Here is a 144179-nt window from a genome sequence, read left to right as displayed (position 1 = left end):
TGGATACATCGCAGGTATCACAGTAGAATTTGATTTGGTTACATACGTGGCTATCACAGTAGACTGGTGGCTGTAACATGGCGGGGTCATCGGACTTAGCGACCTGGTACTCTTCTAAGGTCATCAGACGGTGTGACCTGCTTGTTGGTAATACGCCATGCGAACCAGAACAAATTCTGCACAAATCAAACCCACATTCAAGGCAGTGTTTGACGGATTCAGCTTGTCTGCAACCCTGACACTTTCTAGCTTCTGCTGAACACTCTTCTCGTTTCCTGAACACCTCCACCAATTCATTGATAAACAAATTCACGTCAATGCCAGACACACCCGTATCAGGAAGTTCGTGTGAACGCCGACATATTGGACAGGTTATAACGCCACTTTTCTCAGCCAGCTTACCTAGACACGGCTCACAAAAGCTGTGTAGACACGGTAGAATTTTAGCATTCTTGTACCGCTCTGAGCAAATAGTACAGGATAGGAAGTTATCGTCAATTTCCTCCAAAAATTTGGACTCTTTTGTAGACGTAGCCATAGTTGTAGTGTGTACAAGCCTCCTTGTTCAGATTTGTGAGCAACAGGCCCGAATGTTGATCACGTGACCAAATTCCACGAAGTCGCAAAGTGATTAACCTGCAGTTCAGTCATTAAAGTTCAAAATAAAGTAGCTTAATAAGATTAGAAGAAACAGCATTGAAGTGTGGGTATATTTGTTACTAATATTTCCAGTCTTTTGTCCCCTAAGCCATGATACGATGCATCGCCCAATGTCTGTAGTTATGCTGACGACAACATCTACAAAAGGTTATTTAGCATATAGCAATGGGAGTCAAATACTGTCACTGTATAGTAAAGCTTGGTCTCGAAACAACACACTGCATGAAACACAAGTCAGTTGAAAAGATTCTAATTTAGTATATACATGTCATTGGTTACAAAATGTGAAATAATTTCCCAATAAAAACAGTTCGAGTAAGCTTATCGAAAAACGTCCAGGGAATTAGTCACTTCTGTGAGACGTAATGCATCAGTTGAAAGTTTTAAAAAATGAACAAAGAACTGAATGAACAAACGAACCAATGGAGAAACTAATGTTTTGAAAGGTTACAAAATGACTTTTCATAATCCGGGCGCATTGTTTTGAAATAAATATTCTAGGATATAAAATCTTACTTCTAAACCCAAGATAACACGAGTTGCAAGTTTTGTTGTCTAGGATTCAGGATACGTTTCTAGACATTGAGTAGTTCATGATCATCTCAGAATGAGTTGTTTCAGCCTTGTGAAAATTACACAATGTGTTGGTATAAGGTTCTACAGTCGCATCAAATCTTCCATTTTCTCCTCTCAGTATACATTGATTCTCTCTCTGACATAGGTAGACAGATGAATGTACAGATTTTATTAGCGTACTATTCCCTCCGCGGGCGACACTTTACGAGACATCATGGCTGCAAGTCAATGCTTTCATAACCACCATTTCTCCCCGCACGTTAGACATTATTTTATACACTTGATACCATTACACAGATATATGTACAGTACAATTCAGGCCGGGTCTATAGGTGGATCACTGCAGACTCGAACTGCGAAAGTCACCCTAAAATTAGCGTCATTTTGCCTCTAAGGGTGCTTTGATACAACACGCCCTGTTAAAACTTTTCGTTTTCGTGAACTATATCTTGTATGTCCATCGACATTGTATATGACGAAGGCAGCTGGTTTCAGACGTAAAAGGTCGTCTTCAAATTGTCGAAATGTCGTCTACGGCGAGTTCGTCTTCTCGTTGCTGCGCTGCGCCCTGGATACTCTGTTTGAAACAACGCAAGAAACAACGTTTGGTCGCTTCAGGAAACGACCACATCCTTGTAAGCAAGCCTACAACAAACTTTAAGCTCCACTTTCATTTTACAGCCAATTGAATTCTACTTCGTAGGGGACACAAGTTTAAAAGGCCAAAAACTGGTAGTCAGGCCAAATATCGTGTCATTCTATGCACGGTAACAATGTACTAGCATAGAAAAAACCGTGACCCTTTCCATGCACTAGTAGAAAATGAACTAGCCAGAGTACACAGTACTAGAGATTTCCCACAATACATCACGATTTGTACCAACGTAGATTCCCCTGTGAAGTCTACCATGTCTCCCATGTGTAGACAAATTCCTGGACCACTTGTAAAAATTCTGAGAACGTACTTTTAAAAACACCTTTCTTCTCAATTTCCATTTTAAAGGATTAAGAAAATTGTGCTTGATTGAGAGAAGAGAAAGGATTTTTGTAAATTTTCCCACTGATCGTGTCCTCAGCCATACAGAATAAAGTGATGGAAAGTAGGGAGACTTGTTGCACCTGTTTTATGAAACAAAAGGATATTGATTTTTTTCCAAATAGAAAAGACAAAAGAAATTTACAAGCTAACTATTTTCAGAGAATGACCCCTTCAGTTGGTAATAACTTGCTTCCCAAAACTGTGACATTTGTAGTACCTAAAGAATATGACTTTTATGGTTATTTAACGGTTTCTATGAAATTTATACTACAATATTTCAACGTACTTTTAATAAATATAATTAATCAATCATCGTGAGACTTCACATTATTGCTTTTACACAGAACTGAAAAAGTTATAAGAAAACTAACGTCGTTGGTACAAATCGAACAGCATTGTGGGTAATTTATTGTACTGTGGAGTACGTGCCTCTCTCATGATTATTTTTCTCTGTTTTTTTTTCGAATGTATTAGCTTGGCCGCTTATTACCACATTTAAGCTTCGGCAACAGTAATTTGAACTTTACTAGCTGCAGAATTTGATATCTTATATCTGTTCTGTTTGTTAATTTAATTTCCAGTTCCACTTCCCAAACAAAATATCGTATGTTCAACTTTACAATACATGTCGCTTCTCTCTCTCTCTCTCTCTCTCTCTCTCTCTCTCTCTCTCTCTCTCTCTCTCTCTCTCTCTCTCTCATATATTATATATATATATATATATATATATATATATATATATATATATATATAATATGTATATATATATATATATATGTGCGTTTGTGTGTATCTGTGTGTGTTCAACGTGACTGTTGACGACCTAGATTTCCAGTAAAGAATAGAAGTCAAAAGACAAATATTGCATTTACAATTACATTAATAGGTTACAGAAAGTGTTGCATTGACAACACCAATACTTTGTATTCGATGCTTTACAGCATTTTTCTTTATCTAGTGATAATAACATGAACATTCTGGCATGTGGAAGAACACAAATATCAATAAACTTCATTTAAAGTTACAATTATTGTCCACTGGAAGCGAGAGAAAATAGTCATGCCACAGGTTTCTATAACGACAGTTTTAATTTTAATGATCTCAGAATATTATTTTGTCACATGTTGCGATGTTAACACTTCGAAAATGATGACATCAAAATTTTCTATATAGTTTTTTTTTTTAATCTTTTATTTGAACCTTCATATCAACTACATGATTATGTAAATATTACGTCGTAAGCTAACGAGAAAAAAACACAGACTGTATGAAAGACATCGATATAAATTTGAGAAACCCTAAATGATCCCACTACATGTTCCTCCATTGAAACTGTTTGTTTACATTATATTACATTACTAGACCTCATGAAGACGTACATCACTCCTTTATTTCAAAATAGACTGATAAACAAATGACACGTTTCTATTTCATTTGTCCTTGGGTTGGAATTAACCTTTTACTGAGAATATTTCGTTTCTTGTGAGAAAACTTGAACGCACTTGATTCTGTTGACGACTACAACTTTACCAAATGGTTTGTCATCAGTTACACAGATACCAGAGGGATTCTCTGCCCGATTATCTTCATAATCGATACGACAGATAAATTTACCACGTGACTCATACTTCATCACTCTGTTATTACCATGGTCACACACATACACACTGCCATCGCTGTCAAGTGATATGCCCCAGGGATAGCTCATCTGATTATCACCAGACCCTCGACTTCCAAAGCTGTACAGGTATTGACCCTCAGCATCAAACACTTGAATACGGTGATTTTCTTTATCTGATACAAAAACCTTGCCTGCAGCATCGATGGCAATATCTACAGGACTATTGAGTTGACCATCACCTTGACCTTGGCTGGCAAAGGACTTATAATACTTTCCGTCTTGACTGAATATGCGAATGCAGTGACCCCAGATATCAACAACGTAGACCCGACCATCGATTGGACTTATCGCAATGCCGTATGGGAAATAAATTACACCTTCCCCGAAACATCGCATCACTCTACCATTCTCTTTATGGACGATGACTTGACGAAAATTATCTTCAGTTGTAAAGACACTACCATCCTCTGATACTGCTGAAAACAGTGGAGTAACTCTTGTTGAAATATTACTGAACTTGGTTGTACATATATATTTACCATCGACTGTGAAAGTCTTTAGTCTTCCATTACTGTTATCACAGAATCTGATATTTTGATTTCTGGTTACCATGACACCATATACATCACCGAGTTCTTCTCTGCCTAACCCATATTTGCCAAATTCACAAATCAAACCTTTCTTTGGAATAACATTGATTGTAACTGGTGATCCGTTGACTGGTTTCTTGAATACTGACACCGTGATTTCATGTTTTCCTGTCATCTTAGCTTTGCATTTCAAACTCCAAGTTCCATCATTGTTATTAATTGCTGTAATGTCTTCCAAGGTGTTGTCAGGTCTCTTCATGACGGCATTAATTTCAACATTTCTATCCATCGTTTCCGTCCCCTGAACGTCCGTTGCTATCATGGTGAAAATGATGTCTTCGTCTTTTCTGACAAATTCTGGAACATCAACCAACTGGCAATGATCAGCTGGTGTCGTGGATACAAGCAATACACCGACAGATTTTGTGGCGTAGAAATCATCACATGGCTGGAACTCCATGTAATCAGTCTCATCCGGGTCAGTCTTTGTCTCTACATTTAATACTTGTTCTATTCGAGATGCAATGTCTTTCTTAGCTGACATCAACCGTGCAGCATTCCCATAATGCATCAGTTTCTCAGTATATTCTCTTGCATGTGACATGTCACACTTGATGCGCTCTAATTCCTTAAGCTGTGTGTTTAAGTCACTTTTCCTTTTGTCGTACACGTCATTTAATTCCCGAAGCAACATGTCACCGTATTTTCGTCCCAAACGAGTGACACGCCGTTTCTGGATGTGTCTTGTCATTTTCTTTTCCTCTCTGTAATAACATCTATCAAGTGATCTGATCATTTCCATGACTACAACTTTGCTTCGGCTGGCTTCATTTTCTTTCATTTTCACTTTGTCGATTACAGCCTTTAGATCTTTGGAATATTCTGCGGTGCGTTGTCCAAGTACCTGTATTTATGACCTGTGATTGAATGGTCTAAGGTCGTACACTTATGACAGATTACTACGTCACACGTGTCACAGTAGAAGCTCATCGGGTTGTCAGGATGACGTGTACAATACAGCGGTTGCTGTCCTGAAACTGGGTCATTGGACTTTGCAGCCAGGTTCTCTTCTTTACAGGTCATCGGACGATGCGACATGGTCGTTTGTGAGACGATATGAGAATCAGAATAAGTTCTGCAAAAAATCAAACCGACATTCAATGAAGTGTTTGACAGATCAGCTTGTCTGCAACCTTGACACTAACTATAGCTTCTACAGATCTCTCTACTCATTTACTGAACATCTCTACCTAGTCGTTGAAAATAAATTTGCATAAATACCCTTCACACCACTATGCACAGCCTGAGGAAGTTCGCGAGAACGCCTACAAATAAGACAGCTTACAGAGCTATTTTCTCAGTCTTACCTAGGATCGGCTCACAGAAGCTCTCTGTAGACGAATTACTCAGGTATCGCTATGAACAGTCAATAGTACAGGGTAGGAAGATAGGTTGATATCCTCGCTTCATAAACTTCGACTGTTCTGCCGCCATTTATCTGTTAATGATTAAAGGAATAGTTGTGTCGATTGATAACTGCACATCCTTATCACCTGCACATGATAGCAAGAAGGGCCAACAGGGGCAACGAAGGATTGATATATTGCATGATACGACATGCTACAGCGTGCTTGATGTCAGCTGTCATCGCGTAGTGTATAACCAGAATTCACTCGTCACCAATAACTATGTAGTCTACAGATGTATAAAAGCTTGCAATGATTCGATTACATTTTATCGGTTGAAACTAATTGTCGGCTCTCATTAGAATTATTCATCTTTACAAAATAGAATGTTGATTTACTTTACTATATCCGAAATTTCTCGCATACCTCGCTAGAATTAACATAGTGGAAGTGTTTATCAACCAAGGTGTCACACATATTTTTTATTTGGCCTATTAAAGTTTATCAATGAAGTTTTGACTGCTCGACTTTTTGAAGGAGTACTGTGACAGCTATAGAAATGGCTTAAGCTTGAATTTGAGGCGAACTGTAAAGACAAAGGATTCCGAAATCATACAACAAAACTGTTGGAACATTTAAACGAACAGTAATCGCTATTGTTGCCCAGGAGCAAACATCAGCAGGTGAAAGTCCCCTGTACAGTGCGGACGCAGATACCTGAGACGCGCAAAATCGATTTTCCTTCGTGGGTGGTATGGAACGCGAAAACTTCAAAAAAAAATCACTAAATCCAGCGCTACACATTGTAAAGAAATATCGCCTGTAGTTCATCGAGAATTCAACTTATGTTAATTATAACTAGGCGAATTGAAAGATAAATAGTTAGATTTACCAAATCGTACATTATTTAGTGTCTTATTAGTTTATATCGCTGAAAAATCGCGAAGTCAAAATGTTGTCTCGTGCGTTTTGACAGAAAATACAACTCATTCACTCCTGAATTTTCCGGTCATGCTCATTACATGTTTCTTCTCCAAGTTTGATTTTGTCACTGTCCTTTTAACACAGACATTCAACTTAAACGCTATGCCCTCAGTTTTGGCGATAAGGCCGTGAGACGGAAATGTTAACTTAAATAGCACTGACAGGTACAGGTAGTCCTTGCAAATCACTGAAATAACAGCTAAAGCGCATGCGTGAAGGTTGCCCTCTAGCGACGATACTCATTGTAGCGTTTCTCAAATATAATTTAACTCAAACGGCAACATCGCTAGCTGCTAGGCCTCACACAAAACCAGTCGGCTACCGTTTACCGTTTCTCATCCTGAACTTTTACGCCGGAGAAAGTATCTCCCCTTTAAAAGTGCAGAAAATTAAGCATAAAAAATGAGGCGATTTACTGAAGCCTTGTATCTCTAAAGTGGCCAATATAAATTTACTAAAAAAACATAAATGAACTATTACTGATTGTCACTGATTTTTCTGAAATGCACACTTGCATATTGAGCCAGAAAGGGGAAAAAATTACAAGTATCACAGCTTCAAGGCTATACCTGAGTTCAGTTATTTTAACAATTATTGTTCTAAAAGTACAAGTTTAATTAATGATGAGGTTATGCGATTTACCTAAACTAAAATACGTATTTTTTATAAATCTTTTACAATTTGATGCAATAAGTATTTTATAACAATACAACAACAATAGGCCCAATAAACTTTATTTTAACTCTATAGCCATGATAGGTATACGCCTCTTTTCACAAGGGTCGAGCACAAAGAAAACTTATACACAGAAGACAGAGTACAGGATAACAACAACATTACAACACAGACAGGTTTCATGTAAAAGTGTACAAAGCTTTGTCGATAAAATTTGTAACAAGCCTGCTTAAAACCTCTAACACTTGTACAACTTCTTATTGCTGAAGGCAAATTGTTGTACAGGTAATTACTCAAAAAGACTGCTTAAATAATTCGGTTCTAGCAAATGTAACTTGTAGAGCTTTATTACTAATAAATCTAAAAAAATCTTTGTGGATCTTTGTTCTTCATTGTTATATCCCGGATGTATGGAGGAGACTGGCCACAACATACCCTTGTAAACAGACACTATTTAGGTTGTACTTATAGCGATGGGATAGCAGATACCATTGTAGAAGTGTAAACATTTCAATGGATGAGGTACCAATGTCACAATTCAAAATCAGTCACATTGCCCGCTTTAAAAGACAGTTCAAGTGATCCATATCCTTTTGACTACAACAACCCCAAATATCGAGACCATGATCAAATATGGTAAAATGAAACTGTTAAAATTGACGCCTTGCTGAAACTGGTAAAAATGCTTAAATTCTGGCAAGAAGATACAGATTACTCTTTATTTTTTCACAATACAATCAACATGTGATGTTTATGATAAATGACTCTGAATCTTCCACACCAAGCAGCTTTTCGCTTACTACATTCTCAATATCATTGCCAAGATCTTATGATGGCACTTTGAGTTCATTTTCAACCAAAATTCATAAAATTGCAGCAAATCTAGACTGTAATAATGATTAATGTCTTTAATGGCAATAAATCATTGTTGTAATGACATGTCAAAAAGAAATTTAAATGTTTCAGTCTTGTCACGCATAACGTTCACTGGCCGTCAGTCCATGTAGTGTTGATCTGAAAGAATAAGTTCACACCACTTATTAATATACATGCATATTAAAAACCAGCAAATTTATCATTTATTATACATATGTTTTAAAAGTATTTGTCAATGATTATTTATCAAGTCTCAGTCAATTGTTAGGACAATTTAGTGCGTAAATTGTATAAAGAATGACACTCTTTGACAATTATCACTTCAATGGATAAACATGCATGATATATTAACAAATATCAGTAGCAGATATTGTTTCTCAAAACATCCTTCCATATCAACTGTTCTGTGGAATCGTCCGACTTCAATGCTCTCATTTGTTTCTGATAGGATCTCATCTCACAAACTTAATGCACATCCGATGTGAACTCCCAATAGACTCCCTATACTTGATATGAACTTCAGCCTAATTAGTATACAGCATCGCCCTCTAGACTATCATTTTCTCTAATGTGTACAGGTGAAGCTAAAAAATAGTCACTGCTATGGCTAAAGACGCGGGTCATAGGAAGGGGACTTTGTTTTTTCATGTTTAATACTACGTCACATTGTAGACACTCAGAGAAAAATCAAGAGAAGAATGGGAAATCGTACCAAAAATGCAAGAAGATCGTTATTGACGATAGACTATAACAGGTATGGATTCAGAGACGTATTGGAAGTCATTAATGCTGGTTTTTTAAGTAAACTATAGCTTTTTGTCAGGAAAATCCGTCTCCGAACTCGGCTGTACGTGCGTATAGCGGCTATTCCATTTCCCGACTTCCTATATTTCTAATGCATACCAAAGCGGCCATCGCCGTATATCGAACAGCAAGTGACTGTGGCTCGAGGGTAACTTGCATGGTATTGTTTTTGAAATACCGCGACGGTTAAAGCTATTCTGCACGATAATACATTAAGTAAGCGACAGAAGATTGTCAACTTAATGCTTCCCTAACAAATAACTGGATTAAACGACCGTGATACTAGATATGAATATTGTGAACGAAGTTATCATCAATTATATCGCCTGGAAAGTTAATGTACTTCCGGTTTTCGGGTGTCTGCATTTCATACGCTATCGTACTGTCAAATGACCTCCTCCAGAAGCGATATTCACAAAATCTATTCCTATACATAAACTGTTAAGGAAATTACCAAAATTGTTCAAGATAAGGCCGTGAGACGGAAATGTTAACATCAGAAAGCAGGACATAATACCGACAACTTTCTCCTAACGATGCAATCCACTATCGTCAGCAATGTCAATTTTCTTTGGGCATATTTACATTATTTAGAGGAGGACACTGCATGCATGAACGGTCAATTTGATCGGAGACCAGTATTCTTAAAATAAGATTACTTAAAATATTCGATCTCAAACTTACTTGGCGAAATTAAACGAAAATTTGGAGAGCTCCACCTACCTGAACCGTCGCCCAGTCAGTCAGATGTTGCTCTGAAACGCACGCCAGGACCCTTGGCAACGATGGAATTTGGCATAAGCATGCTTAGCAACAACGGAAAAATCGCATATCTGCGTCCGCACTGTGTAGACAGGTAGTATACACACCAGCAAAGTGACGGGTCTCTGCGCATACGAAGGAGCAACATGACATGAAACTTTCTTTTTATTTTGAATAGAACATCGTAGAATAGAACATTTGTCGCAAAAAAAAACTACGTTTCCAATTACATTTGCGAAAAAAAAAAGTCAAGGTGGAGATGCCGGGTTTCGAACCCGGGGCCTCACACATGCAAAGCGTGCGCTCTACCACTGAGCTACATCCCCGTTCACGATGAGGGCGCTGTACAAATAATAATTATTTTTTTGGAAAAGCGTTTCAACAATGGCATGGTAGGTCGGTGGGTCGGTCATCACTGCTGTTCTGTATTTGGTCGGTACACTATTTTTACAGTCTTTACAGCCGAAAGGCAAGCTTGTTGATCCAAACGACTTCAGTATCATTCATATGTAAAAGCAGCCCTGCGTACGTTGCTGTGTGTTCCCGGCGTATCCCGATCCCCCGTATAAACGCCGGGGCGGGAACACACAGCACCGTACGCAGGGCTAAACCATAGACCCTCGAGAAGTTTTTCTCGAGGGTCTACAACTTGAGGCGAAAAGGGGAGGGTGTTTCAAAAATCGCCTGTGTCACAGTTGCGAGTGGATACGTACCGGCCGCCGCGTACTAAGCTTATGCATAGAACCAATTATTCTATGCATATAGTACGCGGCGGCCGGTACGTATCACTCCACTCGCAACTGTGGCCTGTATAGGCCTATAGCTTTCGTATATTTCGTATTCTGACTTGTTCAACTTGAAGTTGAAAATCTTTATTGTATGTGCTAATATGCCAGAGTGGCCATACAGTTCAATAAAGATCAATTCTATTCTATTTTATTCTATATGGCAGTTGCCCCCCCCCCCCCCTCTAATTTAGAACCTCTACTCCGTCTTTTGGCCTCCCCGAATTTGCGCAGTTGTAGGCCTACTGCAGTCAGTAAGCTTTCATACAAGAAAAAGCTTGAAAACCAAATTCTGCAAACACAATTTCGAGAAGCTTACTTCACTTGTTGTCACTGAACTGTGGATGATCAACAATTGTTTGTTATATATGCGTTTCAATGTTACTCCTCAAACCCCGACAGTCCCCCATAGGCCTAATCCGTGAGCACTCGATAATTTATCAGTAGTCCTACATACAGCGACGGTAGGCCTAGTTGCTAAAGTCATAGCCCCTTCTCTGTCGGTCTATGCTAAAACGAACGAAAAAACGGCCAACGTTAGGCTGCATTCACAAACTTGATTCTTGGGAGCAAAACAAAATAAGCTTAAGAGCTTAAGCTTAAGTTTCCTCATCAAATTTTTTCCAAATGTATCCTTAACAAACTTATAAAGCAAAAAACGCGTTCAAATGCCCTCCCCTTCAGACTTGCTATAGCTTTATACTTTTGAAATTATCCCCTCAAACTAAACCAGCCTGATTTTTGAACGGGCAGAATTTTTTTCGGGTCCTATTTTCATCCATACATCTTAGCTGTAACTATAGGCCAATTAGAGTGTGTAAGGTTAGGGCTTAATGTTTCTTTGCTTTGTGTCCTATCAAACAGTGCCCCGGTGTGATTTCCACTGTCGTAGTGCCAATGTATGGAAGAGGGTCTCATAAGTTGTTTTCAGTAGGCCTAAAGGTTACCAACGGCTGCCATTGTTGTAGATGGGCTGTTTCATAAATCTAATATTGTGCATTGCGACAAGCGGCTCACTGCAATCTTTGTACTGCTCTTTAAAACCATAATTAATGTTAGGCCTACATAGGCCTACAGTAGAACAAAGGCCGAAGCAGTTCATCTGGGTTGATGCTTACGGGTATGAGGAAGCAGGCCTACGTACCTGTATGTTTATGCACGGTCCCTCCACAAACACAAAACTGAGAATGTATTTCGCAATTCATTTTTGTGACTGTTTATATAAGAGACCACCCAACAATGATATTTCATATCAGTCAGAGATAGTTTCGCTTCGAGTCCCCCTTTAAAGGGACAAAGTCGGCCATTTTTCATGAATTTTGTTTGATACGAGATAGGCCTACTACTTATATTGTTTGACGTGTTGAAAGATACTGAATAAATGGGTGACAATGCATATATTCGACCCCGGTTTTAGACACGCTACATGAAACCATCGCATAAATGAATTAATGGTCATGACCATTAATTCATTAATTTTTGCGATGGTTTCAGTTAATTTGTCTAAAACCGGGGTATCTCGTATCAAACAAAATTCATGAAAAATGGCCGACTTTGTCCCAAATCCCTTCAAATGCTCTCCAACACACCCTTATTAAGCTTATTTTCAAATTCCCTCGTCAATGCCCCAGGTGTTCGTGAATGCAGCCTTAACCGTCCATGACAAGAAGTCGGCCAATCAAATGATTGCCTAGATCAAACAATGCATCTCCGATATGTCTATTTTATCTCGATGTTAGTTTTGGAAATAGATTAAAACAATGTCATGTACTTTTCCAGGCGTCTTGTCCGATGAAGTCGAACAGGCTCCATCGTATAGGAATACTGCAGTATTATTAGTTTAAAAGAACATTAGCTGTAACTTTTGACTAATTTTTCACTACTAGTACTCTGTTTCAATGTATCAACCACAGAATTTTACTATAATCCGATCATGACCAATGCCCGGTGTCCTACTTGCCAACACAGCCTGTGTATGATGTGAAATGACCATTGTTATTTTTGATAAATGTATTCTAGTCCGGACCTTAATACACAATTTAAGCAATAATAATGCAGATTATACTCATATAGGGTATATTTATGAGCTAAATATTAGAAATTAAAAATGAGGGCCGTTTTCACGTATTCCTGATGTTGTCATGGCAACATATGCTTAAGGTAGAACGCACCTCGGGGACATATATTCGGACTCTCAAACTTTTACAATTCTTTTCTGATCTACCACTTGTTGAGGATCATTTTAAAGCTCTTGGTGTGAGAAAATTTTTCACCGGCTTAGTTTTTCGAAATTCGAAAATTTTATTTTTCTCTATACAGTTAACACAGGGGATGGCGGCCATTTTGAATTTTAAATATCGGTAAATCTTGAGTTAGTTGTTTCCCTAGTACCAAAATTTGCACGGTGACCCTTAATGTTTATTTTTGATTTTGAAAGAGAATGGTTGAAAGATTCAAGGAAAGTTTGAGCAAAAGTTTAAGTCTTTCACTTTCGAGGCGCTAAATACCTTAATAATAGGCTAATAGACATTTTGGCAAACAAGTGACCGGTTTCTGCAGACGAAATAGTTTTTACATGACATGTAGGCCTAAGCCATAATCACGCTGCCAGTGTGGTTAATCACTGGCAAAACCCCTTGGAATGACATTTATCCGTTTAAGTATGACAGAGGAGTTGGTCATTAGGCCTATCCTGTTCTCTAAAGAAGAAAAGATGGAGCACCTTTTACATGTCCGCATAGGCCAATAGGCTATTACCTACTCCTGTGCGCTATTTCGCCTAATGTAGACTTTACTGAGGAAAATTAGGTACACATATCTGGAAGGTAAACGTGAAGTTTTGGCCCCTGTTTTCTTACTCAAGCACAACTTAAAACCTACCGTTTTACAGAAAATGTAGAAGTTTGACATGTAGTTGGCAAAAATATAGTTTTCACAACTCCTCTCCTAGGCCCCGCCCTATCAACTAAAATCTGTCGAGTTTGTGCTTTGTAGTTTTGTCTGGGGTACCCCTACACCCAGTTCCCGACTTAGTCACCCTTCCCCGTTACGTGAGACAATACTTAACGCGCAACTGGTCCCAGAATGCAAACGTAGCCGTTTGTTTCCGTTTATTTCGAGACGGGAGTTTCCACTTGCAATTTGATTGAAGAGTCAGAATGGTGGCTTAGGCCGCGTTCAAAAAAAGTGGTGAGGGGGGGGGCTGGAGGAATTCAGGGGGGGGATTCGAAAATTTTTGGGGTAGTCGAGGGGGGGACTTGAAAGTTTTGCTCTGCCTATAGGGGGGGGACCTGAAATATTTTGACTCCCAACATTTTGATGTCGTCCAATGGTTCTAATTAAACAAAAGCTAGAACCGTTTTGTCATATTTTATGTCTTCATAAATCTCGAAAAAGTCTAAAAATGTATGAATGCCATTCAATTTTCGTAGAAAAAGTTGGCCTTGTAATGGGGCAGGAGCTACAACTTTTGATAATTTTTCAATATTTCTATGCAATGTATCAAACACAGTTTCTTGGTGTCTCTCTACAGCATGCTGAAAAACCAATATACAGTTTGTCAACAAAGCCCGTTTGTCTTAATATTGGTGATAATTGAATGATGCAAATGCACGGTACACGTAGGCCGTGTTGGCAAGCTGAATACTGGATAGCTCAACATTCTGTAGGGAATATGAACAAGAACACAATTGTATAAACTGAACAAAAATATTGTCAAAATAAAAAGTTAATACAACTACTGCCCTGCTACTACATACAGGCAGTGACAGTGATACATGTAGCTCTGACTCTGATGTAGTTTAAGAAGAGTTTCGGTCATAGGACACTCAATTGACAGTGTAACATACATCTACTTGTACACAAGATCCAGCCAGAGATCAACACATAGAAGACTAGGGGACTAACAGTTACCATGGATTTTTGAATTCTGGCATATGAGAACAATCAAATATTAGAGAAAAAAGATGGGGGTCACCATAATTGATCTTATACAAATATACGATGAAAAGTCAGTTTTTCTAAAATCACTTAAAATCAATATATAAAACCATTCATTTCAAGTTCATGCAGTGAATGAAATTTTCACATCTCATTGTACCAATAACACAAAAGTAAAACTTTGAACAGTAAAGACTCTAATTTAAATGGAAAAATGTGTGACTAAATGGAATCTTTTATTTCTTTTCAAATTAGCCATTATACACCCAAAATTTCTGAGATTAAAACATTAATTTCATGGAATATTTTCAACCTTCCAGTATTGTCAATTTTGCAAAACATTTTATGAGTGGCATCTAAGTTGTATATGTCTTGTACTTTTGAAAAAAAAATTTGGTAGGTCACTGTGCTCATTTTTTCACAATTTGGTTAAACGTAGCTAGGAATACACAATTTTCATACTCTTTTATGATTGTCATTTTGTGTGCTTTTCAGCTGGTGCCATTGAACTGGCCAGAGTTGGATAAACTCAAGTCCGCTTAGACTGAGAAATCCAAACAGTTCACTAATGCATTTAAAAATGAATCAATTTAAGAACTTGCCCTAGGTATATGGCTCTACAACCTGCTGATTAGAGATAGTGTTGAACATTTGCGTGCAGAACGACACATTACATGTTTTTTTTTACTCTGCATGCATTCCTAATAAATATGCGGCTATATGGTAATTTGGGGGGGGGGGGGACTTGAAAATTTTTGAGGGTATACAGGGCTCGAACTTAACGGTTGCCCGCTTGCCCGGGGCAAGTAAAACCTGACATCGGGCTGGTAAAAATATATTACACTTGCCCGGTCGGGCAAGTGATAGACTTTGATAAAATTTACATGTTCTGGGAATAAAAACTCAAGAAATCTTGTTAAACAATGTTCGCTGTATCAAGTCACTGAAGCAGGTATCACAACCGACGGCGACAAGCTGGACGTCAACATTCAGCGAGTTCAGCTGTTGTCTTTCCTCCCTCGGGAAGTGTAATCTCACTTGCTTGTCGCTAGTGACTCCAAGGGGGTGTTGGTCAGTAATTTCAACAGCCACTTTGCACGCGGTGACCTGACTGAGACAACGCAGACTGTACGTCATAGCGAAGCAAACCACCCTGTTTTCATGTAAATTTTTGAAATCTACGCCTGACAAAGTCACAGATTCCGGAACAGGATCTGTGTCAGGGGATACAGTACACGTTCAACTGGCCGGCCACTCAGAAATCGACGGTGATAAAGCTATAGCGCGGTCGCAGCATCGAGTTCAGTGGAAAGTTAAGTGAAGAAGCAGAAGTGCGACATATATGAAAGGAAACGACAACGGAAGTTTCAAAACTTATGGAAAAGAGATTTGCTGATGCGAATATCGATTGATGGGCCACCCCTTCAACTGTATGACCCCAATCCTGCACTAGAATATTGGTAGACGAGTGGGCAGAGATCACGAAGACCAACACTAATGGATCGTAACAATTAACGCGATTATCAATACAGACAAAACAGAACCTGCATTGATATGATGCCGTCAGCCACATTTTGAGATTGCTTGGTCTTCGTGATCTCTGCCCAAACAATGTAAACAGACAAAAAAATCGGGCAAGTAAGTTTGTTCCTCGGGCAAGTAAAATTTCTGGAAACTTGCCCGCAGGGCAAGTAGGTAAAAAAGTTAAGTTCGAGCCCTGGTATTGAGGGGGGGACTTGAAAATTTTTGAGGGTATTGAGGGGGGGGATCTGAAAAAAAGATTTCAATCGCGATTCCTCCAGCCCCCCCCCCCACCATTTTTTTGAACGCGGCCTTAGGGTCTCTCCACAAACGTTGAGTACGCGATAACCTTGAAATAAAAATGACCTTCCTTAGACATCACGTGACATCAGGTCTACAGACATACTGTAACTTGTCACTGCTTGAACATCATATACTCACTCGACGCTAAAGTTTACACGTCATCGCATATTCCGGAACCTGAACAGACAGTACCCTTCGAACGCAAGTGCCATGCCAATACTTTAGCATGATTGAGATGGGAAACTTAACACGGCGCCCTCTAGAGACAGGCTACCAAAAGAAGGACACGGAGTCTTTTGAATACGATGAATCTGAAGGTATTCCGTTTAATTTACAAGACACAGTAATCATCAGTTCTTGCCCTAGAGTTTGACTACAACGTTTGGCTTGTTTCTGCCATAATAGCCTCGATTTGTTAATATTTCTCCTTTTTTTTATGAAATGATTCCAGAAAGTAACTTTTCATGAAATGAACTTGAAAAATGAATGATTAACAAAAGTGAAGGTTTTCTAGAACAGTGGTTTAACACACAAAATTCAAATATAAATACAATTTTGATGTCAAGAAAAAGCATACAAAATTAAGAAATAACACTATCATCAAAACAGAAAAAGACAATTATTTGTGCACTAAACTGTGTTATGAGAACACATGGATAACCTACAAACCAGAGGAAGACTAGAAGTGGTTGAACATGGAAAAAAAATGACAGCCCCTTTTTCAGGCGCTATCAGTAACTGATCAGCTTGAGTTGAGATAGGACTGCTAATATACAGACAAATTGAGCTACATGATACTCAAGTTTCCAGTTTTCCCATTAAGTAAAACAGACAGAAAGCATACTGCAGTTTATTATTTATTAGAATATGCCCATTGTTGTCAATGTTCTCTTGAAGAAAGTACAAAAACAACCTGCAGACAGTTTTATTTTCTCGTCTCTCCTCCATGAACTTTTTAGACTGCAGGCTCAACACAATACACACACATCTATGTAAAGGTGGCAAAAACTTTTAATGGAAATGTATACAAAGAAGGAAGGCAGATGAGCCACCCCTAGAAATCAGGTGCGATCACCCATCTTCTTTCAAACCGGTTCAGCTTATATCACAAACAGGGTTGGATAAAGGAATGATTTACATGTCAAGACTGAATCACAATGTCATGACAGCAATAGTTTGCTATATCAAGTACAGTAATTTTTTATTTTCTTCTTCACATAACATCAGTTTGTAGTACCAAGCAACGTTATCTCTGATTTAAACACATCATCACTTCTAATTTATATTAATGTCCATTTCACAGAGACGTAACTACTTCCCTAAATACATAGAATAGATTATGTAACTACCTCCCCCCCCCCCCCAACCCACCCCTCCCCACTGATCAACCCATTCATCATTCAAAGGGGCATCACATATGCCCCTATTACCCAATTCTGCTTCGTCGAAATACACTCTAAACCTGTTCGATATCTTTAAGCTTTTTTCCTTCACAAATCTAGATGGAACATAGATTTGGTTTTTTTAATTTAAGATCTTGTTAGTGTTTTTTTGTCTTTTTGTATGTTTTTTTGCCTTTGAAGTTTACAGTTACAAAAGTAATTTGATCATTCAGATAGCTAAGCATCTGATGTTAATAGCTCACAGCAAGTCAGATCAAACAGTTAAAACTACCACTGTAAACTTTCCAATCGTGTCTTTGCTCTTTTTTTGAAGTTTGCATTTTACAAAATAAATTCTGAACTCCAAGGGGTATGTCTTGAAGCCTGGCTATTTTGTTAACAGTGTTGACAATTCACAAGATAGCCAGTTGCTGCTTCAAAACCGTAATGCTTTTCACATAATAGGGTACTTTTTGCACACTGGGAAAACAAAATTAGGTGAAGAGAAAAAAAATCAGTTGGTATCTAGTCCACACAGCACACTGCCAATGGTTAACATTGAGGCGATAGTTTACAAAAAATGTCAACATAGTGGTAGTCCATAAAGTGAAACTATTCTCTTTGCCAAGTATTCAAGGCTCTTTCTACTCAAGATACCTCACATGGCACAAAACTCCAGACTGGCTTTTCATATCTCCTCAGCTACACACAAATGAGGGACTACCTCTCCCACTACCCACCCCTTTGCCTTACACTAAGATCATTCCAAGTTTCTACAGCAAATTCTCTTGGATGAGAGAAAGTGAGTCAAAGGCCAAGCGAGGTATCCAAGAGACAATAACACTGACATTGAAATATAAAAGGTCTGCTGCTTTCTTGTCACAAGCATTTGACTCTATTGCATGCAATGACACAGATTTCAGAGAAAATGGCTATATCTTTAAAAGGAACACTCAAATCTACACAGCCATGCCCATCTCTTGTTGCTCATCAGTTTGTAGTTTTTTCTGACACTGTACAAGTCTAAAGTAACACATGTGTGTTGTAGTATTGCTCTGGTATAATCTGAGATTATTTTTTCATATTAAAGCCCTACCCTTTGACCAACAACGGGTACAAATTAACAGAGAATGGGTGCTTGTCACAAAAATTAACACTGAAAGCAAATCAATTAAACAGCAAGGAATACAAGGTTATCTCTGAAGTACAGCTTGATCTGAAAACAATCTTACCTAATAAATAATTCAAGTAGCTGTTTTACATGCAAGGTGTATAATTCACTATTATTGTCCATCTTTGATCTCTGTTCTTTACTAGTCTACACTAAGTATACCATATGACAATTGTCTTGTTGAAGCTGCATATGGAAGATACCACACAGTTGTTGGCTGTACATAGCACCTGGTATGTTATGTCTCAGTTTTACATTGTGCATCAAATGTTTCTTGAGTTGTTTTGCAAATGTAAACACAAGACTGATATCTACAAGTCTAGAACTTCCACTACTGCACATCCACTTTATGTTGTAATTTAAAATCATGTTATTTCATAAAACAAATGCCCTAATGAAGTAGGTCAAATTGCTCATACAGCCAATGAAGTTAAGTGTCATTGCAGGTCACATAGTGTTTGTAGTATCATACCCAATGTTCATATCTATGAATGTTAATGGTTGATGATGGACTAGCAGACAGATGTAGTAGGTTTCCTAATGGCACTGAATGCTGTTTAGGTAGAAAAGAAAATGTCTTTATATACCGTCACTCAATTTTTATCTAGTGGTAAAGCCGTAACAGTTAAATAAACCTGGTGCACATTGAAGGCACAGGTTAGAATGTGTCTTTAGCAGTATTGCAAACTCAGCCTTTGATAGCAATGCTAGATTAAATCTATACTTTCCTATCTAAACACATTTTGTCTTCAATTTGGAAAAAGAAAATACAACAATGAGAATAATTATAAAAATAGAGACAAAAATCAAATTTGCAAAAAAAAAATCTACAGCACATTGTTCAGTTTATATCACCCAATGAATGTGTATGTGTAAAGAGGGCAATTAAATATAAGATAACATTATCCCATAAACTGTGTTATCTATTGGAGTAGAGGGTTATCTGGACACCAATTGTTTCTCTACAGTAACATGGTTTTTTGCATAATACAAGGTTTTGTACACACATCTTGCACTTTGGTCCTGATGTCAGTAAAGTTCCCCCACTCCCTGAATTGGAATTGTCCGATTTCATTTGTTACCCATTGGACAATTCTAAAACAGTGTGGGATATAGGGTGCAAGGTACACTGAGTGCAAGTATAAAAGAAGTATTCATACATCCAGAGAGAGTTGGAAAGTTGTTATACTATCAAGAAGTTTTAGAGGACAATGCCATCACAAAACATACAGCCCATCAAATAAAATTATTTTTTGTTTACACCAATGGTGGAAATAAACAGGAAACATGATATCATGTAATTAGGCCAATCTTGAACTAATTCAATCTTGATCTAATTGATAAACATCAAGTCCTAAAAAGTAGCAGTTTTATAAAAATCACTATGGCATTCACCATCAAATCCTTGCTTGTTTTCATTGTTCAGTGAATTTTTTCTTGAAACGAGATTGGCTGACAACATAATAAGTTAAGGGGCACTGGTAATTCACTTGTCTCTCCTCTCACTGTGTCACATCTGTGGAGCAATAACTGAGGAATTACAAATTGCCACATGAATATTCTGTAAGCACTATAATACAATGTTGCTATGAGTGCACCCTTGTAACAATGAAAAAAGCTTTAAGTAGAGGGAATACCAATCAAGTAGAAATGATGGCAATTTAATATCATGAAATGAAATTTTATTTGAAGGGCTGTAGTGATATAATAGGCAGGTAAACATGAAAGAGTTAACAGGAAAGATCAACTTTCACTAACACAGGTCATTTTTAGCTCTCTCTGTTAAAGTCTGCTACATGCAGGAAAATATCCACACTTATCAGTGCAAATAATGTTACTTTGTCTACTCAATGCTGGTATGAAACACCATGCCTTCTGGAATTTCAGTCCACCTCTCCAAAACAAACCCCCTTTTTATAGTTAATGGAATATCCCAACTGTTCAAAATGGAACAATCCACTCCAGCAAGAGGGTAAACTTGTCTGAAATCACTGATTGACAGACAGAGGTCCATTGATTGCACTTTGTAACTTTTCCATATTCATTTTTCCATGGTCAAGATTCATTGCATAAGTTGTCATTGGAATATATTCATGCTTGCTTGATACGGTCCTTTTCAAGCAGTTACAGGTGTTTGGTTTGGCTTGGCAAATCCACCACGCCCTCTGTTGTTTCCACCACGGGGAGCAGTTCCGCGACCTGCAGAGGAAAAAATTGGATTCAATATCACATCCGACCCAAAAATTATTCATTTACACTTCAAATAAATCAAATATGGAATGCATCAAAAGACACTCACGAAAAATATTATTTAATGACAGACAATTCAAATGTGTTAGTCCATAAACAATAGCAAAAGTTCATGTTAATCTGCTGATACACTGAGCCTTGGATGAGATACTCATAGCTTTGCAAGCACAGAGTAGGGAATGTGTCCCCCTAAAGTGGAGGAGATACAATTTTACATGCAACCAATACAAAACAGCAAGAGTGACTCACCTCTTGGTACTCCACCACGTGGGGGCGCTCCACTACCACCACCTCTTTTGTAACCACTCTGCGAGAATGCCCCTGCTCCATACTGGCCTCTGTCCTGTGGCACATAGTTGGATTGATAATCTCTGGGTTGGTGATAGGAATATCCTCCTGTAATACAGACAAATCAAGTACTTTAGATGACATTATCATTTGTCACTTTATTTGAAAATCACTGAAACTGGTTCTCTGACTTTCTATGGACAGTGCTTTCACCAGATTTGACCACTGTATGTGGTATGTTCTGCACCTTGTGAAAACTTAGCAGGCATTGCAAGTACAGTAGATTAGCCATGTTATCATGTATTAATATTTAGGCAATGATTTCCTGTGAAACAGAACACACCCTAAGTGTCAATGCAGCTCATCATTAAAATATTTACTACCTTGGACCCAAAGTGCAATAAATATACATAGTAGTAACTTCTGATCACTTTTTCAATATTTTTTGTTCCAAATACCAACTACTCATAGTTTTAATAACATCAAAATGCCTATTTCCATATTGTTCATCATTCAAGTCAATAGACTTTTGTCATGAGTGATGATACATCTGTAGTTGTACAGGCTGTGCTGATAAGTTATATACCAGCTAATTTGATAGACATTAAGCAGTGTAACGACATCAACCATAGCATATTCCTTCTTCCCTCCAAAATACTACCTACTGTCAAGTGCCATGTGATTTTAGTGATAGTCATGTGGATAAGATCAACACTGGAATTTCAAGCATTTGGAGTGTAAAAAACACCAAGAAGTGAGACAAAAACATACTTCACAACACAAATGACAGTGAAAATACCCAAAGTAGCACCCAAACCACTAGATGGCACATGTCACAATATACGATACAATCTCACCCCTATATGATGGTGATGGAAACCGACCATTACGTGTGTTAAATGGAGGACGACTGCTGCCACGGTATGTGCTTCCTCCGGCGCCACGTGAACCACGGCCACCACGTCCATTTCCACGACCTGCCGACGTTGGTCTTTGATATCCACCAGGCTGACCCATGCCTGGATGTTGGTGTGGGTAACTTCCTGGAGCTGTTAATGGAGACAAAATTACTGTCAATCTCTGGTATCTTCACATCATGACTCAAACTGTGATAGGATTTCAGCACGTGCAAATATTCTATGGTTTCAGTGTTATAATAGACAAACAGCTGTAAAACACTACCCTAAATGACACAGGAATGGTCTTCACGTTTGAGACAACTCATTTCAATAACACTTGCATTTTCAACACATTCAGAAAGATGTTGATAATTCATGAATCATGTGGATACACATAACATCAAATCTTACTATCCAACAAGACATGCAGATTTCTAACAAAGACTGAGACTAAGTTTTTACAATTCCTGATATACAGCCAGGAAAATTAAGAATTGCGACATGCGCTGCCTACAATGCATATCCTACATGGACGTTTTACACAGACATTTAATATATAGCTTTCTTTTGACCCTTTCACCACTGTGGTTTGAACCAATCCATTGTTTTCTATGGTAAAGTTGGACCTCTAGACAGGGAAATGGGGGTGAAAGGTATACAGAAAAACTTGCATAAAGCACTCTGGTAATATGAACAAGCACCTATTACCCATGCTTGGGGTGTTTCAATAAAGTAATGAATTATATCCCAAATACTTGACATGTAAGAGGATTTTACACCAGTAACCTGAGAGAGGCTGCGATTACCCACAACCATGGTATGGTCAAAACCCTACATGTCACAGTGAAATATTCTAATCATTTCACAATGCAATTTAACCCTGACAGAAGACAGTATCGAACACTGTGTGTTGAGCAGAAACACTCATTTCACACAGACTCTACAAAGACACTGACATAGAAAAGATCAAATAATTAGCATTGTCCTCACCATGAGGTTCAGCTGACTGCACTGACATTTGTGCTTCATGTGCAGACTGTGTGTCTTGCAGTGTTGGTGGCTGTGAGTAATACTGAGTTTCTGACTGTTGCATGCTTTGATCTGTGAATTCAAGTTGCTGTGATGTCACAATCTGTGCCTGTGGCGTCTGTTGCATGTAGCTCTGCTGTTGCTGCTGTCTCATGTAGTTCATAGACTGAAATGGCGGTGCGTTGACGTTGATTTGGCTGGGTTTTGCCGGCGCTGGCTGACTTTGTTCCTGGGGTGGTTGCGACTGTTCATGAGAGAGTGTCATGCTCTGAGTTGGATCAGAGACTGTGGAACTCATACTTGAAGGGTTTTGAACTGATGATAACTGTGATGACAAGGAGTCTTGGAGTTGATTTGATTCACTTAACTGACTGGGAGCTGCAAAACATAACAGCAAGCTGGTCAGTAACTTTACACACTGTATTCAGTATGTGTTCTCAACTCCAGCTGGATAAACATATTGCATGCAAAACACCAGTTTCTTGACAGGAATTTCCTTCATATTAACATTTCATTTGGAATCACTGCATATGAATACAATAGCTTTAAAAGTATTACGTTTCACTAAATATTCACAGAAGCATGGCTATGTTCTCTGATGATAAAACTGTTCAAGACAGGCAAGGCCCTGCACATACATACATTCTTATCTGAAGGCTGAACTGTAACACAACTAGCAAAGCTGTTCTTAGTTTTGAATGGACTGCTATCTTTATTGTGTTCAGTTATATCAAATTGCACAAACAGCCTGTCATTCGGGGTAATTAACCATCAGGCCAGTCTATAAACAAAGGAACTAACCTGTCATGGACTGTGGGGGCAGTGTTTGTGACATGTGAGCTGCTGACATTGTTTGGCTATCTGTACTACTGAGGGGACTGTCTGTGCTGGAACTAATGTCTGTTGTGCTAGCATTGACGGTGTGGAGAGGCTTGGACTTGCGCCTAAGTTTGAATGTTGCTGTGATGAACTCTGATCTGTTGTGGAGCTTGAGTATTGTTCCTGTGTGAGAGTCTGGCTTGGTAAATTTGATGATCTCATGACTGATTCCAGGCGCTGGTCGTTTGCTGCGTCAGCTGGTCTAGTGGTGTGTGATGTGACAACTGTTCAAGTGTTGAATGTGTTGAAGGGTCTGTAAAGAAAGCAACATAACATAAGCACTTTAACGTAAAATTTCAACTGATGGTACTAACTCCAGACGAATACTATAAGAAAACTTTACAATTGCAGTGTGGTTTGTTAGCAGATTCATGTCATCACATTCCCCCTTACCATTTTCAACTGCATTGTTTGACAGACAGCTTATGAAAATACAGTATCCATACTCATGTATGTAAGAATACATGGCTACTGGGTTAACAATACTGACTACTGATGAACCATCATGTACATGAATGTTATCATAGTGGCTTGAGAGAGACATTGTGTTTTATTACAACTTCAAACTATCAAGACATATCTACTCTCTACTCTTCAACACTACAGTGAAACGTGTTTACCACATTCTAGATGAAGGTCAACTCCATCTACCTGGTGGATCTGTCAACATATTTTGGGAAAGAAATTTGACAGCAGGTACCTTCAAAGGAATTTGGTCACTTAAATTTACAAAAGCCAATCAGTTTTTGACTTGTTAAGCCACAAAAAACATGTGCGCCACTAATATTGTATGGTACTGCAGGTGCTCTATTGAGTAAACATGGCTGATGTAACCCTTGGTATAGTACATGGATATCTGAAAATTCAGTGAATGAGTGACTTCAACTCTATCAGTTACGTTAATAGTTACGGTACAGCATATGTTTAATATTGGATAACAAATCACTTGGGTAAGTTCTTCTTGACCTTATTTCCCCTTTGAACTTTGAACTTACCTTGAGATGACTGTGGTATTGCTGTCTGTGTGCTCTGCTGTGGTGGTAGTAGTGGTTGTGATGTTGCTACGGCTACAACTGCAGGGTCCATGTGTGGTGCTGCAACAGAAAGAAACTATAATTAACGACAACATAAAATTTGTCAGAGTTATTTAGACAACTTCAAATCAAAGGAATCCTACTAACCACTATAAGGATGTGATGAAGTACTGTCACGTCAATGTCAAACCAAATGATGATGTCTGTACAGACACAAATAAAGCATTGCCTATATACACTGCCAATACTCAGAGAACATTTAGATTTCTTACAGTTCAAACTTACATTGAAAATCAATCATAGATTCCTGCATAAAGTTAAATCTCCCTGGACAGCGGCTAACACTTCATTGACATCTCTTTGGGGTTTGTGGGTTGGTAGGATGGACTCAGACATGAGAGGGCCGTTACTTGAGTAAGCAGTGTGGGTTCTTCAGTGGTGGATGGTGGTAACTCAGCAGGTGGTAAAGATGATGTAATCTAAACAATAAATTCATCGTAAATGTTAGCTTTTAAAAACAACTCAAGAATCATTCGATTATGGACATGTCTGTGCTATTTTCCCCATTCACAGACATACCCCAGAAATTTTTCCTCATTTCATTATTTTGGCATTTACAACACAGAATGGGACAACTGAACACTCAGGTAAACAGACACTCTTAATTGGCTATGCTGTTTAATACTCTCCTGCTCTGACTTTGAACATAGAGTACCTGGTTCAGCAAGCTGGCATAGCAAACACTTTGCATTAACCATGGGTTTGCTTACAGTAGCATAACCATTGAGGACACATCAAGTGTACTTGACAGATTAGCTGTGTAGCCAACCTAGGGGCCATGAGAGAGTCTAGTGAACAATCAGGACTTTACAAACCCAACACAATAAACTGGTTGGCTATTGTCACAGACAATCACCATTGAGATAACATTGCAAAACAAGCAAGCCAGGCTGTGCATCTGTAGTATTTAGTGACCGGATAGACAAAATTGGTTTAATGATGTATTGTTCTCTGAAGTAATAAATTGATATTTTTGTAACTATACAGCTTTCATACCAATACCACTCTGTCTGATGCAAACAATTTTCTAAAAACCATATACCCCCCCACCCCCCAAAATAGGGTGGTTAAACGAATGGCTCCCCACTCATCAGGTCAAATGAGAAATTGCAATCCATGCTTAAACCACTGCATTGTAACTTCATCCCTATCTCACCTAGTTAAATTTTGTTGAATGTTTTTTGTTTGTCAAAAATTAAAGAGACTGTCATGTATATTAAATGAACTGTAACCCTTTGGTGGAATTAAGACTAAGTTAGATATGCTATTACAACCTGTGTCTATAGCTGACATTGTCATTACTAGTACTACAGTGCTAGATTGACAAACTGACAAAGACATCGACATCAAAGAACGCACTGATAGTATCAGTACAAAGACATCGACATCAAAGAAAGCACTGATAGTATCAGTACAAAGACATAGACATCAAAGAAAGCACTGATAGTATCAGTACAAAGACATAGACATCAAAGAAAGCACTGATAGTATCAGTACAAAGACATAGACATCAAAGAAAGCACTGATAGTATCAGTACAAAGACATAGACATCAAAGAAAGCACTGATAGTATCAGTACAAAGACATAGACATCAAAGAAAGCACTGATAGTATCAGTACAGAGACATAGACATCAAAGAAAGCACTGATAGTATCAGTACAAAGACATAGACATCAAAGAAAGCACTGATAGTATCAGTACAAAGACATAGACATCAAAGAAAGCACTGATAGTATCAGAACAAAGACATAGACATCAAAGAAAGCACTGATAGTATCAGTACAAAGACATAGACATCAAAGAAAGCACTGATAGTATCAGTACAAAGACACAGACATCAAAGAAAGCACTGATAGTATCAGTACAAAGACATAGACATCAAAGAAAGCACTGATAGTATCAGTACAAAGACACAGACATCAAAGAAAGCACTGATAGTATCAGTACAAAGACATAGACATCAAAGAAAGCACTGATAGTATCAGTACAAAGACATAGACATCAAAGAAAGCACTGATAGTATCAGTACAAAGACATAGACATCAAAGAAAGCACTGATAGTATCAGTACAAAGACATAGACATCAAAGAAAGCACTGATAGTCAGCGTTTCCGTTACAATTTCAAAACTTGCGTACGATTTTACGCAACTGAGTTTTTATTTGCGTAAAATGTATTCAAAATGCGTACGGTAGGAATCAGTATCTGAAGTGAGCTGGGCAGTCTTTTCTGTAGAACTTGGGGTTTCCTGTAATGCGCATGCTCTATTAACAAAAAACAACAACCTGGGGGGCTTCAAGGTGTAGCTGAACGTTTGCCATGCCGTGATGCATGTCCCGTATATGATCGTTGAGCAGCCCAATGAGTTCATGTTCAAAGAAAATACCTTCTGACTACGAAATTAGTGTTTTCAAAGGGCCAACAAAAAGCAGATACTGTTCAAAGTCCAGCGGGACCTCTCAAGAATGCAACCCAACAGAGTCTAACAGCTTGAGCGGACGTATAGAAATTTGCATAATTCAATAGGCTGCAGAGCCTCGTTCTGAATGTAAACAAGCAATATGTCGGAATACACGTCGTTCGAGCGACTTGGTCGTGAAAATGGGCTCGAAAGCTCACAAATATGATTATTTAATGCGAAATTGAACATGCTATGAGGTAATGTACACTTTTGAGAGTATTTCATCGTATCTATGCATGATAGAAATAAATACTAATGATAATTGACAACTGAATTCGTACGTTGCAATGATGGTTTATACCTCTCAGCTGTGTGCTATTTTTAGACTGTGACCCGAAACACACTGATACAGGTCTTGAACAAAAATAATACTTGTTGTGTCAAACCACTTGCTATTGAACAACGCTTGTGACAAGTTTCGTGAATTTCTGACAGTGCGCCTATATTTGCGGCATGATTTCATGATGCCATGTATGCGCTGTTAGTGTTACCGTACAAGGCCGATCGTACAGCCCAGTGTACGCGTGTACAGCGTACAACGCTATGGCACTGAAACTCGCCTTTATGCTATCGGACTTCAGTCAACATTGACGAGTTGAAACATGGTAACTGAACAGTGATATACTACCCGTTACCAGTGAAAAGGAAAACTGTGACAAATCACGGTCACTCAAATCCACTCTTACAACGATATTATTATCTTGAAAGGCTGAGGGGTCAGTAAATCAGGCGTGGGAATGTCCGACCACCACATCCTGCATCGACTCCAAACAGACAGACACCGACAGTTGACAATGACCGAATACAAGAGAAGTCGGCCAGTACAGTATGCACCCTATTAGAATATATGCTCCATATTAGTGTTTCTTTTTTTGAAGTCTCACTTAAGTTATATACGAAAGCGATCTAAATGTCATTCATAAGATAAGCGTAATGTTTGCAAACTTCACAGATCACAGTTCAACGCACGTATGATATACACACATTGGGTAAAATTAAAGATGGCGGTGTATCGCGATCGTGGTAGCGAGTTTTGCAGTCTTCGTCATAGTTACACTTGAAGTTCGTTAAAAAGTCATAGGAGATGGCGAAGCAACTTAGTTAAGAGTCATCAAGCCATGAATTTTACTGAAGAAATGGCATAATGTTTGCCTGAACTTTAATACGGTACGCGCGCGATCTGCAGAAACACGGAGGCAGACCGTACATGTTTTGCAGGGTGGACGTGGGAGCTCTTCGACTTTGAGTTGTTTTCTGAATGTTCGTAGTACCCGGTAGTATTAAACCGACAAAATAACAAAAACTATGGTAGTAAAAAGTTAAAATTGTTTGGCATATTCAACTGTGAAGAGAATGCGTATGCAATGATATTGCTTTGTTGCGAGTGGCAGACTTCTCCTGGCCGAGTCCCACTGCACTGGCCGAGTTCATGGAGTTGGTCGGCACCATCGGCGCTGGCGATGGCCGAGTTCGCAACTGCCCGACTTCTCCGGTTACCCAATGGAATATTGGTAGCCAATGCCTACGAGGACTACCGCGAAATTGTAACCCAAGCATCAAATATAAATATAACATAAGTTGGATTGACAACAGTAAAATATGTGATATTGTGCAATCTTTGGGCCTAAACAATTTGTAAACGTGAGCAAGGCGTCAGCGGAGTGCAACACGTTCCTCACTTTAAGCGGCCATCTTGTCTTCTGATGGCGGGACGGTGTACGACCTACGAGGCCAAAGCAGTGATTTGCAGGGCATGAACAAGAATAAAACTAAGTTAGAGGGCTTAAATAGTGATTAGACTGTCTAACTATGTAAAAATATTCACAAGAATCAGCTGTGCATGTAGTTGCGGCAGCTCAAAAGTAGGCCTATGTTTAGCGAGCCATAGATCGACAATACACACATAGCACCAAAAGTAAGCCGTAGAAGTTGATAAAAATTCATAGGCACAAACTTAACTGCTTTATATGACCATAGAAACGTCTCTGACATCGTTTGTTGGGAAAAAATGGGCTGAAATTGCCCCCCAAAAAACAGGAAAAATCACACTAACGGTCAAGTAGAACAGCGCCCTCATCACTTCCATTTGAACGAAATTCTAATATAAATATGCAAATAGGGGTATCTCCGCTCAAGCTGTAAATGGTCACCCGTAAACACTTTCCAAATAACATGCGACGTAATGACCATTAACTGTATTGTGTTACCAACAATGTAGACTCGATTGATTCTCGAATTTTTTGCATCTGTAGTGCCATTGTCTATACAGAACTGATTGACATGACGTTTTGTGATGATGAAATACAATGTTGCATAAAGTGCTGCGGTCTGCTAAAGTCTAAAATATTGCAATATCATGACAAATGTCACTTGCAAGCAGGTGCATATGTTCTATTTTTGTCCTGCATTGAACCAAGTTGAGGCAATGTACTGCAGGCCAAGTACGTCTTGTCATTGGGCAGCATTTCTCAATGCGTATTTGTTTACGCAGTCATGATTTTTTTTGCGTATTTCCGAACAATTTTGCGTAAAATACGCAGGATTTTGCATCAAGGGAAACACTGGATAGTATCAGTACATGTACACACCTCAGGAGCATCAGCTGGAGGTACCTCATCAGATTCCACAACAACATACTCCTCAGTTTCCTTGGTTTCTTCAACTTCTGAAAATAAATCAGTAATTTATATTTAAAGGGCAAATAACTGTAAACTTTGATGATATTTTCATTATCCCTTATCCTGTCAAGTTCATGTGTCACCATCAGGTCAAGTTCGTTAAAACCAGTGAAGCATAACGTGTCCCATTTGTTGCATTATAATAAAATAATTAACATTTGAAGGCCCTTGAACACAGAGCTACTGTGAACATGATTTTTGCAGACCATAAGTGCTGAAACACACCAAGCTAAGTGGGTGAAAATCCATACGCAGGGTCCTCCACAGGGGTGATGTTAGGGGTGGCACACCCAGTTTGTGAGCAATCTAATCATATGTTAATAAATGTACAAAATAATACATTTTCAGAACATTATATGCAAATTATATATGTTACAGTAAATTGGCCATCCCCCAGTTTTACTGGTCAAGAACAACACTACATACAGTTTTGGCTCAATGCCACTTTTTACTGACTTGACAGATGGGGACAGTGATACAGTCTGGCAGGAAAACAGTTATTTTTGTTCTGTAGGAATACAAATTTCCTTATCCTTTTGAATGATGTGCTGAAATACCTGGTATTACCAATTCAAATACAATATCCATTGTGTATTCCTATACATCTTAATCAAATACTGACCTTCTTCTGGTTCAGCTTCTGTTTCACCGTTCTCAGAATGGGAAGGGATGTTTTCCAAGTAACCACAAGCCATGACACGGTCAAAAATGTCCTTCAGACCCTTGTCTGTTAGATTTATTAAGGAAACACTAGGTTTTCATACATGCTGATGAGACATAACTTCCATTTATGACAGACTAACATAAAATCAAACATAACATGTATCTCCAGCACCATTTTGGCAATGATCCATACGTATATGATGACAAAACAGCACAACAAAGTTGTTTAACGAGTCAAAGACCTTAAGTTATCAAAACTGGTCTTGCTGTAAGCCAAAGTAACACAAATGAAACTAAAGAACATTTCAGACCATTTACTAGATTCTAAAATATTCAGACCCACCCCCATCCAAATAACAATGACACAGAAGTAAACTTCAGACCTCTTTACTAAATTTTAAATATTCATAATCCCCAATTAACCCTGCCCCATCATTTACATATTTCCCTGGATTTTAAGGATACAAGTTGTTCCGCAGACATCCTTTGGCTTGGCATCCAAGAAGCTGATAAGATGTTCACTGGCACTGTTCTGCTTCTCTGAGAAACTGAAAAAAGCCAACATCAGAACACTCATTAACGCTATACTAGTACACAAATACTGAATTATGGCAAGGATTGAGGATTTTAGGTGTTGTGAATTCACAAACAAGGATCGAGGCTTTTATAAGGTGTTGTGAATTCACAAAAAAAACCCTGCTGAAGCAAAATGCTATGAAGACTATAAATAATATGTACATATTAAGTATACATACTGGAAGCAAAGACTGTTTGTGAAAAGAGACTGTCTGGAGACACAGGGGATTTGGTCACAAATTCTCTCTGTAATTGCTAAAGTACAAATTAGCTCTTCAAATTGAAAACCACGTAACACTTTAAGGTTACTATATTGACCTCGAAATAGGCAGAAAAATTATTTAATAATGCTAATCTGTTTTCATATAGTCAAGTTGTATGGAATTGAACCTTGTCCATGCTAAGATAAGATACAATCTAAAAATATTACAATAATTCACAAAGGTATTACTACAAGTTTATATATTTTGATACCAAATAAACACTGGAAATTGTGGGTTGATGATGGATAAAAGGGGAGGGGAGGTCAGGCCCTGCTAATGCTGAACTTTTGAAATAAAACGTTGAAATAAAATTATCAGTGATAGCTGTAGAACACCAAATCACATTGGACTTCCACTAGCCCAGTCACAACTTGAACCCTTATCCTGTCAATTTGACAAGTCACCACCACAAAGTCAACTTGGTTAAAAGCAGTTAGATATAACATGTTCCCTATGTTGCATTTTAACAAAGACTTGAAAATGAGAAAGCCCTTGAAAACAGAAATACTGTAAACACAATTTTTACTGTATGACATGGATATAACATACCAAGTAGGTGGAAATATGAGTGGGTTTTGGTGCAATATCACTTTATACTGACTTGGCAGATGGGTAAGTAACAGGGTTGTTGTGCAATATCACTTTACACTGACTTGGCAGATGGGGAGTGGTGATATATCACTTTATATTGACTTGGCAGATAGGAAAGTAACAGGGTTGTTGTGCAATATCACTTTATATTGACTTAGCAGATGGGTAAGTAACAGGCCTTGTAGGATGAGAATTACACTAAATTCAACACACACACTGTGAGAAATGTACATGAAAGAAATATTGTCTCCACATAAAGAGATGATTTATTTCATTTCACTTCTCACTGACCTTCACTGTTACAATTGATACAATTACACAAGTTGCATTCAAGTCAAGGTCAATGAGAGTCAAGGTCAATGAGAGCCAAGGTCACTGAACTGTGTAGCATCTTACCTGTCCTTCTCTTCTCCTTCCTCAGTCTCTCTGCTTGGTAAAACCAACTTGTAGAACTCATCAATATATTTGAGTTCCTCCTGCGTGAGTGTGATGGCTCCATGACTGCCCTCAGTGAAGTCTTTTCTGACATTCTCAGAACCAAGCTGTTCCAGCATGTCCTGTAGTTCCAGCACAGACTTCAATCTCTTCTGTTCATGTTCTTGTCGATGCAGCTGTTCACGCTTTGCAACTTTCTTCTGCTGCTTTAAACCCTGTCGTAGAGTCAACATGTAAATTAAATAAATATCATATCATTCTGGTGGTTGGTCTATGGTGTCAGTGTCCTCCTGCTGTGGTTTAAATTTTGAATGAGAACAAATCTTCCAAACACACAGCACACTATTTGAAGACTAATTTCTACAGCCTAGCTTTGTATGGACTATGCTTTTCAAGACACTGACTTCATGCAAGGTCAAGTAAAATTCAAGGACTTTGAAGGGCTTTTTGAGCAATTTTCAATGACATTTTTAGGTCCAAAATACTACTTTCCAAGTGTCCTTTTTTATAATTACAATTTATGACAAATCATTTTTACATTTTCAAAGGCTTGTCAATTTTCCAGGACTCCGCGTCATATTCCAGGAATTTCCCAGAGAAATGAAAGTTAAAGAACTGTATGGAAACCTCTGGAATAATAGACATGATTCTGTTCAAATTTTGTAAGCATTTAATGTCTATTTTGTTAGTTTTGGCCAATAAATGACTGGGGGAATGAATTCAGTTGTAAATAATCAAAGATTTGCTAATTCTGCTGACACTAGGAAGAGACTACACTAACTCCTCAGAAAAGAGTTCTTGACAAATACAATTATTAACGAAATAGTCATGGAGTGATTTTTTCACAAAACTTCACTTTGCACAGATTTTCCCTTGTCTTTGAATTTATTAGAAAATAGATATTCTTAAGCAAATCTATACTGACGCAACTTTCCTATTTATTAAGAGCTTACTTACTTTACTTGTATGTTCTTACATGCATTTACAACATGGCAATACATATATGTATACATCGACTCCTGTATTTCACTTCTGTCAGGTAAAAATTATTACTTTTCTAGCTCATCAATATCATCACCAACATAGGTTATTTTCATTGTCATCATCATCATCTCATCATCATCATCTCTGTCAACATTATCAACATCAACATCATCATCATGATAAAATCAATCATGAACATCAATATTACCATTGTCATTATTACATTCATGAAAAAATATTACCATTGTCATTATTACATTCATGAAAAAATTCTCACTCATATTTGAGTCATAACATCAGACTTCTGAGTACCAGCTTGTTCCTAGAACTATATACCTGTACAACTAACTTGGTCTTGGAATACAGTTTTACTTCACTGCAGAGGAGGGCTACATGATCTTGCCTTTTTTTGTCTATAAATATATTGATGTAAAATACCACTGAATGTACCACAAAATAAAGTAAGACTTTTCAGTAACAGTGCTAGAAAGTAGATTTTTGACCACCACCATTTGCAGCAAACAACTATGAAAACAAACACATACACTACTATTCTAGAGCCGAAATCTTTACTTATCTAGACCTACATAGTCTGGTGACAGAATATTTTAATTTCCATTTTCAGGAGTTTTGTATCCATCTATAAAGCAAGTCTTTTTATTTTTTATCTATTTTACTGCTCATCCAACAGGCTAAGCCAATAACAGGATGAGGTACAGATGTTCCCATAACCCACTACCCAATGCAGTAATGAGGAGTAAAGTGCCTTGCTAAGGGCACAACACCGTGCTGGAGTCTTGTATTCACAATAACCAATATACACGGGCTCGGCTGGGGCATAAAAATTATGTACAGGATTGTACTTGTGTATGTATGAAACATTCAACTAAACTAACAGTGTTTTCAGTTGAACTGAGAGCATAACATCTCCTTAAATTCCCATTAAATTATCAATGAAAAAAAAGAAACAAAATAAAAGGACAAGTACATTTTTGCAAGACAGTACAATTGATATGAATAAGGTACTTACATCCTGAAGAATAACCTGGAACTGTTTGAACAGATCCTTGGCAAACTCCAAATTACTGACAACTTCATCAAACTTGGCGATGGCGTCGCGTTGATCTTTGTTCAACTCTTCACCTGCCTGAACCATATTCTTGTAACCATCTAACTTCCCCTGTATACAATAAAAATACACAAAAATTAAACAAATAATTAATAAACACACTGTACAATTTGTTTTGATTTGTCAAGGTATACATATACAATGCATTTCACAGTGAATTTAAAGGGCAGTGTTCAGTTCTCAGTTCTTGCATGAATTCTTGTTGACATGCAGTATTTACATGGTTCTACATGTAGCCCTTTGTTTTCCATTGAAATCTTTACCAAGTTGGCCAGTTGATGTCCAGATACTGCTGATACATGACCAGCCCCTTTAACTACATACATGGATCACTGACATACCAAGGTACATGTAGACAAGAACTAACAGTGTAGCTTCCCCTCTTCTACTTCAGTGTTTACCCCATTCACCATTTATAATTTGGTCCATCCCATGAGTCTGACATGAAAGCTAGATTTAGTACAGGAATTGCACGGTTTGTAAATGGGTTGTAATGTCTAATTTCATTGGCTGGCAAACTGAAGGATACTGCAGGATTGGTTACTGCTCTGAAAATCCCCCAAGTATACAACCTTTTTTGAAAATCACCATTCTGGTACTCTGCAGTTTGATTAGACAGAAAATATTGTGGAGAGCACTTTAATTCAAGTTTTTGTAAAGGGCAAATCCATGGCTTATTGGCAATTATGTTGTCATTGTGTGTAATACATACAATGTATACATATCTGTTAAAGGGAGAAGAGGGGTAGTTGAAATGGGTTGAAAATGCAGGACAAATAAAGCAACATAAAAGGGGATAAAATTTGCGATATTATGTTGCCAATGGATCAGATGCCTTGATACTAACTAAAATGACAGTGTTACATCGTAACAGTACCACTACAAATACATGAGAAATCCCCCTGCCCAGGTTTTTCATAATAAAACTATCATTATCTATCATTTACACAGTGATCTCCCCAGGATTTTCTGATAGAGTGGCGGCTAATTTGCATAACAATAAATGTAATTGTTATGGTAATGAGTTTCTATTGTTTACCAAAAATTATAGAGTGGCGGCCACCACTCTATAATAGCTCTGGGGAGAACACTGTTTACAACTGAAATACTTGTGTGAAATAATTTTGTGTACTATTTTGACCAGCTGTTTCTAGATCAGCATCAGTTATCCACATGGTCTGTTTTTCCACAATGAAAGTGATGTCATTTTTCATTTCCACACAATGCATTTCCCAAGATAAAACAAGCATTTATAATGCGAGTCTTTCACACATAATACGCATTATAGTTACTGACAATCATGAATAGGAAATTCTGGATTATTTGCTTGAGCAGTTCCCTTCACTACATAACATGTATATTTCAATTAAATATTTATTCAAATATGGAGAACCCTGCAAATAGACCACTCCTTTACATTATTTGTACAAGAAATTTTATGGCGATAAAATCAATTTAAATTAATGCTGTCTTTATGTTTGCTTGTTTGAGATACACTGTGAGCACTGAACAAAACAGAGTTAGTTTGATGAAAATTATGATGGCGTCACAATTCCTGTTGCATGTGGCTCAATACACAGCATATCAGAGTTCATATGTTGTACAGTTGGTCCATAAATGTGCCTACAACTCAAAATACAGTATACATAAAATTATACATTTTGTTCCTTTCTAAACTCTACTATGTCTACATATTTCACTGAATCTCCTACTAGTCCTAGTAGGACACTACATGTTTTAAAAGTTTGTTGGGTGTTAAAATGTAATCATGCAAATAGTGCACCACCAATCTACAAGACACAAGATGCTCTGTCAAGACATTCAGATTCCGTTCATATTTGGAGTCTTATGGTGCAGCTATGATCCTATGACAATATTTTCACCAATACAACACTGTAACCTGAAAATGTGGGTGAATAATAAACTTTCACCAATTTTCGCAAGCAAAAGAATATCAAATATTATTTCCATGACATTTCACTTCACTACCATAATGATATTAATCTGCAATGGCAACTCATTCATTTCATACCGATGTCACAGCAAATTCTTCAAACGGTGACAAAAATTTCATAATACTTTCTCTGTAAAAGGAGCTTTGACGATGGATTTACCAGAAGTAGCAAAGCTATCTCAACACCAGAATGACTTATCTGTTCACACTCATATTAAACACATGAATGTTGGCTCCATGTGACAGACAGACACACAAATGACAGCTACATTTAACCCTTTCACCCCCAGTTCCCTGTATACAGGTCCAACTTTACCATAGAAAACAATGGAGTTGGGACAAACCATGGTGGTGAAAGGGTTAAAAAGCCTGTGAAAAAAGTCTCAAATAACACAGAAACTTTGCCCATGTCAATGGTAAAATAATGAATAAAGTTTCTAAACTGAACAACTGTCAAGTGCAGAATTTTGTTCATATACGATGTCCAGTAGGAATCAAGACATTGTCATCGGCTACTCATTTGTGCTACTATAGTTATCTTGAAAAAGTTATTTTCATGATTTACTGCTTAATTTACTCTTTCTTGCATATATTCTGTATCTCCTGTCAGTAGTTGTGAAAATGTGTATGTCAATATCCAACTTATTGCAAGTAAAAATGGCAAAAATAAAATGTTGAAGACTAGACGTGCTTATTTTGAAACAATGAAATATTTTCCACCATGGGATTCCTGCTGCTTCAAAGTGAAGTGATTTCAGTTCTTGATGTGAGAGATTAAATTTTTAAGTACCAAAAGATAGTAGCTACATCATAAGATTTTTTGAAAGCCAGTCCATTATTTCGATCAGGAAGAAATCTCTATGCAATCAAGATTTCCAGCTAGGTCTTCTATAACAGTTTGAAGTAAATGCTTTCCTACTTACAAGTGCAGTAGAAGAAATATGCTATAACGACAATTCAAAGCTATGTTTTGGTTTTCCCACTGCTTTCAGACAAGCTATATCGAGGTTCTGTAATGCTTACAATACAAGCATTTAGAAATCTACAAAAGCCTTTCCAGTTTTCACTCCACATATAGTTTTTCACATAAATTTCTCAATTCACTGTCAATGCTACATGTAACACTGTAGATTGCACATCACTGTAGCTCTGCATGGCAGGGCTGTGTGTTACCGGCGTTACACGGCCTCCCACCACAGCCCTGCAGACTGATATAGAAAGAACCGCTGGTCCACCTGCAGAAACACGGCGGGCAGTTTATCCGCCGAAAACAGCCGATTTTGAATCCAAAACTTGCATTGATCTTCGTTTTTGAGCACACCCACCTCGCCTGGGTACACGATGTGCCCAGCCGCGCTTGTAAACTTACGCAAAGTCTACTTTTGTGTCTCTATGCGAGGGAAGCATTCGTAACCGCCGCCATTGTTAATGTCATTCAACCCATGAGCACTCGGGCGAAAACCAGCCTTGCTAACAAAAGAGCATCGCGATGTTGCACACTGTAATAAATATCATTTCTAACCACCACTCAGCTATGTACAATCTACGATGATCATTTTCTGTTGATAAAATAATTTTCTTTTTTTCTCTTCAGGATTTTATATATTTCACAATTTTCTCTTGTTCCACTCCTCTCAGAACGTCGACTTTAGAAGCTCTATATCGCGCGATGCTCTTTTGTTAGCAAGGCTGGTTTTCGCCCGAGTGCTCATGGGTTGAATGACATTAACAATGGCGGCGGTTACGAATGCTTCCCTCGCATAGAGACACAAAAGTAGGCTTTGCGTAAGTTTACAAGCGCGGCTGGGCACATCGTGTACCCAGGAGGGTGGGTGTGCTCAAAAAGGAAGATCAATGCAAGTTTTGGATTCAAAATCGGCTGTTTTCGGCGGATAAATTGCCCGCCGTGTTTCTGCAGGTGGACCAGCGGTTCTTTCTATATCAGTCTGCAGGGCTGTGGTGGGAGGCCGTGTAACGCCGGTAACACACAGCCCTGCCATGCAGAGCTAACATCACTCCAGTCTAGTGGCCACAACACCAGGTAGAATTCCAACTATGAATTCTCCTAAATCACAATCAAGCCACTTCTTTTCTCAAAAATCATTGTCTCGTAGGCAGAACACTATGGTTTAATGAGTGACGGACAAATACAATTACAGTAATACAAATGCACTTAGATTGGAACACTAACAACCAGAGTTGACCCACATTTTGTATTTGTATCACAATGACAATATACATGGAACTCCATGTGTCTGACTGACCATGACATTTGTAATGGTCCATTGCCTTATAGCCATGATTTCAATGAGCAACTCTACATAAACTCTCTGTGACCTTCACACAAGGTCAATGTAATGTGCCTCTGTCAACCAAGCAGGTAGGAAGGAACCTATCATTTCACAGAAAATTTTTACCTTTTTAAGCAAAGCCAGCAAGACTGGACACGTCAAACAACCAAAAGAAAGGGGTCATTTATATTTCATTCTCTCCGTGAGAAATTGATGTGGCATTTTGTCTTGGTAACAAAGGAAATACAACGCAACATTATGCGCTTATTCTTGTAATTCTCCGTATTTTAAGAGATGCCATCGTACTTGGGTAGAAATATAAGCTTGACACATCTTTCAGACAGAATTATCTTCTGTACTTGCTTGTATTACCAATGTTCGCGATACAAGGGAGTGGCGAAAGAATGTGTTTTATCGATGACAACGACAAATATATTGAACAGTTGCGCGACGCATACATGTTCACAACAAACAGTCGGTAGATGAATTCTAGGGAGGGAGGTTTCTGCCTTATACACGCATTCTATTCAATCGCTTGTTTCACAACACGCCTCGCCCACCCTTAAAAACTTCCCCAGGCTGGCAGGCCCGGTTCGGTTCTCAGTCGATCTTTATGATGCTGTGATTACAGAAATCGAATGTTCACGATTGTCGATAGAGACTTTGAGTGGGCCAGTCTGTGATGTTTGGCGGGCACGTAATTTATTAATCATTGCGCTACTGTCTGGAAATAAGTGAAAATTCAAACAACCAAACGACGCCTTTCGGTCGCCCGTGCTTCGTTGAATGGTCTCCAGAACATGAAGCCTTGCATGAGGCAAGTTGGCCATGCCACATTTGGCGGCCATGTTGGATTCCCTATTTTCCTCGACCTTGCGAACGGTCATGACTTTTTTCACTCACGTTCCCAGTTAGCTCCTAACAATGAAATTATTTCTGCCGTATCGTCCACTTTTAAGATTTCACTAGCTTTTCTGTACATTTAAAACCGCAAAATACTCTTAAACCTCCCTAACAACACAGACCCACTGGCACATGGTGCGACAGTGACGCAGACTTCCTTCTATGGAAATGCTCACAACCCGGCATATTTTTCCCCCAACTATTACCCTTCTGCGCTCGACAATATGACTTATACATCACCTTTCGCTTCTCCAGGTTACGGATTTTCTTCTCAATTACGGCAAGAGACTGGCGCATGGCGTCAGTCCCCTCCGTGCTGGAGGTTTGAGAGGCTTGTTTCGACGAAGCAGAAGGCATGATTTGGGTAAAATAGGAAAACGAACAACTGAAAAAATGATTCACGTGTTGTCCTTTAATGCTACCTCATACCCAGAGACAGTATAATTACCCATCATGCCTAGTACGAACCCTGGCGTAAAATAACAGTAGGTTCTCCTATAGGACGTTTTTTCTCCAGAATTCTTTCCCGTATTGTGTCTTATGATCATTTTATTCATGAACATGGGTGAATTTTGTCCAATGACACAATAGGATGGAGGTACGATAGGTCCTCTGAGAAGATGGGAGACATGAGGTGGTCAGTTTGCAATGACGTCATTTCCTAGTCAAGGTTGTGACATGCGTCGCGCCAATCTGATCACTGCTGAATGACTGAGTGGGACGAGTTCACACACCACCGACGTGGACAGTTGCTATAGTTGACTCCGTTCATCGAGTTTTGTCATCTCTGGTCCATGATCCAAATGGACATCAACTTCAAAATTCGATACTGTCGTTTTTATTTTCCACACCGTTTCATTTCCTTTCTTTTCCATTTTTCTGTTTATCTTCTTTTTTTCAGGTGAAATTCTGTTTAATTTCCTTCATTTTTCACCTGTCAAAATATAAGGCTTAGGGCCTACTAAGCTTACCTTCAGATAAAGTCTGATAAAATTGCATGCAAACATCATGGCCTATAAGCTTAAATGATAGCGGGATGGTGTGTGTATGATTTACTTGCAATAGACATATTTGAATGAATACTCTCAAACTCGTCATGCTGACAGCACTTTACTGACTCAGAGGCAGGCGCGCCACGAGTTAAATTCGAAGTTCAAATAAATTGTCCTTCGGTAGTATAAGAGACCTTTAATACAGTAGGCCTAATGCCGTATACTAAATATGATACGGCTTGATGAATACGCGAAATTGCTATCTCATGAATCAAACGTCATCGCGTCAGTGTCGACAACACCTACGTAAAGGTACCGGTCTTCCTTACATAGTGGGAGCACTCACAGGAATTCCGAAGGGCTGGCTATAAGCTCCCATACTTGTTCAGCAAAATTTCGAAACACCTCTTATCTGGGATTTTTCAACAAAAAAGGCACCTTTCCTATAAGAAATGTAGGAGAAAGAAAAGAAAATACTCACTAATTTATAAAACTAAGTAGTGGATAAGATAATTGCTAATACAGTTACACCCATAGAGTAGACTGTCTTGCGACATCGATGTAGGGTGCACCATGATAACTTTTGAGGAAAGAGTATACATGACGCCGTCCTCAAAAAAAACTCCCATTTTCTAGTGCTGGTACGGCTGTAAATGTTAGAAAATTATTTATCAGATTTCAGATGAAGTATTCTAATCCTTTGGCGGATGAGCATTTGCACATTACCCCTTTCATGGACCTAGATGATGAACAAAAATCTCTCCCTTTTCCGAGATTTTGGGAACACGCATCCCCGGGCACGCATCGGGTCCTCTTTTTTCCTGAGAGTGCCGCCACCTTGCAACATATACGGGAGAGTGCCGATATGTACCCAATCCTTCTGTTTTAATCACTTATTTTTTCAGAAAAATGGATGTCAAGCTTCTTGACATCAGTGGCGCAATTAGTAACTCAAGTACCTGGTTTTGTATCATCATCAAATTCTCGCTCCATGCCTAGCTGGCCTTGCCTGTTCGGTTCCGTAGCCTAGGTTACAAAGTATGTTAGTTTGAATCGTATATATAAGCTTACTAGTCTGTAAGTTATGTGTGTGTTTTTTCGGTGGATATAGTCTTGTTGAAAGTAAACGGTATGATACTTTTACTCAAGGAACTAATTTTACAAATTGTCTTTGGTTGAGAAGAAAAATCAAATCATACTTTAGGGCCTACATATGATGCAAACCATAGATCCTCGAGGATCTATGTGCAAACTAAGTTTTAGTGTTCTGAGCTTTCTCTGAATGAGAATGGAGCTTACCCGAAATATCAACTGTATACTTTCGAGCAAATGCACGAAAGAGAGAAGTCACATTATCTATGTCTCCCAGTAGATTGCGTGTATACATTCGACAGTAGACTTGGTTCAAGTCTGTGATCTTTGAACGTTTGAGTGGGTTAAACGCGATGATTTGTGTTCTAGATCTGTTTTCATGTGAAACGCATGAGGGTGAACGCGATGAGTGGGGAACGCTAACAGGGGAGTTTCTCCCCGGCGGAAACTAACTCACGACTGCGCAGACTCAAAGGTAACGCGTTCAATCGCTAGGAAAACCTGGCCTGGGCTGCCAAATTCCAAATAGGTTGTATGAAAAAAGGAGAGACATATGAGAAACTACTGCAAATGATTTTATTTTTAGAAATTCACCGACTTGAACCAAGTCTAATTCAACAGCAACGCTCGACAGCATAATTGAACTTTTGTACCGTTCGTTCGTTTGTTTATACAAACCAGCCACGGGATGTTTGCATACAATTCATTTTTGGCCAAACGCTATTCCAACACCCCTACTAAACCGAATGGATAGCTAAAAGTTATTTTGAAGGTTTTAAATAATTTTCTGCATACTGGTAATTAAGTTTACTGATAATTCTGCTTTGATTTTCGCAGCGGGTCTTGCAAGGCCAGGAAAGCATCGCTGCATAGATATTTTCGGAGCTCCAGCACCATCAGGGACACTAACTGCATTGAATTTTATCATTTGTGTCGTGCATTGCGATGGCCTCTTGCGTGTTTTATATGTTTACGGTTCAAAGTCATCACATACAACTTGAGCCAGTGCACAGTCCAGACTGTCCTACCCAGGGCTAGTTATAGCAGCTATATAGAAACAGGTTTACTCGTGTCACATGAAATGAAATAACACATTGGAGCCGTTTTAGCATTAGCCTGAAATAATTGTGTTTCGGCTCAAAAGCCTCCAGGGACAGCCTTTTTTTCAATGCATTTTTATTGTATGTTTTTAGGTATTTGCACATAACTTTCAAACCAACTGACTAAAAAGTGATCCACGTTTTGTTAACTCTATCATATCTTATTTACAAAGATTTAGGTAGAATCACCTAGATGTTATAGGATGACCATGGTATACTACGTGGCCATCTGCGGTTCACTGCTGAGACTCGTGTCTGAGTACTACGCATGCGCATACGCGGCAGTATTGGATGTTCTCGACAACTTGAAGCGACTGCCTGTCTGGGATGTAGACAGCCAACGAGGCTGTCTGTGCAAAAATGTGTTCGTGCGCCAATTTTCAGCTACGCGCAAATTGAAAAACTAATCGTGGGGGGGAGAGAAAAAGTCAACTTTTACATGGGAGGGGAACAAATTTCAGTTTTTACCGGTGAGCGGACGGGGTGAAAATTCCTAGCAGTCGATACCGGAAAATATGTAGGCTAGAGGGAGGGGAATGCCGTGGTTGATAGAACTCCTGGGGAGATTAAAGGGAGGGGGTCGTTTGAACTATGCAAAAAGGTTGACAGGGACCCCCTACGACCGGTATAGAGTACGTTGGCGATTGATGAGCACACATAGGGTGATAGATATAAATTGGTGCAAAATGAAATGTACATATGTGGGAATAAGTACATCTAGCGAGAACTTTCAGTGGTGGGGAAAGGGCAGTGGGGAGGTTGATACTTCGAGGACAGTGGGCATCATAATTCAGCGGGGGCATATTTTCCCGTATGCTTTTGGGAAGGCAGTTAGGAACCACAAGTGCTCGGAATTGCCAAGTAGCGTATATACGTTATTGTAAACTGAACACTCCACGTGCATGTGTTGTGAACAGCTCCCCCAAAGTTTTAAGGTCAAGGTCAAAAATATGTAAAATTAGTATATAAGCCTTCGGAACATGTTTTGTGATGGTTTTGTAAAATTGTCCGAATTTACCATTTGCTGCACCTGGAATGCACAGGTACCGCCCTCTCGCCTGCGCGCCTGGATGTATACCAGATGGTACCGAATAATCATAGTAAAAGCTGCCGTTGCCTGGTTTGACGGAATATGAAATGAACTGATATCTTTACAAAATTGTGAAATAAGGCCATGTCTAGATTTAGCAAACCACAGGAAAGGAGAATTTAGCGGGTCACGTTTCGACAGCAACCCACCATCTTGCCAATCATGAGGATTGTGGCTACAAAACATTTCCTGGTACTCGACTGGAACTATAAATTCTGTTAAGCGGTCGAATTGGTTCCAAAATAAATCAAAAGAAAGTAAGGTTTTTGCAGTTACGTACGGACCATTAATATTAAACCAAGAGACTTATAATCATAGACATTTTTCGTGTTTTCCGTCCAGAAAAGAGGGCAGGTAATATATGGTGGCATTGAAGTGTTCACGTTGTTGCCAGTTCGCTCCTATAGCATGTAACTTAACTTTCAAAAGTTAAAACTTCCTAGGCGATTCACACTCATATGTACGTAACTTACTCAAGCCACATATGCACACTTGTATACTTTGCTCTTCGAAGGAGACGATTTTAACACCTACATCTTTGAATTCAAACATCAGCTATTTGTATGGGCTTTCTTCCATATGTTCCTTCGAATTCTTTCACAAAATTTAACATTTGCCATTAGATATTTTCATAAGGAATTTGAAAACCCTATTAGAGCAAACAGTGCGATATAGTTTGAATCTGCACGTGCCTGCATATAAACGTTGCGGAGCGTTCAGTTACCGAGGCCGTGGTTGGGCCAGCAAAATCCAGGGCGGGTCACCTTAAATTTGAACTGCAAAGGCAGGGGGTCATGAAAGCTTATGTTTCAAACAGCACAGGGGGGTCACTTGATTTATATAAGTATCCTTCAAGTCAAAAAATAGTTTCAGTGCACAAAAATATTCTGTGAATTAGCCTAAGTAATTCTCTGCAAGATTTCATTCTCTGAAGTTATTTCACAGTAAATCTAACTAAAAGTACATGTATCATCTGTCACATGAACATTTTGCCTTGGAAACTCTATACAGGCCTGTCTTATTATAAATTTAGCTCGCTAAGGCAATGATTAGGCCTAGCTGCAAGCTATATGTTAAAGTGAAATCTGGTTTACGTTGAAAGGTTCATATCTGACCAGTTTTCAGGAAAGAGATGTACAAAACTTATCTGTAGACACAAAGGCTGGAAAAAATGAAAAGTTTGACTTTGTTTTTATGTCAATTATCAATAAGGAAGAAATACATAAATATAACTTTGTGTATTATGAATATTAAAATAATATAAAATATCTATATACTATATTAGTAAAGTATCCTTCAGGTAGCATTATGGCGCAGTGACATGACATATCAGACTCAGAGCTTTTTGCCGAGGAAGAGGACGATGATGTTGTAATATATGAAATTGGCAGCAGCACAAGTGATGAATAACTTTTTGAACCCTCCGAGACACAGTATAGTGTATACGATATCTTGAAGAAGCACAGGATCTTGTAAATTATATCTCTTTTCCACTGATGTTATATTGTATCTACACACCGGTAATGGCCAGTGTTACGATTGGATCAATACTTACTCGAGCAATATGGGGAGGGGTATGAATGATTTGTCATCTTAAAATGGGGTCGTCAATTGGGGAGGCAATGGGTAGGGGTTCACTTATTTTGATTGATGCGCAAGAATAATTTTCCGGCCCATCCCGACCGTAATAACTGAACGCCCCCTTATGAAAACGTTAAACTGAACTACATATAACCAAATCTCTGTACTGATGATGATAAAAAGATTATTATTTACTCATAAAATCATATCAAAATCAAACAACAAGGTTTATATAGCGCCAATAGAAAAAACTGCTACAGGTTAATAATGATTGTCTGGGGCTATGGTACGGACTATGCCTTACAATTTGGTGGTATCACGGTAATTAACAATATGAGACTCAAATCTCGTCTGATATCAATTTGGATAATTTGTTGTGTTTGGTGAATTCCCATGGTGACCGCAACCGTACTTTATACCACCATTGGGAACTTTGTTCGTTCGTTTTTAGTACGACCAAAGAGATCAGATATGGACATTTCAAACTGTAAGCCAAGCCCATTAACTTACCAAAACAATAACAGCTATTAAATCTTTAGATTAAGGTGTGGATTCCTGTTATTAAGCCATACTGTCTTTGAAAATGTCAGTATTCCAATCCTTGGTATTGGATTTGGCCAATTAAATTCACGGGCTTGGATAGACGTCTCGAGGTATATATCCGTGGCAGCCATATTTGAGTTGTAGTGGTTGGTAAATTCCAAGTATATTCGTCGCTAACGTTTGGAAAACGCCTTTGACACATTTTCAGATCGGTTACATTTAATTTCAAACCATCTTATCGAAAAGAAAAACTACATAAAAAGATACGCATAAAGAAACTTAAAAAATCAATGACATCCACGAAAGTCTTCAATCTACAGTACGTCTGTTTGCAGATGACACATTTACCTATCTTAAATATTACATCAGAGTCAGATTGTCAAAATCTTCAGCTTGACCTTGATAGATTAGTTATCTGGGCAGATAAAGTGGCTGATGTCCTTTCACGTAGATAAGTGCTCAGTACCTTTGGTTACTAGAAAACGTAAACCGCTTATGTATGACTACAAGCTAGATGGCAAAATACTAAAATATTAAACACCAGACAAATATCTTGGATGTATTTTGACATCTGAACTCGGCATGATCATATAAATCCATTTGTAACAAAGATAATAGAACTCTTGGTTTCCGTCGCAGAAACCTCCACATTAGCTTGTGCTCTATAAAGGAAATAGCTCTGTTAGACCTACGTAGGAATACACAACCACTGTGTTGGATCCGCACAGGCATTTAATACAAATACAAAGACGAGCCGTTCGATGCATCACACTCAGTCCAGTGTTAATGACATGTTGAAAAACTAGATTTGAAAAGAGGCAAGGCTAGCTATGCTTTATAAAATTAGTACACGATTTGTAGCACTTGACAGTGATAAATTTCTGAAATTTCCAAATAGATTAACTAGACACATACACTGTAAATCGTATCAGGTTCCCATGTTAAAGACAGATTACAGGAAAGGATCTTTTTCCCGTGAACTATTAAGGACTGGAATAATTTCCCCAGACATTGTGACAGTGAGACATCTTGACACCATCAGAGCCAAAGTGGCGAAACTATTTGAACTAGCAAAATCTTCAATTTGATAAAGAAGAAGAAGCAAACAGAAGAAGAAGAAGAAGCAAAATTTGCATTTACTTCTTGTAAACACATTTTACATTATCGATAGTTTGTGTAATGTAAGCTTATAAAACACATCTGGTGACGATTTCTCTGAAACGGCCGAGTGAGTGGATGGATGCGCTAGATTATTGTTGCGTATATATTAGCCATTAGCACAGACAAATATAGAAACAGTTTCTTTATTTGTCTGCGCCATTAGCAATATGAACAGCGCCTCCAAGAATTAATTGTGCTTTTCCGCCTATTGAGAGTGACCCTCAATGAAACTTACATAGATCTCACTTTCCTACTCGGATCTACATTTCGTCTTGATCATATATTTTCTAGTCAGCATCTGAAACAAGTGAGTACACAATTCGAATCATGACTTCTCGAAATGCTTTTGTCGTGAAAATTAACCATCGTAATATAGGTATTCCAAGGGAGTACGATTCATTGGCTGCATGCTATGGATGGGAACGCTGCACGGCCGGCAGGCCTCAAGCATTTAGGATTCGATACTTTACTTTTTGAACTTTGGCTGAAAACAGCCACCTTGACACGTTTATCTCAATGGTGTGCAAAATCATGTTTATACCAAACTTTTCCAAAGTGCCACACTGATGTGACAGCATTGTTGACATTCAGCAGATTCAGTTTGGTGCATAAATTGCCTTCGTGGCAGCCATACACTCAAATGATCAGTGTAAGCTGTCAAGTTTAAAAATCTGAGAATTATTTTAATCATTATAAAACCAATCAAGTTTCTTTTGATGGACAAGTGTTCACAAAGAACAAATTTATATAAGAGTTGAAAAAGTTTATTGAGTTTAGAGAGAATCTATAACATTTATGCATTGTTGAGTTCTATTTTATGTGTTCTTGTTACATTGTGCACCAAGTGAGTTACATCCAACATGCAAGTCTCAATAGTGAAAGTATGGTGACCCAACCAATAATGTCATTATTGTGCAATTTATACCATAGGAAAGGGCAATATTTTCTGTCCAGAAATACTATCCATGGTTTATGGTAGTTTGCCAAAATGCTGATAATAAGTCAGAAATCACGGACAACTAACAAGTTATCACTGCTAGGAGCTGTAATCTGGTATTTCCACGGTAAAAGAAATGTCTGCATATTCACCAGGATTCATGGATAGCCACCAAAGGTGTAAAGCTTACAGATCAAAAACAGATTTCAGTTCAGCATGAAAGCCATCCATTGTTCTGAAAGTCTTCGTACAGCATTTTGTAAAGGCAGACATATAAAAAGTCAGCCTCAATTTTGCCCTTCCTCCAGTGACTCTGCCCAAGTTGGTAATTAGATACTTTGCAAAGTTGTTTACTCATGTATGTTCATTATTGCATTTATTGCATTCACTGATGCAATTCAGTTATGTAATTATGTAATTTTTCCCACTCTGTACTAAAGAGTACTGTACCTTACAACACTCTCTGATAGTGAATGTTGAGTACTAATAAAATGTTAATGTTAAATGTTAAATGTTAATCTCAATTTTGCCCTTGCTCACATTGGTGCCCTTTTTTGCTGTTCAAAGTTAATAAAAGTTTGACAAAAACATTGACTTGCTTTTGTGTGTACTCTATCCATTATAAAAGTGCTTTTTTTTCTGAAGCACAATTTTAAAAGATTATGAGTTTTATTCTCTGTTGTAACTTTGGGCTCAACATGTTTGAATGATAAGCATTAAAATTCATGCAGGTTCTGAGATTTCAAAACATGAAAGTGTTCATTCAGATGTTCAAGAAATGTCAAAATATAACTTAGGAAGCTGATATGCTATGTATAGTATAGGGATGTTACAAATGATTTGTATTTTTTATTAGAAGGCCAACATTCAAGAATTGGTACTTCAACAAACTGCTGCATATGTTGCCATTACCAGGGCCTTGGTGTTTAGTTGTCTGTGGCAGATATGTGGCTACCAGTGTGGTACTCTACCACTTGAGGAATGTTGCCCACTGAAAAGCAAGAAAAGTTACTTTGGTCAATGTCCTCAAAACCAGAAAAGGAGGACATGTAGAGATTACGTTTTTGTAAAATTTGTCTGAAATTAAGGGGAAATATTTAGCTGATTTGGGCAGAAAATATTGGTATTGATTGAGGGAGTGTGGTATCGGTGATCAGCTGCAAGCCAAGCAATTTTTCACCATGTGTAAATATATAGCAGTGATCCATTGTCCAATCAATTATCTCTTCAGATGATTTTCAGAAAAAGATTTGAGTTGTTAGACAACAGCTATGATTTGTAGATACTTGTATGATCAAGCTGTGTGCATTGCCATTGAAAGTTCAGAGGTCAAAGCTGTACCCAGGTTGCCATTTCCAACAGATACCTATATCACGGAGAGGCTTCTGATTCACAATTGTGTTGGCTACCGGTATATTGTATTTTCAAAATTGATTGGCAGATTAGTTTTATCACAAGTAATGTATCAGGAATAATGGTTAAAGTAAATCATCAATTGTCTGCCTGTGAGAATTGTCCAATGTCTGATACACCTAAATATACCTGGGCTTCTCCCCCCCTCCTACCCCCCCCCCCCCACCCCCACCCATCCTCTTTAATACATCCTCAACAGAATTACAGGCTTTGTCTATTTCTTTCATGCACCCACCTCTGAAATGTACTCACACATAATTTCACTCATTCACTGTCTGACCATGCAATGTCTTTAGGGTTGTTACTCTGAGACTTCATACATCTGTAAACGACAATTTCAGCAAGACAGGAACCACTGTGAACTTCCAGTCTTGGATGAAACAATGGTACTATTACTTAGTACCACTGTTTAAATTTGTCAAGGGAAAGCTGGTGATTACAGATGTGTTTATTATTAAACTTTTCCAAAGGACGCGTTGTAACTGTTGCTTAGCAATGAAGTCATCATATCATTAAAATGGCATCAGTAATATTGACTCTATTGATCATGGAAATGAATTTCTTTTAAATTCCCTCTTTGGTGAAAGTGGATATGTGGGTCACTGGATTGTGGCTCTGTACTCAATGTCACAATATAGCATTGTCCCACAGACTGCAAGCAACCTTTCCAACTTCAACAAAAACATCACATTTCCTGTCACATATAAAAAAGTGAAATTTTGAAGAACCTTGTAAATAACGGTATGAACACACAACAGGGTGGGAAATTGATAGCAGGCCAGTTTTACTGTGGTTAAAAATTACAGTTCATAGATTTGTGTTATCCACACACATTTCAGCCATCCCTTGTTGCAACATTGGATGTTATAAGCTTTTAATAACCAAGCAAAATATCAAAAGATTACTTGAGGTTATTGTTGGCCAGAGCTTCCATTAGGATTTTCAAACCTGCGTAAAGCTTTACGCAAATGTTTTTTTCATTTGCGTAAAATGTATCAAAATGCCTACAACTATGGTTAAAGTACATATGGAATAGGTATATGCGATATCGAAAACTAGTTAAAAAGTCAAGGAATAAAGTGTTCAATAAACATCAGCAATGAAAATGTTTTTTCTTTGATGAGTTTTACAATCTTCGATACTGTTCTGTTCTATTCGCTGCGGAATCATTACTTTTTCTGTCTACAACTTCCGACGAGGTCTATCATCGCTGCTCTGAAATCAAATTTGCCAAATCTCAGGCTTTCCATGATTATAACCGTCAGATCATTTATGACATCTTCACTCAGGAAACTACGTTTCAATGTTTTAATCTTGTTTTGAGTACTGAACGCACACTAACACTGGACAGATGAGACTGAAATCATGGTTGCAATTATGGCTAACTTTGCAATAGTCTGAAAGAGCTCACTATACTTGTTGAAAAGAAGTGCGCAGACCGCCATAAAACTATTATTTCTAAGTCCGGTGGCATTAGCTTAAGATATTCGATTCGGAGATCCTCAGGGTTTACAGGTACGCATTAACGGAAAAAACATTTTTGAAATAAAGACGAACTCAATTGAACATGTTACATTTTATTGGTACAGCCTTGAAGGAAACAATTGATGTTACATAATTGATAGAATCATTAACATTTTTATCAGCAAACATTTTATTTTTGGTCCTGGATAAACTATGCACTGGAGGGAAATAACGTGTGCTCAGGTCTTTGTTACGGAGACTATCGGATAACGCAGACGTCAATTTACCTTGCCGTACTGCAGAGTAATTATGCGTGAAACACGCAGAATTTTGTGTTAACGAAGCTCTGCTTTGGCCTTTCATTTTCTTATATTTTTGACATTACGCAGTTGCCCATTTTGTCAGACATTCCCTGAGGTAGAAAGGACACGCTTTCTACTTTCCATGCTATGAATAACAACACTGAACAGACACGATGTCAGGATTGTGACAGCATTAAAGCTGCCACTGTACTAGTATAGCTTATTTTTTCAATATAGCATTGTACTAATTTAACCAGTAATCTACATTGTATGCTAATGAATTCAGCACCAAGTGGCATCATTTACATCAAATATCACAAAGTCTCTTGTACGCAGATTCATACATATCACAAAGTCTCTTCTATGCGGATTCTTACATAAATACACTGTTATGCTTAAATCTTTACTGTTTGATAGAAATGATATCATACAAACCAGGAATTATGGAGCAAGTGTTGGATGCTAGGAGCCAGACTACCTTTGGATACAGTCACCGAGGTGGAACATGACAATGAGTTATACTAGGCCAGTAACTAATAGGGAATTTGAGAGGCAGGTAAAATATCAAAGTACAGGCTTTGAAAATCTAGTATTTTGCTTACAGAGGTTAGTACCGTAAAGGTCTGTCAAAGAAGTAAATGTAGTTACATGAATGACAAAGCACTCAGCAATACATCTACATAGAAAAGTAGGATGTATGTATCATTGGGAGGGGTATTTGGATAGAAATTTCACCACAAAACAAGATACAACAATGGCCTTGACAGAATACATGTTGGCAAAGAACCAAAGGCAATACTGTGACACTGTGAAGTTACCAATTGCAAATACATTCAGAGAATTTTGCACATCTACGGTAAGTTGTCAAAGACAAACGAAAGACTGAAGGATGACACAAAATATGACATGTCTTTTTCACAATTACTCTGCACAGAACCAATAACTGCACTACAGGAAACTTCCCATAAATTTGAATCAGATTCCCTGCCATCAGAATATAGAGTAAATGTCGACTTCAGAAGATTACCAGATATATCGTACAAATCACCAACCTCACATACAGTACTTTGTCAAGCAAAATATTTCAGTAACTGCTTTTAGCAGAAAAAGTTACAAGTTAGTTCTACGTGCTTTAGTGTCAATTTCAACCCTGGTCTCAGTTTACTAGAAAAAGGCAAGTAAAACTATGCAGGCTTGTGTAAGTGGTACATTGACTAAACTATTCACATACTTAAGTGACCCTAAAGAGCCTTTATCTCTACAATAATAACCTTCCCTGATTTTACATGTCAAATGACATATCAACGATATAGCAACATGAGCTGCTTTAGACTTTAATAAATAGATTAAAGGTATTCTTGTAGACTTAAAATTTGTTCAAGCAATATCCAGTGTCACATGAATGTTAACAAAACATCACATGATATGCACAAACATAAAGCACAGGAATTCATGTCAGTTTAGCTCATTGACATGTATTCATGGTAAATGTACAGAAATAATATCACAATCTGCTGCTAGTGTTTCAATCATGTCATCCACTGACTGTGGAAGCTGAATATTATATATTTCATAAATCATTGACCAAGACAAATACCATGTCTCTTTGATGCTACGATGTTCACATTTTCAGCATCTACTTTGTTATGTTGCTTGTTGAAATTTTCTACATTTTACATCATGATTACACTGGCAATATCCTCAGATTTCATTGATGTATAAAATATGGACACAATTGTCTGTATATGCTGCTAGTTATGGAGCTATATGATGTATTGTCTGTGACAAGTTTAACTATTGATATTGTTCTCACTGCCTCTAGGTTTGGATTAAGTTGCAACAAAAGTAGCACTACTACAAACAACGTCATGGGTAAAGTGGAACGAACATGGCAACATATATGAAGCAAAATAGCATCAAAATATTGCCACTCTTGTGATGATGAAAATGTCACAGAAAATACAATATACAGTATCTCCTTTGTATTAGTTATCGGTTGAAATTATCATGGACACCATGAAATAATTTTGAAATATTTTTGTCAATTTCAAAATGGCTATCTTGACACAAATTTGCCTCAACTTGATGGATGTACAATGAAAAGTTAACAGAAAAGGAGATTAGTCTAAGTTGTTATTCCTGAAAATGTTGAATGAAGAAAAATAATAAGAGAGAGAGCACTGCATGTACTCTACCTTGCATATAAGTGACATCAAGTGATCTGATTGGTCCTTGGTATAAATATGGATTCAAAATCAGAATAGAAGATTGCGCTTCTATGCATGGAATGTTTATTTAATTCAATTATCAAGTGCAATGCTTCTAAAAACTTATATCATGGGCAATGGTGTTAAAGAGCTTACAACTGGATAGTATTGAAAGCTAAAACCCTGTACACAACCTGCATTCCCTGAATCATAAAAAAGAAGGTATTTCTTAGCTTCACTTGTCTCAGATACAAAATGTAAACAGTCTCTTGAGTAGAGTTTCTGAGTTTGAGTCGATATACAATGACTACATCTCATTCTACAAACAATACGTCTACAACTGGATACTGACATTGCAAATCTGATGACATTCAGACATTCATACTACTACTAAACTGACGGTGGGTGAACATGCAATCAGATTTTAGTCCTTTAGTAGATGTTACGATACGGTAAGTTCAAACTTTGTGATTGTTGCTAATGTGGCAGCATAAAGTAACTTCTGCTGTGTTGATAGAAATTAATGAGTTTCATAGTCAACACGACTGAGAAGTAATATCACAATAAAGGGGACTAAAGAAAACTATCAATTGTATTCTTTAATACAATGCAATTATCTAAAGCCTACCAAAGTTCATACCTCCAAATAATTCTTTGAAGTGCTAATTTTCTGGTGCAGAGTCATCATCACTGCTATCATCACTTGGTAAATCCACACTCGGCTCAAGAATGCAACGCTCAAATCTATCATCCCCAAATTTCATTTTGAGTTTTTTGGGCATGCAATACTTATACTGGTCTGTCCTTTTTGTGGTGGGCTGTGAAGACTCCCTGATATGCACAGTTGTTGAATCAGACCTGCTGTCTCTATGGTCATGCCATGATACAGGATCATCATTATGCTTACTTCGAGGACTAGTTGTCTGTGATTTGGAGACAGAATGAGTTGACTGTTGAGGCAACACTTCTTTGAGTCTTTGACAAGTACTGTTGATTTGGTCACTATTCTGATATGCTGGATTGTGAGGATTCTCATACATGTCCTTGAGTTGTGATAACCTAGGAGCCATGCAGTAAGCAGTGGTTGTTTTCTTTGTTGCTGTTTTCCTTTTAGTTTTTCTGGATTGTGAGTGCGCTTTTTGTTCCCTAGGCATTTTGCTGTTCCAGCTCATGACCCCAGGGTTGGGATCACTCGTTTACGAGTCACACGGTCTGATTTCAGATCTTCAAATTTTTTTGCTCGCCTCCTTTTTTTATGTTTTGGCGCACTGCTTTGGTACTGTTCATTTGCCTGGCAGTTTGTTCCCATGTCATATGAAGATTGATCCATGGTCTGGCAATCTCTCTCCGGCTCATGGATTTCCTGAGCATTATGCAAATCAGGGCACAAATTCAAATCCACATCCCAGTGTGGGGTAGCAGCGTAGGCAGGCTGATGAAGTGGTTTCACTCCAAACTGATTTTCAAAGTCACAGGAAGTCTGCCGTAATGGTTTCACTCCAAACTGACTTTGTGAGCTGTTTGTACCATTAAGGTCTCTTTGCTTTTGGTCTTTCAGACTTTTGGATACTGAATGAAAACTTGTTTGCTTTGCTTCATAATTATCTAGATTTTGCCCAGTATTAATAGCTTATCTCTATTATCTGCCGACAGACCAAACTGGGTTCCATCATGCAATGACTTAGCATTATCAAATATAGGAGCATGGGTTTTGTTTTTCTCAGTAAACTCTTCCTTAGGATTATAAAAACAGGACATTTTGGATAATGGTACTTCCCTCCCTCTAATACTGATCTGGTTGAGATCACCTGTCTCTGCATCTAGAGTATCAAAGAGTTTTTTAGAGTTTTCCCTTGACTGGATAAAGTTGCTATTCAAGGGACTAGAGTCCAAATGCTCACTGCTGTAACTATCTTGATCACTGCTCTGTGCATCAAGTACTCTCAAAGCATTACGTTTAGCACTGTCCAACGTCTGCCCTGTACACATAGTCTTCAATGAATCCACATGATTATCCCGCAGTTGGCCAACCTTGTTGCATAATTTAGTAACTTGGCTTCATCAATGATGGGGGTACATTTCCTGCCCTTCTCTGTTCGTTCTTTCTCAGGAACATAGAAATATGAAATATTAGGGAATGATATTGCCCTATCTCCTATCATTACAGTTTTAAGACCAGGAGTGTCATCCTCACTGTCATCAGAAATCTCTCTAATATTAGCCAGATTGCCAGTGTAGAAGTCCGAGTCTTTCAAAGGACCTAAGTCAGGTAGTTCCTGTAGATCTGTGCAAACAGATTCATCAACACCATTATTGTTCTCATATTCAAAACCAGATGCACTGACAAGCTCTCCAGCTCTGATGTTGGTCTTCCTACTGTATTCACATTGTTCTAAAGTTTTCAACAGATGAGAGTACTCACTATATGCAAATTGTGGTGAAGCGATTGACTGAATTTCTTCTTCACTGGTTACTTTACTGAAATCAGATTCCTCCGATACATAGAAATCTGACAGTTTAGGCAGTTTAGTGCCAATAGGACATTCTGATTTCATAAGTTTACCAGCATCTACAATCCTCTGCTCTTCTTCACTACTGCTGTTGCATGATTTGGTTTCACTCCCGTTCTTCTTTAGCCTGATTGTTATTTTGGGAATTTTGTCTTCCTGAGCTATCACCTCGGCATCATAGCGTCTCTTTTCCCATTTTTCAGTTTTCACCCTTTGAATAATTTCACTTTACAGGTGCTTTCCTTAGGAAGCTTGATTTTCAACCTGCAGCACTTGAAAGAGTTCTGTTTCTTTCGATTCTTCCTCCGTCCACTACACTCACCACTGCAAGTCTCTGTTGCCAAACATTTGCACTTACGGATTTGTGCGGCTTGATTTTGATTTTGATGCGGGCGTTGTGTATTGACTCAGGCTGGTAGGCCATGACAGGTGCTGTAAGGGCCTCTACAGAGTTGCTGCTGTGATCGAAGAGGAAAGATTCCCTCGCAACGGGAACTTGCATTGGTATGCTACCATACTCATCCCTGACATCAAGGGAGCTTGTAGAATTAACAGAACTCAGAGGAGATAGATGATTACACATGTCATTATAGATGTTACAATCCTTTCCTGTAAAATCAGTATCACAAGAGTCTCTTTCATTGTGTTTCTGAACATTGTCTTCTTTGTCGGCATTTGATCTGCTATGCAAGCCACACACTCATCTTCAGCAATGTCACTCTCTTCTTTCTTGACTTCAAATTCAACTTCAGTTCATTTTCAGCATGTGTATATTCCTGGTATGAGTCAGGACTCTCTGTCTTGACTTTCACCTCACCAATTGGCTCTTGCTTGACAGTCTCATTCAGGTCAATATTTGAAATGTCTGTTTCAATGTTGGACATTTTTTCAGGTTCAACTTTACTTGTCTCCTTTGCTGTGTCATTTCCTCGCATTTCATCCAATTCCATTGTCAACCTTTTACGGAAAACTTTAAGGACTTCCCCCTCTGGTCCAACTTTCACAGACTGTGAGGGACTTAGCTTCTGTGGTGTAAGAACAATCTTTGGTTGTGCAAGGGAATAGCCCTGAGCTTTGATCAATTCTGCATCATACTTGGTCAGTTTGGGATTTCTCTTTCTGCCATAGTTTGAGGTGTATGATGATCTTCTGTGTCTTGAAGCACTTGGGGAATTACCACCACGGCGATGTCTAGACCTGGTACCACTACCACTTGTAGAACCTTATGGAAGCAAACAATGCAAAGCATTAACCCTGTCATGTACATTAAATCATGCCATCAGGCTCAGCAGAACACATACTGGTTGAAAACACCAGTCATTGAACTCTACACAGTCAGTTTGCCCTTATTACATGCTTCACATACTGAATGTATTATGCTACGTGTATGAGGTATTGTAGGTAACATTATAAGCAGTGAGATGATCAGTGGACCTACAAATGACATGAAAAATACAGTATTTCATGAATTCTACTTGATGATACATTACTGACTGAATGTTCAATATCTGTGATTGTATTTATGGTTGAGTGCTTAATTTTGAAAGTTCTGAAAAAGAGTGTTTCAAATTGTGTAAAACGCTGCACTAATTGTTTTTTTTTGTAAAAACTATGGTGCAGAACAGACATAAATGCAAAACAGTATATTAACCCTTTGAACCCAGCTCGGACATAAATGTCCAATGACGTCATAGAGTACCAGGGGGTCAGGGTGCAAAGGGTTAAATGAATATAGCAAATTCATTTACATTCTTTAAGTTTTTTACCAAAACGTGCATGTCCTAATGATGGTTTGGTGAGAAAAGGTTGATCATACTGTAAAATGTATTGCTTGTGTAAACATTTTACACAAATATGGCACAGTGATGCTAATGAATCTATGAACTTGTAAACATACTAATCATGAACTTGATATACATGTGAGATACTACTGAAGAGATTTGCAGATCACTGAAAACACATTCACCATCAATGTAGCATTAATTAATACTCCTTTGTTTCAAAGGACAAGAATAATATTTTGGAAGGACCTCATCAATTTGCATGTCAAATTGCAAGCTAAAAACCTTTTGAGCTCTACACAAATTTCATGGATGTCTGTGTACTCTGCAAACACAGAGGTGGAGATCTGATAACAGCACTGGTGCTTGGATAGGGCTTTGAAAATTACAGAGTTTCACTTTTAGACTAGACTTTCAGAATAAGCTCCTGCAAATTAGTCTTTTTCAGTCATGCAACCACTCTCTGTACAAAATTTGAGTGTAAATGCAAAAATATGACTGTACAAATTTACGTTTGTACGCAAATAACACAGCCCTTGACATTTTTTTTATTCATCCATCATCAACAGACGAATTATAGGAATTATTACCCATAACCCACTACTCAATGGAGCACTGAGGAGTTAAGTGCCTTGCTCAAGGGCACAACACCGTGTTGGAGTCTCGAACTCACCAACTTCAAACAGCAAGTCCATTACTCTGGACCTACCAGGCCTCAAACTCACCATCTTTTTTTTTGATAGTGACCACTGCCAAATCCACAGTGCCCCCGTCAATTCTCAGAGATTGTATGGCAAAATTTAATTCCTTGATGTGTATACTGATTTTGCTCATATCAACTTTTTTGAACTTGCTGTAAGTCAGTAACTGTGACCAAGGTAAGAATGGATGCTCCAATCAAATCAGTTCATTTTATGAAAACTGTCTGAGTGATCTCACTTACTTCTAGTTCCATAAGCTGATTGACATCTTCCATTTTTGACAGAACTGTTGTTTTTCTTCTTTTCACTTTCCCTTTTCATTCGAGATAACCTATTGTCTGTTTCTCGCAGCCTGTATGTGGTTTCTGTGAGAACATCTTGCTCTGATGAGTTTTTCTTTGTGAAGGCACCTGTCTGTCTCCTGTAAAAAGTTCAAATTTGGTTGCATAAAATACGCGTATAAAGTAACAACACTAGACATGTGTACTTCAATGAATGGGATAGATGCAGTTTGCCCTCTAAGAAGGTGAATTAACAAATTTATGAGTCAACTGAAGAAAACTTGACTTGCTATGCGTCACCGCATGAATGAAAATCGTTATAACTTAAAGTCAACAGTTGTAAGTATAGCGCCCTCTATGGTAGTGTCTTTCCCTATTCCTAGTACTTTTTTGTCAGTGAGAAGACAATGAAAACACCAATGGCTGCTTCCTTCCCCGTCGATCGATCAGCAAGATAAGTGTACTATCGGCACTTAGTATTACCGCAGAGACATACAGAAATGACATATTCAGATATTCTTTTGCCCTGAAACTACAGGGAAACATGTTATCTGTGTACATTATGAATCTGCTGAGCGTTTCTAGTCATCGGCAGCTTTATACAGCTGCATCATTACTTGTAATTTCAATGCGTCAAATGGGTTTTCCCTGTGTCATGATGTGTCAAATTGGCTTAGTGGGCACACTGCATAAATGTAATCTCTCACAATTCAAATGAAACATAACTGGAGAACACTGTTTGATTTTTATTTCACTCTTCTCATTTCCTGGGATATTTGGAACATACTGTCAATTTTTCTTGCATATTCCAAAGATAGTCTTGATTTTCATCACCTTCCAGATTAGCTCACATGTATCACATTAAAGGTCTGGTGAAATGGTCCCGTTCGTGTGACTGAATATCTTCCAGGGGGTCAATACTATTACACTCGCAACAGAATTGCAACCTAAAAGTACGCGCAAGTGTTAATTTTTTTGATATTTCTATGCGCGGCTTTCATGGGGTCATTTTGCGACACTCAGGTCACGCCCATAGCGGGGATAATGGTTGGCCGTCTGTGACGTCACAGGTGTGTTCATTTACATCGAATAGCGGTCCAACGCCGCCTTATCTCTGCCAGGTATCCGCTAACAAAACACTGTTCGCGCTGCCCATTTGCCACGTTCGCCAATGCGAATCGAAATCCGAAGTGGCGAAAAAAATCGATCCTAATTCGCCACAGCGGCGAAACTGATTTTTGTTTAAAAAATATGGTAAAATAAAGAAAAAACGTGGGTTTTTTAGTCTTTGTTTAATCTGCGCTTCTCTCTCGGCGATTCGCAAAAACTGTGTCTACTTCCATATTATTGCGTTCTTTCCGTCGTACATATTTGCAATCGAGCCAAGTCTCGCGAGAGATTTGACGTCATTTAGTCTAGTGTACAGCATGCATAAATGGCTCTCGCGAGAATTGAAACTTTGACACACGCAATCGAGCCCTCGCGATAAATTTGACGTCATTTTGTCTAGTGTACAGCGGGCATAGGAACGCTCGCTCGCGAGAATTGAAACTTTTGCTATACATAGCAGACATACGCATTTTAATCGAGGCAACAAGGTTCGGTGTTGCAGTTGATTTACATTGCAGTCTAGATGTTCTGTGTTGTGCATTTTAATCACGGTCTTAAACATTCCATGTTGTGGTCGATTTGCATTGCGGTCCTCATGGTCCGGTATTCCCCGTTGTTCTTCATTTTAATCGCCGTCCCAACGACACGTTCCGTGTTGCTGTCGATTTGTATCATGGAGGACTCTACCTCCATGATTTGTATCGCGATCTCTACGTTCCGTGTTGTTGTTCGTTTTAATGATAGTCTCAACATTCAGTGTGCGCTGTTCATGCAGCTGGTTTGCATCATGGTCCCAACCTTCCGTGTTGTGGTTGTAGTGCATTTTAATCACGGTCCCATTTCCGTTTTAAGTTACTGTCGATTTGCATTGCGGCCCCGACGTTCCGTGTTGTAGACAAGTGCATTTTAATGGCAGTCACAACGTTCAGTGTTGGTGTTCATGCTGTTGATTTACATTGCGGTCCCAACCTTCTGTGTAGCGAGTAGCGAGGCAGGCTCAGCCGAGGGACCGTGGCCGATCGTACGAACCAGCAGAGACAAGCACATTATGGTTCAAACACTCAACACTTGACGGGAACTTGAAAAAAGTTTACAGTTGAGCCGTTCATGTTCTTGCCGCTGTCACAGCCACCAAAAGAACAACGTTTTCCCATAGTGAAGGAGGACACTGTCCTGATCATGTAAGCGGAAACCCTAGAAGTTACCCCCCGTAGGGAGCTTACGGAGAGGTGTGAAATACTTTACTTCCCGTTATGAGATACGGCGTCGGGCAAACTTCGGAAAGCCGAAAAAAGTCGACTGGAGAGGCTCGGGGGACACGCCCACATTGCATTTTTCTTTTGCCATATTTCATAATCACGCGCGCTAAACGAAAAAAGAAATGAATGTAACTGTTTTATAGACCATCAACTGTATTTCTGTGATTTTGCAACATGGGCATTTCACCAGACCTTTAAAATATCATGAGTGACAGAGGCAGTAAAACATGAAATGACTACATACCTCTCACATGTCTCACATTAAAACATCATGAGTGACAGAGGTATTAAATATAAAATGACTACCACCTCTCACTGCCTCACAATAAAACACCATGAGTGACAGAGGTATTTAAACATGAAATGACTACATACCTCTCACAAGTCTCACATTCACAGTAACAATTGTCTTCTCCAAAGAAACCATCGCCATAGAAACAAGTGATTTCTTCTCCTGGTTCAATGTCTCTCAGTACCTGCACACAGGCAGTATCTCTGCCAGTCGACACAAACTGCAACACAAAGATTATACATTATTGTGATGTTCACAGTACCTTAAAAGAAATTTCAGTTTTTTAAAAAGAGAATACATAGTTTTGTTAAAAAATAATTAGATAAGAGAATGTCAAGGTCACTAGTATAAATTAGGCCATACCATTAATACCCTGGTCCTGATGAGTTTTGTTTAATTCTGATTAGCTGTGCACTTTTAGGAAAATATTAACTTAACTCTCTGATTCCAATAAGTTCACAAAACATCAATATGAGCAGTATACACAAGCAATTTGAAATTTGGAAATTTGCCATAAAATATCTAACTGGTTGTATCTACTACAATTGGGATATTATTAAATTAGGAATTATATTACTTGCTAATGTCCTTGATGTAAATTGATGAAGTCAGTGCTTACCTTGCAATTGGGTCGACAATCTGGAAAAGAACATAACAATAGATTGTATTAGTGATATGTATATGGCCATGACCTTAACAGACAGCTAATGATAAATGACCCTGTTAACTATGGACAGTTAACTTTACTTACTTCAATTTTCGTTAGATACAGCATGGAACAAGCCAATTGAAAACCACTGAAAAATTTATTACTTTTCCAGCATTGCAATTTGTTACTTGAAAGTAAATCACAGACTAGCACCCTACAACACATATGTACAACATATGTACTAGTGCCTGCAGCTCTGCAACCTAAAGCATACTGATTACTTTTACAATCAAGGCCAAACTACTTTAACACAGCAGGCACAGATAGGTGATATATTTTTAAAGTACGAACTTGTGGATTTCTCCAGCCATTTTAGTTTCTCAGCAGCAATTGTATATTTCACCATCATTTACAATATCTTGTTCAGGTTCAGAATAACATATATTGACATGCCTACAATGAATTTTTACAGCGACCTTTATCAACTGCTATGCTGAAAAAATACTGGCACTCTTAAATTCCTGAAACTAACTTTATTGAGGATTTAGGCTTTTCATAAAGCCATTTTGCAACATGACATTGAATCTGATATGCTCAATAGCATTAGAAATCCTATCTCATTACAAAGGTAAAATGGAATAATGAGATTCACAGATAAGATAAGCTGAGTGAATGTGCCCCATAGTGTGTAAAGTGTAATTATGAGTCCTTGAGTTTGGAAAGTATGAATGAGAACACTTCCATCACAGATAATCACCCTGTCTCCTGCTTACATCAGGACGACTACTTTACCAACAAGTTAGCTGGTAAGATAAATATATCTATGTGCAAAACTGCTGGAGTCATTGATTGATAAATATAAACTAAATTTGTTGCCATTGAGTTGAAAGCACTTCAATAAATTTGAACAAAAGAATGATATTTTGTAAGTATCTATCTACTTTTGCAGCTTTGACGAAAGTAAATCCTATGATGTTTGACAAAATGTCAAATAACTGCATACCATGGTTGATGAAGGAAGCTGGTCCAAGCCAGAGTTGTGCACAATTCTTTCTTGTAGAGTACATAACACTGAAGTCATTCTCTCCATGGCGAAGAAGTTGGTTTTCTTCCAGTGGAGTCAGCTCTGCGATACAGCCAACAAGAAGTGAGATTTTTTCATTTCTTGACCTGCAAGACAAGACAAATCATCAATACAAAGTAAAGCATCAATAAATAGTAATATCTTTCATATCACTCTACTGTCTAAACATTGGTGTTGGGTTGGTATTGTCAATATTTCATGTACAGGATACAATGTAACTTGGACAAGAAATGTAAAATGTAATGATAAAAATATTTTTGGTGATCCCAAAAGATAGAAGATCAAATGCTAACTTCAGTTTCTTCTTCTCCATTTACTATTTTCTATTAGTCTTTTTACTACAAAATCTTTGATTACTTGCAGGTACATGGAACACAATTTTAGTTGTCTATATGAGAACCGCTAAAACTTACCATTCCTTTGTGCTGACAATTTTTGCACCTTCTCCCTCAAGAGAGTAACGATGACAAGACTTTATTTCAACACCTGCCTCATCTGAGAACATTAACAGATATCTAAATACCTGTAGATTTCAAAAAAGGAACAATAAAAACCTAATGAAATATATAATGTGCACTTTATATTGTTTAGCTATACTCTGAACTAAGACTCAGTGAATACATTGCCTGCAATGATTAATGTCGACAATAGACTTTACAAGTAGTTGCACATCTGACTGCACAGGTCAAAGGTTAAGTCAACATTGCTGCAAGGGTACCACTGTTCAATGCATTACAACACAATGGAATACATGTACCAAACACAACCATCTGTCTCTTCTGTAAGCTGAAATCTCTCTATCTCACTCCTTATGCAGGCCATGACAGTTAAAACTTTGTTGTACCAAGGGTCTGTGCTTTACGTTTTAATAGTCAACATCTATTCATCTTTGTCAGTTGGCTAGGGGTTTCTACAAATGATTTGCTCAAGCCTGTAATGCGTATAATTCTGCAACAACACCCTACATGACACTTGAATATTTGTCAAAATGCAATCCTACATACTGTAAGAAGAGTTGATCACTCTGAGAATTTAATGCAACTCATAAGTGAAATGAATATTTTATCACTGGAGGAATATTAACATCAGAGGTACTTACATGTTCTTTGAATGTATTTTGTTGGCTCTTTGATTTGTTTAAGAAATATAACCTGTACCAGTCACCAGATGTCAGGGCCTTGAAAGTGTTATCAAGACTGGACTTCTTTCTGATGAATTTCTCAACAGCTTCTTTGAGATTTTCTGTCTTAGCAGTCACTGGGCGGAACCTGAAATGAAGATCTCCGTAAATCAGCATGCTACTTTTTGCACAAACACAGAAAAAAGATACATGTAACATGGTTTGTCAATCACACTTACATTTCCAATGACATACTGAGAGAACCCTTGCAAAATATGGGCTACTCTTTGTGAGATTTACCAATTTATCAGCTCATACATGTATACTGGAAGATGACTTAGCTACATATTCAGAAATTTTCAAATTGTTCTTGAATTTTTCTCTTTCCTAAACATTAAATATCAACTTCCACAGGATGTTCAAAGAATGCAAATGCATGTGTTGAAATGACCTTGTAGATGCTAGCAATGAACAGTTTCTTTTGGCTGTAACTGAGTAAAACAATCTACCTGAGCATTGAACAAGTCTAAATTCTCCCTTTCCTGGCATCTCTGCAATTCCAAGTGGTTTGAAACCCTTTGTTCTAATGCAACCCTAAATCTGCTATGTTGGTGGAATTTGCATTGATTTTCATGGTGCCCAGAAGCTGGTATTACTGGGCCATTACCCAGCTAAGTGAGTGAAATCTAGTAATCTCTCTACATAATAATATGTCAAATCAAGTGAAATATAAAAGTTGCTACATGATAAAACTGCAAAGCCGGACACAAGTATATTACATTCCTGTATATGAAACATGCCAGGTATGTGAACATGGTTTTAGCTATTGTAACCTTTTACTGATTTGACAGTTTGGCAGATGATGATCAGCTAGGCAAAGAAAACTGTTCACAGTGAGCAATTATATAGCATTTGTGTAAATCTGGGCGAGCTTGATATAAAATATTTCAGGATACAAAGTGATGACTTTATTTTAGGAGCGTAATCACATTATACCAAATCATTCATGCACTGAATATTGACATTGGGAATTAACTTTGGTCATGCCTTTTACCCACTTGCCAAACAAAGGTTATCTTCTTTTTCAATTTTCCAATAAGGGAACGTTTTTGATGAACATACCTGGTATTCATTTTATGAGTCGTGAACCCAAGATATGGATCAACTACCAGGCTGGTTGCTAGGTCATCATTTTCACACAATTCTTTAGACGTCATCCCTGTACTGGGTGCAAAGCGTGACCCTTGAAACGTTTCAATGACCATTGTGATGGAACAATCTGCAATACAAATGAATGACACTTGCAATAAGATATTTTAAAATGGTAATACAAACTATGGATCTGACTTGGCTATGGAACATTTGAAAAGCTGACATTGCAAGGAAAATGGATGTGGCATGTTGGTTTATGGACACATTTTTGTTCCATCTGGCGATTCAAGTGCGAGATATTTCAAGAATGGCATAGTGCTAAATTCCTACTAAGGTCTTGCTAGCACATACATGTATGTATCCCGCTAAAAGATAGGATCTGACTGTAAAGCATATCAAGTCTCTTCAATCAATGAAAGAACATTTTGCAACGTTAAGGGGCAGTTTGAATGAGGAAAAAGAAAGATAAAACAACAGAGTACAGAGTACAATGTATGCAATATTGATAAATCCTTTCAAATAGTGTTTTTGATAAAGTGTGGGGGCAAAGGTACTTGGTTTGGGAATGGTCACCTGAATACCTCCTTCCCCTTTGTACCCTGATGTGATTACATTGATACACATTACTGATGAACACCATTAACATGACAGGGGAATCACATGCCCTGGGTACCAGCCATAACAAAGCTTTTTACCTAATACAATACTTTCACAGATTTATTCAATATAATAAATCCAAAATTAACCATTGGGCCTCCTCATTACCAATACTAATTACTTTTGAACAAATATTCTTATACACTGACTCATATTAAGGAACTGTAGCTACTTAATGTGCCAACATCTATATGTAAAACCTACGCACAGAAATGAGAATCTTTATCTTGAATGATTAATGTATATGGTGTCAGCCAGCAAGGTAAATCACTAACTTCAACACACACACACACACACACACACACACACACACACACACACAGACACCATCATTGGCTGAAAAAATGTACAAAGAGTATTTTCAAGGTATATTTAACACATTACAGCCTACAAAGGGCAGCTGGCTTCATTAGACTATGTCAGTGAAATTACCTCTGCTATGGCATTCCATTACAATGTAGCAACATTGCAACAGTTATACATAAAGATGTACAGTCACAGAAGCTGATTGATATTGTAAATGTGCATTTCCCTATTGAGTCGGTTGGATGGACTGGAAGGTGCTAAGAAGCATTGATCCATAATGTTGAAAAACATACAAAGCCAAAATCTGGTAAGGTTTTCAGAACTGCTAATTTTGCAAGAGAATTTTGCAAAGAAAGGAAGTGTGAGAACAGTGTAATTTGAAAATAATTAGAAAACCAAGCAACATAATCTAACAACACAACTATTGCATATCCTCATTTTGACAGAAGACTACTGTCTCAAAATGACCATTGGAAAACAACGGCTCAGCTCTACATATGTCCTAAATTATATGGAAAGGCAGATGCCTGCTGGCCATTTAGAATTGAGATAACATCAGCACATATCAGGCATGACATTAACAGTCAAATAGAGTATATTGACGCGCACGTTTCAGTTCATTGAAATATTTCTCATGAATATTCAAGCACACTGTCTGAAAGGAAACACCCCCTGCACTCAGCACCTGGTATTGTATGGTAACCGGCAGACATGTCTGTCGCCTTAGAATAGAAATCGTTCAGTTCGGATTTTTGGAAGGAGTTCTACTATGGGTCTGAGAAACCCGCAGCTGTAGCTCGGCAGTTCTAATGTACTGATTCAGCTGTGGACGCTCTGCACAGATACATATCCAATCAACGACCTTTGAACCACCGACGTAAATACGGAACTCACAACGTAAGCAGCGGCAACGGTGTCATGGGCTCCCTAGCGTTGTAGAAATTCGATCACGACAGCCGGAAAACTTTCAATTTAAAGAAGAAAATGTATAATAAAATAACAAGGGGATGACTAATCATTTCTTTCATTTTATCATACTTCTCGTTGCAGTTCAAATTTTCTTACTTACTTTTGATGAAATTAAAATGTACGCCCTGTGCCCTTTCAAATTATTTCGTAGCTCAACGAACGCCGACAGTTTCGCATACGTACGCGATCGGGAAAAATCTATATAATTGAGGCTCAAGGCTATAAAACAAACTTACCTGGTCAGGTACTGAACAAAGTTAAACAAATGAAATGGTGTCTGCCAAAATATGGCAGGTGCGCACGGTCCTAACCCCCAAATTTTCACTTTTTTTCTGATGCCCGTCCTGATGTCTGGAAGGTTTCGCTAGTGTCTAGCGCTACAGAAATCCAATATGGCTGTCAAGCCGCTGCACATCTCATCTGCGGAAGAAAAATAGTGCACCATGACTGCTGTAAGATTTCCTTGTCAGCTGCATTAGTCCCACCAAATTTAGAGTCAATATTGATTTCTGTATCTTCAACAGCACAGGAAATTGTTGGCAAAGAAACAGTTTTGCTCACAGTACTTGCGGATGTATCTACAGATTCATACCAAAAGAACTGTAGTGCCGGTACTTTATTTCCCATCATGCATTTTTGGTGGAAACTTCAAGTTTTATTTTGCCGGTACACACAGGTTCACCGAGGACAGTGCCACACACCGGTACACGTCAAACTTAGGTGTTTCTTCCAACGTCAGGTAATTCTGTTCTACATGAGTTACCGCACATTAGACACCTTACGCGTAACTTTGGTTTTAAGTTAGGCAAGGATTTTCCATCCCTCATTCACATTTTATCATATATTCAGAACAGGCTGAGGCACTTTGGGATGGGTGGGTGCATTGCATTGCCTGGGATTAAAATTTTTATATACACCTAGACCTTAGCCAAAGAGGGATTATGTACATATGCTGGACAGGGCGTGATTGATCGGGGTGCGTTATTCATTATTCCCCTTCTCAATTCGGAATTATTTTTAAACTCGGCCAATCCAGCCAATATTTTTTACGTTTCACTGGAATCTTTTTGGTTTTGTTGTTGTTGTTGTTGTGTTTTTGTCTCTCATTTAACGACACAGTCCCAGTTCTTTAATTCTTGTTGAAATGTTTTTCTTGATTGAAAGATCTGTTTGACAGTAAGAAATGCAAAGCACAGGCCAAAGGTCAAGTTCTGCAAAGGCAGAATAGGAATTCTTCTCACAGATGGCTGACAAAGTCTGTGCCTGTGTGTGGTTAAAGTTTTCGTAATCAAAGGAAAGAAAATTGAAAGTACTGTAAATATGTTGATTTTCCTGAGGATTTAATTTGACTAGTGTTGGAGACATTTACACTTGGATAGTGCAAATGAAACATCTATTTAACGTTTTCTCTAGGATTTTGTTAAGTGCAGTAAATTGCAATACATGAATAATTAACTCATTTTTTATAGTATTTGAAATGTTCCATGAGAAGTCTAAGAACTACAGAGAGTGGGTTAAAAGTAACAGAGTTCAACAAACAAAGAAATAATATACTATAGAAGTCTAGAAACAGAATGATAATATGGTAGTAAAACAGAACAAAATGTTAATTCAAATGACAGCTAAGAAACCCCCTACAGGAAGGAGAGTACAGATGAAAAACATGAAGAATTAGAGAATCTCGCTGTTTCAAAGAGTGAAAAAAGAATAGCAAAAAAGTAGTTTCGGTAAGAATACTGATGACTGATCTGGTGATTGCAAAAGAAGTCCTAATATGGTTCCCTGTCCCATTTCCGGCACTGGCTGTCAGTGACTGATGAAAAGCATACAGTATGCTCTGTTCTTCCTATTGCTGTCATTGACCAGCCTTGTCAAGCAATGTGATCAGGGATTGGGATTTAGCATTTTATTATACTTACATTGAGGAATAACCATAAAAAACACTCTATGATATTACATTCTACCATATCAACACAATCAAAACGTATTGCAGAAATTCTGTTGACATATGCAGAATTATTTATTCAAATTATTGGTTGATGCACAAAAAATCTAATTATTATATTCTTAAGTGACTTTGTCAAACAGAATCATACTGTGTGTTGCATTTCTTGTCTTAAATATGTAGCAAAAACCAAAAGACAAATCCAGTCTGTGCGGATTGAAGGGTCTGACAGTAACTTCAAACATCCTATTCTCCAGATACTTGAACTCTAGCAGTTATGATTGCATACTGATCAATTTAGATGTAAACAAATATTACCCATATTATTTTTGTTCTTTTATTTACTATATCCATAGTTCCTCTGTCATAGAGGGACTGTGCTACATCAATAGAGTTTTACTGGTGCCATTTTGGTTGCTGAGATGTGTTGTCATACCAACAGTCCATACCTAATTGAAGGTATGCAGTCACCTGTAATCTAAATATGCCCATACATGGTCAAAGGGCATTCCTTAGTATTCGAAATGCCTATGTTAGGGCGCTGTTTTCAAAAAGCGGCCACCCGCTTAAAATCTGTGATTGGTTAGATTTTCTCTTTCCATGGTAACTGTGGCAAAATTGGAACAGGTGACAGTATACTCACATTGCTTGTACATGTAACAATGAGAGAATGCTGTAGGAATAATTATCCTTCTACAAATTGGGGATTGAATAAAATGCATTGGTTTTACCATCACTGTGTAATTATGGCCAAGGGGAATAGTCAGAAAATAATTTAATAGGCAAGGCATTGTAGTGATGCAGAATTATGGCTTATCTTCATATTGGTATTTAGCCAGTTCCATGGAAACACAGTGTCTACCCGGCCAGGCTCCCATGTAATAGCTGATAGATCTAGTTTTCTTAGAAAAGTTAATAATAATAACTTTGTTTTAACTTTTTCTGATGTCTTGGTAGCATATTCTCTGGCAATCTTCCAAAGTGAATGACAATGGTTCCTGTGATACAATATGCAACTCTTTCCGTCAGTAAATTTCAAAACACTTTAGAATCTTTCCAGTCTAATCCATGAAGTCAGCTGCAGCAATTTTGATTTCATTTAAACTTTCCAGCCTCTAACTACTTCCACATTACTATTTGTATTCACATCGTTGTATTTACGCAGTTTCCTTTACAAATCTTTGTTTTCGTATATTTTTTTGAATAGTTGCATCATCATAGGATGCCAAAGAATGTTGAGATCAAAGCCAAGGCAAGGAATGTGATCCGTCTTCACCAAGTGGCATCAGAGCTGAGCAGCAGTCAGGACAGACAGATACTGAAGCAGGAAGACACTTTCTTTAAATGTGAAAATGGAAGATTAAAGCTCAGAGTTATCAAAGTGAGTTATTAATGGCTAATACCTTCAGGGTAGAGTGGTATTAACCCTTGTCTTGCCTGGTCTATTTCATACCCATCTGCGCTGCCAAGTCAGTAAAAAAGCAGTGCCCTGTTCGTATTTTCACCTACTTGGCATGGTATATTACCAGTATAGCAGGTTAAATCTGTAAACATGTTTACAATACCTACTGGGGTGTGTGTGTGTGTGTACAGTAAAACCTGTCTAAACTAAACCCTTCAGGGGCAGAGAAAATTGTTTTCTGGAGAGGTGTACCATTGGAATGGGTCTTGAAAATTGGAAAAGGGTTCAATTTAGACAGGTTTTGGTTTAGACAGGTTTCACTGTGTATATATATATATATATATATATATATATATATATATATATATATATATATATATATATATATATATATATATAATATATATATATATATATATATATATATATATATATATATATATAATATATATATATATATTCAATTTAGACGGTTTTGGTTTAGACAGGTTTCACTGTGTATATATATATATATATATATATATATATATATATATATATATATATATATATATATATATATATATATATATAATATATATATATATATATATATATATATATATTATATATATATATATATATATATATATATAATTATATATATATATATATATACACAGCTGAAGAATCCTAGCTCCCGACATACAGAATGCTCATGGCTTGCAGGTGGCAAAGGTGTTGGTATGTAGTTGGCAGTTCCATTTTCTAGGTAGGGCTGCAGGAGTAGTTCATTAAGTAAAATTTATGAAATTTACTTAATGAACTACTTGAATATATAATATATATATATAATATATATATATATATATATATATATATATATATATATATATATATATATATATATATATATATATATATAATATATATATATATATATATTCAAATCTTTGTTAAAATGTAACACATGGAACATTTAATGTCTCATTGGTTTTAACTAACATGACCTTAGGGTGACATATGAACTTTGGAGGGCAAAGGTTGATCGTGACTCCTGGCATTTACAAAAATGTAAAATGAATTATTATATCTGCAAGTTGACATTTTGGAGTATGGCTCTTTGTAGTCACAAATACTCATCAATTCAAGCAGATGGATACACAAACATAAAAGGGAGAAATTTGTAGAATTCCACATCGATATCAGATCATAGAACTGATCATTCATGACGTCATCAGATGAGAAGTTCAATTTCAAGCTACATGAGTGCCGTTGTCAGAGAAAGTGAAATTGCATCTTCTGTCGTATGGAAAGAGAAAGATGGAAGGAAATAAAATTGATAAGTAAGTTGAGGCACTGATACGTAATCCCAAGTAGAGTTACCAGTAATGGGTTTCTTAGACCAAAAGATTCAGACGTGTATGGTCTCCACCAACTTCAACTCCCCAGGTTGGGGTTGGAGCTGGCGGAGATCTATATACGATGGAATCTTTCAGTCTACATGTCACTTTAGTTGTTTGCAAGATGACTAAAATTAATGTTGTTTCACTGGGACAATCCGCCGAAGTCATACCAAATCTTGTATTAGTTCAGTATGTGCTTCTGAGATAAACATTTTCTTGACATTTTATGGAAGCCAAGCTTGTTGTGACCAGTATGTAAAAACATACAATAAGTAATTGTCATCAATCATTGTCAGTGTCTTTGTTCAGAATTTGTGATACCAACGAAATACAACGCTTTCTTTTGCTTTGCCACCAGAACAAAGATAAACTTGCAGAATTAATTTTTTACAAGCGAGCAGATTCAGCTGGTCCGAAAACTTCTGAGTTTCAAGTTTCACACGTTTCAGCTCCAGAGGAATTAAAGGTAAAGTGTACTATCTTTTCAGTACTATCTTTTGTGTGAATAAAATTTAACCACAGACTATTATCAGTGTTTGGTTCTTCAGAGTTCAGATGCCAGGGGAATCAAACCAAATCAGTGCCATTCACATACTGGTAGTAACAACATATCTTATTCTACATTATGTCTGATTGTACCAGTATATATTCTCTGATTTCTATCAGGTAGATAGGCTGATATTTTAATTCATAGTTTGTAGTCTCAGTAGTTTTACTTCCCTAGCTATTCAGAGAATGAACGAGCAAGAGAACAGCTTAAATGGTGATGAACTCTTTCATATTATGGAGATCACAAATACGCATTGCTTTTATATGTACCAGTGTGATTTCATTTCTAGTTTATCTTGTGTGTACGTTATTCAGTCTACCCACTGATGCATATTATGTTATGGCTTGTAACCGGGTTGAAATAAAATTGGAAGTAACATTATGAAGTCAATAATGCGTTGATCTTCAAGAGGCTATTGTAAGGTTTTTCCACAAAGAAAGATACTTGGTAGTGTTGCAAAGAAAGCCCATAATACAAACATTGAGTTATTTGCTCCAGCTGTTGAATGTCCCAGCAAAAGATTTGATCTTTTCAATAATCATGAATCAGACAGCTTGTCATGTGCACTCATCAATACCTACCAGTACCAATGCAAATTTATCAGAATTCATTGTAATGTGTTTATGCCTAGAAATTGCAATCAAAATAATAGATGCAATGTAAAAATCAATAAAACAGAGTTTCATAGTATACCTGGTCAGTGCTTGTCTAATCATATTATCCATTTACATTGTACATTTGCAGCTAACCCTGGGAGAAGCACTTGGTATCATTGGTGAAGTACGAAAAACACGCAGTCTGTATTTGGTTGGTCAGACTAGAATACACATAGATGAAGTAGATGGTCTTGGAGATTTCATTGAATTAGAGGTTTGTGAATATTATGAGTAAAGCTACAGCTAGCTAGATATATCAGATGTATTCACAGTATTGCAGTGATATAATCACTTCATACAGTCACATAGTGAATACTCACCACTTTCATTGATTTATCAGAAGAAAAAATGAAAGGTCCATAATTACTCTGACATCAAATGAACTAATTCTCTGTAATGTAGTAATGTAGAAAGAAATTGCTTTGTTTCATCACTTGCAAGCCAAAAGTATTGCCAAAGTGTGACTTTGTCCCATTTAACCCTCCAAAATTTAAGTGCAACATTCGTAAATTTTTATGTATTTCTGAAAAAAAATATGAAAAAATTTGTTAGGGTTTTATTCTACAAAGGTGATAAAATTTACTTTGGCACTCAAAGGGTGAAAGTGCACTTCTATTTTATGGGTCATAATTTGTATCATTCAGGTCAGTACCATGATGAGATATTCATGAATAAAGAACACTGAAGTTCTCTGTTCTATTGGCTATATGATTGATTGACAGGAGTCTAACTCATTCATTTCAGGTTGTGATGGAACCAAGTCAGAGCTTTGAAGAAGGTCAAACAATCGCAAACACTTTAATGGATAAGCTAGGTGTTCATAAAGATGATTTAGTGACTGGTGCTTACATGGATTTGATACTGCAGAAAACAAAATAAAGACAACATTGTTTCAAATATATTTTGATGTTTATTGTGTTAATTTTAGTCTCATTAGGCTCAGGCTAGTGACTATCATCCACTAAGGTCACATCACAATGTTTGTGTATTCTGTAAACTTTACAAATCATAGGATTGATTATGGATTGAAAGATAAGGAATGGAACATTACTCAATGTCACTGTGACTGGTACTAAATGCAATATCAAGAAAGGAATAATTAACTGGACTGATTGCACTGTCAGCATAATTCACCACCAGTGTGAGATGAACCTCTGCAAAACTACCATGCAACCACCAAACATCTGGGTTGTACCAAATAATTTGTCTGTTGACTGTAGTAAGGTTCTTACTTTGTGTTAAACTATGAAATATTTCAGCTACTGTTGTTAAATATCATGGATCACACTTTTTCCCAGTGACCCATGTATGATATTACTTATGTTTTTGTACATTTTGGCCAGTGGCCACAAGTACTGAAATAAAGTTGAATACATTTCTGTTCTTTATACATCCAGCAGTGTTGTGCATATTTACCTTCAACACAACCTGTAAGCTGTTCAGTGTAGTGTGAAACGGCAATCATTGTACTACTGTAATGTACATAGCGATATGATATCTGGAAACCATAACATAACTCTCAGATGATACAGACCAAATTGTTTGGAGATTTTCTTCTAAGAATATTGGATTCATCTCTTCATGGAAAACGTTTTTTTAAATCTGAGGTTTTCATCTGTAAATGTGAAATGACTGACAATAAGGTGACAGATGCTGCTGTGACACATCTCTACAAATCAGCATCATACAAACAGCAATGTCATGTATAGACTGCTGGTACATCCTGTAGAAAGCGAAATGTTATAAAAAGTTTACCAGTGCATAAGATAACATGTGAAGGCACCATGTAATCAAGGTGAATTTACATAAAACCTGGAGGACACTCATATTCCCATTGGTTTTGAAAAGACTGTACAGACGAGGCATGTCTACTGAATAATGAAATTATAAAGCTTTAACAACTGCCATCTTCACATTGCTATTCTCAAATGAACAGCCAAGCAAATTTCCTACAGCTTGCTTGATTTCAATTAAAATAAATCAGTCTTTACAGTTTAAAGGGACAAAGTCAGCCATTTTTCATGAATTTTGTTTGATGCAAGATACTTTTTATATTGTTTGACATGTTGAAAGATACTGAATAAATGGGTGACCATGCATATATTCGACCCCGATTTTAGACATGATAAACGAAACCATCGCGAAAATGAATTAAGGGTCATGGCCATTTTCGCGATGCTTTCATTATCTTGTCTAAAACCAGGGTCAAATATATGCATGGTCACCCATTCATTATCTTTTGACATGTTAAACAATATACGTAGTATCTTGTATCAAACAAAATTCATGAAAAATGGCCGACTTTGTCCCTTTAAACAGCGTTTCAAAATAATTTGTTATTCTTGCTTATCCTTGTAGATCAGGAATACTTTCTATTCACCTATTCATGAATTACACACACAGAACCTACTATGTGCAAACCGCTCGTTTATTTTAAAATACACCACATTAAGGATAATATGTATATGATCTGAACAATCATTTCACAATAAGACATTGTTATTGTTAACATCAAAAATTACTAAAATTTTCAAGATGTGAATTTGCTTTCCATGATTGATTATTTGTTAGATTTTAAACAATTGTTTTGTCAGATGATGGATAGGTTATTTCAGCAAAGTTACATCTGATCAAAGTGTCTAGAAGAGGACATGATAGTGACTGTGTCATCGTGTGATTTACTTGTACAGGGAATGTCTATAGCATTTCACCATTCTAAAGCAACATTTGTATTTAGGATTATATACTGTTCAACAATGCAGTCGAAAATTTCCAATGGACAGCTATGTTACACACTACCAAGATATCAATGGTAACCCAGTGTCATAATTTCAGTCTGTCCATTACAATGATGTCAGATCATCTTCACAATGTTCTATCATGGGCAACCAAAGTTACATGTAGCACTGTACATGCTGTGCAGGTTACAAAGTAATTTTTTACCTTAGTTTCCACATCGTACATCAATCAGCCTTACTTGACAACAATTTTAAGTGGCAATCATTAATCCCTGTTTCTCACATTTACCTGATGATTTTAGTCCTCTTTTCCACTTTGAAACTTATGTCAAGTCATTCTATTTATTTTATGATAAAGCTGATCAAAAATCTGCCCCATAAAGCAATGTTACCATTGCCCTCTGATTGTTGTGAACACAATGTTGTTTGCTTGTTTTGAGCATTGTTATTTTAGCTTACAAAATACCAGTATTGTTAAAGACTGGCTGGAAAGTCAGTCATTTCAAAACTTTAGTCAGCTCATTCAATCTTTTGCCGTTTATCGGTTTTATCATTCATTCCAGTAAAACTGAAATCCAGTTCCATATCATCCAAATCATCATCTGTTTGGAAAATACTCTGGTCCTTTCCAAGACTGAATGGTATCTGCTTTCTCTCTCTGCCTCCATTGTCATCCTTACCAATGCATTTTGTCATTGTTTTGGTACTTTTCATCTCAGCAGACACTGTATTAGTAGGTTCTGCTATGCCATCACTGCCAATGTCATGTTTATCTTGTGTCTCCTCTGATCGCGGTGAAAATGTAAATCTACTAAGCTTTGACAGCGTTGATGATGAAACTCTTACAGTCTCTGGTGAAATCTTATTTCCACTGCTGTGTTTTCTCTTTGCAGATGTGGTCACATTATCCACGGAAGATGACTTAGATGCCTTGTTTAGTTTAACTCTCTGTAAAGCCGTAGACTTTGTACTTATCACTGATTCATTCTCACTGGAGGATGACATAGACTTGTTTTTATCAGTCTGTTTATCTTTGACTTTGTTTGTCAATTTTTCAGTGATAGTACTTTTTACAACATTATCATCATTCTCATTCTCTTTCATAACTGGCAATTTCTTCCCTGTCTCTGTGTCCAAATTGTTCTCCACAAAAATAGCAACATCCTTTCTGTTAGCATTGTTCCTTTCATCATGGACCTGCTGAAGTTTGGGCATCTTCTTTTCCTGTTTGTTCAGAGCAAATTTCTTGATCCTTTGCAGAGCAGTGGAATTAATTCCAGTGCTTGGGGGACTCTTCTTATCCTCAGTACTCACAACACAGTGTACAGTATGTTGATTAGATCCTGTGACCGTTGAAATGTTTCCAGATAAACTGTCATCAACTTGCCATAGTTTGTCATCATTCACAGTTGCTATCTTACTTTTCACAGCAGAATGAACATCAGCATTTCTCTCTTTGATTTCACCAGAATGATTTCTGTTCTGACGTCTAACTTTGTCGTCTAAGTTTCCATCTTTTTTCACAGTTTCACCAACGCTGTTCATCTTGGCAACTAACCTGGCTGACAGTTTCTCTGGGCCTTCCTCTCTCTGACGAGACTGCCTTTGCTTTTCTGTCATCTTCATCTCCATCTCACAGTTACTATCATCAGTTTGTGAGGCAGTTGCCATGACAATATCCCCATCTTCATCTGTTCTTGCTCTGTTTTGATGATTGAGGTCACTTTCATCAGTAGCTCTGACAGAATCAAGCTGAATGTTTTGTCCTGGTTGGTCCACTACTCTGTCTTGTTCATCTTCTCCAATCATACTATTGTATAAATCCAATGTTCTGTCAAGGTTGACCTGTCCATGGTTATTAACCCCATCACCACTATCCCGTCTATGATTCTGATCACCTGTAGTGTTAGACTGATCAGGTACATGGACCTGTTCAGTTAAATATTCATCTTGGTCATTGAGTGCTGCAGAGCCTGCTTCAATCTGATACCTTGCCAGCTTTGCCATCTCTGTCTGCGCAATCTCCTCAAGTCCAAGGTGTGTCAGAATTAGCTCAACTGATGAGAGAAAAAACAAGATAAAAATCTACTTGATTGACTAAGCATACTGATAAAATAGTGTAAATATTGTATCATTTTTTCATTAGGTAATTGTCCACAGTAAAGTCAAGTACATGTTAAATCAACAGCATAAAAACAATACAGTATTGTAATGGATTTGATGTGTTGAATGTTATCATACTAAATTTTAACTCTAGTTCTGCAAGCTCCTACGGTTGATTACATCACACGAGTATGTACCCCTGCAAATACTAGTATTCTTAAAGTTGAAACGAGTACACTCCTTTGAGAGTATATCGAACTTATTAAGTACACTTGGTTTCAGTGTCCCTTCCCTGGAATTTTAATGTTGAAAGGTGACTTACCCTGTGTCCTGTATTCCTCTTCTGGGTGTTCAGGGAATGAGGTATGTAATGCATTCACACCACCTAGTAAGGCTGCACCCTATATAGTCAAATACATTGAGATGTTTAAGAAAAAATACATGTTGCTATGCTAAAAATTCATAGTACCACAAAATAAGACTGCACAGACAAAAATTACATAGAACAATGTGTCGAAGTGGTGAAAATTGACCACACTCCCTATGGTGCATACCTGTACTTTGAGGTTTACGAATAAATTAATCCCATTTAATATCTAAATGTTCTCCTATATGCTATGGTACAGTACAATGTAATTCTTGTGCAAGATAAGCATTGTTTTGGTGGATCTAGTTGAAAACCTTGCTTACACGGGATATAGTTTAAATTTTAAACCATTCAATATCAATCATTTCTTAATTTGTACCACATATATAGTACATCCATACAAAGTAGAGATTCACACAGCTTAGGCTGTTAACCAGTACTCAAATACCTGTAGATCAGACTGTTCCATTTACATTTCAGCAATCACAGCATGCTACTCAACTATTTACCGGAAGGTGTTTGATGTGAAGCAATGTATTTACTGTTACCCCTTTCAACACAATGGTTTGGTCCAAACTCACTGTTGTCAATGAGTTTGGGCCAAATAGGCTTAACCTGGAATTCTATGGGACCATGGTACTAATAAAACCACATGAATAAACCCACATATCAATGAGGTGTTCTCTTTGGCATACTGAGTCTGTAGAACACTGTGCGTCCTTTTTATTGCAGAGCAGCTAGCAGAACCATGGCAGGGAATTAGAGATGAACAGAATATAGACAACATCACTACACAGTATCAAACCCTGCAGTCATTTTCATACTATTGTGTGTGTCTTAGTATACGGTAGGTGCCAAACATTGACCTATCACAATTGCTATGTGACTAAAATTAAATAAAGTAATTGGTTTGTTGGATAATGTATGCATTATCTCACTGTCTTCCATCTTACCTGCATTGAGGATTCCATGAGAGACACTGCGACCACAGCATCCATGACAGTAACTTCATCATGACACATCAACTTGGCATGTGCTTGAGCCAATCTGACAATACTCTCAAGTAACCTGATAGTTGTCCTTGCTGCGTTTCTCTGATCAGCTTGTCTCTGACACTGGTAGTATCTTCTCAGTACTCTGATGGACAAATTGAGATCAGTACAAATAGTGGGAGATCCACATATAATTAATTTGCATGTGTTGTCAGGTTACCGTGTAGAATTACTCTCATAGCATTTCTCAAACCCAGCCTTTCTGTTTTACATTCACAAAAATAATACAATCAGAGTGCCACCATGAAGGTTGTTGAAAGCTGTCTATAAGGAGCAGTTAACAGTCACGACACTTATGGCATTTGAGTGGCATCTTATACAACTAGATACATTTAACTATACTGTCAGTTTTACCGATTACTCTGCAAGGAAATGTTCTATAAAACAACTGATACACTTACGCATTGCTCTCTGGAGTCAGCGTTGGTTCCAGCTGTTTGATCATACAAATGTAGGCTTGCATTTTCTCCATACTCCATAGCTTGTCTTTAGGGACAACTGACAACAAAGGAAGAATGCAACACTTTGAGTTAATTGTTCATTCTACTATTTGATTCTACATGTCAATCATTTTGCTGATGATCTCAACTCTTTGAAATATAAACTGTAAGGTGGAATTGCCCAACCCATAGACAGTAATCTATGCGTAAATGGCAAGCTAGCTGTAAAGCTGAAAATCACAGATTTGTATTCCTTGAATAAGAATAAAATGACCTAAACTTCAGAACTGAATTCACATCAAACTGCTGCATAGAAAGGTATTTTTGATTTTGCTGCATGACAAATACATGAAAATATAGATGTCTAAGACTAGATAAGAGTAAAGCTGTAATTAATTTTCCTTCCAATGACTTTTTCATCTTGAAAAAATAAGTATTCATTTATTGACTAGTGTTTTTGAGTGAAAGTGTTTCCCTCTCTGTGTTCAAAGAACAGAGAAAGTTATCAGATTTAGGTCTTGCAAAACCTTGGTATCAACTCAAATCTTGCAACAATGGTAACCATTTATAGCAACCCAGTCTGGTATCAACCCCTTTACTTTTACTGGTAAAACTTTGATCTCTATACAGCAGAATACATGTACCGGGAGGAGTGTAAGGGTTAAAAATAACATGTACTTAATAAAGTACTTATAAAAGCACCAACCGTGTTCTTCTGGAGTTTTTCCTTCCAGGATGAAAGATGAGACAATCTTATCCCATTCTTCATTGTTAGAATCCAGTAGGACAAGTACAAGGTCAAATCTACTGAGTAGTGGACTAGCTAATGCTGTATTGACACTCAGTGATTCAGTAGGGTCATATTTGCCCTTGGGATTTGTTGATGCCAAGATGGTGGTCCTGGTGTTCAGTTTACAGACAAGGCCAGCCTGGTAAAAGAACAAGATACTCAGTTAAAATTGAACAGAGATGTACCAGCCGGGTAAAAGAACAAGATACTCAGTTAAAATTGAACAGAGATGTACTGGTACTGTTATGTGAAGGTTGTTTTGACAAGACTGAACAAGCGACCTAATGGCCTATATAGCTCCGCTGTGTTTTGTAGAGAATAACTATTTTTGACACATGCGTTGATGAAGAAATAGGCTGTGCCAAAACTGAACCACTTTACATATCAATGTAATCCTTGGAGGTTCAGCTGTTTCAAAAAGCTGTAAAAAGCCCCTTAGTCCATTGCTTTTTAAATGGACCCAGTGTTCTCCAGGTACAACAATATTTTAAAATGGTTTCCATATGTTTGGCACAAAAGGAAACTTAAATATTATCAATGTTGCATTCTTTAATTATATGTACTGAAAATGAGGCACCGAAAATGAAGATAATGTTGAAATTACCATTTCCAAATATTAGGTCATGTCTTGATAGAGATATTAAAATGGAGTTCAATATCAAACATCATTACCTTGGCAACACTGATTGTTTGCTGTTCCATAGCTTCATGGATACTACCTCTGTCATGTTCTCTGATGCTGTTGAATTCATCTTTTAAAGTGAAAAATAATTTGTATCAGTGCATAGTCCACTTTCAAATAAGGCCCTTGAAAATCATTGAAGGCTGATTGGTTTTTGTTACTATTATGTAGACAGTCATTGCATATTTTAACTTGGATCAAGATATAAATTTACTGAAAGTTTCACAAGTACAATGACTAAATGGCTGTCAAAAGTTATAGAAAGATTATAATAACGTCATGGAATATCATTGGGAGACACAAGTAGTTCTGGCTTGCAAATTTATATGAGATAACTATAAATACCGGTAGTATTTCATCAAAATTTGAAATACGTTATTACAATTACAGCAATCAAAACTTGGAAATGAAAATTTAAATGATATGATGTTGAATGATCACGTAGTTTACTATTGAATCAAACATTACATTATTAAGTTCCAAATCTTACCAATACAACAAAGTCCTCCATCAGCCAAGACCAAGGCACCAGCCTCTAACTGCCACTCCCCACCATCTTTGACAGCACTGACAGTCAAACCAGCGCTGGTAGATCCTATACCAGTGGTCAACACAGATCTGGGTGTGATTTTTGCAGCATACTTCAAAAACTGTGACTTGCCTGTACCTGTGAAAGAACAGTCACTCTTGGAGTCATACACAGGAATCATGCAGAGAAAGACTCAAGCATGTTCTGACAGCTGAGAGATGATAGTAAAGGATGTAAAACTCATCTTTTTCAAGGAAGATAAACAAATAAAATAAGTAGAATTGATAATTTTATGAAAAAAAAGAGTTTTAAACACAAAGACACCACAAATATATATGAACTTGAAGCATTTTAAAATTTGGTGTCATAAGCATTATCATAAATGGCGCCCTCTAAGTTGATATGCGCACATTAATCTCAGTACTACAACATGAACGGAGTCTCCATTGTGATCAGTAGCCAAGGCAAGCCTATTGACTATATTAGTGTACAAATGATGTATTTTCTAACCTGGATCACCAACAAGCAATAGATGTGATTCTCCCCTGGTTTTAGTTCCTGATGAGTCAATCCTTTGAACTCCACCAGCCAGCACCATGGCAACCGCTAACTTGACAACATACAGACCATAAACTTGAGGACACAAACTGGCAAGGATGATGTTACGACCCTGTAACCATGGAAACAACTTTCATTAAAACCCATGGTGTTATGTAAAGTCTTCATGAGAGCTTGTCCTCCTCCATTGAAATACAAAGATTGGACATTTATGTTCACAGCAAATCTGAATGACTGTGAAGATGTTACAACCCTAAATTTGACCTCAACAATAATGTTAAGCTTTCCAAAATTTAAAACTGCAGAAAGAAGATAAATCCATATCTACTGATAAATCTTCCTTCAATCATCACCACTACAATCTACAACAGACACATGCAAAGATACATGTACGACTAACAACACTGTGTCAGTAATTATTTTGCACTTTGACACATGCACTAATCACAGACATTCACAGCAATCAACTTTTTTGATCATTGGACATGTCAGAATAACTTACTGTGATTGGTTCACTATCATACTTCTCCCAGAATTCTTCAAATTCTTTTCTCTGAAATGTAATAGAATTGTGAGAATGAATTCATGATAGCATGGAGAGTTCTATGACTGGAGGAAAATCAACCAGCAAATGAACTGATAAGATTGAATGCTCCACACACCATCATTTACAAAAACACATCAGTGCACTGCATCATATGGAGACAGAACACAAGTGTGGTATCATTGTGCAAGGCATAAAAGACAACAATTACTGAGACAATGTCGTAACTTAGCAGTGTTAGGATTGGAATCGGTGACCAGGCTATATGATCAGCTGCAGCTTTTATCAAATACATATGCTGTAGCTTTTTTGTTGTTGCTTTCCATTTGATCCAATTCACAGTCAATGTATCTGACCTGTAAAGGCTGACATTGGGGAAGGGATGGGGCTTAGGTATTCATTTGTAAAGGTAACTTTTGTTATTGTAATATCAATGTGACATGTTGCAATCTGACATGGATGCATTCCATGCCAAGCAGTATTTGGCTATGATACTGACCAGAATGGGTGAAAGGAGAGGGGGTTCTCTAACTCAGAGTAGGTGCAAAAAGAGGGGTTGTCTAACTCAGCATGAGTACAATGAAGGGTTCTCTAACTCACCAATTCATCTGTGACAGCTATCAAAGATCTCTGATCATTTTTCACAAGGATGTGGTTGGCTTTCATCACCATTTCAATATCAGGTCTACTCTCTGCATAGATAGAACTCCATCGTCTCATGATTACACCACTGTTAGAACAGACATTACTTGTTACTGATACATTGAAATCAAGGTAATACATGCACCATGACAATTTGAAAACCCTTTCATACATGTAGCTAGAAGTAAATTTAAACTACTCTCTTTCATAATCAAGAGTAAAAATGAAGTGTTAACAATGAAAATTACAGCAAGGTAAGCACTACATGACTTCAAATTCAGCAATATGAAATCTGACACAGTCCCTGTTCTCTATATTTAACTTCACAAACTTTCATTTTCATTTTGCAATGTAGAAGATGGGAAAATCTCCTGAATTTTCATGTTTCAGGTTGAGTTTACCTGAATTTTAAACTAATGAAGGGTCATCTCTTGTTGAAGTGTATTCTGTCTTAAGCTAGTAACAAGGGGTATGTGCCTTGAAATTTTGCTCACTTTACACCATTCTCTTTCATCATCTTGAATAAAATTAGTACAGTGCAAATATTGGTACTAGAGGAACAAATTACCAATAATGTTTTTGACCGTTGAAATTCAAAATGGCCACCATCCCTGTATTAAAGGGGTACAGTCTTCGGAACTGCACTCAAAGGTCGTATTGGACCTATATGACCGATGGCAACACTGTATCCAAGGTACGATGGTTATCGATGAAAGTTAAAACATGTCTGTCATAATCTACATCGAGTAATTTAAATGTTGCAGCTATGATAATGAGGTGCATCCAGATATCGTGCACAAAATACATTGTTTGTAAACAAGAAACTTGCACAGGCGCAGTTCCGACGATTGTTTCCCTTTAACTCTATGGGAAGAAATAATAGTATCAATTTTCACAAAAATTAAGATTGTGAAAACTTTATTTTATCCAAGAGCTTCAAAATGAGTTCCAACAATTGGTAGACCAGAAAGGTATTGTAAAAATTTGAGGGTCTGAATATATGTCCCCAAGGCATGGATAAGCTAATGCATCACCACCATGAACTTCATCATTTATACACTTACCTTATTGTGACATCATCACCAGGCTTACAACAGTCAACAAGATCATCTTCCAATACCACCCACATTGACCTGGGTATCTGATCAACTAAACTAAGGACAATATCACTTTCAACATTGCTATAGTGCTTAAAAGCAACTCAAGTTATTAACTTTTGCAATGCCTGCATGAATTATCTTTATATGCCTTGCAATCATTCTATCTTACTGCAATATATTGCCATATACTGGTATCAGAAGATTTTGAGTATGTCAGGTGTAGAGGGCAGCACTATAGATGTAGCCAACTAGAAGGCCACAGAAGTATCATTCCCAGAAAATAAGCCTGAGAACAAAGTAACACACATTATCAAAGGATACAGTCCCAACAGCCAGTTTCTGCACTTGTTCCTGAATTTTGATTTCCTGGTAGTCACGACAACTGCTCGGGGATGATCCTGAATCGGAGAGACACATGAACTTGACAGAATTACACTGCTCAGGATTGGTACACTGTACAGGCCTGCATTCTTTGTAATACTGCTCAAAATCTGCCTGAAAGTATAAATAGATAAACATCACCTTCAAAAAATTATGGAAATTATTCTAGGGTATTTCTCAAGGAATATGGTGGTGGCGGATTATATGACATTTTATCTGCCAGAGCTGCATATGTCTTAGTTACATTAGTGTTATAAAAACTTGTGACTTACTGAAAAGTATGTAGGCGGTATTGAAAAGTTTTTTGGGGGATTCTGGTATCAATAAAGCTCTGGACGTAACAAAGTAAATTCAAAAAAAATTAAAAAAAAAACTAGATGATCAATTTTGCTGAGTCCTTCATTTTCTTCTGCTGAATTGAAAATCCATGGTAATTTTATTTAAAATAAATGAATCAATAACAGACCAGGCAGTTTCAGTTATTAATTATAAAGAAAAATTGAAGTAATATAAGATTTAAAACCACACTCACCGTTAAATGATATGAGAAGATTTAAATAAATTATTTCTTCCAATGTTTTACTTTTCTCAGTTTTTAAAATGATAACAAATGCTTGACAACTGCACAAAATAAATCTTTTCAACTTTTTATCAGACTGGCTGGATGGATACATTCCCAGGATCCTTTGTAAGTCCCTGTCTAGATCTTTCAAATAGTGTGATTCAGTTCACAGATATATTTCATCTCACTAATCAACAGTGTGCTCTCTTTGGAAAGTTTGCATCAATTTGCGGAATTGCGTATAAATCTTTGCATCCACCCCATACCATATCTTTAAATACAAACCAAAATTGTTGCCAGAAATTTGTTTGCATCATTGCACATAAAATCATCATAGAGGGCACACTGCCACTCAATGGATCAGACTTTTACTCATTAACAGTCATCATATCTCAGCCATTGAATTTCACTCACCTGGACTGTGAAGACATGTTTACACTTATTGCAGATGAATTCCTTTTCAAATTCCAATAATTTCACAGTGGAAGTCCTGATGACAGTACCTGTTGATGTACATAAATCATCAGATTTCTGCATGTCAACATGATACTTTCCACACATATATGTACAATCAATCTCATGAATCAATGGCTGGGAATGGATGTTTTGTGTTTTTTTCAAGTTGATGTGTTTACCTTTTTTGCTATACTTTCTACTTCCAAATCATTGTGAATGAAAATTAGTACTAGTATCAGTATATTCAAATATCTGACAAGAATCAAATCATTATGCAAAACCATACATAATGAATATTCATATTTAATAGCGTTATCATAATTCCAAACCAATACAGATTTATTTTCACAAATCTAAGCCATACATTATACAGAAATCGTGCGGAATTTAAAACAGATCAGAAACTGATGAGACAGTTAGTTTATTGGAATTTGGATAATACCACTCTGACTTGTTCTGGTAAATCTTACCTGTGATTGACAGAAATTTGCCGATATCTGATGTCCTGGGTAGAGTGTCTCTGATCAGTTCTGGACACACTGGTAGATTTGTCAGTCTGGCATGCAGATTACTCTTCAACATCTGGCATAGATGGTGAGAAAACAGTTACAGAGAGAAATGGCAATGAGAGGGTGTGCGATAATGTGGGGCAGTAATAGATTCAAATGACAGTGATAAAAGATGGAAGACAGGTTTACATGTACTGACTAACATGGTATAAACATTTCTGAAAATCTTATACATTATGGCCCAGTAAATGTGTCTTGAGAAATTTGAAAGCCACTAGCAAGCTCTGTTGTAATTGCACTTTCAATGCTATTTGACGAATTCCATAATCATCTGAAACGTTACTTCCACATTTGACTTCCATTTGACATTTTACTTCCACACAAACTGATTTTGATTCATTGCATCTGACTGATTTGTGACATTCTTGACTCTACGATGTAAACACAGCATTAATCAATGGAAACAGAGTCTACTCATTGTGAGTAATGCTAAAAAGATTTGTAAACTAAGAATATTGCAATCATCATGTTGTGAGAAGGTAAATGAAGACAAAGCTTTGGCAACATGCTCTACTGTCAGGTTTATAAATGAGATGAAATGCTAACTTTCTTTGATAAACTGGAGATACACCGTACACACAAGTACCATAGCAATGGTATGATAGCGTCTGTGTCATTTTGTTGGCAGATTGTATCGGCCATGAACACTGCAAATATAATAAAATTTCAATAGTGTAATTATTTTATTTTTTGCAACACTCACCATTTCATTCTGATCAGGGTGGTCCTTGTAAGTTACCATAGCAACAGATTTCAATGCAGAGTCAAAAATGGGTAGCAATTTCAACGGATGAGACAACAATAGATCACTGGTTTCCATGTTGCTTTCAAAGAGAGTCATCACACTGTGAAAAAATATATCTGTTGGTTTACTTTCAGATTGCTGCTAAAGCGAAAAGTTACTAGAATATTAAGATTCATAAGGAGTGTGACAGAATGTCAAGAAAAATACAAACGGACTACATGTATCGTGTATGTGATTGACAAAGCTTTGTAAAAGTCAATGTCTGAACTTATAGTCATTCAATAATACAGTACATTATGAAATAGTGTGTACAACTGACAATGACTGACAGTAAAATGATGACATGCCCTTCCATAATATGTATAGTGGTCAGAGTGTGGCTTTGTAAGGCATGTACCGGCATGGCATTGTACCTAACAACCACTACTGCAAGGAAGTTTTCTCCATTGCAAAATAATGTCAACTACCACACACACACAAGCACAAGACTGACATTAAGAAATTTAGTTCAAATTCCAAATCGACGCAAGCAAATGCTGAATACTAGCTTTGAAAAGCAACTATGGTTACAAGCAAATTTCAAAGTTGAGTTAAACACTTCTGATTCAAATGCTAATTGGTGTTTCTCCCCACTTCTATGCTTGCACTAATTCTTTTATTAAAACAGCACCACCAACGGTTAGACTAAGAAATTCAGCTTTCCATTTGCAGACTTTAATGCAAACAAGACATCAGATGCGTAGAATTTTAGCCAAAAGCTCCGGAATTACTTCATGGAAAATGCTGCAGACAATTTCATGTTTCATAAATTTTGATGAATCAATACTTCTTTTGCATTTTCATAACTGTCTCATCATCATCCTACACACAGACTAAATAACATCAGCATTGCATCCTCTCATGACGTGAAACCTGAGTTGATTTTCACAGACAACATTTGAAAGTTCCTGTGTTTTGAGCAATGTATGATCCATACTGCATCAAGATAAGCATTAGAAAGTAACTTACTCTATCTTGACTGCATAGTGAGCTGTGTCATCATCTTCAAGGAGGACATTCACAATGTCTTTCTCGTGTTGCTCTTGTATGTATGACTTGAAGATACCTTTCAAAGAAACAAAAACAAAGTTATCATCTTTTGATGATTAGAAAATCTACATAAAATTTCTAATATCATGTTTACTTTTCAAATAATTTATTAGAGTAAGCATCCATGTTCAGGCAAGTGTCTACCCTGATTTGTCACAGGGTTTGGGTGAATAGGAAATGAATAATTTTAAAATGTTTGTTGTGTGTGAGTCTTATTCATCATACATTTTTATTGCCTTGGCAGTGGTTTCTTTAGATATTTGGTAGCTGTTTATTATGTGTTTGACCAAAGATAGTTTCTCTGTCTATGGTTTCACATCAGAAATTACAAATTCTGAACAACATAGCATATATCACATTTTATGCCTTTTGTTCAATGGCAATAAAACCGATCATATGCGAACAGGACGGGTTGGGGTCTGGCTAAGCGGGTATCCCCCTAAATTCTGAGGAAAGTTACATTCCCTGGATCCTAGGCACTTAGACGGATAAATAAAGTATGTTTAACATCACATTTATTTTACATCTCAGATGCATTGGTATTTGGAACACGTCAGCAACATTCAAATTCTTTGTTGAAATGTCAAACACTTGTAAAAACAGCAAAGCAAACACCTGCAGCAAGCTGGAAAGACCATCGTCATGGCTACCAAGATATACAGTTTTCATGGACAGAAATGAACCATACAAATTACTGAAATCACATCACGTCGTCAAGTAATCAGATTTGGTTTGCCTTGAAACCTTTATCATGTGGGATTAAATCAGGCAGTTGTTAAATATGGTTGGTTAAGTGCAATTTCCGGAACACTGTCAGGAAATGTTGACCTCAGTGTATCTTGACCTTACGGTGGATATGACAAGGTCTATGGCTCTCAGTTCTATTCTTTGATGGAAAACTCAGAAAATATCAAAGGATTTCTTCATTTCAAGAAGATAAAGGGATCATTGATGAGTCGGAAATTGACTTAAATTATAGATAGCTGCTGTGAGGCTTAATTTTCAATAATAATCCCCCGATATGGTCAACAAGTCTGTCATTAATCTTACATTTGGAGGAAATTTGAAAGTCAAACCTCACTTATACATGTAGAGCATCAAGATACCAGTATGAGAAGTCAAACACTGTGTGTTGTGATGGCTAAACTACCTGTTTCGAATGTTGAGAAATAAGTACAAATTGCTATATACGGTACTGTACAATTCATAACAATTGGAAACCATACAAATGCTATCTCTATAATCGATGAAACATAGTAATAGATTACAAAGCAAGAATCAAGAGAGAGTTGAAGACAAAAACACACTGAGTTTCCCAAGTAACTAATGACAAATTACATACTTTTAGAATCCTTTATAAGCAATGTATAAGTTGAGCACAATGCTTGCAGGGATGTCATAGAAACGTAAAATGTAAAAACTGCGAAAGAATGAATAAACTTTATTGTCCATGTTCATTGCATCTGCAATGAGAATTTGATTCAACCTTCCATTGACTCAGCTTAAAAGCAAATGACCATTTCAAAATGTTAGATCTATATGTATGATTGACATGTAGCGATGTAAGTTATGTAAATATAAAGACTGAAGTTTGCAGTTTGGGATAGGAAATACAGATTTGTCACAATAGCAACAATAACATGAAGTGCTCACTACACCATGGTAAATCTGTACTGCTATACAGTACTAAATGAAACTTGTGTTCTGTAGGAATGAGCTATCAGCCGTAAGTTCAGGTATTATGCCTTTTTGTAAAGACAACATTTTCACACTCACAGGAGACTTCTCAAGATGTGTGATGCCATATCCAGCATAATTTTACGGTGCTAGCACTTGCAGTATTTTAGTCAATGTAGTGCTTTACAGAAGTCAATCTAGGTTTGAAATGTCCCAAAATAAGATTTGTTTTTGCAAAGTATAAATAATAACTGTCTTGTATACAGGTACATTGTAATAGCACTAATTCACACATTTACTGGTATAAACAGACTGATCAAGGCTGATATAATTACTATTCTCACACATCAATTACAGAGACACTCAAACAAAAAACACACAGTGATTGCACAGAATACTCAAACACAGCGATTGCACAGAATACTCAAACACGCACAAACTTCATCATTTCATTTCTCCGCTACATGTATGCTGTGAGTACATCAACTAATTTCAAGTATGCCCTCTGCAGTTTCCACGGATACAAAACACAAATCATTTTGAATTCAACTCTGAGAGTCCATCTGGCCCGTTTGATGTATTTTACATTTTGCTAGATGAGAATTTCAACCACTGTGTTTGATGTAGGACAATGGAATAGATTATCAATGTGAAATAGTACAGTTTACAGTGAGATTAGAGTTTTGAATTATGTGTGTTTATAAATTGTATATTCAAAATTGTCCAGACAAGCAAGATATATAATCACAGCTATAAGGACACTCCACTTTTAGTAAAATGCACCCTGGGGATAGATATTTTGACTCTCAATTTTTTTCAACACTTTTCTGCTCTACCACTGTAATCACTGTAATGGTGGGGTTCATTTAAAAGCGCTTTAGAATAAGAAAAAAATTTGTCTGAGTTTCTTGAAAATCAATAACCTTAATTTTTCCCCATAGAGTTAACACAGTGATGATTGCCATTTTGAATTTCAAATATCAGTAAATGTTAGGTAATTTGTTTCTTCAGCACCAAACTTTGTATGGTGACCCCTGATTTTTATTCTTGATTCAGTAAGGTATATAAAAAGTTTCATTGAAGAAAATTTGAGCAAACGTTTACATGTAAGCCTTTCACTTTCAAGGCACTAAAGTTATAATGTATGCATTTGTTTGTTCTTATCAGTATACCTGTAACATTTATCTTGTTTTGTACATGTTCTTCCAAGCTTTTCAAAATTTACCAAAAAGTGGACTTCACACAAAATAGTTGCATATCAATCATTCTGTCCCTACTTTCAAATTCACAGTGAAGTATATGACAGACATCTCTAAAAAATAGTGTGCTGCTGAGGTTATTTGTAAATGACTGTATCAGTATTTCTTCTTCTTAGATTGTAGTATTGTCAGCAATTTGGCAAACTAAGCCCTACCTGTGAAATATGGTAGCAGGGATATCATTTCCCCAGTCCATGGCCATATAAATATTAATATATAGAGTAAACTGAATGAATAGACTTTGTACTGCACATCTGTTGCGTAGTTCATTGAGTGAAGGCAATGGCTATCAGCTAGTAACTGCTGCAGAAGAAAGCCAGTGACTGGGGCCAGTCTAGAATTACATGGAGTAAAGCAATGGATATCATCCAACCATATACCAAGTACTTCCAAATTACTGTGTACATTGGTACACTTGTCGTTGTCCCTGGGAACAATTGGGACATTTTAACAAATACTTAACACAACAATTTGGCACATGAATTGCTTCCACAGACTTTGCTATCCACAATAGCAACATATTTTGTTGAGTAATTTTCGAAACTACTTTGGTCTAATTTATAGTCAGGAAATTTCAAAATACAATGCATATCAGTCACAGCTTTCTGCTGACATATGCCGTACACAATTCACAGGAGAAGACAAATGGATGATGGAACATTCATTTTGATGTTTACATCAAGTTTTACAAAACAATGTCTATACAAGGGTCAGATCGATGACAAAGATTGAAATTCTCAGTTATTTCATTTAAGGTAGCTACATACCTTTTAGACACTTTCAGATTTTTATTTTTTTCTCAATTGAACACATCCCAAACCCCAATAAAGTATACATTTTCTGAAAGCCCTGATATAGAGCTATCCGACCAAGTACAGTACACGGTCATTATTTGCATAAGAGTCACGTGACAAGCGTTTTGCTGAACCTTCCAAAAAACGGTTTTTCCCGCCTTATGCAAACACGCTGCAAGATTTCCGGTTAGAATTTCTTCATTGACAAGCCTTGACAATATCCTTCAAAACAGTGTCTGCGATTTTTTCCCGGAGGCTCCATTCAAATTATATGGCGTGATAATTAAAATTCCTTGAAAAGCACCTTCATCTAACACCTTTAAGAGCGCATTAAAAAAAACAAAGGCATATCAAGAAAATCCCAGACACGGTTTTGAAGGATATTGTCAAGGCTTGTCAATGAAGAAATTCCAACCGGAAATCTTGCAGCGTGTTCGCATAAGGCGGGAAAAACCGGTTTTTGGAAGGTTCAGCAAAACGCTTGTCACGTGACTCTTATGCAAATAATGACCGTGTACTGTGCTTGGTCGGATAGCTCTATATCAGGGCTTTAAGAAAATGTATACTTTATTGGGGTTTGGGACGTGTTCAATTGAGAAAAAAATAAAAATCTGAAAGTGTCTAAAAGGTATGTAGCTACCTTAAGGTACTGCTTTGATAGTGACTGAAATCTATATCAACATCAGTTACATGAAGTTTGTACATAGTCTTATCAGACACCAACTCATCACATGTGTACAGTATATTACATGATTCACAGCAGAGATTTTGATTATACATACATAACCACAGTAGCCAATCAATATATATCACCCTACTCCTCATCAAGTAAGACTATTGAGTGTGCTCTGGGAGAATGACTCACAGAGCTGATCAGAATACTTCAGTATACATACATGCATGTATTCCAATTTCAAATTCATGCATAGTTATCTTCGGTATAATAATATCTACTTCTATTTTCCATATGACTGACTTAATATGCCTATCAACTTTTGAAGAAATTAATGAGATTCAAAATAACATTTGAACCACCATTGTTGATGATCTATTCTGCTATACATGGTCACTTTGCTGTGCTAAACAAAAGTGCATCCATTAATTATCTTTGTTTCATTATTATTCAGGATTTTCAATTCAAAGAACAAATCTAAAATCAGAACATCACAGACACTGAACACATTCCTTCTATCACACTGTTATCGTTGTCATTTTCTGTAATATCCAAGACCTTCCATACCAGAGTACTTCCAGTTTAGCTCTCCATGTGAAGGAATGCATTGTCTGTCATACTAAGTTGTTTCATAATTCCAGATTTGTCTTTTGGAATTTAAGAATTAAAGTCATTAATGGTTCACTGAGGTAATACTACAAACTATATCAGCAAATAGAGGAAATAACACCATGGTATTTGTGTTGTCCCATCACAGATGAACAGTAAGTGTCTATCTCAATTAATTAATACACTTCAATCACTAGGTAAGCATAATAACAGGTTCAAATTAATCAGGCCAGTAAGGAGACTACGCTACATTGTTGTGTAATAAATTAATTGGCTTTCTGATTGAGATGATGTGATTGTTGAATGTACAAAGAAAATAGTTTGGTTTTATCAAATCTCTGTGTATGTACTCACTCCTCAACTATTAAGGTAAAACAAGCGACCTAGCGGCTGATATAGCTCCGCTGTGTTTAGGTAGAGAATAACTATTTTTGACATATGTTGATGAAGAAGGTGGAAATCTTTGATAGCTCATGCAGTGGCCAGAAAAAAAGTGGCTAAAATAGCTGCAAAAATACACAATTGAAGATTTCATCATACTTTGAATATATCACATCGCACTGCGGGACGAACGTATGCCTGAATGTTTCATATTCCGCGAAGCATATATTCTATCTGAGAGTGCCTTCGGCCGGTTGCTAGTGACGACAGCGCACATTGTATCAATTTATTTTCAATAGAATATCGATCGAAATCTGCTGGCGTACAGGCTCATGTGTCGAGGTCAAATCATTAATATGTCCACATAACCCGTATATATTGACTTAGATAGCATAAAATCAACGTATCCGTTGGTTTCTTGTACTTAGATTGAATCGTCGACACTTTTTTACAGTTTTGGCGATGCGTTCACATTTTGGCGCTCTTTGCAAGTTTGGCGCCATTGTGAGCTGAATATGACCTGCGAGTGAGCACGACAACAATGTATCAATTTCTGATAAAAGGATATCGATCGATAACGTTCACTGCACGATTACAGTGGAGAGTCTGCGCCCCGTTCGCCTCCGTTCTGTGTTATTTTTCAAATTTACTGGAATTTTCATCGTTGATTTTCGCCAAAATTTGGTATAAATTATAACAACATGACATGCAGTTGGTCTGTACATCTTACGAGACGCATACTGATAAAAATGCGTCAATTTAAGGCCCGTGTTCTGCATATGTACACGCCGTCAGCTCGCCAAATCATTGACGGCAACAGTATATTTCAGTGATCGGAAGAAATAAAATTCAAATAAAACAATTTTCGTGAAGAAATTCAAAAATCTAAAACGATAGGAATTTTGTATATTAATCAAAGGATCACCATGTCAATTTTCATCATTATTCGTCCAAATTTGAGGAATTTGAACCGACGAGAAGTTTGCAATCTGTTTGGTATATTACACGCCATTGTTTTCTACGGGAAATCAAGCTTATTCGCCGCGTCGTAAAATGAAAAATATATCTGAAAAAACCCATTGGTTTAACTTTTTCATTTCGCTGTAATTTCTTACAATATTTGAGATAACACATCTCATGAAGGTAAACTAAAACTCTATCGTTTTACTTTTTTGAGTTTTACTCTTATTTTTATGAAATGACGAGTTAACGATCATTTGGCTGTTGACTGTGTTTTGACCCATTTTTGCATATGAATAATTATCACATATGTATTTTCATAATTCCTTCATGAAATTATTGCCAAATATCATGATGGAAAGGTCAACATATGAGGAAATTGAATCTGCAACTCTTCCATCAATATTAAGCTGTGCTGCGTGGAAATTTCGCGAAATTTAACACACAGCGTCAAAGGCGGATTTGACTCACTGTACGTGTACACTACGTATGTGCGGCGAAAAAGTGACACGCTAATATGAAACAAAATGGGGGGCCTTTGGCCCCGCAGTGTCGGATCATCCCTAAAGAACATGTCAACCAAAGCTATCTGATGAGTAGTTTTTTGAGAATAAAATTTCTGACCAAAAATGGCAACAATTGCCCCAAAAATAAAAATTGCAGATTTCATCATAATTTCAAAAGATCAAATTTAGTTCATCTATAGAAACCTGTATACCAAATTTCAAAGCTGTTAGACCAGTACTTTTTGAGAAACACATTTTTTGACAAAAATGGAAAAAATTGCCCAAAAATTCAAAATTGCAGATTTCATCATAATTTCAATAAATATCATTTAGTTCATCTATAGGAACCTGTATACCAAATTTCAAAGCTATCAGATGAGTAGTTTTGGAAATACACATTTTTTGACCAAAAATGGCAAAAATTGCCCCAAAAATACAAAATTACAGATTTCATCAGAAATTCAATACATATTACTTAGCTCATCTGTAGAAACCTGCATATCAAATTTCAAAGCTATCAGACCAGTACTTTTTGAGAAACACATTTTTTGACCAAAAATGGCAAAAATTGCCCCAAATTAAAAAATTGCAGATTTCATCATAATTTCAATAAATATCATTAAGGTGATCTGTAGGAACCTGTATACCAAATTGTAAAGCTATCAGATGAGTAGTTGTGGAAATACACATTTTTTGACTAAAAATGGAAAAAATTGCCCCAAAAATACAAAATTGCAGATTTCATCATAATTTCAGTAAATATCATTTAGTTCATCTGTAGAAACCTGTATACCAAATTTCAAAGCTATCAGACCAGTTCTTTTTGAGAAATACATTTTTTGACCAAAAATGGCCAAAATTGCCTTTAAAATGCAAATTTGCATATTTCTGCACAATTTGAACAAATCTGAAAAAGATCATCCCTAGGGACATATGTACCAAATATCAAAGCTATCTTACTGGTAGTTTTGAAGAAGAAGATTTTTAATGATTTTTTTACCAAAAATGACAAAAATTGCCTTAAACATACAAATATGCAAATTTCATCACGATTTGAATAAATCTGACTGTAGTCACCCTAAGTAAACTGCATATCAAATTTCAAAGCAATTGGACTTGCGGTTTCAAAGGAGAAGGCAATTGTTGACGGACGACGGATGACGACAGACGACGAAGACGACGGAAAATCAACCTATTTTATAAGCTCCGCGTTGCTGACAGTGGAGCTAAAAATTAGTGTTTGTTTCCCATCATAGGCAGGGCTGTCAATGTTTTTCTGAATAGAAGGGTACAAGTGAAAGAACAGGAGGGTACAGCCTTGTGCGGAGCGAAGCGGAGCAAGGCGTGCGCGCAAGCGCACGCGGGGGGAGGCCAGGAGGGGGGTGTCCCCCTCGTGAAGCTGAAGCTTTTCTAATTATTCATCTTCATTGGTGGCCTGTGGTGGCACTTTTGAGGGCAATTTACTGTCAAGTTTATTATAACTGAAGTATAAAAAGCAACACGAAATTGAATCTTGTGAAATAAAATTATGAAAGACAAACAGAAGTATTACAGAGTTTATATGTTTATTGATACACCAGGTTATTATTATTTGCATACAAATTCTGTTGAATTACAACCTGCCATGCTTAATAAAGATCATAATCTGAACCATAATCAGAATCACTGGAGTACTCATCTAAGCCCAAGGCTTGTATTATGGCAGTACCAGCTGACAATACCCCAATATTGTGTGATTCTCAGGCTGATGAAACAGTAGCTTCAGAACTACATCTGCAAAAACTATTTCTTCAGATGTAGCTTTAGAAACTACACCTGCAGAAACTATTTCTTAAGAAAAACACCTGCAGAAAGTAATTCAATAATTGTAATATGTTCCCATTCAAAAACAGCTAATCGTAAAAATCTTGTCCCCACTGCAAAACTGATGTCATAACGTCACGACAAAAAATTCCGATCTACGTCTGGTTGATACTGTAATTTTATTTTGTCTGTTTCAAGACCTCTCCTCAGAGTTACCGGCTATGAATTTCCAGTGTGAAAATTTACAAATGTTATGGGGTAAATACGAGACCATTACTAGAGACAATTTGAGTAGACGCTACGTCATACAAACAATTTACAATACTAAAGTTTACATCCGCTAATGAAATTGCGTGGCTTCCTTGTTCGTCAGCCTCTCAATCGACAAGATGAGAATATGTTGATTTATTTAGGTAGTAAATCCTTGCGCGTGAAAGTTAACGATCAAATATTTCTCCTGATGACTATCATAGTATCTATTCTGATATCCCTCACAGTAGTCAGAGTTTTGTCGAAACTCACGCCGGCCAAGTGGGTAAGCTCACTACATGCATGTTATATCCATATTCAAAACATGGTTTACCGCCTCACGTACGTGCAAGATACTGCGAAAGTATATAGTCAAGCCTAGCTAAATTTTGTGATTGCCATAAACATTAAAAATGTTGGTCTTGGTAAATGAATTTGAAGGATCGGAACACTGATATTTGTTTTTGAGAAAAGATATCGGATGTCGGAAAATATTTATCAAATATAGATACTTGGGCTTTCGAACAACCACAGTACACAGCATGTACTACCGGTTGAATACATTTCATAGAACGGCAGCTTGGTGCAAACAAATTCAGTGGTAGTCAAAACTCACTAAAAATTGTGTCAATCCCCACAAAGTTGTTTTTTTTGCGCTGAGTAAACGATTCTTACATACTGATTGTAAAGAGTGTTCACGATCTCGATCTGCAAACGGGAAAACAAATCAAAAATTCCAGTCGCTAAATACACGTAATGCTATGGCATTTTGCTCAGACGCGGCGTGAAATCACATTGCATGCTATACCATTGATGGATTGAAACCCCGATCACTGAAATTCCTCAGGAAAATAAAATGATTTACAAATATTGACATTACTTTTATATCCAGAGCTAGCGTAAGCCTCTCGGGGTCTTTTTTTGACCCATAAATCCAACGTGGCTGTCGACTTTCGTAGCCATATCGATCGTGTACGTCCGAAAACCAATCAGAACACGTAAAGCTTTTGACAGTACCGATTGAAACCAATCAAAAATCGGCTACCAACGAGCCTTAGGGGCTGCGCCTCTGTAGCACAGCGCAGCCAACGGTAGAATTTGGACAGGCAAGAATTCATAACGTGTGTAAAGATCATTATTGCAGGCCTATCGGCTACCAACGAGCCTTAGGGGCTGCGCCTCTGTAGCACAGCGCAGCCAACGGTAGAATTTGGACAGGCAAGAATTCATAACGTGTGTAAAGATCATTATTGCAGGCCTTGAATAGGGAAAACAGGCGGCGGCAAGCCCTGTGTCAGACGGCGATTTGCCGCCGGTGACCGGCTATAATTGACAGCCCTGCATAGGCATCTGACATGATTGATGCTGTTACATCAGGATTTTTACTTTTATTTTTAAACCAACAATATCACACCACAGAATGAAAACAATGGAAAATGCTTACATGCAGCAGTACAGTAATTCTGATTGCTATAAGTCATGATGACAGTGATATCTATTAGCCTTGACTTTTCAAAACCACAGTGCACACATTTCATCCAAAAAAGACAATGTAATAGTTTCGGCCATGCATAGCACATTGGCAATTATGTGGCTTTATTTCTTTCAAGTGACTGATAAAAAGGCTGACCTCTGTTTTTTTGCCAAATCAGTTACACTGTACTGTACAGATACTGTATCAAGTGTTATATCACCAGGTGATCCTATCTTCTTACATGATAAACTACCGTAATAATGTAACATGTACAAAATATGTAGGTACTTTTGCAACTCAGCTGTATATATAGAGATCATCCTATATGTGAGATGTCTTCAATTCAATTTGGTCCATAACAAAATTTCATTCCGTACATTACCAACAGCACATAACAAGCCTGAAAGAGTTTGTGATAAATATACTCTACCATCTCTATATGGTCCCTGATAGCACAGTATCTTTACACAACAGAATTATTCTGTCTGGAGACAAAGAGGGGAATACCCTACGTATACATACGCATGTCATTTATGCCTGCATTGAGAAACAGTGCTTTCTGAACACAATGTCATTTATAGCCATGCTGTAGCAGGCATACATGGTCAATGACAGCTTCAGCAGAAGGGCAGGATAGAAACTGAAATAATATTGCTCTGTTTAAAATAAGTAAATATAGTTTTAGAAAATGCACTACATGCTAAACATTGATAAAACTACAGATTATACACACTGTATGCATGTCATGCCATATACTTCATAAACGGTAATTCAACAATGGGTGGACATGTGTGAGCGGTTACAATGGTTGTGTATTGAGCATATTTGTCATAAATGTTTATGATGCTGCCAATACTGAAATTGAAATTACAAGAAAATTAACTGCCATACATGTAGTTGTCACAATCCTCAACATCACAGAACATCACAGCCATGCAGTGCAGTCATGGTCATTACTGAGGACAACACTCTTTACACTCAAGTGACGTTGCTTTACTCTGCAAGGAGGCTAGTACAACACAATTAATATGAATTCATAATCTCTCCAAAAATATATGTGGAGTGTATAACTATATGTCAGCCTCTAAGAGTTCATAGTTTGTTCTGCTCAGTTGTAAATACTTTATTGAATAATCAGCATATACAGAATATACAGAATATAACTTTCTAAATTTGTAACTAAGCCATACAGGTAAGAGAAGAGAAATCTGGGCGTGACTGATGTTTTTCATTTTTACATTAGAATGAAAACTGAAGGTTTACATAAGTTTATTCTTTTACACAGATTCTACACTTTCAACTTCATATTCCACAATATTACTTACAAAAACCACTAGAAATATATAACAATCAGCAACTTTCCCATATTTTTCAAAAGTTGCGATTTCATTTTACTACTGTACGGTACAATGTACATTTGTACACTGTCCATTCAGTTGTAAAAAATGACAAAAACATCAAGACTATGGAAAAGAAATCTCACACGTTTGATCCAAAGACAGGCTGTTTGCAAATCCTATAACTTTAGCTCGGTTATTGAATTAATACTTTTGAGATTGGGGATTTGGCCGAGCGGTTTTGTCCGCAGCTTCTTCGCAAGGTGACTGGGTACCGTACGTTGTGAGTTCGAACCAGATTGAAACCACCATATATTCATAATTTGGAATAATGAATATTATTATTCACCTACATCTGTAACTTATGGAATTTCATCGTAGAGTAAGTTTTGGTATCTACCTGAGTGACACTGTGTACAATAAGATTAACGTAGAGCCCAATAACTTTGGGTCTTATTGGATATTACACGACCTTTGACCTCAAAAGTTAAATTGTATAAACAAGTTTGGAAAAACAGGACAAGACCCACTATTTTTCTAAAAAAGTATACATCTAACCATCACTAAGTCATTCAGTCAGCTATGGCTAGTCCCAAAACTTTTGATTTATGTGAAATAACTCTGCTGATCCACAATGTCTTCATGTGAATTGCATTACGCAAGTTCATTTTCTACACTTGGTGGACATGCCTCAACATATTCAGGTATTCCTAGTCAGTATGAGATCAATTGACGCACTGGACAACGGCGCCTTCCGAAATGGCAATACTTTTGACATTTCTTGAAAATTTGACCGAAAAGGCTATTTACAAACTACCGGGCTTTGTATCATTGTACAGCATACACTTTGGTACGCCATTTATCTCAGACGATACCTCTGCTGCCCTTATGTCCCCAACATAAATCTCAGTATTGGTGAACAAGTCATCGTTGATGATACAGTCCCCACTTGTTAATGGGTACTTTGATTACAGGTCCTCAGAGAGGATAGAGTCCTCTTCATTAGGTCTGTGATAAAAATACTTTTGAATAAATTCGCTTGATACATGTCGGAGTTGTAGTTCAGGACATGAAAAAATGGTAATAAAATGGACACACGGTGGCCATATTGGATCGTATCACAAACAAATAAATGTGCATATGTATGACATAGGTCAATGTCCTTGTAGCAAATTTGATTAAAATTGGTTGAGATATGCCTGAGTTATGGCTTGTACATGAAAAAATCATAACAAAATGGCCGCACAGCAGCCATATTGGATCGTATCACAAAACAAATTAATGTGCATATGTATGACATTAGTCAATCTCCTTGTACCAACTTTGAATAAATTCGCTTGATACATGTCTGAGTTATGGTTCTGGACATGAAAAAATGTAATAAAATGGCCACACGGCGGCCATATTGGATCGTATCACAAAACAAATCAATGTGCATGTGCATGACATAGGTCAATGTCCTTGTACCAAGTTTGAATAAAATCGGTTGAGTTATGCCTGAGTTATGGCTCTGTACATGAAAAAATCGTAACAAAATGGCCGCACAGCAGCCATATTGGATCGTATCACAAAACAAATTGATGTGTATAAGCTATGACAAACTTCGATCCAGGGCCTTCGATCGACTATCCAACTTGAAGCAACGCTGCAACCACGCGTAAGCTTACCTGGGGCCCGGTAACATTTGATGGACATCTTTCGTTGTCAATAAAATGAGTCCTGATAATGGTCGGCCGATATCGTTTTTATAGCTTTGATAAACAATCTATCAAACTTGCTTTCTGATTTAGTTCACACACCGTGCTTATCGTAAAGTATTGCATTGCACCATGGCCATGTTTGACCCACTGGAGGTGATGAAGGAAGTCAGCATAGACCACCTGGCCCATAGTCGTCAGAGGTACACGCAGCGCCGCCGTTTTGCCTGGCTAAAAAGTCGATCGAAGGCTGAGAGTGAGAGTGTGAGGCCCTGTCCGATAATTTGCATCCATATCTGCCAAACCGCTTTCGAACGATGACGGATGGTGGTAATTGCATGTTTTCTATTCAAAATGTTCCAAAATAGTTGAGATACAACACTTAATAGTTTGAGGCCGAACCTCGGGACTGACTTGTGCCTCTACTTTCAGCTGACCTTATGTATATCAGGATATCTCAGGAAACTAAAATATACAGTCTTACTTTTTAATGCATAAATCTCATGTAGAATTAAAACCTGTAAAACGAGTGAAGTTTCAGGATAAGGAGTTTGGAAAATGGGTAGGTCGGATCACCAACTGAGTACGAGTAGGCCTATATGTAGATTTTGTTACCATCAGTTTTTATGACAGGACAAGTCGACAAATATAAGTCAATAAGTTAGGTTTTAATGAATTGATCCTTTTTCAACTGATTAAAGGTTGTATAAATTACAACTCACAAAAAACAACATGATGATGAAGCAAAGATTGAATGGGGGAAAGTTCGCTCTGACACATATCCACGAAATCCAGGATAGACCTTTGTACTAATATGGTGAGTTTTATGTAGAATTTCAAGCAAAACATATAAAATGAATGAAAGTTTCATGATAGGTTTGGAAAATTAGTAGGTTGGATTACCTACTGAGTGTACATAAAGATTATGTTACTATTAGTTTTTATGACAGGACATGCCAACAAAAATATAATGACAGAAAGTCATTGTCATAAAATTAGGTTTTAATGAATTGATCAGTTGTCAACTGATCAAGTATTAGGTCTATAAGCTTCAGCCTTACATGTATAAATATAACTCACACAAACGAAAAGAAAAGAAACGATGAAGAAGAAAATATTGAATGAGGGAAAGTTCTGACACATTTCCACGATCGCGAAGCTATTCAGGCTAGACCTTTGTGCTGTCATTTGTTGACACATAGGCCTAATTTTCAACACTTCTGTAGGCCTCCAGTTATAATTTTCAACACTGTGTCATTTCAGGTCATAAATTCAACACTTGACTCTTTCCTTTATCAATGACTCGCATCATCCTCTGCATAATTCATTCTTCAACACAAGTCACTGACACTTAAATTCTTTAGCTGTGGCACCTCCACTCTCTCAAAACAATTTATGGCACCTTCAAGAACCAGAAAAAAGTGTAGCAAAGAGTGTTGTTTGTTATGATAAAATTTCAAATACTATATTCATGAATGAATACAACTGAATGCAGGCAAAAATAAGTAGATGTCAATAATCATTGATACCAGAAATAAACCAGTGTATCCAGAAATACCAAGTGTACAAATATAGTGTGAAATAAGTTTGGCATCTACTTGAATCTTTAGGGGTGCCTAGAGATAAATATTAAAAAAACATTGATCATTTATTGCTTGGTGTGTTTTTCACAATACAGAATGAATGAATGGAAGTAAGATGACATTTTAGTATGATTTAGTGTAGCTGTAGGCCCTAAATACCAGGTTGTGGTTTCAGGCCAGAGTTTGAAATTGATAACCCAGATAAAAATCAGCAAGACTCAGATCTATAAATGACCCTATTTGAAACGTTGTCCCTCAGCTACAACATCATGTATTTACCTTGAGTATCATGATTCTCCTTTATCTAAATTTAAACCTTCTAGTCACGAGTTACCTGAGGGTCAAAGGTCAAGCGGACAAAAACAGGAAAACGTGAACTCTGATGTGAAATTTCAATAGAAATGCCTTGGGGTGGGTGTGCTCTGGAATACCCACTTCTCAATAATTTTGGTAGCACATCAAGCTCAAACAAACCATAATCGGGGACTGTTTCATTCAGCAGAGTTCAGCGAAGCATCTTGTTTTGCATATGAACAAGTCATCGTTGATGACACAGTCCCCACTTGTTAATCGGTATTTTGATTACAGGTCCTCAAAGAGGATAGAGTCCTCTTCATTAGGTCTGTGATAAAAATACTTTTGAATGAATTCGCTTGATACATGTCTGAGTTATGGTTCAGGGCATGAAAAAAATCGTAACAAAATGGCCGCACAGCGGCCATATTGGATCGCATCACAAAACAAATTGATGTGCATAGCTATGACATTGGTCGATGTCCTTGTACCAACTTTGAATAAAATTGGTCAAACATGCGGAGATGCCTGAGAAATGGCTCTGTACATGAAAAATTGTAATAAAATGGCCGCCTGGCGGCCATATTGGATCGTATCACAAAACAGATTGACGTGCATATGTATGACATAGGTCAATGTCCTTGTACCAACTTTGAATAAAATCGGTTGAGATATGCCTGAGTTATGGCTCTGTACATGAAAAATCGTAATAAAATGGCTGCACAGCGGCCATTTTGGATCGTATCACAAAACAAATTTCCGTGCACAGCTATGACATTTGTCAATAAGCTTGTACCAACTTTGAATAAAATCGGTTGAAACGTGCCTGAGTTATGGCTCTGTACATGAAAAAATCGTAATAAAATGGCCGCCTGGCGGCCATATTGGATCGTATCACAAAACAAATTGATGTGCATATCTATGACATTGGTCAATGTCCTTGTACCAACTCTGAATAAAATCGGTCAAAACATGCCTGAGTAATGGCTCTGTACATGAAAAAATCGTAATAAAATGGCCGCACAGCGGCCATTTTGGATCGTATCACAAAACAGATTGACATGCATATCTATGACATTGGTCAATGTCCTTGTACCAACTCTGAATTAAATCGGTCAAAACATGCCTGAGTAATGGCTCTGTACATGAAAAAATCGTAATAAAATGGCCGCACAGCGGCCATATTGGATCGTATCACAAAACAATTGACATGCATATCTATGACATTGGTCAATGTCCTTGTACCAACTCTGAATTAAATCGGTCAAAACATGCCTGAGTAATGGCTCTGTACATGAAAAAATCGTAATAAAATGGCCGCCTGGCGGCCATATTGGATCGTATCACAAAACAAATTGACGTGCATCTGTATGACATTGGTCAATGTCCTTGTACAAACTTTGAATAAAATCGGTTGGAACATGCCTGAGTTATGGCTCTGTACATGAAAAAATCGTAATAACATGGCCGCATGGTGGCCATATTGGATCGTATCACAAACAAATTGACGTGCATCTGTAGCCATATGAAGTAATCCTTGTATCAAGTTTGAATGAAATCGCTCCAGGCATCTCAGAGATATCTGCGTGAACGGACGGACGCACGCACGCACGCAATCACGCACGCACGCACGCACGCACGGACATGACCAAACCTATAAGTCCCCCCGGACGGTGTCCGTGGGGACTAAAAAGCTGTTCAGCTGGTGGAGCGTACGTTCACCAAAGTTCATTGCATTGACTTTGAGGTTACGGTGTCTCACAATATGTCGATACGGTAAAAAAAGAAACACACAGCGGTTTTTGTGCTTTGTATGAACGTTTATAATAATGTAAAAATAAAGTCCAGTGGTGAAAAATCACCACAAAAAATTGGACTTTTACTAAAACGTACTCTTCAATGTTCGACAGTGAGTGGCATCGTGGCAAGACCGCATGCAATGAAGTCATGAGCAAGCTTTGGTGTCAACGGGTCCAGTCTTTGAATTTTCAATGAACACTGACTTAATTTTTAGGTCAATAAGCCAAAAGAAACTTGTCCGTGGCGACCAACCTCTCTGTTTGTGAATTTTCCCAATCTAAAATGACTGTCAAGAAGCAATTGGAGCGAGTTTGACATCGAGAAATTCAGCTTTCAAGACACATTGAAAAACACCGACGCCTTAGGTTGTTGGTTTTAATTCTATTTAGTCTGCGCATGAGCATTAAAAAGACCACCTAGGTTATTAGAAAAACATAGGATACTGGTATAGTGCAACGATGCTGAAGTTATTTTCGTATTCGTTTTCGTATTCGTTTTCGTATTCGTATTCGTATTCGTATTGGAGTCACTGACAGAAATTGTTATTTTTAGTCCAGGTTTCAGGTATGAAACGTGCAATATAGGATATTTACTGAGGTTTAAATATTGTGATAATTTGATTCGTAATTTCATCTGCCAAATTTGGTTAAATTTACATAAATTTGCATTTGTAGATTTTAAAGAATTTTGTGCACTTCATTTATTTGAAAAAAAATACTTCAAATCGGTGGGATCTGATGAGGCAGCATCTTCGCTTGCTAATGTCTCTTGACCGGGCAGCTGGATGCACCCCGAAATCAGGTGGTCAGTGCCAAGTCTTGGGACTCGTGAGAGCGGATGCAAAGGAGCTGCCCTGGACTGTACCATTGTTTTGCGGGGAGGGCAGATTTTTGTGAGGCGCTGCAAAACGGGTGACTGTTGAAAGCTATGATGAACGGGGGACTTGTCCAGGACAACCATCTGAATAAAAAAATGTGAAAATTGTTATATCCGGTCATCCTTTTGGACTCACTTTAGAATGATCATATCCATTTACAATTTGTATTTCAAGTATTTTACTTGATTTTGATATGGCTCTACGTAGACCTGAAATAAATTATAATAACAATACAATACAATACTTTACAAAACTCAGGGAGTGCGGTAAGACAAAAATTACAAAATTGCAAGTTACGACAAAGTTGTACGTGCTGCTACAGGGGAGAAAGTAACAGAAATCAATGACAATAGGTAGTTTATCTTTCAGAGTAAAGATGTGAGCAATAATAACATAAAACCGGACCGACCGATAATTCATGTATTACATTCAATCAGGGCTCAAACTAGCGACCATTTTCAGTCGCATAGGCGACCAAATTTTATGAGATTGCGACTGAATTTTTTTCAAGACATTTCTCCATACCGTATACGTGATCAAATACAACATATATTCGCTCAGTGTTCACGGAGCATTGTCCTGAAAGGCCACGACCCCAAAATACGCATTGAATAAGCATAGCCGTTGAGCGGAGTTACTCAGAGGTTTGAGCGCGTTCTCTCCACTGCACAGCGCTGCCAATGTGTCTGCTGATGTTATCTTGATCTGTCAAAATATCCCATGAATTTAATGATAAATTTTACTACAATCCAATCAAGTATCAGAAGCAGTTTTAGTGCTGTCACATCATTTCAATTGAACCAATCATAATCCCAGCATAAAATGTCATCAAAATATAGCTGACAAGGGAAAACAAGCAACCAGTAACTGCAACATGTTTCATGCGTTCACGTGCGTAATGAATATTTGCGTTAGTGGCATGTGACCGGCTAGACCATTTCCGGAAATCGTCCTTTGGAAAGCAGATCAAAGCATCGATTTCATCAAGCTTGTACTGGATTATCCTGTTTCATAAAGGTTTTTGTTTTCAGCTAGATCTCAATAGCAAGCAACTTTGTTGAAATATCATGGCAAATCTGCTGGGTAGCGACTGCAATTATGTAGAACCATGGAGGTAGTAGAGAACAGACCATGGGTGGGACTGTGGCGATGACCTCAATGACCCGAGCGATTCGATACACGCCATAAGTAACGCTTCGATATCACAGCTAGGATTAAATGCGCATATACGTTTGAGTTTTGTTCTCTTGCCTACAAAATATCTATCGAAAGTTGATAGTTGCTGCATTTCTATTCAGAGTTTTTGTTGAAAAAAGTAGCTATCTACCGGCTAGCGGCTTAATTGGTCCCCCAAAATAGTACTGCTGGAAGTTTTCTGAGTGACCTGCAGAAACGGAGTTGAAGAGCGGGGCAAACTGCGTAACACTAAAACTGGATCGCACAGTAACAAATGACGGAAACCGATCGAGCCAGTTGCGACAGCTACTAGACTAGCTGAAGTCTATTTATCATAGAATACAGGTATTTCTCGATATTTCGCGATACAATTAATTTCCATGCATTCTGGTGTATCTTATCATAACGCAAGTTGATCAACATGTTCTGGCAATGACAGTTGACGCAAACGCAAGGAAAGAAAAAGAGATGGGCCGTACTGAAATAAAGACTCTGACAACAGCTCACACATTAATTTAATCTTTATAGGGAAACAAATGTACCGATCGGGACATAGGCCTATGATACCATTTTATTCATCTCGTTTTCTTTTATGACGCTTTCCCACATCATATGAGATGATATTTTCTTTGCGACAGCAGTCTAAATATAGCATGTCATCGACTTAGGGGCATGCAATAACGTTGAGCCCTGCATTCACTGTCGTTATGACGATCACTTTCTCAGAGATATCAGTTTAAAACAAGAAAATTACCTTTTAAGTTTACAACTCGTCAAATTGGGCGGGTCAGCTAAATTTCCATTATCGATACTAATGATGTCAACAGAATGTTGAAGTTGGTTGTTGTGATAGAAGTTAATACGAAAACGAATACGAATACGAATACGAAAATGATGTTTGTTTAAAAAATCTTTCCTCCAAAGACTACTACTGGCCCACAGGCGCTAATAGCGTGGTAGTCTAATAAATAGATCGATTTTCGGCTCGATCTATCGATCTCGTGGTCAGTATGCCCGCCACTGTAACCTAGTGAGTATTTTGGTTACAATGGCGCGCATATCGACTACGGGATCGATAGATCGAACCGAAAATCGATCTATTCAACAGACTACCCAGCTAAGGAGTGCCTGTGTACTGGCCGTTTGTTTTTAAAATCTCTCCTCTAATTATAGCAACGATATCTTTCAATCTAGGGCCTAAAAAGATTGGAATCTTTTTCAACTTACATTCTCAAATATTGAAGTATGGATGGATTGTCATAAAAGCACTTGAAGTTCTGTAAAGACAGAACTTTTATATAAAACGTACAAAATTTGGACTAAAAATAAAAAATTTTGTCAGTGACTCCAATACAAATACGAAAACGAAAACGAACACGAACATAACTTCAGCATCGTTATAGTGCAATGGTAATCCAAACTTCATTGGGCTGTTGTATGATATAAGCGCAGTAAAAACATGACAAAGAAGTAAATTATTTTTCAGAAGCTTCAAAACATTCCTTTATAGCTACAGATTTTTTTTCTTTCTGTATAGATAAGTTAAAACTTTTAACTGCAAAAATACCTTGAAGGTACAATTGAAATGGCTGTTATTATTTGTACATTTAGCCCCAAGAAAGTAAACATACAAACATATGAACTGTTAGAATTTTTTCTATGAATATGAAAGCCCCACTAGCTGTAAATCTTGAATTTTGTTGACCTAAAAAGGCTTCCTATTTTCTCTTGTTTTCTTTAAATTCCACCCATTTACAGGATATAGTCTTTTACTGCTTTGCAAAACATTCTTTTGTGAAAAATTGGACAGGTAATTTACATTTTAACTATTAGTATGATTTCCCATCATACTACAAAGAAAACAAAGCATATGTGTCCCAGTTGAAAACAGTCAACACTATGCATTATATTGGACTACTCTGTTGTTTCCGTGAATATTCAAATGCATATATGCACAGTTTACACTGGTTTTGCTATATTTGCATGGGGTGCCATTTTACGTTGGGCACACATTTATTATTTTTCTTGTTCAAAATTGCACATGCAGTCTCACTGGGCAGTTAACAATACTTGTATTCCAACCCCTCAAAGAGCAAATTCCCAAAAACTTGTTTTAGTTCGGAAGTAAAATCACATAAAGAATGCTAAAAAATACAGCTAATGGAGCTTTAATAATTAATTTAATATAAATGGGCCATCCAGCACTCTTAGAAGTGTGAGGAGAACCCTATGAGAATGTTTGACATTTTCTCATGATAACATAATTTTCAAAATAAAGTGCGAGAAATGAAAAACCAATGTTTTAGCTTTTTTTCAAACACGTAAATTATACTGGGCAAGTGGTTTTCCAATTCGGGCAAGTGAACCGAACCCCCCACTTGCCCGAAGGGCAAGTGGATAAAAAAATAAGTGTCTTTCCCTGGATCTTAAATGTTCAGTAAAGATATTGTAACTTAAATGAAAAGCCATGTATAAAATATTATGTTAATCCCTCCAAAGTTCATCGCACTTCATACACAAATGTACAGAAGCAAAGGTCAAAGATTAACGATTAAAATCATTTCAACTTGACATGAAGGATTGTGGTTTTTTAATAAACAGATATGCAATGTCAACAGCCATAGTGGTCAATGTGATTGACTTCTGCTTAAATAACTTTTTAATGACTTTGCCAATACTTCAAGGTTTAATAAAAAAATGGATTACACTCCAACGTTGCTCAGCAATTGGATATCTCACTGATATTTTGATGAGTTGACTGTGAGAATTTTCATTGATATGATACTTGAGAATGACCTTGATCAGTTTAATGGTATCATGAATCTTTTTGTGGTATCTATGTATTCCTTATCACCTTGAAATAAATTTCATATCACGTACTTTTGCATTCATGATTTCATTGTTGCAGGCAAAAGGTAAGGGCAATGCCAGTAGATGAATGGTTATGAAACTGTGGTAACATTTCTGCCATACCTAAATATGAATGAAAACATTAATTAATATACAGAGGGAAAATATCTTGCGTAACTAGAAAACCTGGTAAAAATTTACTCTCAGGTATTACTTTTAAAACAAGACTCAGGTATTACTCTTAAAACCAAGATTGCACATTTCTACCCGATATGTTTGACATGCACAGGTCACAAAGAACACTAACATACAGCGTACCAGCTTAAACTAACTTTATCTGAGCAATATCATTAAAACTATTGTATTTCTGCTATAAAGTGTCTTTTTATTTTAGTGTGGGCCAATGGTCAATCATGCTGGAATCAATGTTTTTTCATTTCATGTGTATGTTGTGATCAGCAAATTAAAGATTTAATTGTGACTGCATAGAGATGATTTTGAAACAGGTGTACATTGTAGATGAGGAGAAATCATACTAAATCTCTTCAGAATAAGAAACAGATTCGTTCAAAAGGTGATAAAATCACAAAGACAAACTGTAAATCCACGAAGTAGTAGAAGTACAGGTACAGCCCTAGGAAGAGCTTGATCATCACTTCACTCAGTACAACACCTGTTGATTAAAACTGTACACATAATTCATAGCCAGGCATAAATACCAGCTTGATTTTCAGTTTAAACATTCCTGGTGACGTGTGAAATCAGGAATGTGGAATCATCCGAATGAATCTATTCCGTTGGATGTACACTATGCACATATTTTCAGTTTATTATCAGGTACCTCAGAGACTGGAGGAATAGAGCGGTTATACCTGTATGCACTATTGTATTATTGTGAGCCTTTTCACACCTATCTATCTGTGTATGGTATTACCCATGATGCCTCATAAAACAATGGACAAGGATAAAACAATTGTGTTGAAATATTTATTTACATCATTGCAAGTTTGTGTACATCTCTACAGCAATCTAAAATGGGTGAATAATCTGTACATAAAATGACATACTGGAGAAATACCAAAATCTACTGATGTCAAGTTTATTACTATCAAAGGACTGGTCCATGACAGTGCAAATATTTCATCATTATTTTTGATTCCTAAATAATGCTTGTAAATCAGAAACCATGTCCTACATGACAGTTCAATAATCCGTTTAAAACATGGACTTATATGAAGACATACTGGTATTAAACTTAAAAGTTGCTGTCATGACGACAGAGCACAATGAATGTTGCCATTCACAATAACTAATCACTTTGATAACCAATGAATGCAGTCTTTACATTTATGTAAATGAAGTAACTGACCAATAAAAACTAATATTCAGTAGACCCCTCATAGACCAATATTCAGCATATACCTGTATACACCTGACAATCGATCAATAAATTGGCAAATGGCACAAATTTAAAATTGAATTTATCAATAATTTATCTTATCAACAGCGTTTTGTCAGAGAAGTTCAACTTCTGTTCTTTGTTCAAAGTTTTGGAAAGCAAGAATCTTTGGCTGACAGAAACTCCATGACTGGTGACAAATTCAGAGAAATTATGCAGTATGGCAGACTTGAAAACTAACAAAATGTCAGTGAAAATAAACATGAAGAAACAAATCATAACAAAACAATAATCTTCTCACTTGTAGACTTTTGATCAAAAGATTTTTTTGGTGAACACTTTGTATTTTTTCCATGTAAAGACAATTAACTAACTCATAAAAATACTGCATAAGGGAAATTCCTTGCTCAAACTTCAAATTTTGAGATTTGACACGCCTCATGACTGAGCAAAATGCTTAATGTACAAAATTTTAAAAGTTCCAAACAGTTCAGTTCATCACGTGTTATATTAACCAAACCTGTTCACCCCAATGCCCTATAAACAGGTCCGTAATCACAATTGATAACAATGGGTTTTGGGCCAAACCATGGTGGTGAAAGGGATAATTAAACTGGCTTTCAATGTCACAAGATCTGCTGCTTTGTATGCCTTGTAACATGTATCAGACAGTGTGCAGGACAGAGATTGTCAAAAAATTAATACACCTAGGTCACAATACACTGTTATTAACTTTATCATAATGGTTCCCTGTTGATCTAGCAATAAGGTTTGCCAACAATTGGGGATAAAATTGATACTGGATTCAAAGTAAGCAGTATTACAACTCAACTTAAGCCTAAGCACATTACAAAATAACTATGAACACATTACAACATAACTATAAACACATTACAACATAACTATAAACACATTACAACATTACCCTCAAGGTGTTTCACCTAATGTTATAAAGAGGCACCCCAGGCCAAGAAAATTAAGAAAGTTGAAGTGGAATCCACAATTCTTAGGACATTAGGGCATACTTAAAGGAGTTACAGTTATTAAACGATTTCTTAGAACTGTATTTCAATCATTGGTAAATGTAAAGGTTTCAATTTTGACATTGTTGCAGTATAAAGTCATAATACAAATCTACAACTCACTTTAGTTGCCACATCATTCTCACAAAGAGAAACGAGGTTGAGCATTGTTTGCTGATCTACTTTTACTGATTTTGAAATATTTTATTTATAATAATATATACTTGCAATGACCAGGCTTAGACTCCATGAAATAAAATCACTAGGGATATTTACTGTACTTGTTCAAGGAAGCACCAAATACAAAATAATTTTATCATATTCCACTTGTCTTGCAAAGAAATGCAAGGAAAATATTTGTCCTTCTCTGTGGCACAACAAACTCAGTTTTTAATTTACAGTTTACAGTAAAGCAAAAGAGATAATTTTTATCTACTTTGCAGATCTCATATGATATCATTTGTGAGTAATTGAGCTTTATGTAGGATGGGCTGACTAGAAAACATCGATACCACATCGTCCAATCACACAATGATATGCATGGATTACAGTGAACTGAATTCTTCAATCAACTGTGCACAGATAGTGAATGATGACAACAGTGTTTTTATGTTTAACTTACAAGCTTCTACAATAACCTGACATAGTATTCTTTGCACAGGCACTCCTGGCATACCGATACTGGACTTGACGAAATTTGGTCTCTTTCTCTAAAGACACAAAATTAATATTGAAAGTTGGATTCGCAATGTAGAAAGTTGACATAAAGGTTACAAACAGTTAAATGAGACACACTCATACTTTCTTAGATCAAACTTTGTTGAATTACAAACAAAAAAGATGATGATGCAAAGGTGTTGATGATGGCTGAATCATTTCACCAATTTAATTGTCCTTTTTGATGTTGTGTATCACAGTCTGCATTGTACCATAAGCTGCAATTCATACAAAATGTCTGTGAACAAACAAATTCAATATTTTTCCACCAGAAGAAGGGAAATTGTTTTGAAAGACAGTATTTGTATAGGTGCTATTTTTGAATATATCAAGTTCGTCAGAATTTCAGCTGTACATTCTTTGATAAGTACTTATTTTTTGCTATGTGTACTCTTGATCTAAATGGGAGTTTTCCACTCTAGACTTAAATGTGAGTTTCAAATTACACATTTCTGCCAAAATTATAGAAGAATTGCAAAATGTCAAAATGTCTGAATATTTGAAATATATGCATGTATATACAGGTAAAGAGCATGTGTAATGCAAAAAAAGAAATCAATGTACATATACCGTGGTACATGTACAAGCTGGCCTTTCAGACTGTGTGTTCAAGTTTTAAAAACTTGTCACGTCTACAAAGAGAAATTTTAAAAGTGGGTACATGTATGTACCGGTACCATTCAGTTATTTGTATCTAACATTTTCACTGCCTGTAAAAGTGACAGGCTTGCTGGTCTGCACAGCTGCATCTTTCAAAATTATAAATCCACGCCATTTACGTTTGGCAAAACTTCTCCAGTCCCTGCCGATGACACAGCACAGTCGATGATCAAGATGTGTCCAACCACAGCTGAAACCATTCCATCGGTCATGGAAAAATTGCAGACTTTGGGAAACCACTTGAGACTGGGTGATTTTGGAAGATGACTCCCTTGGGAAATCAATGAAGGAATCGTCACGACTCAGAAACATCCGGGAATGTGTGAGTGAAATACTGTTGAGAAATTCATGGAAATTTTCCATGTCTTCAACATAGGACTTCCACTGTTTTGTATATTTTCTCCAGTTATCACCAAATTTCATTGTTAGCATTCGCTCAAGATGCTTCCACCTGCCAGGAAAATATTCCCATTTCTTTGAAAACTCCTTCATCACAGACGGAATAGCTTCTGATGGATTTGTCTTTTCCGTCAGCAGGATTCTTTTCAGAAATATATCATAAAGAATGTGTTGCCGAATATATTCCTGCCATTCCTGTCCTGCAAATGTCCTCCAGTTTGCACCAATTTTCCGTATTAGGTAACAGTCCAGCTGATTCCAGCCATCCGGAATATCTTCCCATCGCCAGGCAAAGTTCAGTAAAGCTGTTCTCACTGCTTTCCTCCGTGCCAGCTGATCATTTGGGAAGGACAAATTCCCAATTTCCTTCATACGAAGCTGGACATGGGGTATTGTATCCAAAAACACCTGGAAGTTTGTGTTGGACATTTTCCAATGCAAGAAGACAATGTAACTGATGCGTCACACTTACTGATGTAATGTTCAATGCTGCAGTGCAGAACAAACTATCAGCAATGCCATCCAGTTGCTATCACTGCCGTAACTAATAACAGATTGGTAATAAGCTCCGTTAGTGAATTCTGATAAAGTTATTTTCTCAATCACCTGGAATCTTAAACTCAGTGTAGACAATTGTGTTCACTAAGATTACTGATATCATAGACCTGGCACTGTTAAACACACAACACAGCTTTATCAGATGCAAGGCTTTGTAGCAACTGATATCACAGACTGGCATGTAACTGTGGTCAATAAAATATACATGGACGAGGCCAAGATTATTAATTCCTCACTAAGTGCTCCTCAAGTGTTTAGACATGACTCCGAGATGGAAAAACGGTGATCAAAATTTCCACAAGCAGAAAAAATAGTTTAAGTAGAAGACAGCAGTAATATCTACAATGTACCGTTACCTTGGTATTAGTAGAATAGTCTGAATTCACATGGAAAACATCTCTCGGTAAAAATACTGACAGCAAATAACGTTGACGAAGTAAAAATATACTTGTTGCTGAGTAGCAGGGCAACTCAAATTAAAGTGCGTTAAATGTGAACGACACTTTGAGACTGGCTGAGATTTATGTAAGGTAGCTGAGTTTATGTCTGAGGTCAAACATAAAAATGCAATGGTCATAAATACTGCCACACACAAATCAGTTGTTGTCCCTCCACAATTGAAAAGACCAAACAAAGAAATTGATTTCAACACATCAGAGCAGGTGGTTCTGTAGCTCAGAGGGGATTTTTACAGAGAGTCAGTCAAATGAATAGTTTTACCAATCTCAGCAAAAATTTCTTGTTCTGCTGACTTCAATAACACTTCCAGAAAAAATCTAAAGACACCCCTGAAGGCTTTTTCCATCGGAGAGCTACGGCCACACCAAATAAATTCTTTATTTGAAGGACTTGCTTCAAATAAATGTTATAATACACAGTGTTTTTATTATACTCATAAGATCATTTATGGTCTAATTTCCTAAATCTTCTGTCAATACTTTTAAAATGTTTCATGACTACCAATAGAAATTCAACTTCTGACCCTTACTGACCCTGGATAGTGTTGAAACCCCCACATGGCAAATGAACCTTATTGTGTTGAACCTCAAACACCCTCCCCCTCCACCCTGTATGGGAGTTTAGAATACAGTGTATGCTATACAATTAAATAACAACTCTAGACTGTAACTGTCTGGTGCACTACATATTTTGCTGAAATAGAAAATTGGACATTTGAAGTTTTGACACATCTTTGAACTATGAGAATATCAAATCAAATCTGAATGGTGAGTGAATATCACACATTAAACCATCAATGGTGTATTGTGGCATTCAGTCAGTGTAAAGAAATAGCACTGATTGCAAATGACGTCATTTTTCTTTTCATTAATATGCAAAAATATTGTCCACATTTTCTGCAAGAGACTGACGAAAATAAAACCTGCCAGTTAGTATTACAAAGGATACTATTAGGTCACACTAATTTATGGCTCAGACTACAAGCTGCAATGACAGCAATGCATACAACAACGAAATCTGTATGAATTTCAAGCAGTAGCATCCAAAGCTGTACACCTGCGGCTAAATTTAGTAAACAAACCTGACATTGGCATAATTCTACGATTGCAGCATACATGTATCCCAGACAGTAGAACTATAAAACACCTTCACATCTACATGTCCATATTAATTTGAAAAAATATGGTTCCAAATCATGATGGGTATACATATATAAGAAAACATTACTTTTTCTTCAAGTTTGATTCTTTTGAAGTTTTCTGTGTACAGGCTATTCAATCACTTGAATAATGTACAAGTTTGGATATTAAAAGCAATAAAAAATGTTGCATAGGTAGTTTTACTATACAACAAATCTCATACCACAGGTTGTAACAATATGGAAAGCTTTGACCAAGGTAGTCATTTGATTTTTTACAATATTTTCAGTTGGATGTTGATCTATCATAATGTATCAACCCAACATTTATCTGTTCAAATACTGGTATTAAAAGTAAGACCACATCACAAATGATGTACCAGGTATATCCCAGGCTCTCTAAAGTTACATTATGCAAATTAAGTTGAATTGACAGGTATGAAGATGAACGTTACGTTTTCTCTTGTAGAAAAATGATCACTTGTCCCAATGATTACGCGTGGAATAAGAAAAGTCAGCAAAGCTGTGTGAGGGCGCTATACTACATGTAGCAGCAGGTTTTACTGTATATAGTTACATGTATATAGACATGAGGTTTCATATTGACACTGTCATCAAAGTTTCATTTGGTGAATAAATTTGAATTTTCAAAAATAATATTGTTCAACATTCTGTTACCCCATGAGATGTGTCAAGTTCAGTTTCTTTATTACAGTATCAGGAGCCTAAACAATTGTAGATTGCCCATCACCGACTATCACTATAAATAAAAGTGATAGTGAATACGCTGCTTATATATACAGAGGAACAAGAACATAGTATATTCCATTTGATAATGAGAAATAAAACAATAGTACAATGAAGCATTCCCAAACAATCATATCATGTGCCACAGTCAGGGCAAGGAATGTTTCATCAAAACATTTCTTTCCATACTTTGAAAATTATCATGGGTTTTATAAAGATGAAATTACAATCAGTTTATCATTTGATGTTGTTATGGCATAGACAACAAAAAGCAAGGCAGATAAAACACTGTAAGATAGATTGCCACACTCTTGTAAGAGGGGAGACAAATTGTTGTAATAATATTTATTGTATTATAGCTTTATCAATACCAGTGAATTTTGTGATGTCATCCCCAGATTATTACTGATAATGTATTTCAACTTCACTATCCAAGATTGTGGCCCCAGATGTTTTCTACTTCTAAAAATTCATTGGCATTGCCAAATATAACGTACCCATCCTGGCTGATAAATGACTCAAGCAAACTTTGCACTCCATAATGTACTCAGTTTTGCCTCATATGTTATATTGTGTAAAGTTTGCTTTCGTCTATTATGGGCCAAGAAGGAGTATCGCTTAAATATAATATTTTGGAAGATAGCACAAGTTACAGGCCTTAAAGCTGGAAATTTTGATGTGTCTTTATATTCCCTTTGTTTAAGCATAGAGGTTAAAAAGATATCTCTATGGTTTACATTGATTTAGAACTCCATGTGTTGTGAAGGATTGATGTACTGGTACATTGTAGGGATGGCAAAACTCAATCTAATTAAAGTCCTATGTAGTGAACAACTTCTACACAATGGTGTTGTGGTCTTTAATGCCACTGTACTGTAAGGGAGGGCTGAGGAAAGGCCACAACACGATTACATATACACAGACCCATCTCTACATCATATTTATAGGGTGACCGGACGAGAGGCCCTCCTATTCCCTACAATGGGCTGACACAAGTTTTCTGAGAGTGAATGCTCGAAATCGAAGGCATAAAGGGGGACCCAGGTAGTGATAAATTGTACAAATTCACCTTAAAGTATGCAATAGTTGTGCACATTTATGTCTATGAACAAGGTAATGACGTGAAAATCTTGAAGTTTATGAACACATTTTGTCAACAAACGTCAGACGGGACGCCATCTTGGAAGTCGTCTACTCGCACGCGAATGGTCACTATGAGAGATCGCGTGAACGGAAACAGTTGCATTTCACAGTGAATGTTGTGAAGACTATGAAGTCAAGATGAGTGCAAAAACTTCCTAAATTTTTTTTGTCCTCCGAGAAACTGCTGACGAAATTTTTACTTTGAAACGGCTATGACTTTTGGCATCATTTTCCAGGAGGGAAGGAATGGCCATGCGGGCAAATTGTACCTTAGATACTTTTCTACTTGTTTTGTGCCCTAAAATAGCTCAGCTATGCAGCGCAAATTAGCGCCCACGGGTTTTCCAAAGCAGGAAGTTAAGTTCGCAGTAGTGCCGTACTTGAACAACATGCTTTTTCACCAATGCGCACCTGTCTCTGACCAGAAACAATGGCTTGTATCCATGATACTGTAAACACAGAGGTCAGTGTGAGGACAATCTTCCATTTTCTTTCACTGAGACTCATCAACCCATACAATATTCTCACAGAAATAATTTGGAAACTATCAATGCGCCTTTCACCAGACTCATTATTGTACAGTTAGTCATCTTTGAGCCATTTTAACAATATTTGATCCGATTTTTGGTCATATTGTCTCATTATTCCTCATTACAATATTCTTAGGGAAAGAATTTGGAAACTTTGATTTTCCAGAGGCTGCCAAATTGTGATCATGCTAATTAGCCAAATTATTTTTTCAGATTTGGACTTTGTACCAACACTTTCAACAGGTGCCATCAAGATTTTGGCAAAAAATTTCAGTTTTAAAAATCGTCCGGTCACCCTAATATTTAATCAGATTGAACAATGTTAGATTTCCAGAAGTGTTAGATTTTATGAACACACTCCTCCTCCAAATGGGGTGGCAATTTTTCAAAACTCTCGCCCTTGACTCAAATTAGACTGCGGTGGGCTCCAATCTCCGAAACTGCAGTGATGTGACCCGCAGCTTTTCCGCCACTTGTATTGTGGGTATTATAGCTCTGCATGGCAACGGGGCGACGTAACCATGAATACAGCCCTTCCAAGTTCCATGCAAAGCTACCCTCCATGCAAATACATCGCCATCATGGCCCATTGCGGCAAAGAAAATTCCTCGACACGGATAAGATACAGTTCAGTTCAGTTCAGTTCGGAAAAGGGAGAGATATCCTTCACCGGATAATAGATCCCTCTGGCAAACGCATAAAAATAGATGACGGTCAACAGCTTAACAGGTACACATGTAGGAGTCGTAGGAGTTTTGAAGGCATTAACACTGTCAGAGTTAATGACCCACTCAGGCAGGCTGTTCCATTCGGTAACTACTCGACATGGGAAGGAGAATTTACGCAGGTCCAATCTGGATGTTGGTTTTACTAATTTCTAGAAATGACCTCTAGTCCGGGCATCTCTGTTTACTTGCAGGGAAACACAACATGAATCAATTCCATTCAAAATCTTGTACACCGGGATCATGTCTCCTCTAATTCTTCTAGCTTGTAAGCTAGTAAGTTTCAGTAATCGCAGTCTCTCTTCATAAGGTAGTTGACATAAACTAGGAACAAGTTTGGTTGCACGTCTTTGCATTTTTTCTAAAATAAAAACATCTTTGGCCATCCACTGCGACCAGGCTTGCACAGCATATTCCAAGTTAGAATGTACCAACTGTCTTTTGACTTATAAGACATTGTCCTTTTGATCAAACCAAGCACCTTGTTTGCTTTTCTGGCTGATTCCACACACATTCGGGTTGGCTTTAAACTTTGATGTATCAAAACTCCTAGGTCCTTTTATTCCTCAACACTTTCCAATTCAGTACCATCCATCATATAAGGGTAGTTTGGATTGTTGGAGCCCATGTGTATTACCTTGCACTTGCTTACGTTGAAACTCATCTGCCATTTATCAGCCCAAGACTGAAGTTTGCCGATGTCCTCTTGTAACAATGAAGTGTCCTCATCTTGTCTGATTGCTCTATATAATTTAGTGTCATCTGCAAATTTTTGATTGACGATGCAACTCCTATGTCAATGTCATTTATATATATTAAAAACAGCACAGGCCCTAAGACCGAGCCTTGAGGTACACCACTACACACATTTTGCAAGACGAAGATAATGACAACCCGTTGCTGCCTATCTTGTAACCATGCTTCAATCCACTGTGTTATTGATCCAGAAATTCCATGACAGTCCAGTTTTTTTATCAATCTTTTGTGAGGGACTTTATCAAAGGCCTTGGCGAAATCCAAATAAATTACATCAGTTGGGTGACCATTGTCGATACATTGAGTGACTTCATCCAAAAATTCCAATAGGTTGGTCAAACAGGACCTTCCATTCCGGAAACCATGTTGAGAATTAATTAACAGATCGTATTGTGATGCTGCAGCTACAAAACGGTAAATAAACTTCCTTTTGATGAAAAAAAACAACTCTAATTAAATAGCCAACAGCATCTTTTGACGTCAGATTGTTTCACACTTACCCATGTACTCCTCTGTCTCTTCTGTGTTCAAATCGTCCATGCCCGCCATGTTATTTTCAAATTTCCCGCAAATGGAGTGCGAAGTTGAGACGACAGCGACGCAAAAACCTGTTCTGGCAGTGCAAAGTTGGCTGAATACATGAACGGAGGTTAATCTCACTTGGTAAAACTTGTCAGTTGATCATAAATACATCACCTTATTGCGGACAAAGGCAGAAAACGAGCCGAAGAACCGTAGAAGATTAGCTGAACTTGAAGTGAGCGCGGACATATTGTTTTGAGACGATACCGACCTTTGACCTCAGCCCGTTCACGGACGCCCTCACACCGTGTTTTTTACCAAAAAAACACAATCGTTTTCAGGCATTGGAAACAGTCTTTCCTAAAATGGAATGTATTTACTGTAACACAAGTTCATATGGTGTGAAATACTCTGCGTTTCGGTAAAAGTAAGGTTAAGGTTGACCTTTAACCCAATATTTTCAAAAAGCCTGCCTGTGGAGGGTAAATCAGTCTTGGGAAGATTTATTGATGAAATTTTCATTTTTTCCGTCAACAGCGCCGCAGTATTCTATCCGTATGGAAGGTCTCTCATTTCTTCTTGTCTTATAGTAATTATAAAGTTCCTTGTTTCCTGATTAAACTGATTAGGTCTGACTAAAAATCTATGATGTAAAAGCAAAAGGTATTTTTGGTGATTTAACTTTTGCATTTGACTTTTTTTATAAGCTTCGTATCTGAATAAACTCATTAACTAAACACAACTTTCACAGTATCAAAGGAGAACAAAGGCTTAAAACTCACTTAGACAGTCAATGTTGAACTTTCTCCCCGACCGCAAGATCTCTGCCTTTACAAACTATTTTGCATACCTTCCTGATGCTTGTGGTTTAGCATTAGTTGTTCGCTGGAGACCATCTGTTGAAAGGATCTAAGGATATGTCTCAGTACATACGAATCAGAAATAGATCTGTACAATGTGTGTGGTCGGTCCTGCGTTTTACATCACTACTATGTCATATCTTAAGATTTTGCGTGTAACATTTATCCAGCCGCTGATAAAACTGATCTTCAATAAATTGCAGTTTTAATGCTGCCAGTCTTGAAAATCTACGTACACATGTATTCGTTCAAGCATGGAAAATTGGTGTAAGCAGTAAGAATTACAGTTTTGCACACGTAGTGTTTGAGCTCCGTAGGCTGTGACGTTTTGTATTTTAAGTACCCAAAATATCTTGAAACTCCCGCAGACATTTGAATTATAAACATACAGCGATATGACTAATTAAGTGACAATCATTTTTCAGAAGCTTTCAATGATGTAAACATGGCAGGGTCGAGAACTTACGATGTATCGGTATAAGTCTATAGACTGCAAATTGTGCAATGGAGAACGACCCCAAAGTTTGCTGAATATCAAAGATGCACGATGTTATCTTAACGAATCAAAACAAGCAGACATTTACATGATAGCGTTCCCTTTAGAGGCGCAAGGTTTTTCATCAGCTCAAGAGAGTCATCTTCACTCAGTGCGTCGCTTGTTCGTATTTTGGCCAGTCATTCAGTTCCAATACCAAATCTGGCCAGATTTCGATCAAAATAGTGTGTACATGTACAGTGTAATTTGGTCTTTTAGGAGGAGGTTTTTATCAGCTAGCGTACATTCCTAAAACAAATTGATTAATTGCATGTAACTTCAAAGAGAGAACAAAGTATTGATATCAACATCAACAACTACTATTGCGAGAACAACGGATCTTGGACTGCCGCCGTAAATCTACATTGGAATATTTTAAAGTGACATATGAGAGAGAGGGGGCCGGGAGGAAGGGAGAGAGAGAGAGTTGTATTTCGATGTATTTTATGTAAGGATTGAGTATCTCCTCTCAACATAAAAACCCGATATATTTCTGAGAAGGAATCTCAGAAATTCCCTGTGCTCCGAAGGTATCGAGGAGGTAGGTGAGAGAAAAACAAAAACACTGAACGCAGCATCCTCCCTTTACTGACGTCTTCCTGCTAATTTTACCAGAGTTATTCCTAGAACATCAAAGCGAACATTCGATCGCGAATTGCCAACCATTGGCTTTTCTCAGCCTTCGCAGGGTACTTTTCAACATATGTGGTGTGGCCTACGGACAACAGTGACATACTAGCTGAACAAGTATGCACTGTGACCCTGTCAAGAATGAACTGCGCGATCATTTAAAATTAATGTGGTAAATATCAATTATTTCAGACAAATTAATGACGTTTAACTGCAAATAAACTAACAGTATTAAAGTGGTCACTTGATTTAAGGTAGAACGCGACTCGGGGACAGATATTCGGGACTTCAAATTTTATCAATTCTTTTCCGATCTACCATTTGTTAGGGCTCGTTGTAAAGCTATTGATGGAAGTATAGTTTTCACTGTCTATGCTTTTCGAAAATAGAAATTTTTTATTTTTCCCCATAGAGTTAGTATAGGGATTGCAGCCATTTTGAATATTGGGAAATCTTGGGTAGTTCATCTCTCTAGTATCAAATTTTGCACGTTGACCCCTGATTTTTATTGTTGATTTGGTAAGAGAATGGTCGAAAGTTTCATGAGGAAAGTTTGAGCAAAAGTTTATTACGTCTTTCACTTTCGAGGTGCATACTTATTCTACCTTAAGACTAGTTGGTAAAACTTATCTCACGATGCCTTTCATAAGGATAATGTTGGGGCATAGTGCCATGGATTGTAATGCCGCGAAGCGTTCTGGGTATTGCAGTAATATCTTGTCATGTTGAATTCTCATGTTGATTAAACAAATTAAAGAAGTTAAGTGTTCAATCGTATTTTCATTCTTCAAACACTATCTCTCATATTCACCACTAACACATTTTAAGCACGCCAACGTAGGAAAGAAACAATACACATAAGACCAAAAACTAAGACTATCATTATTTAAAAGGAAAAATATGATTCGCATTTTAGACATTCAAAACTGCTGTGGGAAAGTGTGGGCTCGCTTTCAAGGCCTCGTCGATTGGTCAATAGCCTAGTCGCAAGACGAACCATGTTTGCCTTAGGAGATTTTTGGCCTTCGCCCATACTCCAAAAATCTCCGAAGGCAAAAATACTTCGTCTAGGAACTAAGAGTAATTGGCTCAGAGCCCTGAGCACAATGAAGGACCTAGCATCAAGGAGTGAAAAGCCGCCCCGCTCCTCGCTTCATCTTCTCAAAAACCACAGCTATCACTACTGCAAGTAGCGCACTTTGCCTTGATTGGTTGGTGAAGCGACGCTGGACTGGAAAGCGATATGGTAAAATGTCTTAAAGTCGATGGGACTGGCAAACCACGCAGGCAGTAGCAGATACAACCAATGATGGAATGGACACGTTTTGGTTCCACTTCGGTTTCAACCAAAAGGATTTGAATAAATGTCGAATACCGTGGATTATACCTTTGTACTTTACTCAAAGCACAATACACAGTCCTGGAGATATAGTCTCACATGATACCTTTCGTAATTTTTATTTATGATTTGCTTTTTTACAGTACACTTTCCTCTCCTATCCATCCAAAAGTACGTCATAACACAAAGTATTAAGATTTCAAACTCAACACGATGTGTACACAACGCAACACGTCATTGGATGAATTCTGGTTCGTACCAAAATTCAGCTGTAAACAATAACATTAAATATATTTTTCATATTTCATTTCATGTTGGCAAATTATGAACATGCATGCTTTGATAAGTGTAACAGGAACAATAACATTGGATATTTCCTTAATTTACATACAGAATAAAATATATTGAAAATACGTTAACCTGTAGTAACATTTAATGGAACTTGAAAGCCGTAAAGGAAAACTTCGGGTCATGCAATACAGACTACCGGAAATGATTGTTAACGGCTCTCTAGAGATTATACGTTGCTCGATAAATCGATACCATATACGGTACAGAATGGCATTATCCGCGGCATCACAAATCACATGGAAGCACACGCAGAACCACACGGCCTTAATCTGCAGTATCCTCTGTCCGTTTCTACGTTAAGTTTTAAGCACAGGGTGAAAAAAACCTGCCGGACACACGGATTGTACGATGCTTTTTCGGTATTCTCCTTTGTATTGAAAGGCCATTCAATAGCGAAAGTTTTTTGAAGACTTGAAAATGCTAAATCGACAAACGAGATTAAATTGCAGCGCAGATTTCGAAGAGATAAAATCCACAAGAGACATATGTAAACTGTTGACCAAATCATAACAAAGCTGATATATTTATTAAAATATTGGGAAAGTTCCGATATAATATTTCAAATGAACTATACTCCATTTCTATGTTAAAGTTCCATTAGCTGTACTTTCAACTTACTTTCTGGTGTTTTTGTTTTGTTTGTGAAAGAAATTGTCTTCTTCTACTCTGAAATTCGCGACAAAATGCATATGGCTAAACTTGTCAACATTGTCTGCGTGTATGTAGTATCCAATATTATTTATTGCTGACAACTGAATTTGTCATATTTAAATTTGTACCTAAGGAGCAACAATAAATGTATCACCTGTTACAGCTACGGAACCCTCTTTTGCACTGTCGAGTTTTTATGGGAAGAGCGCGTGGATGTATAGGGGCCTATGGTGCTTGGCAAGCGTAACATATCTTCGGATTTATGAACGCGATCCTGCTTGTAATGACTGTCCTATATATTTATGCCAGTCTAGGAATGTGCCAAATTTACATCGCAGATTGTTGACAAATGTTGTAAAGGTACTCTGTTTGCTGAGTGCGAAAGGTATACTGAAGCACAATTTTGATTTATACTGTTTATTTGTCAGGTTTTTCCTAATTGTCCACTATTTAACAGTTCTCTCCACAAATGAACAGTAAAAATTAAAGTTGAGCTTCAATATACCTTTCGCACTCAGCAAAGCGAGTACTTTTACAACATTTGTCAAAATCTGTGACCTAAATTTGGCACATTCTTAGAAAACATAGATTTATTTTTCAGGATCGGGAAAATACAAATTTGAATTTAAAAAAAATATTCTCATACTTTACCAAATTACCAATGTCTTATCAATCAGGAATTTCATTCTGTGCAGTCTTTCTCGGGCATCTATTAATTATTGAAACATGAAAGACGATCTACTTACAGTGGTAACTCGTTTTCCAGAATACATTTCTTTACAAACTTAAGTCTACTTGTGGTTTTTACTTGTACATCATTTCGTTTAAGGAACGATGGGTTACATGTGCTACTAAACAACTCCTAAACATTTGTATCTTCATCTCTCTACGTTGGCTTTGGGATATGGGGATAATCTTCCTCTTAGGATTCAGACCTCTGCTTATTGCTGCAAACATTAAATGAGGTGGTGCGGCAAGGATAATGTCCCCTCTACTTAACGAAGTAAATGAGTCAAAAGCCATACAAACTTTAGCTTTTTGAATGTGGTGACGTCATTCTTTAAAGAAAAACATAGATCTTTGTGAGAGAATTTACCCAAATATTGTACAGGTTGACCACTAAATTGAACAGGGAATCGTGTTACATATAATAGTTCCTGTACGAAGTGTAGCATAAACCATACCCATGGTTGTGTCACAACATCGCTCTTAAAATCGCGGAAAGCACCAATATTTGTACAAAACTTCAATTTCAGTAAATATTTGATGGTTGTGGTGGACAACGCCTGATATGCTCCATTTCCTTGGATACACCAGTTTCGGAATAGAGTCTTCTCTCCAACATGGGATACTGAGCAATCATGGAAAGGCAATTCGATTCCTTTTATCAGAATGTGTCATTTTATTTCATTAAAAAAGCTAGCGAGGTGGCCAGAGATGTGACTCCAAAGTCGAAAACGGTACTAATTTTGGGTGAACCGACACTTCGGTGAGGTGTAGACGCTCAAATTAATTATGCAATAATGAACATTACAGTGGCACTTTATACGAACAAAGTAACTTTCGTCTGTCACAAAAGTCACCTGTACACTGAGAGCACATTTTCCATATAAAGTTTGCTAACATGCAAAACATCACGATAGCTTACCCCGACAGAATTCATTGAAGAATACATCATGCTCGAACAATTTGAAAAATATCGGTAAGTTTATTCAAGTTCAGTACTGGCAACCAGCCTCGATTACATGTACCAGCAAAAATGACGCTTTTCTGAATATGGCAAATTATACCTTGTTCATTTTTTACTAAGGCCAAAAAAAAAAAAGCTGTTCAACGGGCGGGATGACTTCAAAGTTGGGTAGGTAGGTCGGATTTTTTTTTTTTTTTTTTTTTTTTGATTTTTTTTTCTTAAACAGAACATATAATATAAACACTTTTTGTGTGTTTCATGCTTTTTCTTAGTCACATAAAATATACTGGATATGTTGTTTAGTACGTTCATGATTTTTTCAATTTTTTGTTGACATGGGTTGGTTGTCTCACAACAGCTTCTTTGCCTTCACTTCTACAGTTCAATCTACGGGTGCCGCCAACTGGTAAATTTCATGAATTTCTCAAAAACATCACAAAACCTGTTTTGAAGGCTGATATACCGATTTTTCTTATTTTTGACCCTGACCTAAACTTTGGAGGGGAAAGTGAGAACTGTTCGTAACTGCCCTCCCACTGGTATACACTGAAAATGTGCTCGCCCACGGAATGTTGATGCCCACTGCCCTCCGGTATCTACAGTCTGCCCGCTCCCCACTCCCCACAACAATTCAATCTCCCCGCTGCCCTCTCCCCACTTCTGAAATTCCCCATTGCCAACTAGATGTCCACTAGGCAACCCAGATCAACACAAAACCATGCAAGCAGTTAGCAGTATACCTTGGAACATTGCTCCCCTCTAAGTTAGGTTCTATCAAGCACGCAGCTTTCCCCTCCCTCTACGTATTTTCCGGTGCCCACTGTCAAAAATTTTCTCCCCACCCGCTGGAAGTAATGAAATTTCTTCCCTGCCCACAGTAAATATTGATATTTTCTCCCCGCCCGCTGATTAGTTTTGAAACCTGCCCGCCCGCTGCACGAACAGCTTCGTTGGCGGCACCTGAATCTAACGGAGCTAATTTCTGTGTTGGTGTCACCAGACATATGAGCACTGTGCATTCCAACCAAAACTCGCGACTCAGAAACTGACGGGTCAGCCCCGGGGATGTCCGGGTGACGTCGTCGAACGAGGGAGCGAAATTAGACCATTCGTACTGAGTCCAAGTCAAACAAATGTCACAAGGTGCATTCTCCAGGTGCCGCCAACTGGTAAATTTCATGAATTTCGCAAAATCATCACAAAACATGTTTTGAAGGCTGATATACCGATTTTTATTATTTTTGACCTTGACCTAAACTTTGGAGGGGAAAGTGAGAGCTGTTCGTAACTGCCCTCCCACTGGCATACACTGAAAATGTGCCCTCCCACTGAATTTTGATGCCCACTGCCCTCCGGTATCTACAGTCTGCCTGCTCCCCGCTCCCCACAACACTTCAAGCTCCCCACTGCCCTCTCTCCACTACTAAAATTCCCCATTGCCAAGTAGAGGCCCACTAGGCAACCCAGATCAACACAAAACCATGCCAGTATTTAGCAGTGTACTTGGAACATTGCTTCCCTCTAAGTTAGGCGTTTAATTTCTCCTCAAGTTTTATCAACCACGCCGCTTTCCCCTCCCTCTACGTATTTTCCGGTGCCCACTGTCAAACATTTTCTCCCTGCCCGCTGAAAGTAATGAAATTCTTCCCCGCCCACATTAAATATCAATATTTTCTCCCCGCCCGCTGATAAGTTTTGAAATTTGCCCGCCCGCTAAAAAACTTCGCACGAACACCTTTTTGCACGAACAGCTTAGTTGGCGGCACCTGATTCTCGACAACGGAAAAACAAATCATGTTCGTCCTGCTGTGAGAACTGCTGCTTACAATCACACGTTCGATAGGTGAAAGCCATGACGAAAATCGGAACGAATGATGACTCAAAGAACAATAAAGAATTTTCAAGGAACACTGAAAATAGGAACACTTGAAAATATAGACTGTACAACCACTCGGACGTGAAATAAACGCCGGTGAAACAACACAGTACAGAGTGTCTATGCTACACGGAACATGTGGCGTAATAGTTTATTTTCCACGGCGTATTAACCCTGCCCTTCACCTTGACCAAATGTTTGTGATGCGCTTCCACCTTAACTCTTCAAATCATAGCCTTTATCAATCTCACTCAAGTCAATGTCATCGAAAATGTGAAGGTCATTCATCTTACAGACAGATGTTCATTGAATAATATCTCCGCGTTTCTTCAGATTCGTAAAGATTTCGGGGGAAAAAAAAGAAAAATGGGGAGTGGTCCAAATATGGGTCGGTCGGGCCCGTTGAACAGATAATTTTTTTTTTCTCGCCTTATGAAGTTACTACTATTATATTGAAAACCACAGTGTTTTGATTTCACAATTAAAATTTCCACTATAACAGTTCTGAAGGGAAACTGCAAGAGGTGAGTAAAACACAAACATTCAATGTTTTATCATTAAGTTTCAGAGTAAAACATACTGTTCTACACTATTTTCTTTTGTGGATTATTTTTTTCTTTCAAAAACACTTAAGCTTATCTTGATTAAATAGTGAATAAGCTTGCGAAATGATTGGTTTTTAAAAGTGTCTGTTCAAAGTACTAGTGCCTATGAACTTTAATCATAATGTTCTCATCTCATTATTGTCATGAAATTATTGTGCAAGAACTTTGACACAATTATTTCCATGATCAACGACCAGTACTCTACCAAACGGTTCGTCATCTGTTACACAAATACCATACGGCGAGCGGAGTCCATTGCCTTCACAGTCAACACGGCAAACAAATTTGCCTTCTGCTTCATACTTAACAACTCTGTTATTATCACTATCTGAGACGTAGACATAGCCGTGTTTATCTACTGCCACGCCACGGGGATAATCAAACTGGCCATCACCACTTCCTTGGGAGCCGAATGAATACATGAACTGACCATCAATATCAAACACTTGAATTCGATGGTTATCGCCATCTGCCACGTAGACATTACCATCACCGTCTACACAAATAAACCATGGACGATTAAACTCGCCTTCCTTGCTACCATACCGCCCAAACGATTTGATATGATTGCCATCTTGGTCGTATATGTGAACACAGTGTGCGCCGTAATCTACAACATACAGCTTGCTATTGATGGGGTTTACTTCAATCCCGACGGGGAGAGAAATGTTCCCCTTTCCAAAAAATCTAATAACTTTGCCATTCTCATCGCAGACACATATCTCCCTACGTCCCTCATCTGTTATAACTATATTACCGTCATCGAAAACCGTGACATCATTAGGCTGCAATTCATCTAACCTCATGAACTGAACCATATTATCATAGTTTCTATTAAAATTAAAAGACTGTATTCTATTATTGTTATGATCACAAACTAAAGCTGTGTCATTTCGTACAATTTTCACACCATAGGGACGGTTAAGTTGACCAACCCCTGAACCCTTCTCCCCAAATTTACAAAGCAAACCTTTCTTAGGAATAACTTGAATTCTAACAGGTGACCCCTTCACTGGTTTATTACGAACAGACACCGAGAGTTCATGTTTTCCTTCAACCTTTGCATTGGTTTTCAAAGTCAAACATTCATTTCGATCATCGAATACTCCCACTTTCTCTGTGCTGCCGTTGGGTGATTTCATTGTTGATTCAATAGTCTCTGCTGACAGTGACACTGCATTCTGTGATGATCTTTCTTCTTTTGATACAGCTATAGTTATGATGATATCTTCGTCAACTCTTGCATAACTTGGTGCGCTGCTCACTTTACATGGGATCGATAGTATCGCTCCGACAGTCTTTCTTTCACAGAAGTCGTCACATGGTTCAAACTCCATGTAGTCGCTTTCTTTGGGTGACATTCCGTTTCTAATTCCAGTAACCGTACCACTTGACTCGCTATACCCACTTTGGCCGACATCAAAACCGATGTGTTCCCATAATGCATCACATTCTCTGCATATTCTCTCGCATTACTCAGGTCACTCTCCATTATATCCAGTTCTTTCAACTGTGCATCCAGATTCAACTTCCTCGCATTATACTCTTCTCTCAATTCTTTCACGAGTTGGTCGCCACTTTCTTGAATCATACCAGTAATATTCTCAATGGCACTACGAGTGTGTTCTTGTATTTTATTTTCTTCTCTCTGTACGCATGTCTCCAGAGATTGCAGTACGGATGTAATACTCGCTTTGCTATCTCTTGCTTGAGTTTCTTTCACTTTCACTTTGTCGATAGCAGCCGACAGCTCTGTTGTGAATTCTTTGGCAGCGTCTTTCACACATCTGTATTTGTGTTCTGTCATGGGATGGTCTAACACAGTGCATTTCAAACAGATTGCTTTGTCACACGTGTCACAGTAGAATTCAATCTCGTAGTTTGAATGGTTGGTGCAGTGTACTGGAGGCCGCACTGAAACTGGGTCAACGGACTTTGCCTTCTGATATTCGACAAGAGACATCAGCCGATGTGAGCTTGTGAGAGGAATTTGTTGGTGCGTTGTCACACAAATCTGACAAAATGCCATGGAACATTCAATACATTGTTGTACCTGGTCACTTTGTCTACAACCTTCGCACTTTCTGGAACCTTGGTCATTTTCTTCGCTATCTAACACCCGAACCAAATCGTTCAAGAAGACATTGTTTTCAATGCCCGACACGCCATCATCAGGAAGTTCATGAGAACGCCGACATATTGGACAGGTTATTACGCCACTTTTCTCAGCCAGCTTACCTAGACACGGCTCACAAAAGCTGTGTAGACACGGTAGAATTTTAGCATTCTTGTACCGCTCTGAACAGATCCCACACAGGAGAAAATTCTCATTGAATTTGTCCAGAATCTCTGGTTGATTGGAAGCCATGGCGCTCGCTTTCCTTATATTAGATCAGTGAACTTTGACATGTATTATGTACTGCCGTATTCAGGGGTACACCATCTTATATGGGGAGTGGCGGGTTTGCGAAAAGATGTTGAGGGCCGCGTGTGAAAAAATGTACACAAGAAATAGAGTATGGAAATTTTTTTCGAGTTGAATAGAAAAAATAATTTACTTGATGCTTGCAATTTTTGTTTTTAATCTGTATGGTTACGTATGGCTTCAGTAGGCTGTATGGAGCTGCCACCAACGGTGGTATTTGTAATTTGATACATCTTTCGTACATTGTCGCCATAGCCTCGCCTTCTCAGGAATCAGTGCATAACCTGAAAGGGGTCTGCACAGAAAGATTTATCAGAAACACATGAAGTTGACAACCCTAGTAGTACTTGGATTTTATACCATTTGCATATACATATTAGTAATAATATGTAACAAGTACCACCTCAAACTAACTTGTTTCATTGTAACCTTCACATAAGCTGCTTCTTTATATATTGAAATTCCAAAACTTGATACAAACTTGTTCAAAAATGTGATCGATAGATTTCGTGAACTTTGAATCATGTAGGCCTAATTTTAGTTGACAAAGTTCAGCGCAAATTGTTCGTCAAATAAGATTAAGGTAATATGCGCATCGAAAGTTAAAGACTTTATACTTGTGCTCAAACTTTCCTCGAAGAATATTTCAACCATTTAAAATCAAGAATTAAGATGGGGGGTCATCATGCAAATTTCGGTACTAGAGAAACAAAACCCTAGATCTACAATTGGCGGTATTTGAAATTCAAAATGGCCGCCATCCCTGTGTTAACTCTATGGAGAAAAATAAAACTTTTTTTTCGAGCTTTAATAAATCTGAGACGGTGACAATAGACCAAGAGCTTTAAATTATACCTCCACAAGTGGTAGATCAGAAAAGCATTGTAAAAGTTTGAGTGATCCAATATCTTTCCCCGAGGTGCATTCTACCCTGTGACATTTTTGTGCTAGTATAGGTTTTTTGTGCGTGTGTTTGAACTTACAAGTTTTGCAAAACAAAATGAAGTGCTGTACTTATACTTTTCAGAAAACATTTGCTACAAAGAAGCTTTTGGAAAATGCCTCTCATTTTTGGTCAAAACAACAATTTCTCTAGCATATTTAGTATATATTTTGGTGTCCTTATAAATATTTTCACTACAAGCTAAATTTATTTTACAGAATATCCAAAATCTTCTCTTTATTCGAGCAAAATGTGTAATATTGAGTACAACGACGGCTTTGCCTGCAACGAGGTATACACTCGAATTGTACTATATCCATGGCCAACGTCAAATCAATTACATTTTATGAATAGTAAAAATAATTTATGTAATGCTTGCAATTTTTGTTGTTAATCTGCATGTGGTAACGTATGGCTTCAGTAGGCTGTATGGAGCTGCCACCAACGGTGGTATTTGTAAGTTAGTACATCTTTCGTACCTTGTCTCCATAGCCTCGCCTTCTCAGGAATCAGTGCACAAACTGATAACGGGTCTGCACTGAAAGACGTATCAGAAACAAATAAAGCTGACAATCCTACTTGGACTTTGTGTCATTTGCATATGCACATTGGCAGAAATATGCAACAAGTGCCACCTCAAAATAACAGATCTAGACTTGGTTCAAGCCGGTGAATTTTTAAAAAAACATAAATAAGGTTCATTTGTAATAGTTGATCTTGTGTCTCTCCTATTTTATACAACCTATTTGGAATTTGGCAGCCCAGGCAAGGTTTTCCTTACGATTGCACGCGTAACCTTTGAGTCTGCGCAGTAGTGAGTTTGTTTCTGACGGACGGATTCTCCGGGAGAAACTCCCTGTATAGCGTTCATCCCACTCTTTAACATTTTTGTAGACCTCTTCGCTGAATTTCCATTGACGGGGATTCAGTTTTATCCCCTATTGTATTTTAAGGAAAGCCGTAGTTGGCAAAGGTTCTTTATTTAATTTATGCAACTATGACTACCAAAGCATTAAACCTTACAAATGTGCAGCGAATTTCCAATATTATATATAGACTTGAGTGAAGTCATCGTATTTTTTCCTCTGTCGTTGCTAATTTGTACCGTTTATACATCAGAAAAAAACCTACAGATGCCGTAGCAGGTTTTCGATTTTGTTTGACAATCCCTATACATTATTCTTTCCACGCACTTTATCTTAATTATGATGTTTCACTACGGACACAAAAGAGAAGCGTAATGAGAGAATAATCCGATCGGTTTTTCGAGAGATTTATTATTTTAATGGTAAAGTGCAGTCAGCAGTTTTAAACTGGTTGTACTTCAGTCCCTGAATATATTATTCACAAATTACTGATAATGTGTTATGATTTAGACTAATGAAAGGTCAGTGACGATCCCGATCTGAACCCGTAGTCGAAGGAGAATGGAAGGTGGGGTGGGGGTGGGGGTGGGGGAATTCACGCTCGGTGCTTAAGTAGATAAATCGCCCGTAAAATCTTTTAGCCCCTCCCCTTTAGTCCGGGTATCTCTCCGTATTCCAACATTACAACATTTTTCTATACACTGTCAACAATAATGGTTGAAAGAAATTACATGACGCCATTGAGCTATTTTTATGGATATTAACAAAAGTTTGATACCTGAAGCATGTTAAGTGTCTTTGGTAATTAGTTCAGCCCCTATACCGAGTGAAAATTCAATAGCGCTCTCTTGAGGTGTCAGTGGTAAGATTTAGAACCAATCGAATCATTATTTAAATTGGTGAGTCTTCATTGAGGGTGTAGTGTCAACGAAATTAGTTTTGAGTCAGAAATAATCGGTTTCATATCGAGAGTAAGTGGTGTATTGGATACCCTGATTCAGGGATTCTTGGAGATTGTACATTAAGAACGCGTAATATCGTAGCTGTACTCGTACGGAAATAGGATGTTTGCAATCAACTGACGTTAAAATTTTCCAGGAAGCATTGGAATGGAGCCATGTTCCAAGAGTGGTCGTTCGGACCAGCTGCTTTGTCGACACCATATATATATATATATATATATAATATAGAGAGAGAGAGAGAGAGAGAGAGAGAGAGAGAGAGAGAGAGAGAGATACGTCGCATCAAAATCAAGTGAACATATATCGGTGATCTTTACTTTGTAACTTGAATTGATCTCCGAAAGAGAGACCTAAATTTCCTGGACGAATGAGAATGATGTTTTTGTCTTACAATCACACACAACGTTAAAACTATATATTTTATGACCATTGACAGCAATTGAAAACTTAGTGAGTGATACAAGTTACACGGATAATTGAAGCGACATTACATCACATGTACAGGCTGTAGAATGTTAGATCACGATATATTGAAAATAATTAAACTAGCTATTAAATTATACAATCCATGCAACATAATGAACGTGTGATTCAACAATATTAATTTACCCCATGCGATGTCATAATGAAGATGTGATAATGAAAGTTGTTACGGTGAGGAATTATACAAACATGACTGCATCGACTTGATCTGCTGGTGTGTTATTCTTTATTATCACAGCAGTGACTACATTGATAAGCTAACTTAACGACCTCGGCTATGGGTAAGTGGCAATTCTTGACTATCATGGCCTGTGCGTTGGCAATTCTGCTGACTTATAGCTCGGCTTTTCCGAAGGTCAAGACCAAAACGTCACCACAAGAGAAGACTGATTCCAAAGTTAGAGTCGAAGTGAGGGAGAAAAGCGAGCTGGACTGAAAAGCCCGCGCATTGCGTCCCACCTTCGTAAAGCGTAGTACTCAAGCCCCGATACTCCATGCAGGTGATGAGAAAATTGATGACGAGTACATCGTAAAACTTAGGGTGTGTGAACGTCAATCTTCACCAAGTATATGTCAAAAGCCTAAACATTTGTTTGACGACTAATTTAGATGTCTGTCTGCCTGCTTGTCTGCTTGTCTGTCTGTCTGTCTGTCTGTCTGGTTGTCTGTATGTATGTATGTATGTATGTATGTATGTATGTATGTATGTATGTATGTATCATTCGTACATATTTTTGTATGTAGGATGGATGGATGGATAGAAGGATGCACTTGGACGAAATATCTTGTGTAAATTTACTTGGTAAGTGAAGGTCTGTACTTACATGCAATGGTGAGACAAGTTTCTTATGTGGCTTAATGTTAGTAGCGTTGACGTCTTTTCTAACTTCAGTTTGGCACAGTTTGTAATAGGATAGTGTATTTTTTTGCAATTTGCTTTTCTAGCTTCGCTGGATTGATGAGGTTGAATACGTTGAAGAAGACGAGGTAGTCCATCCAACAGTATTAATACCACCTTGGGGTTTGGACAACGTATATTCGTCCTCTCCACTCGGTAAGTATTCTGAGATACACATATTTTTTCAATATTCATTCCCTCAGATGTAAATAGTTAAGTTACACAACCAGTACCCCACCCTCGATAGAATCTTCCAAAGTTTTTTTCAGCCACCGATTAGCAGTACACTGACTGCTTTTTCAGGGTTATCACAACAAGGTAGAATCTGATAAAATGCAGTCTAAATAGTAGTAAAAATGATGTCTCTAACACTCCTGTAAGTGGGTAATCCGTATAGTACAATATGACTGGAACGTGACTCGAAATGCCATTGGGTTTCTATGGTAAGCCTGGCGCGATTGAAAAGATTAGGAGTTGAATGTTTAGATTTGCAAAAATATTTCCGTTTTTGAGTTTAGGGTACAGTATTTTGAAAATTGATACTTTTCTCGGACATTATTACCGCGACTTTACAACTTCACCAAAACTATCATGATCAGCATTGAGGGCGGTGTTCATCATCAGTAGTTTGATTTAAAATAACATGATACATTACATAATTAGCTGAAATAAAAATACTAAATTTCTGTAACTGATATCATATCATATTATTGCCACAATATGTGGCAAATTTAATTGCCTGAAAATCCTTGATGTTTTATATGCCATATTGTGAAAATCTCGTTAAAATATGTAAATTACCAGTTCATTCATATAAAAATGCAAAATGTCTTTCACAACAATCATATAATTATTGCTTCATTAACATTCATAGCACTTTAATCTATTTTGATCATGTCTTTCCAGTTGTATATCCCTCATTGAGAAATGTCATGAAATATACAAATTGTCAATTAGCTGATATCAAAATGCAAAATATCGTTCATATCTACTGTATCGACGTTTCTCAATAAATATGGTAATTTTTTTCCAATTTCGGTCTTGTCTTTCCTGTTAGAGGTGCCAAATTGGAAGTTCTAATTTGTTGATCTGAAAATGCTAAATGGCTTTCATTACTTTTATATCATGGTATCTCAATGTACATACAAAGTTTAGGTCAAGTCCTTCAAGATATTTATATCTTAAGAAAAGTGGTTAACTATTCAAATTAGTACTTTGTTGATCTGAAAATACTGAATGAATTTCTTTAATGTTTCATGTACATATAGCTGTTTCGTTAAACTTTTCTCAAGTCAATCAGTAGATATATCCCTTATACAGTTTGCTGATGTTGAAATGTTAAATGACTTTCATAACTGTTACATCATAATATCATCAACGTCAATAATAAGTTTTGTCGAATTAAATATGCAATCTGATATCATATTATCTCCAAAGTACACAAAAAGGTCGAATGAATTCCCTTAAGGTAGAACGCGCCTCGCCGACAGAAATTTGAACTCTCAAACTTTTACGATTCTTATCCTTGATTTTGAAAGAGAATGGTTGAAAGATTCCTCAAGGAAAATTTGAGCAAAAGTTTACGTCATTCACTTTCGAGGCGCAAATCACCTTAACCACAGTCCCTCCACTCAATTCAAAATCGAAAATTTTATCTTTCCCGATAAAATTAACGCTGGAATGTAAGATGTTTTGAATTTCAAGTGTCGGTAAGTATTGGATGTGTTTTTCTAGTATCAAATTATGCACAGTGACCCTGGTTTGTATTTCAAAAACGGAATGGTTATGATGTTTTCTTACGAGAAGTTTGAGCCGAAGTTTCAGTTTTGAAATGTCCAGACCTAAAGTACCCATGACCGGGACGTATTACCCTCACTGGTAGAAACGTTGAACAGCTGTTGGTAAAAGGTTGTTTTCTTCAAATGTTAGTCCGATCGTCTATTCAATTCAGGACATTTTTGAGAAGTATTCAACTGTATTTCTCTACATATCTTGTGCAGGAGACGGTCGTGGGGTCATCGTGTTTGTACTTGACACTGGCATTCGTTACACTCACGTTGACTTTGGACAGAGAGCCAAGTTTTTCTGCGATGCTTTCAATGATGGATACAACGTAAGTGACAGTGTCCATGACGACATAGAAAAACATTATAGACTATTATATCATGGCTTTGTAAATACCAATGAATTCTGTGACGTCATCCCCATATTATTACTGATAATATATCCAGTTGTCCGATATTGTTGCCCCAGATGTTTTCTACATTTACAAATTCAATGACATCGGCAAAACGATGAATTAACAGCAATAATGTACCCATTCGGGCCACTCTCGGCCAATGGACTCAAGCAAACAAGTCTGATAACCTAGAAACTCAGAGAGTGCGTTGCAGTAGCACACTGACACATTCTAATAACCGCCAAAACATTTCAAGACTTCGCAAAACTAAATACAAAGAACGAATGTTTTCTTGCTTCAACACCATTTTTAAATTTTGCAGGGAAATGATTGCACAGGACATGGTACACACAGTGCTGATACCATTGGAGGAAATACTGTTGGTGTAGCGCCTGGAGTTACCCTGTACTCATGCCGTGTTTTCGACTGTAATGACCGTGGAAGATCAAGTGGTACCGTGGGAGGTAAGTTAAGGCGGTAAAATCAAATGTTTCAATTTGTTATCAGCGTTTTGACGACCACTGTACCTTTCTCAGGTGCACCGCAATCTATTGTGATACGGGTATTCGAGAAGACACTGGAGAGAGTATAGAGCTCACCGTATACGAGCATATTTATTTTGCTGTGGCGAAGTCTTTTTCTTTGCACATCGGTGAATACTTTCTTAACATCAACTATACACTAAAAAGACATGTCAAAATATGATATAGTTGACAAAAATGTGATAATATTATTCACTGAAGCGGAAATTGAGGTTTGCGGCTAACTATAGCACCTGGTATTTCATACACATGTATAATTATACGATATGATATGGCCTTCATTGGGGTGATCTTAAGTATCTTGGATATCTTTTCGGCACGTTTAAAGATGTACATCGATGAAGCTTCTTGACTCTTACTATAAAATGTTGACAAGTATAGTGAAAAGCTACGAGCAGAATTGCAATGACCTAAGCAATTGTCATGGTTACAGTTAGGGGACCATAATGTGTCACACCACACAGTGCTTCGTTGAATACGCGTGACTATGTTTAATTCGTTATTTCGCTTTGGTTTACTGTTGCTAGGGTCAGTACTCCAAATTTTGTTGGTGTCATTGTCCTATAGTGACCTTTTCCCAGAAATCCTTGCTCTCTAAGTTCTAGCTCTTCTAGGTTGCCAACAAAAAACCTATATGAATACTTAATTGCGTCAGGTATCCGACCAGCTGTGGTTTCCATGTCACTTGGTAGTGGTTTCTCCAGGGTTATGAACAATGCTGTCAATTTAACAGACTCACTGACGCCGGATACACCGTCGTCGTTGTAGCTGGTAACCAAGGAAACAATGCATGTTTCAAGTCACCGGCATCAGCTCGCCAGGTATTCACATCCTTCCTCTAAAGCCCCACTAGCTGTTAGTATCTTTTATATTTCTTTCAATAAGACGGTTTGAAATCAAATACAACTTACGTAAAAATTCTCATAGATGTGTGATCACAGAAGGTTCTTTAAATATCGGCGATGAACGTACAGTTTAGATTTTAACAACCACATGATTTTCGAGTTGCAGATCAAATATGGCTGCTGAATAATTAAAGTAGACAGTGAGCAGTGTTGTTCGATCCTCAACCAGGGCTCTGTGTTAGTTTCTATGTGTGTGTGTTTGTTTGTTATACATGTTTTCATATATGCAATTGAGAATCAATAAATGCTGGATAAATATTACCTCTAACATTTCTTCAGTGGAATTCGATCGAGTGTCCGGTTTGCCTTGCAGAGCTCGACGAGTCTACATGTTGCATATCGTTAGAAAAGTAAACATTTGCAACAAATTAAGTCTTTGGTGTTAGATTACAGCGCGTTTCCCATACACTGACTAGTCTACAATCACGACAGTCGTTTCAGCATGCCACTCACAACAAGCTTGACACTGCACTACTCATCATCAAGGTTTCTTTCAGGTATTTACATGTACTTTGATTTGGGAAATACAACTCTGACGAAACTCACTGACATATTTTTCGAGTGTCGGATCTATATCTCGAAGAAAGTCCTCAACATCAACCAGACTGACTCTGGGCGCGTTCAGTTGAACACTGCTTCAGCAAGGTGAAGAAAATTTTGAAGGTAGAGAGATATTGCCGTCAACCGTTGCCGTGTATGATGCCGTCCGGGAAATTACGTGCCAAAATACCGCGAACTATTTTAGAAACACTGGGTGTGTTATTTAATGGCACAAAATGTACAGTGTTGGTTGAGAATTGCACTTGCATGTGTAAAATCGACACTTTTCTTCTAGTCTATTTTGTAGCTGTGTCATGTATTTGGGAGAAGTGTCCAGTAAGAAAGTTTCATTTAACTGAGACAAAAGAGAAAGCAGAAAAAAGTTTCATGCAGGAGTGTTAAGAATTTTCTGGTTGATAATAAATATTGTTGTATGGTAGAGTTGACTTTTCAGATCCTCAGATTCAGATCCTCAGATCCTCAGATTCAGATCCTCAGATCTCAGACCTCAGATCTTATAACTTCAGACGCAGATTCGGAATTAAAAGTTCACAACTTTCAAGGTTTGATGTAATATACTGATAAATAAAGAATAATTTAGATTTGAAAAGGCTTTAGAATTATTTTATTTCTATCTTGAATCTTGAACTTAAAAACGTCGATCTCAGAATCAGAACGTCATCAGTCGAAGACAGGGTGCGCAATGATTCGACTTGTTATATCATAACGTGAACGTTCCCTCAATACATAGAGACATAGAGATAAACACACACCAGCGATAGAACGATCAAGACCGCGACGATCATGTAAATGCTGGCTATCGACAGTCCGTATTTTACCATCGTTCGTAATATTGATGGCGAGGGAATATAATTAATCCATGTTGGAAGCCAGTGACCCCGGGCTAAATAAGAATTCAGGGGTCGGAAGAAGCAAGTTAGCTAATCTGTTATTGTAGATCCGTGTTCGGCGAAAATGTTTATGTAGACTATTTTGTTTTCCGGACACCTGGTACCACCACTAACTATCAGTGGTTCAGGATGGTCCTACTTAAATTTGTAAATCTCAAATGTCCCATGGACCTGGTAATGTATTACCTTGAATGAAAATGATTATTGGACGAGTTTTATGTCATATTCATAACTGCCTTGTATATGTCATATTCAAATAGCGCTGTTCACGGTTACAGGTTTGTTACTAAATATAGCTGTACGCGCGCGACATCGCACACGCAGCTTGAAATGCGGACAAATTTTACCAATGTTGCATACGTGGCCGTTTTTGCAGCCAGTACTCAGAGTCGTGAATATGTTTTTTAGTAATCACTGTTACACTAGCAGTCACCCACTGAGATGTATTTTCGTCGTTGTTGCATGCGTAATTTTCAAAAGCGTTATCTGAAAATGCGGACAAATATTTATTTTTGCATATTAATGAGAGAACAGTGACGTAAACTGTGAACGGCCCTATTAATATTTAGGGGCCCAAGCCGACCGGCTGGGACCCTATTGTTATTGCTCAAGTTCTACTGACTTCCTCTTCTTCTTCTTCTGCCGTTTCTTTGCTCACCTAGATCTCTCGAACGGCTGAACGAAAACTTCTCAAACTTGCAGGGCTTATAGGAGCCAATTAGTACTCGTGCACCTGACCCTTGAAATTTTGATTGGTCACGTGACATGGCGGCCATATTGGATTTTCCAAAAACCTAAAGATGGCTTCTCCAAAAGACCTAGGGGTCTAGTCGATTTGAAATTTTTTGTATAGCAAGCATGACCTAAGGTCTTTGGAATTTGCAAATAAAATCGCATGCGGTCACGTGACCTGGCCGCCATATTGGATATTCTAAAATACTCATTTAATCTTTAAAAATCTTCTTCTCCAGAACCAAAACACCAATTGAGCTCAAATTTTACTCATGTCATCCTTACAGTGCTCTCTTTCATAGACCTTAAAACGGAAGGACAGGCAACTAGCTATTTTCTTTCATGTAATCCTGGTTATAATCCGTGAAAAACTTGAACACTCATTAACATAAACAAACGTAACTGTTTATCTCTCGTATCGCAAGCTCACGGAAATTCCCGTGATTTGAGAGACTTGTCAGACGCGAGATTATGTTAATCACTACAACATTGCGATCAGCGCACGCTCAAGCTTTCGCGTCTAATTTCAAAGTGTCGTGCTGTAAGCAACAATGGCCGATTGAGACGGAGACGCGTGAATTTAGTCCTAGTTTTACAAATGTACGTTTGACTTCCTCCCAAAAATACTAGTACAAACCACGAAATAAGACACGTAGAAACGTACATTAGCACTGTCATGCATTATTGTTACAACAGAGAAACATGAGACGGCCAGAAAAATTACTCAGAGGAAACGCACAAAATGTTGTGTTGTACTGTTGTAAACAACAATGGCCGATTGAGTCGGTGACGCGTGAATTTAGTCCTAGTTTTACAAATGTACGTATGACTTCCTCCTAAAAATACTAGTTCAATCCACGAAATAAGACATGTAGAAACGTACATTAGCACTGTCATGCATTATTATTACAACAGAGAAACATGAGACGGTACGAAAAATTACTCAGAGGAAACGCACAAAATGTCGTGTTGTAAACAACAAT

The 144179-nt window shown here is 37.4% G+C and overlaps 9 protein-coding genes and 1 non-coding gene across 12 annotated transcripts in view; 2 read left to right on the top strand and 8 right to left on the bottom strand.

The window, feature by feature from the left end:
• Positions 1 to 538, bottom strand: part of LOC139151120 (tripartite motif-containing protein 2-like) — a 2226-nt gene extending 1688 nt beyond the window's left edge. Inside the window, exon 1 of the mRNA XM_070723713.1 lies at positions 1 to 538. This exon is cut by the window's left edge and continues 1688 nt beyond it. Coding sequence (XP_070579814.1) covers positions 1 to 538 — 538 coding nt within the window.
• A 3196-nt stretch (positions 539 to 3734) lies between these two features.
• On the bottom strand, positions 3735 to 5327 carry LOC139151036 (tripartite motif-containing protein 2-like). The gene has a single exon (XM_070723596.1). It carries the CDS (start codon positions 5325 to 5327, stop codon positions 3735 to 3737), a length of 1593 nt encoding a protein of 530 aa, XP_070579697.1.
• Positions 5328 to 10247: 4920 nt separating this feature from the next.
• Positions 10248 to 10319, bottom strand: Trnaa-ugc (transfer RNA alanine (anticodon UGC)). The gene has a single exon. It is a non-coding gene; the product is annotated as a tRNA-Ala (tRNA).
• A 7215-nt stretch (positions 10320 to 17534) lies between these two features.
• LOC139122411 (caprin-1-like) lies at positions 17535 to 40902 on the bottom strand. 3 transcript variants are annotated; one of them, XM_070687817.1, is made up of 9 exons: positions 40702 to 40902; positions 35215 to 35364; positions 33162 to 33415; positions 31801 to 31883; positions 31295 to 31399; positions 30583 to 30659; positions 25759 to 25952; positions 25435 to 25533; positions 24521 to 24692 (listed from the first exon to the last, which is right to left on the bottom strand). In XM_070687817.1, the coding sequence occupies exons 1-7, from the start codon at positions 40816 to 40818 to the stop codon at positions 25812 to 25814; spliced, it is 927 nt and encodes a 308-aa protein (XP_070543918.1). In that variant the 5' UTR covers positions 40819 to 40902; the 3' UTR covers positions 24521 to 24692; positions 25435 to 25533; positions 25759 to 25811. The 3 variants fall into 3 exon arrangements, with proteins under 3 accessions (XP_070543997.1, XP_070544088.1, XP_070543918.1); XM_070687896.1 differs by lacking the exons at positions 30583 to 30659; positions 31295 to 31399; positions 31801 to 31883; ... (1 more) ...; positions 35215 to 35364; positions 40702 to 40902 and adding exons at positions 17535 to 21293; positions 21594 to 21740; positions 22490 to 22681; positions 23522 to 23938 and having other exon boundaries at positions 24362 to 24692; positions 25759 to 25947; XM_070687987.1 differs by lacking the exons at positions 25759 to 25952; positions 30583 to 30659; positions 31295 to 31399; ... (2 more) ...; positions 35215 to 35364; positions 40702 to 40902 and adding exons at positions 17535 to 21293; positions 21594 to 21740; positions 22517 to 22681; positions 23522 to 23938 and having other exon boundaries at positions 24362 to 24692; positions 25435 to 25539.
• Positions 40903 to 52312: 11410 nt separating this feature from the next.
• LOC139122301 (histone-lysine N-methyltransferase KMT5B-like) lies at positions 52313 to 68610 on the bottom strand. The gene is made up of 9 exons (XM_070687732.1): positions 68451 to 68610; positions 66253 to 66409; positions 65110 to 65278; positions 64424 to 64533; positions 63930 to 64096; positions 62897 to 62916; positions 62361 to 62497; positions 59578 to 59756; positions 52313 to 58075 (listed from the first exon to the last, which is right to left on the bottom strand). The coding sequence occupies exons 2-9, from the start codon at positions 66393 to 66395 to the stop codon at positions 57537 to 57539; spliced, it is 1464 nt and encodes a 487-aa protein (XP_070543833.1). The 5' UTR covers positions 66396 to 66409; positions 68451 to 68610; the 3' UTR covers positions 52313 to 57536.
• Positions 68611 to 68835: 225 nt separating this feature from the next.
• On the top strand, positions 68836 to 75049 carry LOC139122192 (uncharacterized). Its single transcript, XM_070687650.1, has 5 exons — positions 68836 to 68953; positions 71367 to 71540; positions 73305 to 73412; positions 74241 to 74366; positions 74897 to 75049. The coding sequence occupies exons 1-5, from the start codon at positions 68843 to 68845 to the stop codon at positions 75029 to 75031; spliced, it is 654 nt and encodes a 217-aa protein (XP_070543751.1). The 5' UTR covers positions 68836 to 68842; the 3' UTR covers positions 75032 to 75049.
• Positions 75050 to 77315: 2266 nt separating this feature from the next.
• LOC139122113 (uncharacterized) lies at positions 77316 to 122550 on the bottom strand. Its single transcript, XM_070687543.1, has 17 exons — positions 122252 to 122550; positions 89419 to 89515; positions 88369 to 88510; positions 87567 to 87678; positions 87055 to 87143; positions 86019 to 86192; positions 85662 to 85738; positions 84556 to 84685; positions 83914 to 83964; positions 83364 to 83523; positions 82815 to 82991; positions 82315 to 82394; positions 81559 to 81781; positions 80814 to 80910; positions 80314 to 80497; positions 79316 to 79394; positions 77316 to 78947 (listed from the first exon to the last, which is right to left on the bottom strand). Exons 1-17 carry the CDS (start codon positions 122298 to 122300, stop codon positions 77410 to 77412), a joined length of 3459 nt encoding a protein of 1152 aa, XP_070543644.1. The 5' UTR covers positions 122301 to 122550; the 3' UTR covers positions 77316 to 77409.
• An 8409-nt stretch (positions 122551 to 130959) lies between these two features.
• LOC139150959 (tripartite motif-containing protein 2-like) lies at positions 130960 to 131952 on the bottom strand. Its single transcript, XM_070723483.1, has one exon. The coding sequence runs from the start codon at positions 131950 to 131952 to the stop codon at positions 130960 to 130962; it is 993 nt and encodes a 330-aa protein (XP_070579584.1).
• Positions 131953 to 132071: 119 nt separating this feature from the next.
• Positions 132072 to 133178, bottom strand: LOC139150886 (E3 ubiquitin-protein ligase TRIM56-like). The gene has a single exon (XM_070723365.1). It carries the CDS (start codon positions 133176 to 133178, stop codon positions 132072 to 132074), a length of 1107 nt encoding a protein of 368 aa, XP_070579466.1.
• Positions 133179 to 136793: 3615 nt separating this feature from the next.
• LOC139150809 (aqualysin-1-like) lies at positions 136794 to 140876 on the top strand. Its single transcript, XM_070723243.1, has 5 exons — positions 136794 to 136898; positions 137435 to 137543; positions 139388 to 139500; positions 139889 to 140030; positions 140764 to 140876. The coding sequence occupies exons 1-5, from the start codon at positions 136794 to 136796 to the stop codon at positions 140874 to 140876; spliced, it is 582 nt and encodes a 193-aa protein (XP_070579344.1).
• The last annotated feature ends 3303 nt before the right edge of the window (positions 140877 to 144179 follow it).

The sequence above is a fragment of the Ptychodera flava genome, chromosome 1, assembly GCF_041260155.1.
Source record: "Ptychodera flava strain L36383 chromosome 1, AS_Pfla_20210202, whole genome shotgun sequence".
Classification (NCBI taxonomy): Eukaryota; Metazoa; Hemichordata; class Enteropneusta; family Ptychoderidae; genus Ptychodera; species Ptychodera flava.
Note: the sequence above shows the minus strand (reverse complement) of the source record. Positions and strands in the feature narration are given on the sequence as shown.

What these genes read in the sequence shown, in the direction of transcription:
- LOC139122192 (XM_070687650.1), top strand. Translation starts at nt 68,843, where the DNA reads ATGCATTTTTGGTGGAAACTTCAAGTTTTATTTTGCCGGTACACACAG. An exon ending in GGTGTTTCTTCCAACGTCAG is followed by an intron (nt 68,954 to 71,366) that starts GTAATTCTGTTC and finishes TTTTTTGAATAG; the next exon opens with TTGCATCATCATAGGATGCC. An exon ending in TAAAGCTCAGAGTTATCAAA is followed by an intron (nt 71,541 to 73,304) that starts GTGAGTTATTAA and finishes CTTTGCCACCAG; the next exon opens with AACAAAGATAAACTTGCAGA.
- LOC139150886 (XM_070723365.1), bottom strand. Translation starts at nt 133,178, where the DNA reads ATGGCTTCCAATCAACCAGAGATTCTGGACAAATTCAATGAGAATTTT.
- LOC139151036 (XM_070723596.1), bottom strand. Translation starts at nt 5,327, where the DNA reads ATGAAAGAAAATGAAGCCAGCCGAAGCAAAGTTGTAGTCATGGAAATG.
- LOC139150959 (XM_070723483.1), bottom strand. Translation starts at nt 131,952, where the DNA reads ATGAAATCACCCAACGGCAGCACAGAGAAAGTGGGAGTATTCGATGAT.
- LOC139122301 (XM_070687732.1), bottom strand. Translation starts at nt 66,395, where the DNA reads ATGGTCATTGAAACGTTTCAAGGGTCACGCTTTGCACCCAGTACAGGG. An exon ending in ATTGTCGACCCAATTGCAAG is followed by an intron (nt 62,498 to 62,896) that starts GTAAGCACTGAC and finishes TTTGTGTTGCAG; the next exon opens with TTTGTGTCGACTGGCAGAGA. An exon ending in ATCAGCTTATGGAACTAGAA is followed by an intron (nt 58,076 to 59,577) that starts GTAAGTGAGATC and finishes TGCTTCCATAAG; the next exon opens with GTTCTACAAGTGGTAGTGGT.
- LOC139122411 (XM_070687817.1), bottom strand. Translation starts at nt 40,818, where the DNA reads ATGCCTTCTGCTTCGTCGAAACAAGCCTCTCAAACCTCCAGCACGGAG. An exon ending in GGATGTCTGCGGAACAACTT is followed by an intron (nt 31,400 to 31,800) that starts GTATCCTTAAAA and finishes TAAATCTAACAG; the next exon opens with ACAAGGGTCTGAAGGACATT. An exon ending in AGAAGCTGAACCAGAAGAAG is followed by an intron (nt 30,660 to 31,294) that starts GTCAGTATTTGA and finishes ATTTATTTTCAG; the next exon opens with AAGTTGAAGAAACCAAGGAA.
- LOC139122113 (XM_070687543.1), bottom strand. Translation starts at nt 122,300, where the DNA reads ATGGCGGGCATGGACGATTTGAACACAGAAGAGACAGAGGAGTACATG. An exon ending in AGAAACTGGCTGTTGGGACT is followed by an intron (nt 85,739 to 86,018) that starts GTATCCTTTGAT and finishes TTAGTTGATCAG; the next exon opens with ATACCCAGGTCAATGTGGGT. An exon ending in AGAGGAATACAGGACACAGG is followed by an intron (nt 78,948 to 79,315) that starts GTAAGTCACCTT and finishes TTCTCTCATCAG; the next exon opens with TTGAGCTAATTCTGACACAC.
- LOC139150809 (XM_070723243.1), top strand. Translation starts at nt 136,794, where the DNA reads ATGGCCTGTGCGTTGGCAATTCTGCTGACTTATAGCTCGGCTTTTCCG. An exon ending in ATTCCAAAGTTAGAGTCGAA is followed by an intron (nt 136,899 to 137,434) that starts GTGAGGGAGAAA and finishes TTGCTTTTCTAG; the next exon opens with CTTCGCTGGATTGATGAGGT. An exon ending in CTTTCAATGATGGATACAAC is followed by an intron (nt 139,501 to 139,888) that starts GTAAGTGACAGT and finishes TAAATTTTGCAG; the next exon opens with GGAAATGATTGCACAGGACA.